The sequence below is a fragment of the Somniosus microcephalus genome, chromosome 21, assembly GCF_052327205.1.
Source record: "Somniosus microcephalus isolate GS21.2 chromosome 21, FLI_Smic_1.0, whole genome shotgun sequence".
In the NCBI taxonomy this organism is placed as follows: domain Eukaryota; kingdom Metazoa; phylum Chordata; class Chondrichthyes; order Squaliformes; family Somniosidae; genus Somniosus; species Somniosus microcephalus.
The window spans coordinates 67,278,121-67,422,299 of NC_141007.1; the positions used below are offsets into that span (position 1 = coordinate 67,278,121).

Below are 144,179 nucleotides of genomic sequence, written 5' to 3' on the forward strand. Positions count from 1 at the left end.
TGAACCCCATGAAGTCTCATGGCTTCAGGTCAAGCATGGGCAAGGAAACCTCCTGCTGATTACCACCTACTGCCCTCCCTCAGCTGATGAATCAGTACTCCTCCATGTTGAACACCACTTGGAAGAAGCTCTGAGAGTAGCAAGGGTACAGAATGTACTCTGGGTGGGGGGCTTCAATGTCCATCACCAAGAGTGGCTCACTAGCACCACTACTGACCGAGCTGGCCGAGTCCTGAAGGATATAGCTGCCAGTCTGGGCCTGTGACAGGTGGTGAGTGAACCAACAAGAGGGAAAAACCTGCTTGACCTCATCCTCACCAATCTACCTGTCGCAGATGCATCTGTCCATTGGCAGCAGTGACCACTCCCGTCTTCACACTGAGAACACCCTGCATCGTGTTGTGTGGCACTATCACCGTGCTAAATGGGATAGACTCAGAACAGATCTAGTAGCTCAAAACTGGGCATCCATTAGATGCTGTGGGCCATCAGCAGCAGCAGAATTGTATTCCACCACAATCTGTAACCTCATGGCCCGACATGTCCCTCACTCTACCATTACCACCAAGCCAGGGGACCAACCATGGTTCAACAACGAGTGTAGCAGAGCATGCCAGGAGCAGCACCAGGTGTACCTAAAAATGAGGTGCCAACCTGGGGAAGCTGCAACACAGGACTACATGCATGCTAAAAAGCGGAAGCAGCATGCTATAGACAGAGCTAAGTGATCCCACAATCAATGGATCAGATCAAAGCTCTGCAGCCCTACCACATCCAGTCGTGAATGGTGGTGGACCAGTAAACAACTAACGGGTGGAGGAGGCTCCAAGAATATCCCCATCCTCAATGATTGTGGAGCCCAGCACATGAGTGCAAAAGACAAGGCTGAAGCGTTTGCAACCAACTTCAGCCAGAAGTGCCGAGTGGATGATCCATATCGGCCTACTCCCGAGGTCCCCACCATCACAGAAGCCATTCTTCAGCCAATTAGATTCACTCCACGTGATATCAAGAAACGGCTGAGCGCACTGGATACAGCAAAGGTTATGGGCCCCGACAACATCCCGGCTATCGTGCTGAAGACTTGTGCACCAGAACTAGCCGCGTCTCTAGCCAAGCTGTTCCAGTACAGCTACAACACTGGCATCTATCCGACAATGTGGAAAACTGCCCAGGTATGCCCTGTCCACAAAAAACAGGACAAATCCAACCTGGCCAATTACCGCCCCATCAGTTTACTCTCAATCATCAGCAAAGTGATGGAAGGTGTCATCAACAGTGCTATCAAGCGGCACTTACTCACCAATAACCTGCTCACTGATGCTCAGTTTGGGTTCCACCAAGACCACTCGGCTCCCGACCTCATTACAGCCTTTGTCCAAACATGGACGAAGGAGCTGGATTCCAGAGGTGAGGTGAGAGTGACTGCCCTTGACATCAAGGCAGCATTTGACCGAGTCTGGCATCAAGGAGCCCTAGTAAAACTGAAGTCAATGGGAATCAGGGGGAAAATGTTCCACTGGCTGGAGTCATACCTAGCACAAAGGAAGATGGTTGTGGTGGTTGAAGGTCAATCATCTCAGCCCCAGGACATCGCTGCAGGAGTTCCTCAGGGCAGTGTCCTAGGCCCAACCATCTTCAGCTGCTTCATCAATGACATTCCCTCCAACATAAAGTCAGAAATGGGGATGTTCACTGATGACTGCACAGTGTTCAGTGCCATTTGCAACTCCACAGATAATGACGACGTTCAAGCTTGGGCTGATAAGTGGCAGGTAACATTCGCGCCACAGAAGTGCCAGGCAATGACTATCTCCAGGTCAAAATCCTGGAACTCCCTACCTAACAGCACTGTGGGAGTACCTTCACCACACGGACTGCAGCAGTTCAAGACGATGGCTCACCACCACCTTCTCAAGGGTAGCTAGGGATGGGCAATAAATGCTGGCACTGCCAGCGACGCCCTGATCCAATAAACGAATAAAACATTTATTGCCCATCCCAGGACTTTGATCCAGCGACGATGAAGGAACGGCAATATATTTCAAAGTCAGGATGGCATGTGACTTGGAGGGGAACTTGGAGGTGGTGGTGTTCCCATGTGTCTGCTGCCCTTGTCCTTCTAGGTGGTAGAGGTCGCGGGTTTGGGAGGTGCTGCCGAAGAAGCCTTGATGAGTTGCTGCAGTGCATCTTGTAGCTGGTACACACTGCAGCCACGGTGTGCTGGTGATGGAGGGAGTGAATGTTTAAGGTGGTGGATGGGGTGCCGAACAAGTGGGCTGCTTTGCCCTGGATGGTGTCGAGATTCTTGAGTGTTGGAGCTGCACTCATCCAGGCAAGTGAAGAGTATTCCATCACACTCCTGACATCTGCCACTTGGAGGTGGTGGAAAGGCTTTGGGGAGTCAGGAGACAAGTCATTCACCGCAGAGTACCCAGCCTCTGACCTGCTCTTGTAGCCACAGTATTGTGTGTTTCTGGTCAATGGTGACCCGCCGGATGATGATGGTGGGGGATTCGGCAACGGTAATGTCATTGAATGTCAAGGGAAGGTGGTTAGACTCACTCTTGTTAGAGACGGTTATTGCCTGGCATTTGTGTAGCGCAAATGGTACTTTCCGCTTATTAGCCTAAGGTTGTTGTCCAGGTCTTGCTGCATGCGAGTACGGATTGCTTCATTATCTGAGGCCATTGTGAGGAGAGTCACGTGGCGGTTGAAATATGTGACCTTTCTTTACTAATACTCCCACCGCGGAAGGGCCAGTTGTAACATGACATTTTAAATCAGCCAAGTCACAGGATCATATGTTTCGGTGCCCAATAAAAATCTAAAATAGCCTTGGTACCTCACCATGTCATTTTGAGCTGCTTTACATGCACCTTTACCAAACATAGAGCAAGGAAGAGGCGGGACTCAGGGCCCATATTTAGTCAATTTTGGAAAGGAGAACGGTTGCCAGTGCAATACAATTAGTTCTTCCAAAACCTCTTCCACTCCACTTCCAGTCTCTGTAATCAAAGCACAATGAACTTCACTGTTTCCCCCCCCAAACTGCCACCAGTTGTGTGCATCAAACTGCTGTTAGAATTCAGCTGGATTCAATTATTTCAGTCGTTGCTAATAAACTGGGATTCCCTGGTAGATATTGATCTACCGTGTCAATATTGACTTCAGTTTCACTAGGTAACAGCTGGTTCCCTAGAAATACTTACAAAGGAATTTCCCTACAAACTGGGCCTTTAACTCACATCAACTCTCTCTCTCTCTATATATATATCTATATGAATAGCCAGGAGACTATGAGTACCTTTGTGAAGTCCAGTCAAGGGAATAGGGTCCTACAGTGTGCTTTGTCCCTTTCCAAAGTTTCAGATGTACTTATCAACATGCCTTGTTACTTATGGTCCAGACGTATATTTTCGTTATGCACCACTGCAGCTGCTACAAGACCCAGAGCTGCCATGATCTGCATTACATAGAATGTACAGCACAGAAACAGGCTATCTGGCCCAGTAGGTCCATGCTCCACACAAGCCTCCTCTCACCCCTCTTCATCTAATCCTATCAGCATAACTTTCTATTCCTTTTTCCCTCATATTTAACAAGCTTTGCCTTAAATGCACCAAAACACTGTACTGGAATTTATGTGGGATTGGCCTACATCCTCAGTTGCATTATTCATAGAATAATATAGCGCAGGAGACCATTCAGCCCATCATGCATGTGCTGGCTCTCTGAAAGAGCTATCTGATTTAGTCCCACTCCCCTGCTCTTTCCCCATAGCTCTAATATTTTCCCCTTCAAGTATTTATCCAATTCCCTTTTGAAAGTTACTATTGAACCTGCTTCCACCGCCCTTTCAGGCAGCGCATTCCAAATCACAACAACTCGCTGCGTAAAAAAAAAATTCTCATCTCCCCTTTGGCTCTTTTGCCAATTACATTAAATCTGTGTCCTCTGGTTACCGACCCTCCTGCCAGTGGAAACAGTTTCTCCCTATTTACTCCCATCAAAACCATTAATAAATTTGAGCGCCTCTATGAAGTTTCCCCGTAACCGTCTCTGCTCCAAGAACAAGCCCAGCTTCTCTCGTCTCTCCAGTAGAAGAGGGCAATGGAACAGACCAGGAAATGAAGTGCAAAAAAAGGTGAGATACAGGGGCCAGGCAATTTTTACGGACAAGATTTGAATTTCTGTACATGAAGGTTTTACAATTTTTTGGTATATGGGGGATTCCATTTGTGGAGTCATATGCAGGCCACTCATCGATTGCAAGGTCTTCATTCAGTCTCTGCTCTAATGGGTTGGACACCCCTATAATAGCTCATTGTACACGTATATAGGAAGCACTCTGCAATGTCACATTTTTGAAGCTGAAGATAATTTATTAAGCTGTTCCTTAGACTTTGCGTCTCTTAACACTGGGGCATCTGGTTCATTGCAAAGCTCTGTGCCATCTCTAGGACTTGGATTGCCCTCTTTTAGTGTATTTTATTTTATTGGCCTCAGGCCTCCCAGATTTCCATCGCTCCACCATTGGTGGTCGTGCCTTCAGCTGCCTAGGCCCCAAGCTCTGGAATTGCCCCCCATAACCTCTCACCCTCTCCCTCCTCCTTTAAGACACTCCTTAAAAGCTGCCTCTTTGACCAAGCATTTGGTCATCTGTCCTAATATCTCTTTATGTGGCTCGGTGTCAAATACTGCCTGATAACACTGCTGTAAAGTGCCTTGGGATGTTTTACTACATTATAGGCACTATATAAATGCAAGTTGTTGTTGTTTATTGTTTGCAACTAGAAATGTACGAAGTACTCTGGATTTGGCCTCAACAGAAAACTGTAGAACCTCAGGCCTAACCCTGAGAGTTGAATTCAACAGATTTGGCAAAATGTCAGCCATCTGTTTGCTTTGGTCATTGCTGTCTCATGGTGAATACTGAGTTAACCAACACCCTCAAAGGAAACTCTCGTTTAAAAGGCACCTAAATATCCGGAATTCTCTATTAACCGGCAAAATTCATACTCCGAAAACACCTCAATAACCGGAAATGTTGCCGAGTCTGAGTCTGAGTCCGAGTCCAAGTCTCCCGTGGTGGCTGAGTTAGTCAATGTGGGTAGTTCTCCAAACTGCCACTACTCGGCTTCTTGGCACTGTCAGAAGTCCGAACACCTCAATAACAGGAGTCTGACTCTTTGTTTGTTAAAAATAGCCTTGGTAGATAACCCTCTCCGTCATCCGGAATTTTTAATCAACCGGCACCATCCTGGTCCCGTGGGTGCCGGATACCAGAGAGTTTCCTGTAATTTCCTTGCACTTTATTGTACTGCATCTGTATCTCAAAGCAAGTTACTAAACAAATGCAAACAGGGAATGTTTTTGGGTGGGGACCAACAGCAAATCTAATGACACTCAACCATGGTGGAACTTCTCTTTTGAGGAACTGGCAAGGACAGAACAGAAAACAGTACTGGACACAATCCCGTGTGTAACCGAGAGAGGTCGTCTCACGTAAAGCACATTCTAGGACCTCACACACATTGGCAAGTCTTCCACTTGTCAGGTGAATGGCAAGTCTTCCAGTTGTCAGGTGAAAAGCGAAGAATAAAAGAATAACTTCAAAGTCTGAGAATTTATTGATCAGAAATTAGATATGAAGCAACAGACAAAATAAACCTCTATATCTTCAATACATTTCTGCACTATGGTTGTGAGTGGGATGCTGCCTGGTGTGCACATAAACAGGGATTCCTCCAGTTTTGTTTTACTATTAACAACTGGTTACTGTTACACATCATTGAAAATATATCCAAGACATTTTTCTGTGGATTAATTTTAAAGGCTATGGATAACCTCTCCACTTGCAGTCACTGCTAAACAAATTCTTGTACTTTGTAACTTCAGGAGAAAAGTTGAGAATTGAATAATAAGGGCTTCACATTTTAGTGAATTTCCAGTGCGTGTGTTTTAACTGGAGGTTTACAGAACCATTTTGGTCCATATGTGCATTATATAGGGTAGCGAGATCTCATGCTGTCAAATGGTCTTTGCAGCTCTAAGGTTGACTAATCAAAATATATGACAATCGTCTCTTGCAAATATAATTGCATAGTAATGTTAAAAAAAAACCAAATAACCAGTATGAGACAGGGGCCACTTATTCAGTTTTCTACCTCTGGTTAAAAGGATACTCGTACTGTGCAACCCATAGCAGACGACGGGGAAATGTAAAGGTAATGGAGGGTTTTGCTTCAGTCTTTTGCTAAGACACACAAATGTGTCAATTCAAATAAAGCTTGATGCCAACATTATTCTCAAATTGTGAAGCCCAAAGTCATTTTACTCCTAATTCAATTTACCCATGTCGAGTACAAGGGAGTGTGCAAACAGATGTCCACGACATGCAATACCTTTCCCATTTCCTATTAAGAGGCAATTCCCAAGTCTTGGGAATATGCGGCAATCCCAACTGGAAGATCTAGTCTTAGGGCAGACACTGAATTTTCATCTAATTTTGTGAATTTTGGGGAGACCAAACGCAGATTGGGTGACTGCTTTGCGGAACACCTCCGTTCAATCCGTAAGGATGACCCCGAGCTTCCGGTCACCTGTCATTTTAATTCACCGCCCCATTCCCACTCAGACCTCACTGTACTCTGGCTCTTACATTGTTCCAGGGAAGCTCAGCGTAAGCTCAAGGAACAGCACCTCATCTTCCGCTTAGGCACTTTACAGCCTTCCGGACTCAATATCGAGTTCAACAATTTCAGATCATAATCTTGGCCCCCATTACATTTTGACTTATTTTTATCCACTCCTTTGTTTTGGCCCTTTCTCCCCCCCCCCCCCCCCCCTTCCCTTAATTTCTCTCCCACATGGCAGCTGTCTCCCATTCTGCCAGCGCATTTCACACCTAATCTAGAGCCGCCTTTTGTCGCCACTAGTCCTATCACCATCACGTCTCGATTTGAATACCTCTTACTGTCTCTTCACTTCTCTTTTGTTCTCTCCCAGCCTGGCCTTTTAATTGATTTCATTTCCTTTTTCAGTCTTGACAAAGGGTTTGACCCAAAATGTTGACTCTATTTTCTCTCCACGGATGTTGCCTGGCCTGCTGAGTTTTTCCAGCATTTTCTGTTGTTATTTCTGAATTTTGTCTATTTGTGGGAAACTTATTCCTCCAACTCACATTAAATTTGAGATGTTTCATCCCTCAAGCGAGAACGAAATGTTTGAGGCCCCAACATTTCAGGTATTAAGAGTCTAACCACAGCCATGAAATCAGCAGCGGAAAATGAGACCACAATGGAAGCCAATCCGTCAGTTTCTATTGTACAATTTGGCAAACTAATCACGGACAAAATTACCAGCCACACTCAGCGAGGACAGAGAGGACAGCTTTAGCATGAGCAAGACGTTCAAATCAGTGTGCAATAATAGTGCTCTTCTGAAATTAGAGTTAAGGCACATCTTTAAGGCAGAGCAGTGGGAGCTTTACCCTAATTTTTACGCGTACAGTACTTGAGCTGAAGTGCCTAGTGTGGGCACTGTGCAAAAATTGGAAAAATATTGAATTCCAATTTCGACATCTAATCTGAATGCCGCAAAATTTACCCCCTTCCAAAAAAAAGTGCATAAACGACATAAAAACACATTTTCAAATGGCAACCCAGAAATAGACCCCAAAAATACAGATTTACAAAAACATTTACACACCTGAGTGAGAAGTTGAAAAGTTGTGCAATTTTCACTCATTGAAAACTCTTACAGAAGTCAGGGGAGCTCGCAGATGGAAATTAAGTAACTCGCCAAAGATCGGGTGAGGGCCAATTGTGACTCCACTCGGCCGGTGGAAACGAGACAGTAGCGGATTTACTGTCGCTTTGCCCCACTTAGTGCCCCGTGAAAGCTCCAGCACCATATTTACTGAGACCTTCTGCTGGGTGTCCCAGGCACCTGCCTGAATCAGGTGGGCGCCTCAATGCTGTAGGCAAAAGAAAGGTCCCATGATGTACATAGTGCACCGATACAATTCAGAAGTGACCACTAGGCGGAGATGTGCGACCTGCACCCGCTACCCAGTTGCACCAGGCCGTGTAGTGAAGAGCAAGAGGCCCCCCCCAAGAATGCAAGTAAATAATTAACGTTGTGGGGCCAGGATGATCAGGAGTGCTTCTCCGGGCCCCACAAGAATGGCACGGGCCATCGCCGCCCTGGGCTGCGGCCCACAAGCCTCCAAACCACCTAATATTGCTGCGAGCCAGAGCTGGCACGTTGCCCGTTCAGGGCGTGCAACACCACGGCAATGAGGCCCAGCCCTCAATATGCACCAGGCCTCCCACCGGCAGCAATGGGCTGGCCTTCCACTCACTGACCGTCCATGCCATGCCTGGAGTTTAAAATCTGCCCCCTGGGGTGAAGTGGAGTCAATGATAGAATGAGCTTGGTGAGCTAAATGGCCTTTTTTTTGGCTCTTGATTTTCGTTAGGTCATCAACCCATTAACCAATGCATCAGTTATCATTACAACATTAGTGCTCTTAGCCACAACGCCACAGTATAAATATTCCAAACACGTTATAAAATCAATCCTCCAGTGATAAAAGTACATACACAATGTATCTTTTAAATACAGTATTAGCACATTCTTATTTGGCACATTCAAGAAAATGTTTGGAGCCAGTTTACACTATCAGTTCCCAGGCACTTGAGTCTGCCATTGCAGCTGAGGAGGGCACTGTTGTGATGCCTCAACCCTCCATCATGGACTGCTAGGTTCTCCACCGCCATTCCCCAAATGCCCACCTGCCAATCATCACTAGGCTAGGCTTGCTTTAGGAGATAGCAAGTAACAGCAAGGTCCTTCCCAAAAGGACATGGGCAACTCAATCTCAGCTATTGTCAATGACCACCTAACTTTCAACTCCAGTGCATTGAAAGAGACCAAGCAAGAGATTGCTTACTAACTCATCCTGACCAGTCAGTGCATGTTGGGAGGGGGGACGGGAGCTTCCATTTTGAAAATGTTGTCATTGAAATAAAAATGACAAGAACATACATAATAACAGAAAACATCAGATTGGCAAATATGCAAAATGGTGTAACTGCCAAGATGTAAACCTAATTGTCAGTTCTTCATTAACAAATTGGAGACTTGATTCACAGAAATGGTTTAATTCCCTGGAATTGAGGACTTGCCTCAATGTACAACTCCACCCCCATCGCTTTCCACCCCCCTCTATCACTTTCCACCCTCCACCCCCTAGTAGCAAAGAAGAAAGTTAGCACAAGAGATTTCAATCTCAGTTCATAGAAAAATACCTCAACCTTTCACCCCATCAATTTCAGATCAATTTGAAATTCCAGGTGGCAGAACAGAGAATAACCCATCACAGTCCCCAAAAGGTATTCATTATTCTTCAAAATCAGATATCCGCATTTCAGTTAGAGTCAATCTCATCTCTGTGTCATGCTCTTTGCTCTGGTGTAGAGTTTAATTATCCCATAATCGTGCAGCTTCTTCCATAGCCTCATTTCCAGTCTCATGTCATGATTTGAATAAAAGACCAGTTTATGGTAGTACCGGTCAAAATAATGATCCGAGTATTTTGCGTAGTCTTCGGTGATAAATCCATAAGCACTAACCTGGAAGTGAATAGAACAGGAAACATTTTAAAACCATTGAGCCGTACCAAATGGAAATGCGACATAACCTAAAACTTCAAGGAGTTCCATGCATGAAGATGAAAGTATGAAGCAAAACATAGGCCCCAATTTACTAGCTGTGCCTTGGGATACTTAACCACTGCATGAGCACTTTGGCCAGTCACTGGTAGTATCGTCTACCGTCATTACGGTAGCAGCTTTTAACCCTGGCCTGATTTGGTTCAATGATGATGGTACGACATAAATGCAAGTTGTGGTTATTGCTGACGACTTGATCGAAATGTCTGCTATTTTTTCTGCTCGAGATAGAGGAAGAACAAAAAGAAACTGTATTTATATAGCGCCTTTCATGACCTCAGGACGTCCCAAAGCGCTTTACATCCAATGAAGTATTTTTTGTAGTGTAGTCACTGTCATAATGTAGGAAACGCAGCAACCAATTTGCGCACAGCAAGCTCCCAGAAACAGCAATGTGATAATGACCAAATAATCTGTTTTAATGATGTTGGTTGAGGGATAAATATTGGCCCAGGACACCCGGGAGAAATCCCTTGCTCTTCTTCTAAATAGTGCCGTGGGATCTTTTACGTCCACCGGAGAGGGCAGACAAGGCCTCGCTTTAACATCTCATCTGAAAGGCGGCACCTCAGACAGTGCAGCACTCCCTCAGTACTGCACTGGAGTGTCAGCCTGGGTTATGTGCTCAAGCCTCTGCTGTGGGACTTGAACCCACAACCTTCTGACTGAGAGGCGAGAGTGCTACCCACTGAGCCACAGCCGAGACAGTAATAATTCTACAAAAGCATTGTGTATATGGGGGAGGGACAGAGGTGCTTGGCATCTCCAGATCATCAATCACTTCAGGGAAAATTGTTGCAAAATGGTTACATGCAGCACGGAGTCGGAACCTGCTCACGGGATGGAAAAAGATGGATTTTGTGTTTAGAAGAATTTATTTCACATCGAGGACCTAGATGATTGCAGTTAAGTTGGAGTGATGTTGTAGTTAGCTTTTAATAATACACCATTAGACAAACACAGATGCAGAGTCATCTTGGAAAAATGTTTAGGAATCAAAGTTTACTACAAACTATATACATGGAGGATCTTAATTTTAAATGGTTAATAATAGATGTGACATTAAATTACTGCTGAAACTTAGTTGTAAGTTTACATAAAAAACACCCCCTGTTGTCGCTCCAACTAATCTTAGTCTGTGTGTAGTCTGGACTTGTGTAAGTGATGGAGAGTTATTTAATCAGGTGTTGGTACTGCCTGGGTACATGAAGCAGAAAATTCAAGTCTGGCTGAAATAGATGTTTGTTGAATCTCACAGATACAAACTCAGCAGGCATCTAGAAAGTAATTTAACACATCCTAGAGTGTGAACTAACTCAAGCAATCCTCATTATAAAGCTCGTGGTAATCTCATTCAGTACGGGTCACGGTTACCTCAATGGAATGCGATTCTCCTGAGTAAGACCAGTTCAATGGGGCTGCAACTCCGCTGGGATTCCCAGCCTGGAAATGTGCTCGTCCTTATACTAGTATCTAACCCAAAATCTCACTACCGTTACTATAGGAAAATGGACAAGCTTTATAATGCACATTAGAATATGAAGTCCTGTATATCTTGGTTATAATGCAGGCTTTGGGAGTCAGCTTTACAGCATGATAGTGACACAGCAGAGACCAACATTGAGTAGGCCTCCCAAAGCCTGTGTATACTTCTGTAATGGAACTTTGACAAGATAGTGAATGTAAATCAGAGAAAGAATGGAGAAAGTTGGCTGAGTGACAAATAAAAACCAGGCCAGAGTGTCTGATCAAGTGGGAGCAGACGATATTGAGAAGAAAAAAGGCAAGATTTTGGGGATGGACGGACAGACAGAGCGCACTAGAGAGAGTGCGTCAGCCTAGATGTTGTGCTCAAGTCCCTGGAGTGAGACTTGACCCCACGACCTTCTGGCTCAGAGTTAATATCAATTGTCCTGTGTCATTCTTCGAGGAAGCTATTTGTATTTTGAAAGATTTAGGAATGTTAGCAGTCCTGCTGTCTGAAACAGAAAAATTAAAGTTATCCTCTTACCTGGTCACAGGAATGGATGGCAGCAATGAGCATCGTTGCCCCAGTGGATGGGCGATAAATGTTACGGTGCTTGGACTTCAGAATGACCGCCCGAAGAAACCTGTAGAGAGAGTATTACATTAAAAAATGGCCCAACACTTCAGCGGAGGATTTGCAAACTGAAGCTATTTATATCGGAAAATGATCAGGTTTGAAATGTGGCCCAGAATTTCTCTGGACAACAGCAAAAAATAAAAAACGAATTTTAATATACTAAAGCTTATTTCAATTATAATTCAAATACAGAATATCAAGGTTGCACAAACAGGGATTAAGAATCACACACCGTTACTAATTTGCAGGTAATTCTTGTTGATTCAATAGTCCCCGTTACGTATAGGCCCAGTGTGGAGGTGGGCAGTCAAGCAAAGATTACAGTTCCGCCAATCAGTTTAATGGAGTTTACTGTGAACAGTTCTGGACTCCATATTACAGTAAGGATATAGGAGGCACTGGAGAAGGTGCACAACAGATTTACAAGGATGATACCAGAACTGAGAGGTTTTACCTATCAGGAAAGACTGAACAGGTTGGGACGCTTTCCTCTTAAAAAAAAAAGAGAAGGCTCAGGGGCAACTTAAGAAATAGGAGCAGGAGTGGGCCATTTGTCACCTCGAGCCTGCTCTGCCATTCAATACATTCATGACTGATCTTCTACCTCAACTCCACTTTCCTGCCCTATCCCCATTTCCCTGGAATCTTTTGGTGCCCAAAAAATCTATCGATCTCTGTCTTGAATATGCTCAACAACTGAGCCTCCACAGCCCTCTGGGGTAGAGAATTCCAAAGATTCACCACCCTCTAAGTGAAGAAATTTCTCCTCATCGCAGTCCTAAATGGCCGACCCCTTATCCTGAGACTATGACCCCTAGTTCTAGACTCACTAGCCAGGGGATTCATCCTCTCAGCATCTACCCGGTCAAGCCCTGTAAGAATTTTATACGTTTCAATGAGGTCATCTCTCATTCTAAACCCCAAAGAAAAAAGGCCCATTCTACACAATAGAGGTCTTTAAAATTATGAATGGGGTTTGATAGTGTAGACGTAGAGAAGATGTTTCCACTTGTGGGGGGAGTCCAAAACTAGGGGCCATAAATAAAAGACTAATCAATCCAATAATGAATTCAGGAGAAACTTCTTTACCCAGAGAGTGGTTAGAATGTGGAACTTGCTACCACAGGGAGTAGTTGAAGCATTTAAGGGGAAGCTAGCTAAGTACATGAGGGAGAAAGGAATAGAAGGTTATGTTGATAGTTAGATGAAGTAGGGTGGGAGGAGGCTCGTGTGGAGCATAAACACCGGCAAAGACTAGTTGGACCGAATGGCCGGTTTGCGTGCTATAAATCCTATGGAATTCTATGTAACTCCTCGATGTTTTGACTGCAGATTTGACTTCAAGAGTCAGATTCTGAAAACCTGACCTTGTTCAAAGTGTTCAGCCACCATAAGAATGGCACGTTTTCAAATTAAACTCTTAATGGGTGCCGTATGGATTGTTGTATATTCCAGTCCATGTGCTGGGGCAGTGATGTGACACATATGCACCTGCTAGTTCACCATGGCCGACTTAGTGTAAAAGGTCATACTTGAATTTTGGATTCTACCAATTATGAAAACTCCATCATGACAAAATATCTTCATATATGGTATGAAGGTTAAGTTGGAAAGATAGCCCCCTAGAATAGACCAGTATTTGAACATACTGGTGTTACTACAAATTGAAATCTAACATTTGGTTATGGATTAAGATTAAGATTGAGAAATAGTAAGGGAAACCATTTTACACAAAAATTATTCCTTGTATTCCAATACATTAGAATATTTCTGCAGTTTATAAACTTTAAAATGGAAAGACTGACAGTTGTTCTTTACCGGCACTTTACCAAAGGTCAGGTGCAGCCTTTTTCTGGGCCAGGCTTTCACATGTTTACCTTTAGATTTGCTTTGTCCCTCATAACTTAAAACTCAATATCGCTGTTTTGGTGGCATGGCTCCTTTGTGGTCATGCTAACCCTAAACCACTGATGTTTTGCTGTACAACTCGAGACCATAAGAAGTCGGATTGGAGATCGAGAGTGGGTGAGAGGTCATGGAGGAGGAGGTGGTGATGTAATGGTCTTTTAGTTAAGTGTAAGAAGCGAGAAATTGTATTGCGAGTTGGAAGCTGAAGGAGGGAGCCACCTGGAAGGTTTAACTCAATCGACTGTAATCTGTGCATCATCTGCAGCAAAGTATCCTTTGTAATCTCGGTGTTTGTCGTAAGTGGATATGCAACAGTTAATCAGCAATATATTTTTAAGTGTCTGACTTGTGTATCTGAAATCATTCTCACTCCTTACAGTGCAAAAATTAAAAACTCCTTTTACCTATTTCGAACGTATCGGATAAAATCTGGGTGATACATCTTGAATTTTTCAGGTCCAACATTTTCTCCGAAAAACGCAGGTGGACTAAAAACACAAGAAACAGAAAACCTCAAATATTAGTCATCACCTTTAGACCTCCATCCGCGACTACGAATAAATTCAGTTTCAATTTCCCCTCTGCCCCCAATACACGCACATTTCTTTTCCCCACTCCTGAAGGTACTGAATCATGGCTCCACAGGAATGGACATGCCTCCAGTACCTTACCAAGTGGCCATTCTTCATGTGTGGCCAGAGACAATGAATGTAGCAGGTTACTCAACTGAGCGGGAGGGAAACACTCATATCTACACTTGCACGCGCGTGCACCACACGCAAAGTCAGGAGCAAGGTCCCAGGCTGACATTTCCACCCCCCTTCCAAGCACAGCCAACTGGACTTCTCTTACTGGAATCTCAGTCTTGGTGTCATACTACAATGATATGCCACACACTTACGCAGGGAGCCACAGCACCTCTCAATGACCATTCAATAGCGTTCCTGGAATTAATGTGCTCGAGACAGATTTATATATTCACTCGTTGATCTCCTGTGACATTGTACAATGGAAACGAAGAGCAAGCTCGAGCCTCAGGTGAAGCAGGGTTACTGGACGGGGGGGATAATTGGACCAGGGCATGCAGAAGTCAGTCAGTCAGTCCGTCCACATTTTAAAGTCATGCTTGTTTATATATTTGTCGGCTTAGGAGTGATTTAATTGCAGTTTATAAAATAATAAAGGGATTAGATTGTGTTTAAATAGGCACACCTAGATAGGTTAGGGAGTGCCTGGGGTTATGCTTACAAGTTATGTTCTGGTAGAACTTGATTGAATGGTGTGCATGTGTTTCTGTGCATCCTTGTGCCTGTGTGCACGTTTGCACTGCAGTGACCATGACTAGGTTTAGAAGCACGGATTTCACCCACATTATTGAGGATAATCCAGTCACCTTACAAAGTTTTCCGGGTTAGCCAGTTAAGCAAATTTAAAACTTCTCCGAACATTATCTTTGAGCACACTCAGCTAAGAAAGCAAAGTTCCTTCCTCTAATCAGACTATGATGACTTATCTGACACTTGTGCTTCACAGTCACCAGTTCTCCGAGTGAGTGATGCAAGAGAAAGAACAAGAGCACGCAAAAAAACTTACCTTTGGGATTTGTCATGCCCCTTCTCTATGGGTGTGTTTGTTATTGCAGCTTTTACCAGATAGTAATCTCGGTTGTGGTCTGGGAGAAAGACGTACCTCGTCTCCTACAAAAAAAAAGTTACGTGGCGAATGAACCTGAGGTGGTTGAGTTACAAATGGATATTAAACTATAGTGACTAACCACAGAGAATACATGACAGGCACTTCTAGTTTATAGGAAACAAGCACTGCTGCAGAGTGCACACATCACAAGCGAGTTCTCATGGCTGTGACAGGAGTGGTTTATTTTCAGTAAAATATTGGTTCTTTGGCCTGTATTCTATTTATACAACAGAACAATGTCTTTATTTAAATATTTATTTTTCCAGAACTGGCCAACTCCAGCCGATTCTCATTTCCCCCAATATTATCATCGCAGCGTATTGTGGAAATGATTGATGTTTGATAATGTCACCCTTGTGAGCATGATGGTAATATTGGTGTCAGTGAGTCTTCGCCGGGAGCAAGCGGAAGCCAAGCGCAAGGAGCGCACGTCAACCCAAGCACCCCACCCACCCGCCCCTTTAACCACCGTCTGCCCCACCTGTGACAGAGACTGTAGGTCTCGCACTGGACTCATCAGTCACCTGAGAACACATTTTTAATGTGGAAGCAAGTCATCCTTGGTTCCGAGGGACTGCCTAAGAAGAATATTGGTGTCATCCATTCTAACGTAATGATTACGCTTTTTTTTCTCTCAGATCATAGTCCAATTGGGTTTCCCAACTTTCTTAGTCTATCTTTGCATTTCTTCCTCAGTTCCGGTCACTAATGGCATATCATCCCCGGAATCTAGATCTCCAGGTGGTTACTGTCCACGGTTCTCATCTTGTTTGCTTCACTCAACAACACCATCAGAGTTACTAATAATCCACACAACAGGGAGGATGAAAGGTTCCCGCTAGACACCACAGTGTTATTTCACCCCAATCTACAGCTCAGTCCTCAACTTCAACACAGCATTCCGTTCCTTAATGACGTTTCTGTGCTCTATGTACTACGGTGTCAGCCGTGCCTCAGGGGTAGCACGCTCGCCTCTGTAGAGATGGTTGGGGGTTCAAGGTGCAATCCAGAGACTTGAGCCTATAATCCAGTGCTGAGGGAGTGCAGCACTGTCAGCGGTGCCGTCTTCCGGATGAGGCGTTAAACCGAGGCCCTGTCTGCCCTTTCAGATGACATAAAAATATCCCGTGGCACGATTTTGAATTAGAGGAGGGGAAAGTTCTACCGGTGTCCTGGCCAACATTTATCCCTCAACCAACGTCATTAAAACAGATGATCTGGTCTTTTTTTTTTTTTAATTCATTGGTGGGATGTGGGCGTCGCTGGCTAGGCCTGCATTTAGTGCCCATCCCTAATTGCCCTTGAGAAGATGGTGGTGAGCCGCCTTCTTGAACCGCTGCAGTCCATATGGTGTAGGTACACCCACAATGCTGTTAGGAAGGGAGTTCCAGGATTTTGGCCCAGCGACAGTGAAGGAACGGCGATACAGGTCCAAGTCAGGATGGTGTGTGGCTTGGAGGGGAACTTGTAGATGGTGATGTTTCCATGCGTCTGCTGCCCTTGTCCTTCTAAGTGGTAGAGGTCGCGGAGCTTTGGCGAGTTGCTGCAGTGCATCTTGTGGATGGTACACACTGCAGCCACAGTGCGCCGGTGGTGGAGGGAGTGAATGTTGAAGGTGGTGGATGGAGTGCCAATCAAGCGGGCTGCTTTATCCTGAATGGTGTTGAGCTTCTTGAGTGTTGTTGGAGCTGCACTCATCCAGGCAAGTGGAGAGTATTCCATCACACTCCTGACTTGTAGATGGTGGAAAGGCTTTGGGAAGTCAGGAGGTGAGACACTCGCCGCAGAATTCCCAGCCTCTGGCCTGCTTTTGTAGCCACCTTGCTGTTTGTGGGAGCTTGCTGTGCAGAAATTGGCTGCTGTGTTTCCTACATTACAACAGTGACCACACTTCAGAAAGTATTTAATTCGCTGAGAAACACTTTGGGACATCCGAAGGTCATGAAATGCATTCTATAAATGCAAGTTCTTTCTTTCTACCTTACTTCCTGAACTCCATAATGGCGTAAAATTTGCCAGAGTGCAAGGCTGGGTGTGTCAAGGCCATGAAAGGTCTTTTTAAAATAAACAAAGATGAATGATAAAGTCAACACCTTCATGATTCACAGTGCAATATTGCAAAATACAAAGATTGCTCCTTGTATGTTCGAACAGTTCTAAACCCACTTTCTGCATCTATCCAGCATCATATTATATACCATTCTTGAAGCAGGCTGTAATGACACCCCAATATTAGTTGTTATAATCTGATTGGCCTCCTTTTGGGATAGCTTTATGGAGGATTTTCCTCCAGTCTGTAGAATTATTTTCTTGCAACCAAACCAGATGGATTGTGTCTCTTGCTATTGTACAAGATGTCAGCCGTGGCTCAGCGGTAGCGTCCTTGCCTCGGAGTCGGAAGGCTATGGTCCCACTCCAGAGCTTCGAGCACCTAATTGAGGCGGACTCTTCAGTGCCGTATCGAGGGAGTGCTGCACTGTCAGAGGTACGCCCTTTGGATGGGACGTTAAACTGAGGCCCCGTCTGCGCTCTCAAATGCTGTGACACTATTGGAAGAGCAGGGAGTTCCTCCCCGGTGTCCTGTCTAATATTTATCAGCCAACTAACGTCACTGAAAGAAAATTATTGGGTCATTATCTCATTAATGTTTGTGGGACATTGTTGTGTGCAAACTAGCTCCCCACCATGATGACAGTTCGTGAATTGGCTGTAAAGCGCTTTGGGATGTCCTGTGGTTGTGAAAGGCACTATATAAATGCAAGTTCTTTCTTTATCTTTTCTTTACCACCATTGATTGCTCGATCCTGCTGTTGTTCGGTCAGCTCCCAGTGCCTGTCCCGTTTCCAGCTATTAGGTAGTTTTCTTGATTTCACGTTCAAATGTCCTCCTTGTTAATCAAGTTCTGTCATTATTCTTTCTGCAATCTTCAACTTTTCTTGCAACTCTGACCTCAGAATTTCTTGCAAGAATCTGACTACAGAAGAAAGCCAGATCAAATGGGCCAAAGTCAATCTATTGTCTATCACAAGGTCTAGTGACCTCTGTTTGTCTCTCCAACAGATGCTTTTCTCAGATAGAAGCTTTGTCATCTTGTTTTGGCGTCTCCCTTGCCTTCTACTTACTCCACTTTTATTATCCATCCAGGTTCCCTGCCATTTCTTAGGACTTCCTAATCCCTTTACTTCCATTTCACCCATCGAAAATACTGCATACATATCCCTCTATTCTCAGCCAATAAATTGTGCAGGCTTTGAGAATAATTCATCCATATTCACTATTCAGCCCTGACTGGCTGCTGCAACCTCCCATTGTATGTCAAGTGGAATCTTTGATCAACTCAAGTCTATACTTATCCCTAGAACACCAATTTTATTCCAACCAAATACTGATCCAGCTCCAGTGTGGAGGGTTGAATTGACACAATTAACTAGCAGTCCACTCCTTTCTGGAATGGAAATAATTGTTGCTTTTAATCTCTAATCTCATTTGAGGCCTTGGTTTCATATTTGACCCCGAAATGAGCTTCCAACCGGATATCCGCGGCATAACTAAGACCGCCTATTTCCACCTCCGTAACATCGCCCGTCTCCACCCTTGCCTCAGCTCATCCGCTGCTGAAACCCTCATCCATGCTTTTGTTACCTCTGGACTTGACTATTCCAACGCACTCCCAGCTGGCCTCCCACATTCCACCCTACGTAAACTTGAGGTGATCCAAAATTCGGTGCGAGTTAGGACACGGGCAGCCAAGTCCGGTTCACTCATCACCCCTGTGCTTGCTGACCTACACTGGCTCCCGGTTAAGCAACACCTCGATTTCAAAATTCTCATCCTCATTTTCAAATCCCTCCATGGCCTCGCCCCTCCCTATCTCTGCGTTCCTCTAATTCTGCCCTCGAGCATCCCTGATTATAATCGCCCCACCATTGGTGGCCGTGCTTCTGTTGCCTAGGCCCTAAGCTCTGGAATTCCCTGCCTAAACCTCTCCGTGTCGCTACCTCTCTTTCTTTCTTTAAGACTCTCCTTAAAACCTACTTCTTTGACCAAGCTTTTGGTCATCTGCCCTAATATCTCCTTATGGGGCTCGGTGTCAAATGTTTTGTCTTATAATACTCCTGTGAAGCTCCTTGGGACGTTTTACTACGTTAAAGGCGCTATTTAAATACAAGTTGTTGTTGCTGCTCAATTTAAAACCCGTGTCCCTTTCAGTACTGTGCCCATAGTGAAAATCAAATAGCACATTTACATCCACGTCTCTTAGTATTTTAAAGACCAGTGGCTCATTTTGGAGACTATCGAAAGTGCACAATTTGATTTGGGAGAATACTTTACCGCAGATTGTGGTAAACCAGTATATCCCATGTTACGATATGCTGATAGAGAATTCTTCATTGTATTTGTGGAAAATGTATAAAATGATGTCCTAGTTCCTATATCTTTCTCAAATCCTTTAATAATGGCTCCATTCGCTCTATATAAAAAAACAGCAGAAATAAACAAAGAATTAGACAAACAGAAAACACACCATTTTAACCTCCCTAGATTTTCTCCTGGCCTCCCGAACCCTTTTGTTTATTTTACAATCTACAGGCTTCTACAAGTTTGCCATCATTGAATCGCTACTTCAGCATTTATCTGACCTTCCCTTTCACGCTTTAAACCTGGTAGTGTCCCAGCTCATAGGCCATGGTCCTTCACAAAATGAACACATAAATACACACACTTTATACACACTTGACTTGGAGTGTTATTTATTCTATTTCCCAGCACCACCTCCTAGGCTTGGGATAGTGTTATAAATTCCATGTTGTGGAAAATAGTAGTCCCCATTTACAGAGCTGCACATTCGTATGAATCACTGTAGTCAGACATTAAAAGATCTTAAACAAGGTTGCCTAAATAGAAACTGTATATTAGTCACCAGAATTATTAATTTCAAAAACATTCAAAACTGGATTTGTTGGCAGAATGCAAGAAAGCACAACTAAATCTGGAAGATATTCCAACTGCACCACAAGAACAATTCCATTCCCCACACCAACCAGCCTTGGCAACTGACAATTTAGCCTACATTTCCTCCAATTTTGGACAGTTTTGCAAGTAGGAACTGGACTCCCATGTCCAGATTCATTTCATTCAAAACCCTTAAATTCAGCAAAGAGAAGACGACTTCCATTTTGTTGGTCTGGCTTGGATTTACAACCTAGAGCCAAGAGATAAATGGACAGTGTTTTGACCTATTTCACTAACTTGGCACACAGGCATTCAATCCTCATTTGACAATAGTCCCATTGAGATGCAAATCGAAGCATACCTGAATACATAGTCATGCTTATCGATTTCCTCTCCCTTTCGGGAATCATTCAGTATGCCACCATTTCCAATCACAGCACAGCGAATGCAGGCTGAAGTCTTATTTGGTCTTTTCTCCCAGTCATCAAACATGAAAGTGTTTGCAGAGGTGTTAAGATAGCTCAGGGCATCCTTCAGGTCTGTAACATATGATTGAGGTTAACCTACGACTACAATTTGCTGCATAATATCGCAAAAAATAAATACAATTGTCTCTTAACAAAACAGTAGCTTTGGTTTACAAAGATTGGATGCAAATACTAAACTAAAATGTACATCCTGCGGAGAGGATGTCCTTTCTCCAATTATTTTGTAACTTCAGTGAACACTTTAAGGTGTAGTGACAATATAAATATACACTGGTGGGTTGACTCCTGTATGGCCGACTCCTGCTCCTAATTCTTATGTTATCAGACTATAAGCTCTACCATTTGCCCTGAAGTGACTAAGATTCATAATGTCCAAGCCAAAAGCTGGTCATTAAGCAATTGCCCTAAAATAATTCATCCCTGACAACATAATTTTAGGATTTAACTGCACATAGTAATCTCAGATTAGAACTACCCTTTCTAATCACGTCACTCTGTGTCTGCCTGTTTAAATGCATGAGCAATATTGGTCAACTTTTATGCACAGATTCAGCATCAGGCTCTTTGAAAGCAAGTAAGGAGCCATTTTACAGTGTGCATTGTTGAGAATAGAAAGTAGATTACAACACGAATGCTCATCATATCTGAGGTTGTGCTAAATCAATGAGTGCTAGTGAGAGAATACAGCCTGTATCATTTTATAAAGGATATTTTCTCTGCATCGAGAGTGAATGTGAGAACTGAAAAATGCAGGTCCCATCAATCAAGCAGTGGGTTGGTGAGCGGTTGCTATATGTCCATTAATTTATTTGCAATATGTTCTAGTGCTGACATTTGTAGTTTTACTGTTTATATTATATAATTATTCAATACGAAAAGATAACATTTACCTTCATAATTGATCACATTCCATCCATGAGCTCCATTATATCTTCTCAGTCTCTTATACTCCTGTTCTGTAGCATGTTTACTCCATTGCAGAATGGGTACGGTTTCCAAGAAGACACCTTCATACTCAGATATCTTTGCCATTCGCTCTCTTATGTTTTCAGGACATTTCTAACAAGCAAAAAACAATTTGGTATTAAGGTCAAGCAGACAATTGATGCTTCAATTCAAAACCTCATGTCAATTAAAAGGCCTATGGGTTGATGCGACAAGGAGGGAGTCTTGCCAGTAATAGCCTTTGTAAATTTCATCATCTGAAGAGAGATGCACAGTCCTGTGCTCAGAAACTCAATGACTGCATCGTCACTGCTTGTATCTCATATATTCAATGACTCCGCCTCCACAGCTCCCTGGGGTAGAGAATTCCAAAGATTCACGACCCTCAGAGAAGAAATTCCTCCTCATCTCCGTTTTAAATGGGCACCCCTTATTCTGAAACTATGCCCCCTCGTTCTAGATTCCCCTTCATCAGACCTGGAAAATATTAAGAGATGTAACAAGTTTTAAGCAAGTACAGAGGCAGGGAAAGAGGCGGGGGCAAGAACAAAAGGGAAGGTCTGTGATAGGGTGGAAGGCAGAAGTGACTTAAATGACAAATGGGATGATGGGGATGGTAATGGGACAAGTAAAGAAACAAAAGATGGTCTAGAGGAACTGAAAATGGCAACAGCAGAATCATTACCAACACTTGCTGTCCGAAAAAAAATGGGAGCAATGGTTCTGATCTGAAATTGTTGAACTCAATGTCGAGTCCGGAAGGCTGTAAAGTGCCTCATCAAAAGAGGAGGTGCTGTTCCTCGAGCTTCTTTGGAAGTGTAGGAGGCCAAGGACAGAGGGCAGAGTGGGATGGGGCGGAGAATTAAAATGGTAAGCGACCGGAAGGTCAGGGTCACACTTGCAGACTGAACGGAGGTCTTCAGCAAAGCGATCACCCAACCTCTGCTTGGTCTCCCCAATGTAGAGGAGACCACATCGCGAGCAGCGAATACAGCATACTAAATTGAAAGGAGTTCAAGTAAATCGCTGTTTCACCTGGAAGGGGCGTTTGGGGCCCTGGCTGGTGAGAAGGGAGGAGGTGAAAGGGCAGGTGTTGCATCTTCTGTGCTTGCATGGGAAGTTGATGTGGGAAGGGGAGGGGGTGATAGAAGACTCGATCAGGAAATCGTGGAGGGAACAGTCCCTTTGGAATGCTGAAACGGGGGGGGGGGGTGGGGGGAGATGCGTTTGGTGGTGATAATCCATTGAATGTGGAGACTGGTGGGGTGGTAGGAGAGGACAAGGGAAACCCTACTGTAATTCTGGAAGGGAAGGGGTGAGAGCAGAAGTGCGGGAAATAGGGCGGACAGACACAGTCGAGTGTACTGTCAACAACAGAGGGGAATCCTCAGTTGCATAAAAAAGACATATCGGAAGCACTTGTGTGGAAGTTGACATCGTCAGAACAGATGCAATGGAGACTTGGAGAACGGAATAGATTCCTTACAGAAAGTGGGGTGGGAGGCAGTGTAATGTGTTGGACATCCTGGAGAGATGCATGTTGGACATATTGGGGAGTTAAAGGTTAACAGTCGAACTTCTTTGTATCTTAAAGCAACAGGCTTTCCTAGATATAAACAGGATGACTTTGAAGTGTCGTGAGGAGAAAGCATAACTTTCGTTTTATGGGTAATAAATCAGGGGTAGCAAGTCCATTTGCTAAAGATAACAGTAGGTAACGGAAGTTTAAGCGAAGTGGTTCCGAGGTAAACAATTGCAAACTGTTTGCATCGATAGTCTGTTTTCAGAGGATTTGGGAAATAGTTACGCCATTTTGACATTTTCCTTTGATGTAGTCAGAATATGGTGTATAAAGGAGCACGGTTTTCAACAGTATCTCAGTGTGCTCAAAAGATACAGAAACCGAATATCCACTCTCGATATAGAGTTAAAGACTGATCACCTTTCTGTGTATCAATAAAGTCTGTTCCGTATACTCCATTATGAAGTCTCGTGCTTACTCGAAACGTGTTGTTTTGAACCAGAGGAGAAAGGAGATTGCTTAACATAATCAAGGTAGCTGTGGGACTCAATGGGCTTGTAGTAGATATTTGTTGGCAACCTCTCCCCAGAAATGGAGATCGAGAGAGAGATCGTGGAAGAGAAGGGAAGAGTTGGAGATGGATCATCAGACGGCGAGCGAAGGGTGGAAATTTGAAGCAAAGGTGATGAAATTTTCCAGTTTGGGGTGAGACTTGGAAGCGCACCGATGTACAGTCAATGTACCAGAAAAAGAGGCGAGGGAGGGGACCCGAGTAGGACTAGAACAAAGAATGTTCCAAGTTTCCACCGAAAAGGCAGACGTAGCTAGGACCCGTATGGGTTCCCATAGCGACACCTTTTACTTGGAGAAAGCGAGAGGAGTCAAATGAGAAGTTGTTCAACACAAGATCAAGTTCAGCCAGGCGGAGGAGTGTTGGTGGATGGGGACTGGTTGGGCCTCCTTTCAAGGAAGCAGCAGAGGGCCCACAGGCTGTCCTGGTGGGGATGGAGGGGTAGAGGGACTGGATGTCCATGGTGAAAAGGAGACGGTTAGGGTCAGGAAACTGGAAAATGTTAAAGCGGCAGAGGGCGTCGGAAGAGTCAGAAGAGACTGGACAAGGGGAGGGAAAAAAAGAGTTGAGATAAAGTTCCATGGGGCAAGAACAGGCTGAATCCAAGGGTCTACCAGGGCAGTCCTGTTTGTGGATCTTGGGAAGGAGATGGAAGCAGGCTGTGCAGGGTTGGGGGGACGATGTGGTTGGAGGCCATGGAAGGGGGGGTGGGGGAGTGGAAGATCTCCAGAGGAGTTGAGGTCAATGACGGTCTGGGAAACAATGGCTTGATGTTCAGTAGTGGGGTCATGGTCCAGGGGAAGGTAGGGTGAGGGGTCGTAGAGTTGGCATTTAGATTCCTCAAAGTAGAGGTCTGTTTGACAAACAACAACAGCACCGCCCTCGTCAGCAGGTTTAACGACAAGGTCAGGGTTGGACCTGAGAGAACGGAGTGCTGCAAGTTCAGAGGGAGGAAGGTTAGAGTGAGTGAGGAGAGAAAAGAAATTGAGACAGCCGATGTCATACCGGCAGTTAGCAATGAAAAGATCTAGAGAGAGTAAGAGGCCAGAGAGAGGGGTCCAGATGAAACAAGAATCCTGAAGACGGGAGAAAGGGTCCACTGTGCGGGCGGGGACGACTCCTGGCCAAAGAAGTGGGCACGGAGGTGAAGGAAGAAGAGCTCAGCATCGTGCGGAGATCAAAATTCACTGAGGTGGAGGTGCAAGGAGATGAATGGAGGCCTTTGCTTAAGACTGATCGTTCGGGGTCAGAGGTGGGGGGGCGGAAGGTCAGAGGGGATCGTGAAAACAAGGCAAATGGCGAGATTGGCAGCAGGTATGGGATCAGAGGAAAGTGGTGGGGAAGAAGGAACTGGAGGGGCATTAGTTGCCAAGAGTTGTTGACGCTAGTGGCCCTTGACACCTGAAAAAAGGAGGGAAAAAAGTATTTTGTTAAGGTGCCGGATGAGTTGTAGGATGAAATGGAACTGCGGACCAGGGCAACTCAGAAAGAGAGCGAGTCAGTCAATGTTTCCCGCTATTGGGTGCACAGTTAGGTGCGTGCGTGAAACTTAACATTGAAAAAGCCGGTCCCAGGCTGCGCGGGACCAGCAGAGAGCTGCATGGCCGCACAGCTTAGAGAAAAGGTTGGAGTCGGTGTTGTTGAAGAGAGAGGTCGAGCTCGTGCATGTGGCGGCGCGTGGCATTGAGCGCGGATCTTCGGAAGCGGCGAGAGCAGTGGTTCGCGAAATGCTGAATATCATGCAGATATCTGTAACCATGGGTGAATCCGAATCACGGAGGGCGGAATCGTAGTTGGCATCCATGTGGAACAAGTAGGAGTCAGAGATACTACCCTCCTCCGCCTGACTGAACTATGATTCTGTTGAACAACTTCTCCTTTGAGTCCTCCAAACAAAAAGGCATCACAATAGGAAACCTTAGGTGTCCTCGGGTGCAAGGTGCGAGGCCGGCCAGGGGAGGATTGGAATAGTGGAGTCTAGAAAGTCAGTGGGGACAGGTCCCGAGAGTGGGAGCACGGTGGCTGAGGGAGCTGCCACGGATTTCGGCAGAGGGAGGGAAGGAGCGAGCGAGCACGCACACACGCAAAATGTGTCAAGCTTTTTAACCACTCCAAAAAAAGGTTCTGCACTGAAAAAGGTGTTGCGTGCTCATTAAAGCCTATTGAAATGCAATATCACAAATAGATGTATCTAATAGCTTTCCATTTCACTGATGGACGAGGAACTTAGACTTGGAGATAAAAGATCCAAATATGACAAGTGCCCAACAACAAGCTCTTACTGTTCCATTGTTCGATGGCTTCTAATTAGGAAAACAGAAAATTCAAGTCCACTGTCTTCCAAAGATGAACCACGCGATGTAAGCTTTGGGTATCAGCCTGGGCACAGTGGTGGCACTCTCACCTCGGAGTCAGAAGGTCATGGGTTCAAGTCCCACTCCAGTGACTCGAGCATGTAATTTAGGCCCGCACTCCAGTGCTGTACTGAATGATCCTGCACTCTCGAGGGCACCGTATTTCAGATGAGACGTTAAACCGAGGCCCCATCTGCCCCCCTCAGGTGGGCATAAAACTCTCTTGGCGCTATTCGAAAAAGAGTAGGGGAGTTATCCCCGGTGTCAGCCAGTGGCTCAGTTGGTAGCACCCTCACCTCCGAGTCAGAATGTTGTGGGTTCATAGTCCCACTCCAGAGACTTGAGCACAAAAATCTAGGCTGACACTCCAGTGCAGTGCTGAGGGAGTGCTGCACTGTCGCAGGTGCCGTCTTTTGGATGAGACGTTAAACCGAGGCCCCGTCTGCTCTCTCAGGTGGACGTAAAAGATCCCACGGCACTATTCCAAAGAAGAGCAGGGGAGTTATCCCGGTGCCCTGGCTAATATTTATCCCTCAAATCAACATTAAAATCAGATTATCTGGTCATTTCCACATTGCTGTTTGTGGGAGCTTGCTGTGCACAAAATGGCTGCCATGTTTCCTACTTTACAACAGTGACCACACTTCAAAAAGTACTTCATTGGCTGTAAAGTGCTCTGGGACTTCCTGAGGTTGTGAAAGGCGCTATATAAATGCAAGTCTTTCTTTTTTTCACGAACCAATTGCAGCAAATACATGAGATTTCGGAGCAGATTCTTAGAATTACAAGCCTAAGCAAGAAAAATTCCTGTGGTGTTGTATGTTAAAGGGAACGGGCTGAGCAAGAAAATGGGATCAAAGTAGACTAATGCAGTGCAGCTATGGTGCTTGAAACGGCCCTTTGTACTAGAATTTCTGATTCTGTAAAGCGATTCTAGCTAGTGCCTGAAGCACCAATGAATTGGGTAAATACAGAACCAGTCTTACCCGAATGTCAGGAAGCACTTCTTCGCACAAAGGGTAGTGGAATCTGGAACTCACTTCTCCATAAAGGCTGTTGAGGCCGGGGTGGCAAATGGAAAATTTCTAAATTGAGATCGACAGATCTTTGTTAGGCCTGGGTATTAAAGGGTTATGGAACCAAGGCGGGTAGGCGGAGTTAAGACACAGATCGGCCGTGATCTAACTGAATGGCGGAACAGGTTCGAGGGACTGGATGTCCTGCTGCTACCTTCCTAGAATCATGGGAATCAGGAGAGAGGGCGCAGGCGTGAGAAAGGAGCGCGAGAGAGAGAGAGAAACAAAGAATTCCCTCTTCCCGAGCACAAATTGTTAAGCCGTGTTATTACCACAAGTTAACATTTCAGTGCAAAGACTAGTTATAAGAGAGAGAGAATTTCAAAGATTCCTCAGTCCTTATGGGAAAACATGCTGCTTCTATTTCACACCAGAAGGGAATTAAAATACAACGAGCATTGTGAGCAGTCACTCATCCAAAATCAGCACCAACTTTACAGAAGACTATCCAGAGGCCACCAACAGTGCCAGTACCAAACACCATCCCCAACCCCAAACAACATGCCCTATTGTCCCCACAAGCACTCAAGTGCATGCCAAGTAATCCAAGTGCCAAAACAAATCTCAAGGGGAGAGAGATGCACGTGGAGTGGAGATCGAATTGACCTTGTTTGGACATGTTTCACATAGCAAAGAGCAACTGAAAACAGTCTCCCTCTGACAGACTAAGCCAAGTCGAATTGACTGTCCCATCACCCAAAGGACCAGATATGCCTCCATCAGAGAACCTGTAGTCGTGAACAGGAGTCGTACAGGATTCCCTCAAAAAAGTGAAGCTTACATAATGCATAGCTACCTAAAGTCACGGGCAAGCAAATTGGCAACCAGCTCACATTCGCAATTAGGAAATTAAACTACAAGCAACAAGGAGCCACTGGCAGCACAGTGAGCCGGGTGTGTTCTTTCCACTGCCCCACCCCACCCAGGCTTCACCGTCAAAGAACTCGCCTCGGAGCAGACAAGCAGCACCGTAACCAATTGTGCTCAAAGTTTGGCCAGTGCCGGTCTCACTCGGTCAATCTCGCCTGCTGCTCGTGAGCATCATCGGCAGCCATTCTAAAGTCACAGAACCCAAGCAACACTTTAAAAAAACATAGGAAGGATTACATATAGATTTTACATGAAAATACCCACCATTTCTGCATTTAATACAAAATGGTGATTAACAAGATTTCCAGAGATAATGCATGTCTTCTGTGCCTTTAATAGTTTGCAGTTTGGAGATTTAAACTATTTTTAGCATTTTAATAATTTGCATTTATTTTTAATCCCAATTTCCTTTTAATATTCCCAAATCCAGCTCAAGATAGATGTCACACTTCACTGTTCTCCATTAAAATTAGACTCCAAGGATCCTATAAATTATAGTGTTGGCATCAATAAAGTCACGTTGCAAGTCTACTGTGCCAGCATTAAACCCAATACTGTAGTGACTGCTTGCTTGTAGCTGGAAACCAATGCTGTAGAGTAACAGGAACAGATTACCGCTTTCAGTTCAATTCAGTTCAGATATTCCATCACTGAAAGTCAAGTATCAGTAATAGATATTGGAGAGCTACAGAATGAGTCACCACAACTATATTACACACCCAGACCTCAAGGCAGCCCAATAAAAGCTACTGAAAGTATCGTGGGGCTTTACGTAGTGTTTATGGTTTAAAATAGAAACAAAAGTTTTATATGGCATGTTAATAACAAATTGCGTAAATTACAGTTAAACAAAACTTACATAGAAACATAGAAGATAGGAGCAGGAGTAGGCCATTCGGCCCCTCGAGCCTGCTCCGCCATTCAATGTGATCATGGCTGATCATCCAAATTCAGTACCCTGTCCCTGCTTTCTCCCCATACCCCATGATCCCTTTAGCCTTAAGAAATATATCCAACTCCTTCTTGAATATATTTAATGAATTGGCCTCTACTGCCTTCTGTGGTAGAGAATTCCACAGGTTCACCACTCTCTGGATGAAGAAATTCCTCATCTCTGTCCTAAATGGCATACCCTTTATCCTTAGACTGTGACCCCTGGTTCTGGACTCCCCGACCATCGGGAACATCCTTCCTGCATCTAGTCTGTCCAGTCCTGTCAGAGTTTTATAAGTTTCAATGAGATCCCCTCTCATTCTTCAAAACTCCAGCGAGTACAAACCCAATCTCTCCTCATACGTCATTCCTGCCATCCCAGGTATCAGCCTGGTGAATCTTCGCTGAACTCCTTCCATGGCAAGAACATCCTTCCTCAGATAAGGCGACCAAAACTGCACACAATACTCAAGGTGTGCTCTCACCAAGGCCCTGTACAACTGCAGCAAGACATCCTTGTTCCTGTACTCAAAGCCTCTCGCTACGAAGGCCAACATACCATTGGCCTTCTTAACCGCCTGCTGCACCTGCATGCTTACCTTCAGTGACTGGTGCACAAGGACACCCAGGTCTCGTTGCAATGCCCCTTCGCCCAATCTATTGCCATTCAAATAATAGTCTGCCTTCCTGTTTTTGCCACCAAAGTGGATAACCTCACATTTATCCACATTATAGTGCATCTGCCATGCTTCTGCCCAATCACCCAACCTGTCCAAATCATCCTGGAGTTTCTCAGCATCCTCCTCACAGCACACACGCCCACCTAGCTTTGTGTCATCTACAAATTTGGAGATATTACATCTAGTTCCCTCGTCTAGATCATTAATATATATTGTGAATAGCTGGGGTCCAAGGACCGATCCCTGTGGTACCCCACTAGTCACTGCCTGCCACTCGGAAAAGACCCGTTTATTCCAACTCTTTGCTTTCTGTCTGCCAACCAGTTTTCTATCCAAGTCAATACCTTGCCCCCAATCCCATGTGCCTTAACTTTACACGCTAACCTCTTATGCGGGACCTTATCAAAAGCTTTCTGAAAGTCCAAATATACCACATCCACTGGTTCTCCCTTATCTATTTTACCAGTTACATCCTCAAATAATTCCAGCAGATTAGTCAAGCATGATTTACCTTTTGTAAATCCATGTTGACTTTGTCCGATCCTGTCACTGTTTTCCAAGTGCTCAGCTATTACATCCTTTATAATGGACTCTAGCATTTTCCCCACTACCGATGTCAGGCTTACCGGTCTGTAATTCCCCGTTTTCTCCCTACCACCTTTTTTGAATAGTGGGGTAACATTAGCTACCCTCCAATCCATGGGTACTGTTCCAGATTCCATCGAATGTTGGAAGATGATCAGCAATGCATCTACTATTTTTAGGGCCACTTCCTTAAGTACCCTAGGATGTAGATTATCAGGCCCTGGGGATTTATCAGCCTTCAGTCCCATCAATTTCCTTACCACCATTTCCTTACAAATACTGATTTCTTTCAGTTCCTCCCCTTCATCAGACCCTATGTTCCCAGCCATCTCTGGGAGGTTATTTGTGTCCTCCTTTGTGAAGACAGAACCAAAATATGTATTTAATTGGTCTGCCATTTCTTTGTTACCCATTATAAATTCCCCCGATTCTGACTGCAAGGGACCTACGTTTGACTTCACCAATCGTTTTCTCTTCACATATCTATAAAAGCTTTTACAGTCAGTTTTTATGTTCCCTGCAAGCTTACTCTCATTCTATTTTCCCCTTCTTAATTAATCCCTTTGTCCTCCTTTGTTGAATCCTAAACTGCTCCCAATCCTCAGGTTTACTGATTTTTCTGGCCAATTTATATGTCCTCTCCTTGGATCTTATGCTATCCCTAATTTCCCTTGTTAGCCACGGTTGAGTCACCTTTTTTGTTTTATTTTTATGCCATACTGGGATGAACAATTTCTGTAGTTCATCCATGCAGTCTTTGAGTGCTTGCCATTGCCTATCCACTGTCAACCCGTTGAATGACATTCCCCAATCAATCCTACCCAACTCGCGCCTCAGACCATTATAGTTTCCTTTATTTAAATTGAGGACCCTAGTCTCTGAGTCAACTACTTCATTCTCCATCTTAATGAAGAATTCGATCATATTATGATCGCTCCGACCCAAGGGGCCTCGTACAACAAGATTGCTAATTAATTCTTTCTCATTACATAATACCCAGTCTAAGATGGCCTGATCTCTGGTTGGTTCCTCGACATATTGGTCCAGGAAACCATCCCGTAAACACTCCAGGAATTCCTCCTCCACAGTATTGTTATTAATTTGGTTAGCCCAGTATATATGCAGATTAAAGTCACCCATGATGACTGCTGTGCCCTTATTGCACGCTTCTGATTTCCCTTTTAATGCCATCCCCAACCTCCGCATTACTGTTTGGAGGTCTATATACCACTCCCACTAACGTTTTCTGCCCCTTGGTATTGCTCAGTTCTACCCATACAGATTCCACATCATCAGAGCGAATATCCTTCCTTACAATTGTGTTAATCCCTTCTTTAACCAGCAATGCTACCCCACCTCCCTTTCCTTTTTGCTTATCTTTCCTGAATATTGAATACCCCTGGATGTTGAGTTCCCAGCCTTGGCCACCCTGGAGCCATGTTTCCGTAATCCCAATCAAATCATATTCGTTTACCTCTATTTGTGCAGCTAATTCATCCACCTTATTCCGAATGCTCCTTGCATTAAGACACAAAGTCTTCAGGCTTGTTTTTTTAACGCTCTTAGACCTATTAGAATTATTATTTACTGTGGCCATGTTTGATTTAAACCGCTGATTTCTCTGACTGCCACTTTTGTTTTTCTCCTTCCTATCTTTTGCTTTTATCCTTGTTTCCCTTTCCTCTGTCCCCCTGTTCAGGTCCCCAACCCCCTGCCATTTTAGTTTAAACCCTCCCCCAGAGAGACAAGTCTGGTCCTGGTTCAATCAAAAACTTTCAAGCAATCTTTTCTGTGACATTTGTAGGCAAAGTTTCCAAATTTCTAAAATCGCTTTGCACGCAATATGGGAGTTTTGTTTTATTTGTTCTCAGCATATGGCCAAAGCTGACAAGGTCACATGTATTGCTTATCCCTAATTGCCTCAAGGTCGTGGGGAGCTTGCTCCTTGAACAGCTGTAGTCCCTGTGGTAGTGATGCTCCCACAATTATGCTTTCTTCTTGCATAGCGACCGTTTGTAAATGGCTTGCATGTAGTGTGGGCTAGAAGGACATTAGTGCCTCCCCAAAGCTGTTCCACCATCTACAAGGCACAAGTCAGGAGTGTGATGGAATACTCTCCACTTGCCTGGATGAGTGCAGCTCCAACAACACTCAAGAAGCTCGACACCATCCAGCCCGCTTGACTGGCACCCCATCCACCACCTTAAAACATTCACTCCTTCCACCACCGGCGTACCGTGGCTGCAATGTGTACCATCTACAAGACGCGCTGCAGCAACTCGCCAAGGCTTCTTCGGCAACACCTCCCAAACCCGCGACCTCTACCACTGAAAAGGACAAGGGCAGTAGGTGCATGGGAACACCACCACCTCCAAGGTCCCCTCCAAGTCACACACCATCCTGACTTGGAAATATATCGCCGATCCTTCATCGTCGCTGGGTCAAAATCCAGGAACTCCCTCCCTAACAGCACCGTGGAAGTACCTTCATCACACGGACTGCAGTGGTTCAAGGCGGCGGCTCACCACCACATTCTCGAGGGCAATTAGGGATGGGCAATAAATGGTGGCCTTGCTAGCAATGCCCACATCCTGTGAATAAATGAAAATAAAACTGGCTGGGTTTTTACAACAATCTATTTTTTCCCCGGTGCTAGCTCAAAAATTACCAGATTTATTTAATATAGTTTCACAACTTGCCCTGGTGGGATGAGAACTCTCAACCTCTGGGTTGCGAATTTATTTGGCAGATTAGAAATACTGTGCATCAGCATGCAAAGAGCCACCAAGCTCATGAAATCAGCAAAGACAATTCCGCACCAACATGGGGGAGACAGGAGGTGGCAATGATGCCAGAGTCAGTGAGCACATGCAGAGCCTCGGATAAGAGGTTTCTACAGCTTGCGGATCTCACATTATGCAGATAGACTATATATTCAGCAGTTGTTTTTTTGGACTCTGACCCAGAAGTTACTGTTGTCAATACCCTCAAATGATCTTACAGTCTTTTCTTTTTCTTTTTCGTGGATCCATTAAACAAGTTTAAAATGCCTGGGGCTGCACTTCACTAAAGTTCTCCCAAAAGACTAGGAATTACTGCTGGGGAAAGATTATAAGATTATTAAAAGTGTGCCGCAATTAATTTTTTTTTGTCACATTGCATAAAGTAATCCACTTAAAAACCATGAGAACCTTCATTTTGTTAGCAGGTGGTTCAAGAAAAAAATCAAGGAGGAAAGAGAATTTATATAGCACCTTTCATGACCACCGGGCATCCCAAAGCACTTCACAGCCAGGGGAGTACTTTTGAAGTGTGGTCACTGTTGTAATGTAGGAAACGCAGCAGCCAATTTGCACACAGCAAGCTCCCACAAACAGCAATGTGATATTGACCAGATAATCTGTTTTACTGATGTTGATTGATGGATAAGCATTGGCCAGGACACCGGGGATAACTCCTCTACTCTTCTTCGAAATAGCGCCGTGGGATCTTTTACGTCCACCTGAGAGCGCAGACTGGGCCTCGGTTTAACGTCTCATCCAAAAGACGGCACCTCCGACAGTGCAGCACTCCCTCAGCACTGCACTGGAGCACACAAATCCAGGCGGCCACTCAAGTCTCTGGGGGGGGGGGGGGGGGGGGGGTGGGGGGGGACTATGAACCCACAATCTTCTGACTCAGAGGCAAGAAAGATAAAACAAGTAACAAAAGGTTAAAATAATTGCTAAAGATTAAAACAACTGATAACGGCTAAAACCATGAATAGAGGGTTGAGCATGTACAAGGTTGCAGCACAGTGTTGGGATTTCAGTCGATGATGCTACCTGAACACAAAGTATGTTAAATGTTTTTGACATGCTCCCAGACCGTGCTTTATTCCACATTAATGATTGGAACTCCTAAAGCCCAAAGAGAAAACAAAAATTATAATCGAACATTTGTTGAGGGCGTCGAAAAGCTTGCAGTGATACTAAATTACCCACAAGCAGACTTGTGTGCAACACTTAACACAGGTTACACTTTGACACAGGTAGTGCCTGTAACTTTAGCACACAGTTACACCACCAGTGCCAGGTTGAAGCCAATACCCGTTTAGGGCGATGGATCCCTTATACTGCTAGCTCCACATTGCTCTTCAGCCAGGAGTTCTATGCCCCGGCTGCCCTCTCGTGGATGCAAAAGATCCCATGGCACTTGATGTAAGAAAACTACTAAGCACTTGATTTGAGTATAAAACAAGGCTTTAACCAACTATTTCACAACCATGAGATTCTAGTTACATCACTAGTTCCTGTTTACAAAAATACCCTGGGCAAGCTGGGCCCACGCCCGAGTATTTATACTCCTTGGACGGCGCCATCAGCTGGCCGTCCAGTGTTATTTCATGAGTCATTTCTTCATGAATGATAAGATTCATGACAGCACCATTTCGAAGAGGAGCAGGGGAGCGCCCCCCACTCCTCCAGTGTCCTAGCCAGTATTTATCCCTTAACCAAACACCACTAAAAAGAACAGATCATATGGCCATTATCACATTGCTGTTTGTGGGAACAATTTGGCTGACGTGTTTCCTACGTTACAACAGTGACTACACTTTAAAAGTACTTCGTTGGCAGTAAAGCGCTTTGGGACGTCCGGAGGCGGTGAAAGGCGCTATAGAAATGCAAGTTTTTTCCTTACTTTAATGCACAGCTGAAACGACTAAATTTCAATGAAACTTTGTGTAACTGCACGCAAGAGCAAATGTTCCTGTTAGTGAGTGTGGGAAAACACCACTGTTATTTTGAGCAGCCTCACTCTGTCTTTTGCTCTGAATCTTCTTTCGCCCGAAAGTCTGCCTCAGATAGTTTCGGTCTCAGCTTCCGCTGCCTTGCCACCCCAAAATTACCCATTTATGCGCTACCCAGTTTCTCCACCCACCCCCCACTGCTTATGGTTCTCTCTTGTCCGAGGGAATCCTGCTCTTAAGGGCACATGGATAGGCACAGTCGCTGCACTGACTAGTGTAACAGATTTGAAAACACAACAGTGAGTGGTGAGAGCAGGAAAAAACTAAATTTAGAAAGAAAATACTGGCAAGAGGAGCAAATAAAACCCTTTCAAATAGCAAAATTTCAAGTGTATTGTTTTTTCTTTCTTTGTACTTTACATCAGAGGTACTAACTGCTGGATAATTCCTTCCTTACCCTTTAAACAGATTTGTACAACTAGAAGCAGTAATATGTTTGATAATTCACTTAATTTAATCTTAAACACCCTAACCAGCTATACAGAATAGTGCCCGTTAGTCCTGCGTCCAAAATTTACCGCGTGTAGATTTAATTAGAAAATGGCTTCTCCAAGTTTGTTCACGTCCCAGGGTTTCTTTCCTTTCTTCACCTCCTTCTCCAGCGAAGTAAAACATTGCATCCGCCTTGTACCATTTTGGTTCATGGTTCTCTTTCCGCTAAATGCAACCCTTACATGATTTTTTTTTTTTTTTAATTCATTCCGGGATGTGGGCACTGCCGGCAACGCCAGGATTTATTGCCCATCCCTAAATCCATGTCATTGGCTTTAAAGCGCTTTGGGATGTCCTGAGGTCGTGCAAGGTGCTTTAGAAATGCAAGTCTTTCTTTCGTAAGAAATAGGTTTCACAACTATCCATTTGTTTCATATAGTTTACCAAACAGAAATGGAAGGCTTCATTCCCACCCTTTTCACAAGAGCGGTGCTTCTTATTTATTGCCCCCCCCCCCCCCCGCACTAAACCATTCTCTGATGGAAACAATCCTCTGATTTAAGCACTTGGGGCAGAATAGCCTGTGTTTCAAAAGCATTCCTTGTCAGCAGTTTTGAGAAGGGCTTCTGAGAACATGACAGGAAAAAAATAGGCTTTTCAAGAACATGATTTAAACAAATCTTTTCCATATTATAATGTTGACTCCATTAAAACTAAAACAATGTAAAAACATATTGATATCCTTACAATAACCTCATGTGGTGCTCATTACACACAAAAAAATCTCTTACATAGGTTGATTGGAGTTTGTGTTCCTCTTTCCTACATGTATCAAAAGTTAATATTTTCATTCCAATGGCAAAAGCAAACCCCATTTCCTTTGTTTTCCAAGAATCTGTTCAAGACAACAGCATCCTTTAAAAACAGTTGAAAAGCCAACAAAATAAAATCACATCTCTGGATGGATGAGATGCCAGACAATATTACCACTCAGTCTTCAGCATCAGTTCAAAGCCTCGGAGAGGGGGGGGTGGGGAGCCCATTCTCTCAGAGTTTGCATCAGCACAAACATGAGAGAACTTGGGCCTCCTAAGGAAAATGAAGTCTCCTCAGTAAATCATCTCTTGACATTACTCACACATAGCGAGAAGCCAGAACTGGAGATCTCGAGGTTACCTTCTTTCTTAACAGCAAATTTCCCAGGCAGGGCTCTGCAGCAAGTCGGAGGATACGGCATTGGAGAAACACATTCAATTCAATTTCAATTTCAATTTTATTTGTCACATAACCAAATACAACAAGTGAAATCCAGTCAGTGAAATGCTTTTTTCTTAACGAGCCGTGCACACCAAGCAGCAAAGGACACTTAGCTGCCTGGTACGCACGGAGCCCGCAAGGACGGTCGTGAAAGGCGACAGGTCTAATTGCCATAATGGGTGCATAAGATCAGTAACAGGTTAATTCCTCAGGCTACGTTCGGGCGCCAGCTGATTCGCCGAGGATGGGCAGCTGGTTGTAACGGCCCGACCTGCCTCAAGATTCAGAGGAGGACATCAGGAAAGGATAGGCTTTCTTTTTTAAATATTGGTTTGTAACAAAACATGAAGGATGGCGATCTCCTGCGGTGTTACTCAGTCAGTTCAAGGATGTACCATTTTATAACAATCGGGAGGCTGTGCCATGCAAGGCATTTCAGGGGCAATGACGGACTCAGTCAAATTCCATTTTCGTTACATGGTAGTCTGGAACTTTGACGGGTGCTTTGGAGGATGGAATTACACAACTCTGCCCATTATTCAGTGTAAACCACTTATTTTATATAATATTCCTTTTTCCTATATATTCAATTTTTATCTCTTACCGTTTTTAAAAAGATGAGGGTACACAGCAAGATGTAGCAACTGGAGAATGGTACCTGTGCACTGTGAGGGAGGCGGAGTTAAGAGCAGTGGATGGTGCTTCTTGACTGTGGTAGCAATGGTTCTTCTTTTCCTTCTTTCTATCTCTCGCACACAAAGTATCTGTTGAAAGGAGGAGGAGGAGGAGGACGGAGCGGCTGAGGGACATCGTGCTCCCACTGCCACTGGATGCCAAAGAATTGACTTTCTGAACACGGCGCTGTAAGAATAGCTGACGTGTCCCGACGGGGAGTAAGCATTCCATTGTACTAGTTACATATGGCAAATAAAATTGAACTGAATTGAATTGAATTGAAAGCACTCAATGTGAACTTTACCTCAACAAAACTTCTGAAATTTGCCTTCGAGCTTTCCTTCAAATGTTTCAAACAGCCAAGGATAGGAACAAGCGTAGGCCATTCTGCCACTCGAGCCTGTTCCGCCATTTGTTCAATTAGATCACGGCTGATCTGTACCTCAACTCCTGATCTGTATCGCAACTCCATTTACCCGCCTTGGTTCCATATCCCTCATTATCCTTGTGTAACAACAATCTATTCATCTCAGTTTGACCCAGACTCAACAGATTTTTGGGGGAAAGAAAGAGTGAGTTCCAGACTACCACTATAACAACAGAAAATGCTGGAAAAACTCAGCAGGCCAGGCAACATCCGTGGAGAGAGAAAGAGAGTCAACGTTTCGGGTCGAAACCCTTCTACAGGACCCTTCTGTAGAAAGGTCTTCGACCTGAAACGTTGACTCGGTTTCTCTCTCCACGGATGTTGCCTGGCCTGCTGAGTTTTTCCAGCATTTTCTGTTGTTATTTTGGATTTCCAGCATCCGCAGTATTTTGCTATCGTCCAGACTACCACTACCCTTTGTGAGAAAATGTGCTTCCTGACATCACCCCTGAGTGGCCTAGCTCTAATGTTAAGGTTATGCCCCCTTGTTCTGGACTCCCCCACCAGCAGAAATAGTTTCTATCTATCCTACAGAATTCTTTACATCATCTTAAACACCTTGATTAGATCACCCCTTAATCGTCTATACTCGAGGGAATACAAGCCTAATCGATGCAACCTGCCCTCATAATTTAACCCGGGTATCATTCTGGTGAATCTGCGCTGCACCGCCCAACATATCCTTCCTGAGTGCGGTGCCCAGAACTGAATGCAGTTCTCCATTGTGGTCTGACCAGAGCTTTATACAACTGTAGCATTACTTCCAACAATTTGTATTCCAGCTGCCACGAGATAAAAGCCAACATTCCATTAGCTTTTTTTGATTTTTCTTCTATCTACCCACGAGCTTTGTGATTTCTGCACATGGATTACTAAATCACTATTCCTCCACAGTTCCTAGCCTCTCACCGTTTAGAAAATACTCTGATTTTTCCTTCTTAGTTCCAATGTGGATGACCACACACTGAACTCCTATCTGCCAGAGTTTTGCCAGCTCGCTTAATCTATCAATGTCCCTTTGCAGCCTTCAGCTCCCATCTACGCTACTTACTGTGTCACCTAACTTAGGGGGAAAAATTGGGTTGCTGCGCGCCTCCAGTTAGTGCCCTAAGAGGGCGCTAGAGGGGCGCAAAGCAACTAGTGCAAAATTCAGCGGGAGGTTAGCGGCGGCGGTAACCGTTAGTGCCCCGCGGTGCTGCGCCGCCAGCGATGAAATCATCGGCGTGCATATCGCCCCAGCCATGATCTTCGGTAGCGCCCCGACTTACCGCCGGACGCTATGTCCGATGGAGTCAAGGGGGCCTACCTACGGCTGGGGCGGCGTTATTTAAAAGCGAGGGGCCGGGCGGCCATTTTTGTTGCTGGCCGCCTGCCAGCACCTGCCTCCGCTGCCGTCCCAGGCCTCCTGAGCACCCCCCCCCCCAAAACGGAGTGCCGGCTGCGCTCCATGAGCCCGGCACTTCCCTTGAGTGCCGGGCTCTTCTGCCGGCACTCCGATCCCGGGGGCCTAGCTGGGCCCCGGGACGTGCTGCGCAAGGCCCCTCCCCTTTAAGAAGCGGAGGAAGGCCTACAATACTACGGCGCGATGTGGCGCTGCAGCACGTAGCGCCGCGATATTCCCTCGCAGCGCCCCAAGAGGGAGGCGGGACGCTTCCAGTAGCGCCCCTCTTCCCTCTTGGGGCGCTACCCCTCAATTTCAGCCGCGGGGACGCTAATTTTTCCGGGGCGTTAAAAGTAGTGCCTCGGCGAAGTTAGCGCCCCAAAGGGGGCGCGACTCAATTTTTCCCCCTTAGTGTCTTAATAGTCGAGGCTGTTCAAAATATTTGAAGCTTTGTCAGCCTTGGCTCCGCTGGTAGCATTCTCGTCTCCGAGTCAGAACACTGGAATAAAACCTCACTCCATTGGCTTGAGCATATAATCTCAGCTGATATTTCCAGGCAGTACTGAGGGAGCGTTGTACTGTCAGATGTGCCGTCCTTCAGACAAGATGTTAAACCGAGGCCATTGACACTATTTGAAGAAGCGCGAGGGAGTGCTCCCGATCTCCTGGCCAACATTTATCCCTCAACCAACATCACAAACAGATTAGCTGGTCATTTATCTTCTCGCAATGTGTGGGACCTTGCTGTTTGTAAAATGTCTGCCACATTACAATTACAGCTGCACTTCAAAGGGCACTTTATTGGCTGTAAAGCATTTTGGGAGGTCCCGAGAATGTGAAAAACGCCAAATAAATTCAAGTTCTATCTTTAGAAGCTGAAGCGAGACATTCAAGCAGTTGAGTTAACTAAAGGTTAGTGATGAATCCTGAGAAACTGTACAAATTGCAGGTGCTCAGTCTGCAGGATCGGCCTCCGGCGAACGCAGCGAAGGCTCTGGGCTGAAAAGTTGAAGCCAAGGCTTTGAAAGGAGACGCAGATGGAGCAACCCTCTGGTCCTCTGCCACTACTCCTGCATCCAATGAGCTTTGAAAGATTGGGACCAATGCCTCTGCTATTTCTACCTTTGCTTCCATCAGCAATTTAGGATGCATTCCATCCAGACCAGGTGACTTATCAACTTTCAGTTTTGCTAATCTTTTCAGTACGTCTTCTCCATCTATTACTATCCTGTCCATAACTTCCCTCTCCTCTTTTAGTGTAACCTTCACCTCAGTCGCTTCCTTTGTGAAGACAGATGCAAAGAACTCATTTAATACTTTAGCCATGTCCTCTGCCTCTACATGAAGATTTCCCTTTGGGTCCTTAATAGGCCCAACTTTTTCCACGAGCTAACCTCTTACTCTTTATATGTTTATTAAATGTTTTAGGGTTCGATTTAATGTTGCCTGCTAATTTTTTCTCGTAACCTCTCTGCCTCCTGTATTAACCTTTTCAATTCCCTCTTATACTTTCCATAATCTTCCTGGTTATTAACTGAAACTTGCTCCTGATGTGTCATAAGCTTCCTTTTATTGTTTTATTTTAACTTTTATTTCCCTCGTCATCCGGCGCACATTAGTTTTGGACGCTCTACCTTTTCCCTTCAAAAGGAATATGTCTAGTTTGTACCTGAACTAGCTCTTCCTTGAATGCCTTCCACTGGACATTTAGGGAAGAGAATTCTAGACAGATTCTAGATATATGTAGAGTGCACATTTCTGTCCGTCATTGTTCTCCTTTCCTATCCATTACACTTCAAAGACAAAGGGCGCGATTTTCCCCATTGGGGGCGGATTTCGGTTTGGGTGGGTTCCAAACCCGCCTCCACTGTGAGGTGGGAAAAATTTGCGATTTTCCCCTAATTGGTCAGTTAATTTCAGAGGTGTGGGTTCCCCCTGGCCCAATTAGTCTTTTGGGACTGAAACTCGTCTCTGCTGATGTCACTTATCCAGCTTCATTTAAGGGCTGCTTACTGCCTTGGCTCTTCCACTAGTTTTTGGTCAATGCTGCACCACCTCCAAACTTTTATCTCTTTGAAGAATGGCCAGCTCCAAGGCAAGGGCCTCCCCAAGGTTCTCGGATAAGGGGGTTTGTACCTGAACGATCTCTTCCTTGAATGCCTTCCATTGGGCATTCGGGGTTAAGGGAGCGAGAGCTAGCAGGGAGGTGCTCTTCCCCTCATCTGGGAGGAAGAGGCCTCCCAAAGAAACCAAGGCTGTGTGGGTCCAGCTGGCAAGGGATATAACCTCCAGATCTGTGTGGAGATTGGGTGATTGTTTCTGTTTATTGATGAAATGCCATTCCTGTGTGAATGTATTAAAATTAGGTGGTGATGGCAAACTGTTGGCGCGATTGCATCTGTTATTTTGGCTCAGGCAGCTCCACATTGCGGGCTCCGCGACACTTGCATGGTCAGGTTGGTGGTCAGAGTGAAAGGAGGCCAGAGTCATGTCCATTGTCTATCATGTGTTAAGAAGGTGCCAAGTACATGTGCCACAATGGGCAACCTATGCAAATCTGGCCAGGATGAGTGCATCCCTTGCATCACGGGTAGCCATGTGCTCGCGTGCTGCCGCTGGTCGATATGCTGCCACTCGGTCCTCCTCCTCCTCATCTGAGGAGGCTATGAACTGAGCCACTTGCTCATCAGGAAGCTGCAAGCCACGACGCTGTGCCAGGTTGTGCAGTACACAGCAAACCACGACCATTCTAGAGACCCTGGCTGCTGAATACTGCAGGGCTCCACCTGATCGGTCAAGGCATCGGAATCGCATCTTCAGCAAGCCAATGGTTCGCTCGATGATGGACCTGGTCGAAATGTGGCTGGCGTTGTAGTGCTCCTCAGCCTTGGTAGCTGGCCTCCTGATCGGCGTCATTAGCCACTTCTTCGGGGGGGTAGCCCTCGTCACCAAGGAGCCATCCGTTAAGTTGGTTTGGTGGATTGAAGAGCAGAGGAACACTAGAGTTCCGCAGGATGAAAGAGTCAGGGCAACTACCACAGAACTTGGCGCAAACATGCAAAATCTCCTTCTTGTGGTTACACCACCAGCTGTACGTTGAGGGAGTGGAAGCCCTTTCGATTGACAAAGATAGCTGGGTTCTGATGGGGTGCCCTAAGGGCCACGTGTGTGCAGTCTATGACGCCCTGCACCATTGGCAAGCTTGCCATATTTGCAAAGCCAACTGAACGCACGGTTACACTTGCTTGATCCCTTGAGAAGTGGATGTAATTGTGCGCCTTTGCGAAAAGGGCATCGGTAACCTGCGAAATGCAACTGTGGGCGGCCGACTGGGAGATGCCGCTGATGATCCCTGGAAGGAGCCTGAGGCAAAAAAGTTGGGTGCGGTGGTGACTTTGACAGCCACTGGCAAGGGGTGTCCACCTGCTCCTCTGGGCTCCAGGTGTTGGTGCAGCATTGCGCAGATGTCACTGGCTACCTCTTGCGAAAGTCTCAGCCTCCTTTGGCACTGCTGCTCAGTCATGTTGAGGTAGCTCATCCTCTGTCTGTAAACCCTGAGAGGTGGGTATCTCCTGCGGCGACGTGCTTCCATGCGCTGGCTCCTTCTGCCCTGTGCAGCATCAGGCAGGTGAGCAGGAGGTTGGCGCTCCTGTTGCTGAGCTGCCTGGTTCTGCTGCTGTCGTGGCTGCTCCTCATCCGAATCGGAGCTCCATGGTGAAAGGAAATAAATGGTTCCTATGCTGCTGGCAGATACCTCCGTTGGGGAAGCGCTCAGTCCAAGCGAGGAGAGGGTCCTCCAAGGAGGTCCCACAGTTGAGAGATAGAAGCTGCAGCACCTCAGACTTCGGTAAGCCTGCTAAAAGTGCTGAAAGACCTTTGGAACAAAAGTTCTGCCACCGGCAACTGATCTCTGATGAAAACTCAGTTTTAATGGTGGAGCTGCAGCTGTGAGGAGGCCACCCACTTGTCAACCTGCCAGGATTAGCCGACGTGGTTTAGGAGGGCTGTGCAACATGCAGAAAATGTGGCAAAATAACAAAGACCTGTCAAAATAGGATTATTAGAGGCCTTTAACTATTATTTAAGGGTCTTAACGACCTCTCCCGATTGATGGAGGCGGGACCAAATCGCACCCATCAAACCCGCCTCTGGCAAAAATTGGAGGCGGGTTCTGAACCCGCCCTCACATTTTGCGATTTTGCCAACTGTCCCGTCTCTAAACCCACCTCCTCGGGGCTGCGAAAATTGCCCCCAAAATGTCTCCAACTGGTGTGTGATCTTTCTGAACATATTTTTCTTTAAAAAACTGGAAAAAAAAACCAGTGTGGCAATCTGGTGCCTGAAAAGCAATTAAACTGAAAAGCAATTAAAGTCCCACTCCAGAGACTTTGGAAGTCCAGGTCACCATATGAATGAAACCTCAAGAGTGCAACTGCTGTCTGTAGACTAGTACCGAAGAACCAGCAAGGAATCAACACCCTTGAAGGCAGGAGAAAATTTACGAGATAAACAAAATGACAGAAGTAAACTATATTAAATGTTTTAGCTCTATGTTTGGAACTATGTCATAATTAATCAGACTAATCGAGTCCCACGTCAGCACTTTCATCTCAAAGCAATAGCTTTCTTTTAACTGATCTGATATGTATACATCAATCAACTCAATTCATCCAGAAGGAACAGTTATCACATTTCAGGCAGTAAAGAGAGGCTATTATTGCAGGCAATAATATTTCATAAGGCTAGCTAAAACTTCAAGGAAATGAAATAAAACATAACCAGCAACTGTTCTTGCATCATTTCAAAGTCAAAATGTAAATCTAGCTGTACTTTTACATTTCAAAAGTCCAGTACATAAATCTCAATTATGAGATGTTAAAAATTAATTTTGTGCTTTAAAGAGAGTGACACCTCCCACTTCAAAAGCAATTCACTGCCTGAAGGGTTTTGAGATATTTTGATGCGATTAGGCAATACAATACTTAAATGCAAGTATTATAATCTGGCTTAAGGCAACAAGACTTCCAGTAACTTCAAGATGTCTTTACAAGATAGAGTTGCATCCTAACAGGTGACTCTTTGTTAATGTCCTCAATACCCAAACCCAGGTGTCACTTTTCATTTACAAAACTGAATTAAATGAGCAGCTTATTTAATTTTTCACCTTCTGTCTGGAGAGCAAGGGGTTTTTGCTGAGATACAGTTCCATGTGTGCCCTGCAGCACTTCCTCTAAACGCACTCTAAATTCTTCACGCTTGTCAGCTGTCGCCAGGCTATCTGGCCATGGGGGCATCACGGTCCTGTCTGATCCGGTGATCACGTGACCTCCGTATAGGCGGACTTTTCAGTAGCAGTGCTGCGCATTGTTCCCTGAGCCGCCACCAAATCAAAATGGAACCAATTGGATTCCACAAATTTTAAGCAGATTTTACATGACTTTATCGGGTTCTTCCGACTTGTGGGAAAAAAATTAGATCGAGGAGCATGCAGCCTTCGCAAAGCAGGAATCCTGCTCAACTTCTCCTCTACCTATCCCAGGGCACTGAGGTTAACTGCAGCAATCTACTGTGCCCCAAATTTTTAGCATCGATAGCTGATTTACCCCCAAAAAGTCATCTGTTTCAGGTATGGATCCACCAAGCCTGAAGCTGTCCTCCCCCACCCTCCGATTGTCGATGAAGGGACGCTGGTAGACATGGCATATAGTTGGACACTGCAGGGGCTAGACTCATGGGCCCAGAAATTCCGTTCGCAGGCCTCCCGCGGGTGGAGGGCTGCGATCTGGAAAAATCAGCGCCTGGACCGGAGGGCTCCCGGGAGACGCAGAGTTCCGTTGCTGGGCCTCTCCAAACTACCGGTGTGCAGGGCCCATGTATCCCAGAGACGCAGGCAGTTTGCAGCATTCCTGGGATCACGTGGGCCATGGGGAGCCAATCAGAGAAGGGAATCTCCATTCATAGATTTGATAGGAAGACCTGTCAAATATATGGAGATCAACCCCAAAACATAGTAAAACTTCAAATAAATTTTTTTTAAACTTCACATTTTTTAAATGACTATAAATTACATTTTTTTTAAATTTTGTTTAAAATAGTTAATTTAAGAAAATTAAAGTTTTTAACGGGGCTAAAAATAAACTTACCTTTCTTAAGATAAAAGTATTTTTAAATGATAAATCAGTGGAAATTTTTTTTTTTTTCCCCCCCTCAACTCTTATCCTGGTAAAAGTAGGCCTTACGCCTGCTTTTACCAGGCGCAAGAATTGTCAGTGTTTTCTGCGGGTGGAGGGTCTCCAAAAAACGGAACTCTCCACCTGCAGAGGCCCTTCTCCAGCGCAGCCAGAGGATCTGTCGAGAGCTTTCTTGACAGATCAGAAATGGCGGTTTCCAGCGCATGCGCAGTGCATGCCTAAAACCGGCATTTCCATTGGCCCTACGGGTGAGTACACAGCGCGTACACACCCGTTCGGATCGGAATTTCTGCCTCCATATGATAGTTTCTAACTACAGGCTTCTAGTTGCACACAAATGGATGGGGGTGGGGGCTGGGGAGAAGAGAAGAGAGAGCAAAATGACTGTAGGGAATTTAGATCAGGAATCTAAATACAGTCAGCGAATGGAGGTCATTAATAGCCCATTGAAGAGGGAAGGAATCTTTCAACTAAACAATTCAGCCTGTTCAGCAGCAACAACTTGCATTTATATAGCACCTTTAAGCTGCTTCACAGAAGCATTATCAAACAAAATTGAACACCGAGCCACATAAGGAGCTATTAGGGCAGGTGACCAAAAGTTTGAGGTACATTTGAAGGAGCATCTTAAAAGGAGGAGAGAGCAGTAGAGAGGCCAGTTCAGAGCTTGAGGCCCAGGCAGCTGAAGGTACAGTCACCAAGAGTGGAGTGATTAAAATCGAGGATGCGCAAGAGGCCAGAATTGGAGGAACGCAGAGATCATGAAGGGTTGTGAGGCTGGAGGAGGCTACAGAGATAGGGAGGGGTGAGGCCACGGAGGGATTTGAAAACAAGAATTTTATTTTTTATTTTTTTTTAAATAAAGAGGCATTGCCAGACCAGGAGCCAATGTAGGTCAACGAGCACGGGGGTGATGGGTGAACGGAACTTGATGCGGGTTAGAATATGGATGAGCACATCCAGTTTATGTAGGATGGAAGATGGGAAGCTGGCCAGAAGAGCATTGGAATATCAAACAGGGAAGGCCAAATTTACCACACTGGTCCAACAGTACAAATTAAATCCTGTGTCTGATCATGCAATCGCATACTGCAGACATTAGCTGCGAGGCACACCAAAAATAAACCCACCAATAGAACTCGTGGATTTATACAAAATATACAACCTCAGACTTGCTGCAAGTCTCCCCACATCCACCAGCCTAGGATAGTCCACTATTCAACGGAAGGATCTCACCATTCCTGCTGGGTGAGCTGGCGATTTAATAATTCAATGTTAGGTGGCCTGAAACCGGCAGTGGAGCCTCAGAGGAGGCGTTTCATCAAGAATGGGTAAACCGCTGCATTTAAGTGGGCAAGGAAAAGCTCACGGACACAGAGTGAAACCCACTCACTCCCACGGAGTGCTGTCCCGCTCTGCCAGACCATGTCCACTCTCTGGAAACACAATGTCAATTCTCTGCCCATGAAGAAAAACCAATCACCTGCTTCCAAATAATAGGCAAATTGAGCAACATGAGATTCATGACAGCCACAACAAATGGCTACTCGTGAAGCTGTACTATGTACAAGACTCTCAGGGGCACCATAAAGATCCATTCTCAGGCTCCCACAAACTCATATCCCAAAATACAATTAGGTATCATAGCAAACGAAGCACAGGCCTGTAATACGCTGCTACTGTAACAGAACAGCCAGTGAACGGATCACGATCACAACATGAGCAACTAATTTGAACCTTTAATGCAACAAATCAGCACACAGGACAACCCAGAGCTACTTCACCATCCTGCAGACTAGAAATTACACACACAACAGGCTCGAGGGGCTGTTGGCCGTCTCCTGTTCCTATGCAAGTTTTTTGGTTTTTTTTATTCGTTCCTGGGATGTGGGCGTCGCTGGCAAGGCCAGCATTTATTGCCCATCCCTAGTTGCCTTCAAGAAGGTGGTGGTGAGCTGTCATCTTGAACCGCTGCAGTCCGTGTGGTGAAGGTACTCCCACAGTGCTGTTAGGTAGGGAGTTCCAGGATTTTGACCCAGTGACAATGAAGGAATGGCGACACACTTCCAAGTCAGGATGGTGTGTGACTTGGAAGTGATGGTGTTCCCATGCGCCTGCTGCCCTTGTCCTTCTAGGTGGAAGAGGTCGCAGGTTTGGGAGGTGCTGCCGAAGAAGCCTCGGCGAGTTGCTGATGGTACACCAATGAAACGAATAACTGGCCCAGGCTTTCCATTCCACTTCCTGTCGACATGCCGATACTATAATTGCACCTCAGGGTTAGAAGTGTGGTTAATTCTCTGAAATAACGACCACAAGGCTCATCAGACCAGAGCTGAGCTGCCAAGAAATTATTTTATTATTAACTGCTGCACCTTTTGTCTGTTCTCCAACTCTCGCCGCCCGTGAGTTGATCAGAATGAGCCTGTGGGAGGAGAGGGACCAAGGGGCAGAGCTTCTGATTTGAGCGCAATCAGGAAATCGGGCGCCAATTGCGCTGGTCAGGTCACAGTTCAAGATTCCGCTAAAATGTATTTGCATAATCACAAACGTAAAATCTTCCACGAACCACCGCAATCGGGCAGCGTAACAGAACATAATCGTTTAGTTTGCAAAAAGAATTCCTTGCTGTATTTAGGAACGGTAGCCTGGTGCAGTTTTTTTTTTTTTTTTTTATAAAACAGCTGAAAATAGGTTTATCACAAAAAATAAGCATTTTTAATAAGAGTGTCTCGTCCACCAGTTGTGAGTAACCCCATTTTAAAATCACTGAAAATGACTATTTAAAAAAACTATACTGGGCCAATTATTAGTTTCATTGGTGTACACTAGTCGGTTTCTTAGTAAATGAAATATCTTTAAAAACGTGCCTACTGGTGCCTGTGCGCCGAAGGAAACGAGCTCAAGTTGAAGAGCCTCCTCGAAAGGCTGCAGTCAGCCGAAACTCGCCATCCTCATTATTCCGATCGGGGAGCCTTGGCCGGCTTCGGGAAAAATGATTTTTAAACCAGCGTTAAAGGTCGCAGAAACTCGATTTACGCTCGACGTAACTTACACTTGAGTTTCCGCCATCTTTGGCGCTGGTTTGGCCGTTTTCACTCGGACTGCGCTGATCAAACGAGCGCAAACTAACGGAATCTCTATCCCCTCAATTACCAAGCATCTCAACAATAGCACAGCATATAATTAAGAGACACTACACAAAAGCCCAGTTCAGTTTTGCTTATCCACCTTCAATGTCCTTTCTGGGACATGCTGGAACATGTATTATCACAGAAACCCCACAGTGCAGATAGAGGCCATTTCGGCCCATCGAGCCTGCACCGACACATATCCCACCTGATCCCCGTAACCCCTACACCAACACATATCCCACCCTATCCCCATAACCCCACGTATTTAATCCCCCTAACACTAAGGGTCAATTTATCATAGCCAATCAACCTAACCCGCACATCTTTGGACTGTGGGAGGAAACCGGAGCACCCGGAGGAAACCCACGCAAACACGGGGAGAATGTGCAAACTCCACACAGACAGTCACCCGAGGCTGGATTCGAACCCGGGTCCCTGGCGCTGTGAGGCAACAGTGCTAACCCCTATGCCACCGTGCTTTAACAAAGATATCTGTACGTCAATGCTGCGTACATGCCGTTTTCACAGAATGATTTAGGTCCCTTTTTGCATTTTACACTAACGGAGTACAATACAATAGTAGATGTGGCAGGAATATATCTACAAAAAACAAAAGGTCAGGCAGGTGGTAGGAAGTGGCAGCAAACAGATGAATACTTGTGGTGGCTCCGGTTTTAAGAGTGCGCACCCCTCCCAAAATATAAGCTGGGCCACTCCACTGGACAGCTTCACACGATGAGCTGGGATCAAATCCCTGGGACCTGCATAAACATTGCTGCAAACTTGTGTTCCAAAAATTCGAGGAGGAGTTTTTTTTTGGTTTGATTGCAACCAACTTCTGTTATCTTGAAGGGGAGTAGTGAGGCAACTCTCAGCAGTAAACTTTTACCCTCTTTCCATTTACCTTGCTGTACTTTCACGAAGAACTTATAACCCTGTCCCCGACAACTTTCCTGATGTTTGCTATAACCCGCAGAGAAGCCCCGAAACTTTTAGGCTCCACGTGTAAAATAAGAACATAAGAAACAGGAGCAGGAGCAGGCCGTACGGCCCCTCGAGCCTGCTGAATCACAAGTGCCACCACTAAAAGTAGACATCGTGGATACTCCATGACATCTTGCCTGTGGCAACATAGATTGTGAGGTGGGAAGAGGAGGAAGAAAGATAGGCGGCATTGCCAAGAAATTATAGCACAATAGGAATTGCTGTAAGAGTTAAAACCTGGCTTTTCATTGCCTACTGAACCCTCTGAAGATCATTTTTTAAGCACGACACTATTGTATAAAAGCATCATCAGAACCTAAAAGGAGACCCATGAATGGGCTCTGCATGTGATTATATTTCAGCAGTGGATAAGAGCACACGGGACAGTCTTTTGCTCCAATACACCATCTTCTTAAATTACCTTGCATCCTTTCTCAATCACCAGACTGGGCCCATGATGAAAACAAACCTACATAACTAACTATAAGCAGTAAATCAAAAATTACAAACTTACTGAATGAAGGTAGGTATCATCTGTGGCATACCGGTCTCCTGGGAATGGTGGTTCGGTTGTGGTCAGCTGCTCTCGGGTTGGTGCACTTGTCCCATCTCCAGCTTTAGCAGCATTTTTAAGCAAACTCCCTGAAGCACTTTTTTCACCGCTTGCAAAGGCACCCCAAAAGTTCACTTTGCTTTGAATGGACACTTCAAAAGTATCATTACTTGTCACGCTGTTAGTTTCGGAAAATATCTCCCTCAATTTACTAAAAAAAAGAACATTTGATAAAATAGGTTATGGAACAAGCAAGTCATTCAACACACCATTTAAGCAGCGGCAGTGGTGAAATAATAGAGCGGCCCGAGAGCGGAGCTGAATTAAAGCAGTGGCAACAGCGAGAGGATAAAGAGCGGCCCGAGAGCAGAGCTGTATTAAAGCAACGGCAGCAGCGAGAGGATAAAGAGCAGCCCGAGAGCGGAGTTGAATTAAAGCAGCGGCAGCAGCGAGAGGATAAAGAGCGGCCCGAGAGCGGAGTTGAATTAAAGCAGCAATAACGGTGAAAGGATAAAGAGCGGCCCGAGAGCGGAGCTGAATTAAAGCAGCGGCGAGTGGATAAAGAGCGGTACGAGAGCGGAGTTGAATTAAAGCAGCGGCGAGTGGATAAAGAGCGGTACGAGAGCAGAGTTGAATTAAAGCAGCGGCAGTGGCGAGAGGATAAAGAGCGGCCCGAGAATGGAGTTGAATTAAAGCAGCGGTAGTGGTGAGAGGATAAAGAGCGGCCCGAGAGCGGGGTTGAATTAAAGCAGCTGCAGCGGCGAGAGGATCAAGAGCGGAGCTGAATTAAAGCAGCGGCAGCAGCGAGAGGATAAAGAGCGGCCCAAGAGCGGAGCTGAATTAAAGCAGCGGCAGCAGCGAGAGGATAAAGAGTAGCCCGAGAGCGGAGCTGAATTAAAGCAGCGGCAGCACGAGGCTCCAATTCAAAAACAACATCAAAGAGTGACCTCACAGGAGAGCAGGGAGGTGATTGGTTGGTGAGTATTAGAGCTCTTTTTTGCTCTCTAAGTTAGGGAAGGGGGATAAATTAAGAGCTGAGAAACTGTAACTTTCTAGTACTTATTAAATTAATAACTTAAACTAAATTAAATAATCAATCGATAAACCTAAAATATCAATTGAATAAAATCTTTAACTAACTAATTAATAAATAAAACAAGTTTAGAGATGGCAGGGCAGGTGGTGTGTCATAACTGCAGCATGTGGGAGTCTGTGGAGAGCAGCGCGATCCCGAGCAACCACATCTGCAGTAAGTGTCTGCAACTCGAGGAACTTCGGCTCAGAGTTGTTGAGCTGGAGGACGAGCTGCAGACATTGCAATGAATCAGGGAGGGGGAGTGTTACCTGGACACTTTGTTCCAGGAGGCAGTCAAACCCTTTAGGTTAAGTAGTACTTTAGAGTTAGTCAGTGGTCAGGGACTGGAGGGTGTGACTGTGAGTCAGGAAGGTATGGGGACCCAGGATGTAGTGATGGAGGAGCCTCAGCCCTGGACCTTGTCCAACAGGTATGAGGCACTTTCTACCTGTATGGATGAGGAAAAGGACTGCAGGGAGGATGGGCAAACTGACCACAGCACTGTGGTACAGGCGACATCCAAGTTTTGGATGAGCTGGAATTTCCGCCAGCTAAAAATTGGGAAGACCAAAGCCTTTGTCTTCAGCCCCCGCCACAAACTCCGTACCATTGTCACTGATTCCATCCCCCCTCCCCAGTCACTGTCTCAAGGTGAACCAGACGGTTCACAGCCTCGCCATCTTACTTGACCCGGAGCCGAGCTTCCGACCCCATATCAGCTCTGTCACAAAGAATGCCTACTTCCACCTCCGTAGCATCACGAGGCTCACTCCAGCCTCAATCCCGCTACTGCTGAAACCCTCATCCAGACCTCGGTCATTGCCAGACTCGACGATTCCAATGCTCTCCTGGCCGATCTCCCATCCTCCTGGCGGCCTCCCATCCTCCATGAACTTCAACTCATACAAAAACTTTGCTGCCCGCATCAAATCCCACTCACCCATCGTGCTGTCCTCGCTACCCTACAGAGACTCACAATCACCCAATGCCTCCAATTTAAAATTCTTATCCCTTCATAGCCTCCAGTCCTAAAACTCTTCCCCAGAACGCTCCGCTCTGTCATTTTGCACTTCCCCCCTGCACTCCATCTTCATTCCATCCGTATCTTCAGCTGCTTAAGCCCCAGACTCTGGGGTTACCTCCCTAAACCCTTCTGCCTCAGCTCCTTTAAGACCCTCTTTAAAACCCAATTCTTCAACCAAGCTTTCCTTCGCCTCGAATAGCTCCTTCTTTGACTCAGCATCCATTTTTCTCCTTGTGCCTCTTGTAAAGTGCCTTGGAATTTATTTTTTCTACAATAAAAATGTTACATAAATGCGAGTTGATGTTAAATCACAGAAACCCCACAGTGCAGATAGAGGCCATTTCGGCCCATCGAGCCTGCACCGACACATATCCCACCCGATCCCCGTAACCCCTACACCAACACATATCCCACCCTATCCCCCTAACACTAAGGGTCAATTTATCATAGCCAATCAACCTAACCCGCACATCTTTAAAGTAGTAAAGTAGTGGAACCCAACACTACAATCAGCATTAATCAACCCTGCCTAGTTTAATTCGGTAGTTGATACTTTGATTAACTAAGCAGAGCAGGAGCCATTGTGCTCCACACAATGGTTAATGCTCCTTTAGGTCCAGTGTTGAAGTATCATTTCCTGCCCAAGATGGCAAGCATGCTAGTTGGCTTCTGTATCTTGGGCACACCGGGGCCATATGCTAGAGTGACCTGTGGTGATTCACCTATTGATTGTTTTCCCCCTCCATGCCCGAGGAGCAACACTCTTCTCCCATTTGATGCCTTCCTCATCCAATCTTCGCCTAGATCAGGAACGTACCATCTAAATGTTCTCCAACTTGCTCTGCCACACTGGTGCAGTAAGGGGGCTTTTATGGTTAGGACTGTTGACACAAGGGTAGATTTTTAACTTGCCACCTGAGTGTAACACTGGCATGCCAGATCGGCTGTCGCTATAGAAACCGCTGGATTTTCATTTCCACTGAACTCAATGGAATGAAAGTTGGGCGGTTTCTAGAACGGGTGGGCAATCCTTGGAGAGGGTGCAGAGGAGATTTACTAGAACGAAACCAGGGATGAGGGACTTCAGTTACGTGGAGAGACCGGCGAAGCTGGGGTTGTTCTCCTTAGAGCAGAGAAAGTTAAGGGGAGATTTAATGTATGTTTTCAAAATCATGAAGGGTTTTGATAAGAGTAAATAAGGAGAAAGTGTTCCCAGTGGCAGAAGAGTTGGTAACCAGAGGACACAGATTTAAGGTATTTGGCAAAAGAACCAGAGGACGAGGAGGAGGAGCGAGTTGTTGTGATCTGGAATGCGCTGCCTGAAAGGGCGGTGGAAGCAGATTCAATAGTAACTTTCAAAAGGGAATTGGAGAAATACTTGAAGGTAAAAAATTTGCAGGGAAACATTTGCAGGGCTATGGGGAAAGGGCAGGGGAGTGGGACTAATTACACAGCTCTTTCAAAGAGCCGGCAGAGGCATGATGGGCCGAATGGCCTCCTTCTGCGCTGTAGGATTCTGTGATTCCACGATTCTAATCTGCAACCCCAGTTCTACGCTGGGATGGCAAATTAAAAATCTTCCCCATATCACTGGAGCAGGATGCAGTTGCTTTAATCTGCACTGAACCTTGCCATACTTGACCCAGGAATGCTTGATCCTGACCCTAGATGCCAAAAATGGAAAGGCTTCCATTTCACAGTGGTCATGGGTATAGGTTTTTTGACCATTTTTCCATGGAAAGAATCAGAAGCTCTGTTCGTGTCTACACTTATTTAACCCCATCTTTCTCTTCCAGATAATGATTCAATTACACAGGAGGTCACATCATTTTTTCATTTCACTTCGGTTTTCCCTCCTACCCCTGGAAGGTGGAAGCGAGGGCACCCAGATTCTCTGATGCCACGTTGGAGGCCCTGGTCCAGGCAGGGGACAGGAGGAGGGAGATCCTGATCCTCCACCCATTGAGCAGAAAGCCGACCAGGCAACACCTCTACCACCAGTAGGAAGAGATGGCAGAGAAGATAGTTGACAGAAGCTTAGCTCCCAGGACATGGCTGTAATGCTGAACATATGCCATTCAGCCCCTCAAGCCTGTTCCGCCATTCAAGGAGAGCATGGCTGATCTGCGATCTAACTCCGTATGCCCGCCTTTGGCCCATATCACTTAATACCTTTGGTTAACAGAAAGCTATCAATCTCTGATTTAAAATTAACAATTGATCGAACATCAATTGCCATTTGCGGAAGAGAGTTCCAAACTTCTATCAACCTGTGTGTGTAGAAGTGTTTCCTAATTTCACTCCCGAAAGGTCTGGCTCTAATTTTTAGACTGTGTCCCCAGTCCAAGAATCCCCAACCAGCGGAAATAGGTTCTCTCTATCTACCCTCTGTTCCCTTTAATATCCTGAAAACTTCGATCAGATCACCCCTTAACTTTCTAAATTCTAGGGAATACAACCCTACTTTGTGTAATCTCTCCTCCTAACTTAACCCTTGAAGTCCGGGTATCATTCTGGTAAACCTACGCCGAACTCCTTCCAAGGCCAATATATCCTTCCTAAGGTGTGGTGCCCAGAACTGCTCACAGTGCTCCAGGTGTGGTCTAGCCAGGGCTTTGGACAGCTGCAGCAGAACTTCTACCCCCTTGTATTCTAGTCCTCTAGATATAAAGGCCAGCATTCCATTCGCCTTTTTGATTATTTTCTGTACCTGTTCATGACATTTTAATGATCTATGTACCTGGGCCCCCCAGTCTCTTTGGACCTCCACTGCTTTTAGCTTTTCACCATTTAGAAAGTACCCTGTTCTATCCTTTTTAGGTCCAAAGTGGATGACCTCACATTTGCTTACATTGAAATCCATTTGCCACAGTTTTGCCCATTCACTTAATCTATCAATATCCCCTTGTAATTTTATGCTTTTGTCTACACTGCCTACAATGCCGCCTATCTTTGTGTCATTGACAAATTTGGATATATGACTTTCTATGCCATCATCTAAGTTGTTAATAAATATTGTGAATAGTTGAGGCCCCAACACAGATCGCTGCAGGACACCACTAGTCACATCCTATCAATTAGAGTACCTGCCCATTATCCCTACTCTGTCTCCTGCCACTCAGCCAATTTCCTAACCAGACCAATAATTTGGCCTCAATTCCATGGGCTTCTACCTGGAGTACTTCAATGGCCTCACCAAAGTTGACAAGAATACTGCTCTCTTACTCTGCTGACGCCTCCAGCCTCACTACTCCCAGTATTCGCCCCCATGCTTCCCTTCACCCTCCCATCATCACGGCACCACACCTTACACACTACATTCGAACTATTCCACAATGACAGACACATTCCCAAAATACCTCACAGATGTCACAAATACACTCCCTTCTTTCTTGCAGGAGAAGGTCACGCACAACTTGGGATAGGAGGTTGCCATCAGAGGGGGCCGAGCTCGCCTGCACACCCTCACCCCTGTGGAAGAACCCATGGGATGGGCATGCCTGTTGGAGGCTTAGGCGTCGGTTTTAGGCCTGATAGCTTGTTGAATCATGCATAATAGAATACAAATACTAAACTGGTACATGGTAACCTTAAGTGTACAATAACAAAGCACTCTACCTGCATATAAATTTCACTGGTTCTGACAATTACAGAATTGCTGCCTTGGATACAAAAACTAAACAAGACATATCTGCTTTGCATATGAAAGGATTTTCTCAATAGCCTACTCCAGTGCGCATTTAGTAATAGAATTATAGATTGAAGAAAGCGACTTAAGCTTGAAACATGAACAAGTTATTGGTTTCCAAACCTCGTATTTTCTCCCCCTTAACCTATTACTCCAAAATCCTACATATATATGTGTATATATATATATCAGATATTGAATGACACAATGTAAAGTGAACTTGTCAATTTAAAATGCTAAATGTTGGTGGAGTCTTAGCCCATGAACTGTCAATATTAGTTTCAGGTTCTAAAACAAAAGTTCAAACATGCTACAGCAGAATATCCGTCTGAATTATAGCACGTCGCAGCACAGAAACAGGCTATTGAGACAATCAAATCAATCCTGCTGATTTTCTCCACAAGCCATCTAGTTTAATCCCATTCTCCTTGCTTGCTCATCATGCCTTTTTTCAAATAATGATCTAATTTCCCTTTTAAGTGCTTTATGGACCCTGTTGCAACAGCAGTTTATGCAGACAATTCTACATTCTAAACCACCTGTACAAATATTTTCCTAACTTCCCTTTAATGCATTATCTTCAATGTGTGCTCTCGTTGCCATCTCACCAACACATAGCAATAGTCTGTCACGATTTATACAATCAGAAACCTTTATGAAATTGTATGTTCCCTGCTCTTGTGAAAAGGCCCCCAACTTGGCACTTTCAAACTCTCACCTGTCTAGCCTTTGGCCCTCCATTCGCCACAATACTTCTGCAGCTATCGATGCCCTGGTCCCCACTAAAACCCTTACTCTCTCCTGCCGGCACGGTTCCCATCTTTGCTCCCTTAACTCCAAGGGGCGCAGATTTGAATGTTCATGGCGCACAACTGACTTAGCTATTCAATGTTAGATCTGGCTGGACCACATCCAGCACTATCGGGCCCTGCTCTCCTCTGCCAAAACAGTTCATAGAAACATAGAAGATAGGAGCAGGAGTAGGTCATTCGGCCCCTCGAGCCTGCTCCGCCATTCAATGCGATCATGGCTGATCATCCGAATTCAGTACCCGGTCCCTGCTTTCTCCCCATACCCCTTGATTCCTTTAGCCTTAAGAAATATATCCAACTCCTTCTTGAATATATTTAATGAATTGGCCTCCACTGCCTTCTGTGGTAGAGAATTCCACAGGTTCACCACTCTCTGGGTGAAGAAATTCCTCCTCATTTCTGTCCTAAAAGGCCTACCCCTTATTCTTAGACTGTGACCCCCGATTCTGGACTCCCCGCCATCGGGAACATCCTCCCTGCATCTAGTCTGTCCCGTCCTGCCAGAATTTTATAAGTTTCAATGAGAGAATTTTATAAGTTTCAATGAGTTCACTACTCAAGGATCATCCTGACATGGAAAGATAACCCCCAACTTCTTTCTCCCCCATCAACTGTCTCGTTAATCCTCTCTCCTCTGCCCCTCCACCCTCACCTTCAACAAGCATAAGGAGCTCATGGACTTCTTTGTCGCCAAGATTGAGGAAAATCCGTTCAGCTGCCTCTTCCGCATCCCTTTGTGCACCAAGCCCAGGTCCCCCCAAGGTTCCCTCCTGCCCGAGCCCTGAACGTGCATCTTTCTCTAGTTTCTCTATCTCCTACCATGCCCTGTCCAAGCTTATCGTCTACCATGAGAGCCACTTCCTGCTCTTTCGACCCTATTCCCACTAAACAGCTGACCACCCAACTTATATTGTAAACCTTTCTTCAGGTACTGGTCCCCTCCCTTTCAAATCTTCCATCATCACTCCCCTCCTCAAAAAAAACACCCATGACCCCTCTGTCCTTGCAAACTATCGCCATCTTCAACAACCCTTTCCTCTCCAAAGTCCTTGAACGTGATGTTGCCTCCTAAATCCGTACCCACCTTTCCCACAACTCCATGTTTGAACCTCGCCAATCAGGATTAAGCCCCTGCCACAGCACTGAAACGGCCCTAATCAAAGTCACAAATGACATCCTCAGGAACTGGGGTGCATTATCTGTCCTAATCCTTCTCGACCTGTCTGCAACCTTTGACATGGCTGACCACACTATCCTCCTCCATTGTCCAACTGGGCTGGACTGCCCTCGCTGGTTCCACTCTTACCTATCCATCATAGCCAGAGAATCTCCTGCAATGGTTCTCTTCCCACCCTGGAGTCACCCAAAGATCTATCCTTGCCCCTACCCCTCATTTTCTCATTTACAGCTGCCACACGGTGACATCATCTGAAGACACACACCCCTCCGGTCACTGTCTCAGGTTGAACCAGAGTATTCGCAACCTCGGCATACTATTCGACTCCAAGCTGAGCTTCTGACCCCATATCTACTCTTATCAGAACTTCCACCTTGGAATAGCGTCTGTCTTCACCCAGTCTCAGCCCATCTGCTGATGAAACCGTCATCCATGCTTCTGTTACTGAGAATATAGAATGCAAAAATAAGGTAACAACTCGCTCCGCATGGCCAAGGACCCTGCCAACCTAAAATGGAGGACCCTGTTAGCCTAAAATGGTGGTGCAATGTCGACATCGCTGAGTCACTTGCATATTGTGAGAGATGATCATGTTAATTCAAGAAACTGAAGGCAGCAGGAAGTAAAATGCTAATATGGCTGGCACCCACGATGTCACACCTTGCTGGTGGAACAATGTAGGGTGGAGTGCAAAGGGTATACTGACAATAGGCGATCCGAAAACACATTACCATGCATTACCATAATGATTAGGTGATCATGAAACCATTACCTGCATATTTTCTATATTATAAACCATTCAGTGAACTGTGACTTCTTTATTTCAAACTGCCAGGCCAGGACATCACTTTAAACTGTGTACGTGCCTCGCTCGGGATTGGTGTAGAATGTACGATGTGTTAATGTCTTTTCAAAAGTAAAGTATAATAATGTGACCCACTGTATGAAAGATTGCTTGCTCTGGTGGAACCTGTCGAGACTCTGCTGGAGTCAGAACGGTGCTGTATCAGAGTAAGTCTCCCGGGACAACAGAATAAAACAACTGTTGAACTAAACCAGTATTCCGACTCAGTGTTTGTACTGAACCAGATTGAGGACCAAAAAAATCCGTTTCAACATTTGGTGTCAGAAGTGGGATCTCAACGGACGATCACCGAGAATTCGCGAAATTAAGAGCCGAACTAGTTTTGGACGTGAGAGGAGGAAATGGGCCCCCGGAGTGAGTATGTTTAAATTTACCACTTCGGTTTTCCTCTGATCCGTAAGTCCGATAAAAGTTTTGCCACTCGCTAATTCTTGTGTGGTGTCCCGACGAGATCTGGGTCAATCTGGCGAATACTGTGTAAATTTAGGAAATAAGTATCCAAGTCGGGTAAAGCGCCGGCCTTGTATTTCACTTGGCCCGCTCAGGCTCCGATTGGACTAAAAAGTAGATAAGTGATTTTAAAGAAAGAGAAAAGGAATACTTGAAAGAAAGTAAAAAGAGAGAGTCGGGGACTCTAGAGCTATAGCAACTTGTACTCGGGGAGTGCAAGATAAGGGTCGTATAAGTAGAATAATTAGGCTAAGAATACCTGTACCAGGTGGTGACAGAGGCTAAGAATACCTGTACCAGGTGGTGACAGAGGCTAAGAATACCTGTACCAGGCGGTGACAGAGGCTAAATTTACGATTTGAATAATTAGGCTAAGAATACCTGTACCAGGCGGTGACAGAGGCTAAAATTACTATTTGACTATAGACGACTCACTGTGTTTTTGTTAAGTCTAAGTGTTGTACTGTGTTTTTGTTAAGTCTAAGTATTGTAAGTATTGTAGTGTTGCGTTTCATTTTGTGTGCCGGTATCCGTGAAATATATAAGACACGTGCAAAAAGTAACTCGAATCCTGAAAAAGAACCCTTAGTGTAAGAGAACCATGGGTAATTACCTAGATACCACAAGTGACGAGGGCAGTGCCCTACAAACCTTATGTGACCAATACCCGGACAAAGCCCAACAATTGAGACAACTCTCAGGGGGTTTAAATAAAAAGTTAGGCAGCGAACAATGGCCACTAGGGGGTCCCAAAAGTTTAGAAACGGTTAAACAAGCTCAAGAAGTGATTTGGAAAAAGAATATGGGAAGTAAGACTAAGAAACTAATTGGACTCTGGCGACAGTACTGCCAAGAAATTAAAGACAGTTCCCTATTAGTCAGCTGGCAAGAGAATGCTGTTAAGTTAGGAATAAAGTTAACCGAAGGAGGAAATCCTAAACCCATTGAAATACTTAAGAAAGAATGTGCACATGAGAAAAGGTCAAAATCTGAAATGGCGCCAGATAAAAAGGATAAAAATGAACTACGTAGTTCAATGGTTGGCCTTAGGTTGAAAGAGGGAGACGGAACGGATGAGGACTTAAACAATTGGACAATTAGAACTCCTACCGCGCCACCTCCTCAGCCACCCCAATATAATAACATTTATCCCGACCAACCTATTGCAAATCAGACTGGCTTGATCCCTATTACGTCCGTTACCAGTCCACCGACACCCTCCCTTACTGTCCCAAGTCACTCCCCAATCACGCCGATTTCTGATGTTTATATAGACCCTGTTGCTTGTCGAACCCGATCGAAAGATCCAACAAATCCCAAGAAAGACGTGAAACCGGGGAATACCCCTAGTCTGAATTGGCAGAAGAAGAAACGTAGACCCAGACAATTAGTACAACATAAACCAGCAAAAGCAGATGACACTGACTCATGTAGTGACCTTACTGATTCTGAAGACAACCTTTCACCCTTAAACAGTTCCGACTCAGAACCCGAAATTAGCCTTACTAAACCAAAACGAACGCCCAGAAATCTGCCGGTAAGATCAATGCCAAACCCGAATGCAGCGGCTGCCGCAGCCAACCCCACCATAGATGTATTTTTCCCTTGGAAACCTAATGAGATAATGGCTATCCTAACCGGTATGCCAGACAGGAAAAAGGCGCCGGCTAGGTTTGTGGACTTTCTTCGAACCACGATACAGGTGTACAATGCAGACTCCCGAGATCTATGGGCTTTGATTCAACAAGTTTTAACTCCTTCCGAACACACTAGATTTTTGGAACATCTGACTCACCCCAATCATGCCGCTTTAGAGACCGCCCACGTCCTCACAGCTGATAGGGAGCGATACATGTTTGCAGCACTCAATGCTACACTCCAAAAACCTATCAATATATCTAATGTCCTAGATACTAAGCCAAAGAAAGATGAGGGACCTGAGGAATTTTTGGAAAGATTCTGTGAGGTTTATCAGGGACAGTCAGGGGACACCAATTACCAAGCAGGAGCCAATTCACCCCAATTCTGCGCCATTCTGATGAACTGTCTCCCGGCTGCTGTGGCGACAGCCGTTAAAACCAATAATATGAACTGGGCAGAAAATACTCCAACTCAAATGGCTAGAGCCGTAAAGTATCATTGGAAAGAGAGTAAAGGTTCGGAGAACCAACCCCAGAAGACAGTAAAAACAGAATATGTCGTGAAGGAAGTCCCAATTCAACCACACACGATAGACAAGACAGGGTATCAGATGGAACCTCAATACTGTAACCCTGGAGGGGTAGACTCTCAGAATTATGGATATTACCCTCATCCAAACGGCTTCAATGCTACTGCATACGGCCAACCCTACGCCACTCCACAACAGAATTACGGAGGTAGAGGAAGGGGTAGAGGACAAGGACGGGGATACCAAGGTCAAAGACAAGGGCAGTGTTATAACTGTGGAGAGGATGGCCATTGGGTCAGAGACTGCCCATCCTTAGCCTCTGGAGACCCACCTAGGAGAGGCAGGGGAGGATGGAGAAGAAACGGAGGAGGACCTAGAGGCAGGGGAGGATATACCAATTTCTCCCAGAATAATCCATTCCCACAGAATTGACTAGCTAATCTAGTGACCAGCAGTTCACAGTCGGCCCAAGAACCCTTATTAATGTTGCAAATCCAGGATCAATGGTACCCCTTTTTAGTAGACACTGGAGCCGCCATGTCCTCTGTCCAATCGGACCTTAAACTTCCCCGATCCAACAAGACCCAGGAATTATCAGGCTTCCAAGGTCAAAGGACCAAGTATGCTATGTCAGAACCAGTTCAGGTGACCTACAAAAATCAATCTGCAACCCACCAATTTGTAATAACTACCGGCTTGGACTGCAATTTAATGGCCAGAGACTTACTATGTGCATTCCAACTCAAACTTGATTGTGGTGATGAAGGAATAGCAATAGGACATTGGGCAAATAAAAGGCAATGTTATGTTTCGACTACACCTCAATGGTGGTCACTCGACCTCAATGCATCCTCCTATCATGTGACACTGGCATATGATCGAAGTGGAAAGGATAGGACCCTTGAGGAGTATTTTAAAAATCAGGAAGGTACGGAATGGACAATCTACCTCAAGGCTGTAGTAACTGGACCTGAGGGAAAAGCAGAGTTTGTGCAGGTCCCCTTACACTTGTGGAAGCAGCCTTCGACAGTGGCCCCTCATATCACGCGGGAAGTTAACCAGTCTTTCCACGCCAAAGATTTGGGGCCCATGGTAAAACGAGCGATCGATCAGGCAAACCCTGAATGCCACCAGCCGCAACAGTTACCCGGAGGTCTGATGGTCCAATTTTACCAAAACCCTGAGCCTAGCCTGACAGTGGTGCACCGTCATGTAGGGAAAGATATACTGGAGTATGTGAATCCCCAGGTATGGGCCGAAGACCCAACGCATGTAGGTCTAACCGGCATACAACCCATTGAGATCCCGGTGAAGGAAAATGTGACCTTGCCAACGGTACGACAATACCCTTTGAAGCAGCAAGCTATTCCGAGTATAGATAGACTCATTAAGGGATTGTTGGAGCAGGGAATTTTGGTAACATGCCAATCCAGTTGTAATACACCCATCCTAGCTGTTCCGAAAACTGGTAAGCCTGACCAGTATCACCTAGTGCAGGATTTACGAACAATAAATGCAATTGTTCAGCCACTTCATGCACTGGTACCTAATCCAGCACACATCTTGGCCTCGATACCTGCTGATGCTAAAGTTTTTGCGGTAGTCGACCTCCAGCATGCCTTTTTCTCCCTGCCACTGGCCGCTACTAGCCAATACCTTTTTGCCTTCACGTACAATGGCCAGCAGTATACGTGGACTCGATTACCCCAGGGCTTTGTGAATTCACCCACCCTGTTTTCGCGGTGCCTTCAACAGCAATTACAGACACTGACATTAAATCGTGGCTCTAATCTGATCCAGTATGTGGATGACCTTCTCATTGCCAGCCCTGATGAGCTAAGTAACAGAGAGGACACTATTCAGTTGTTGAACTATCTCTCAGAATTGGGATATGTGGTATCTCCAGCTAAAGTACTAGTGGCTAAGAAGACAGTTAAATTTCTTGGAGTTATGTTATCAGCAGAGAACCGCAGTCTGGAAACCAGTAGAATACAGCCAATATGCGAGACACCAGCCCCTAAAACGGCCAAACAAGTCAGACAGTGGCTGGGAATGGTTAATTATTGTCGACAGTGGATACCTAATATTGCAGTATTAACCAAACATCTGACTCCCTACACGGCTAAAGAGGGAGAGTTTGAGCTGGAACTAGAGGCACAGCAGGCATTTGAGGAATTAAAACAGGATCTGGTCCAAGCACCAGCCCTGGGACGACCCCTGTACGATAGACCATTCCAGTTATACTGCACAGTAATAAACGATTGCTCAACAGCAGTCCTGACCCAGGAGCATGGAGATAAGCATCGACCGGTAGCTTATTATTCATCAAAAATGGATCCGGTAGCTTTAGGACATCCCTATTGCACCCAGATCCTTACAGCCGTCTACAACAGTCTACAGTCAGCCGCTAACATGACACTTCAGCAGGATATTACTGTGTATAGCTGTCACTCAGTCACTGCGTTACTGGGGCAATTGCAGACCCAACACCTGACTACCGCCAGGCAAAATAAGTATGAAATATACTTACTGAACAATCCTAGGCTTACATTTAAACACTGTAGCACTATCAACCCTGCCAGTTTCATTGCAAACCCGCCTTCCGAGAGTGATGAACCAAGCCATGATTGCTTACACCTCATTAAGGATGATACCTCAGTCCGACCTGATTTGTTTGACACTCCTATTACGGATCCCGGTATTACCATGTATACGGATGGCAGTTCTTCAATTGATGACATGGGAAAACGAATTTCTGGTTATGCAATTGTAAATCAGGAAGGTGTCACCTTAGAATCAGCAGCCTTTGAATCCCCTTTTTCTGCCCAGCAAGCCGAACTGTTTGCACTCATACGAGCTTGTACTTTGGGAGAAGGATTACGAATCAATGTATATACAGACTCTAGATATGCCTTTGGAGTAGTTCACGACTTTGGACAATTGTGGAAAAATAGAGGATTTCTAACCTCCTCGGGCAGTCCGATCTCACACCGTCAGTTAGTTTCAGACCTCCTGCAAGCCCTTTTACTCCCCAAACAGATAGCTGTGATTAAATGCTCTGCCCATACCACTGGCCAAAACCCGGTAGATATAGGAAACCGCCGCGCTGATGAGGCGGCCAAAATTGCTTCTAGGAGTCACCAAATGATTGTGCCCCGAATTATGAGGCAGACTAAAAATTCCAACAAGAATCAGTCTACCTCGGAAAAACTAATGCCAACCATCCAAGAGGTGATTAAGTTGCAGGAGGACGCTCCTGATAGTGATAAGCATTTGTGGGGAGAATTGGGATGTGTATATAACCCTTTATCAAAACTCTGGACTACTCCCGCGGAACAGGCTTGCATGTCTGATGAGCTAGCTGTTTGGGTTATTGAATGTGTACACTTTGCAACTCATTGTGGTGCCAGGGCAGTGAGTGATGTGCTTCTAAGTACTTGGTGGCATCCAAGGCTTCAAGCAATAGCACAGAACATTAGCGATCGATGCCTGATTTGTCAACAACACAACCCTGGAAAGGGAGTGCCTTGCGAATGGGGAAAAACCCCTTTACCGGAGGGTCCCTTTGAGACCCTGCAAATGGACTACATTGAGTTGGAAAGATGTCAGTGTTACAAATACGTACTTGTCATTGTAGATGTATTTAGTAAATGGATCGAGGCATATCCAACCACAGACAATAAAGCCTCTACTGTTGTTAAGGTATTGCTGAGAGAGATCATACCTCGGTATGGTATTCCAACTCGGTTAAGTTCTGACAACGGTCCTCACTTCACTGCCGAAGTGAACAAGGAACTTTGTAGCCAGTTGAACATTCATCAGCAATTGCATTGTGCTTATCGACCACAGGCTGCAGGACTTGTCGAAAGAACCAATCAGACTCTGAAGAACAAACTTGCTAAACTGGTAGCCGAAACCGGCTTAACCTGGTTGAAATTGCTTCCTGTGGCTCTCTTTCAGATCCGCACCACACCCGCGGGTAAAGCACGACTTACCCCTGCTGAGATTATCTATGGTAAACCACTCAAGACTCCCTGGAACCAAAATGCTGCTACAACGGTGCATTTTCACCATATGACTGAAGAAATGACGACCTATGTCTTGGCTCTTACTAAGGTTTTACGTGGGCTGCATTCACAAGTCCGTGCTGCATATGGTGAACTTCCTGACTTAACTGGTTCTCTAAAAATTGAACCAGGTTCGTATGTGATGGTTAAGAACTGGACTCGTAAAAGTCTAGATCCAAGGTGGGAAGGTCCATATCAGGTCTTACTAACAACCCCGACTGCAGCTAAGGTCGAGGGAAGAAGCGCATGGGTGCACTTCCACCATTGTAAATTGATTGGAGAAACCAATCAAAAGGGGGGGAGATAATCAGTAGATTTCAGTACAGTATAGAGTAGATTTTACGAACAATCATTAGTTTTATTTTAATTGATAAGAGACTACAGAACTCATGCTCGGCCTTGATTAAGGTGACTGCAGTTTTACGAGGCCTGGTGTTGTGTTTGGATTGTTTTGGCCTGCCAAAATCCTACTTTTATTATACTTATTATACGATTTTTAATTTTTAATTTTTAAAATTTTAGCTTTAAGTTTTTAACTTTGGATCTTGTGTAAGCAGTTTGTTTTCCAGATTAATAACTAATAAGTCGCATTGATTGATCACGGAGGATCAAGATGAGGACCTTATTACTGCTTCTGAGCGTTATCCTGCTCGCGGGCGGGGCGTTCAATCGACTGAAGAAATGTGCCGAAGAGATATTCTCCAGTGCAAAGACAAGAATCTTAAAGCTTTCGGATCCTGGAACGTGACTAAATGGGACTTCTGTAATGGACTATTAAAAAAGGAAATCATCAGAAGAAGAAATTGAATTACTAAATATAGAGGGTGAAGCGAGTGAGATGTTAAAGGAGCAAGTCGAGAAGGAATTAATGGAGGAGGAGTATAATAGACTCAATAAAGTAGAGATGAACCAGTAGGATGAAGCCCAGAATCACTGGGTATCTTAGATGGTTATCATGGAATGATAAAAGGGGGGAAATGAGAATATAGAATGCAAAAATAAGGTAACAACTCGCTCCGCATGGCCAAGGACCCTGCCAACCTAAAATGGAGGACCCTGTTAGCCTAAAATGGTGGTGCAATGTCGACATCGCTGAGTCACTTGCATATTGTGAGAGATGATCATGTTAATTCAAGAAACTGAAGGCAGCAGGAAGTAAAATGCTAATATGGCTGGCACCCACGATGTCACACCTTGCTGGTGGAACAATGTAGGGTGGAGTGCAAAGGGTATACTGACAATAGGCGATCCGAAAACACATTACCATGCATTACCATAATGATTAGGTGATCATGAAACCATTACCTGCATATTTTCTATATTATAAACCATTCAGTGAACTGTGACTTCTTTATTTCAAACTGCCAGGCCAGGACATCACTTTAAACTGTGTACGTGCCTCGCTCGGGATTGGTGTAGAATGTACGATGTGTTAATGTCTTTTCAAAAGTAAAGTATAATAATGTGACCCACTGTATGAAAGATTGCTTGCTCTGGTGGAACCTGTCGAGACTCTGCTGGAGTCAGAACGGTGCTGTATCAGAGTAAGTCTCCCGGGACAACAGAATAAAACAACTGTTGAACTAAACCAGTATTCCGACTCAGTGTTTGTACTGAACCAGATTGAGGACCAAAAAAATCCGTTTCAACATTACCTCCAGACTCTACAATTGCAATGCTCTGCTGCCCAGCCTATTATCTCCCATCCTTCATGAACTTGAGCTCATTCAAAACTCTACTGTCTGTATCCTGACTCGCATCAAGTCCCGTTCACCAATCACCCCTGTGCTCACTGACCTACATTGGATCATGGTGAACCTACGCCTAGATTTTAAAATTCTCATCCTGGTTTTCAAATCCGTCCCTGGCCTCGCCCCTGCCTATCTCTGTAACCTCCTCCAGCTCTACAATCCGCCCCGCCCCCACCTTGCCCCCCCGCGCGCCCGCCCGCCCCCGCCCGCTTTTTAATGGCCTTATCTACCAGTGTTGCCGCCTTTAATGACCTTGCATCTGCACACCAAGGTCTGTCTGCTCGTCAACTCGATTTAAAATGTCACCATATAGGGTACAGTTCCTCTCCCTCTTCTTGCTCCCAAAATGTATTATTTTATATCTTTCTATATTGAACAACATCTGCCACCTATCAGCCCAGCTGTGCCCTCCTGCATTTTTTTTTAAAAAACAATCCTCATCACAATTCGCTGTGTCCCTGAATTTGTTGTCAACCACAAATTTCAGTATTGCTCCCTCAACTCTCAAGTCCAGATCAACTGCACATTGTAAACAAGGATGGCCCCTGTGGATAACCATACCATATCGTTTCTGGACCAAGAAAATTCCTTTTACCGCCCCCCCCCCCCCCCCCCTTTTGCTGTCTGTCCTCCAACACAAGTATTTTTCTGTATAAAAATTAGGTATACAATTAAACATGTATATTTATTATTCATTTTGTTTTACTTACTTAATGTGACTAAGTAGGAATAGAAATTCCAGTCATAGTAACCCTGCCCCCTTTAAAATCGATAACTGGAAATTAGATGCAATTTTATTTTTTCCACTGTTGTCAAGTCAGAGGCAAACTAACACAGGATATGACGTGAAGCAGGCCATAAACCCCAGCATTACCGACACACTCCGAAGTGAGTGGGTGTACGCTTCTGGTTTTGGTGATTAAACGAATCGTCTGTAAATTAATAAAACATTAAATAAAACTTAACAAATTAAATTAAAATTTCGTTGGCCGGGGGGGGTGATGATGCACTCCAGTCCCCATGGCGCCCACCGGTCGCGGAAGGCCTCGAGCGCGCCGGCGGACACCGCGTGCTCCATCTCCAGGGCCACCCACGGAAGAGAGGCAGGCAATCGGGCCGAACGACCCCCTCGACTGCCCGCTGCCTGGACCAGTAAATGGCTTTTTTGGGCCAGGCCCAGGAGCAGCCTTACGAGGAGGTCCGCTCCCCTTCCGCACCGGGTGACCAAAGAGCAAGAGCGTGGGACTGAAGTGCAGCCAAAAATCGAGGAGCAGCCCGTTCAAATAATGAAAGAGGGGCAGTGAGTGGGTGTAAAGAGGAAGCTCTCCTTTGGTGACTCTCTTGTTACTGCTGGTTATTTATTATTCACTGGTTGCTGCTCCTTGCCAAACGAGTTGAGGAAAGCCGCTATCTTTTTGATGCTGCTGGTAATAACCTCAATGTAGGCCCAGTCCTGCCGTATTTCTCTCCTTCTCTCTCTCTCTCTGCACCGGATCGCCCTGCCCCGCCATGTCTGAAGCACAATAACGTCTCCCGACCGCACCTGTAATCACTCCGCTGAAAAAGCACCGAATAAACCTAACAACCAGATTGACCACATCTAACCCAGAGCTGCAAGTTAGGCAAAAATTATTGGCCAGGAGGGTGGCGGATTGGGGCCGGCAGATTGAGACAACGGATGAAACGAGAGTTTCTATTGGTTAAACGTGAAGGAGGGCTCAGACTTTGGAGCAAAGGAAGAATCTGATTGGTTAACTGAATGACAAGAGGTTACATCTGGATTTCATTGGTTTCATTGAAGAAGCGATGACAAATATGATTGGTTTAACTTGGGTTAGCGCTATTTTGGCGGATCCCTTGAAACCTTCTCGATCTTCTCGGAGCTTCTGCTATCTCCGCCCTAGCTTCCCTCAGCAACCTAGGATGCACCCCATCTGGACCGGGTGACTTGTTGGCTTCGAGTGATGCCAACCTATTTAGCACCTCCTTTCTATCTGAGCCATTATCTCTGCTCCCCCTCTTCTACACCACATTAACTTCAATCTCTTCTTTTGTGAAGACAGATGCAAAGTACTCATTCAGTACCTCAGTCATGCCCTCAGCCTCCACAAGATTTCCTTTATTGTCTCTAATCAGCCCCACCATTCCTTTAACTATCCTTTTGCAGGTTTATAAAAGATTTTTGGGCTCTCTTTTACGTTACCTGCTAACCCTTTCTCATACTCTCTTTCTTAAATCCTTTAGTCGATTGTCCCCTGCACGCTTTGTATTCTGCCTAGTTTGATTGTATTTTGTATCTGACATTTGTCATAAACCTCCTTTTGCTGATTCATTTTAACCTCTAATGTCCTTTGTCAGCCACTCTATTAGAATTGGACAACTACAGTGAAATAATGATTGCTAAACAATCAGATGCCTTGACATTTTCCATTTCTATGGCAAAATTTAATGAAAGACATGGAGTTGTAAGAGAAAATTGATGACCATTAATATTAATTGATCCTGTTCATTGCCATGGATACAAGATACTTATCAAGTGACCTTCAACTTGTTGAGCTGGTACAGCCGCCAACCCCTTTGTCCCTCCATTTGCCCTTCTCCCCGAGCCTACATTTGAGGCAGCCAATGTGATCTTTCCACTCATCTTTGCCTCAAATTTGTTAGCTTTTATTTTCTGTGGAAGCTGCTTCACAAACACTGCAGGTGATTTCAATAACTTGCTCGAGACTACTTAACCAGGACGTAGGATCCTTTCCTACCAAACTCACTGATTGCCACTAATTGTCTCTGTGCTAACAGCTATTATGTGTAGGTGTCTCAGAGTTCTACAAAGAATACAGGAAACGGTTTCAAAACCTAAATATGTTTATGCTAAACATTTTTTTAAATCTTTCAAACGATACATACAGTACTCTTAAAATGTAGAGAAAAAACTATAGCTTATTTACTTTTTGAAACCCAACTGATAGCACCTGATGATCATTTGGGATGTTCAAACAATTAATAGTAATTGTGCACAAGGGAGATCTTATTTTGAGGTGTTTTGAGTGGGAGCCCAACAAGTCTAACTGAAAACAATTCTACCATTTAAAACAACAACAGAAAATGCTGGAAAAACTCAGCAGGCCAGGCAACATCCGTGGAGAGAAAATAGAGTCGACGTTTCGGGTCGAAACCCTTTTTCAGAACTGGGAAGGAAATGAAATAGATCGAAAGGCAGGGCTGGGAGAGAACAAAAGAAGTGAAGAGACATTAAGAGGTATTCAAAACGAGACGAGATGGTGATAGGACTAGTGGAGACAAAAGACGGTTCTAGATTAGGTGTGAAATGTTCTGGCAGAATGGGAGACAGCTGCCATGTGGGAGAGAAATCTACCATCTAAATACCATTTGAGAAGATGCAGACACCACTTTCATCTCACTGAATTTGCCCATAATCCAAAATCAGCTTTCCTATCAACTTGGAAAACTGCTTTGCGGGTAGCAGGGTTGGTTTTAAGAGCTGAAACTCAGGAGTGAGTTGTGCCTCCACCCAGGTTCCTAGAGCTGTCCCACAACACTGGAGAGATATTAACCACTTAGTCCACACACAACCACGGGCTGCTCACCCCTCAGGGTGATCTGAAGGAGTTTACTGATCCGGGCACTAACAGGTGCAGAGACAGTATTGTCAGTCTAAATTGGTTTTTTAAAATGACCTTGAAGTGAATCAAAGGTTGACAGGGAAATGACGCAAACCTCCAGGCAGTCAATTTCCTGCTCTTTGCCCTCTATGTTTGAACAAAATAAATAAATTTAATGGACCTTTTTGTGGTTCTTTTCTCGCCAAAACTGAGTGAAGTTCCTTCCGCAACAGAGAATGGGAGCAGGAAGGCAGAAAAAGAAAAGACAAGGGAAGATCAAATTTTAAAATAGCCAATACAACAGAATAGGTGGGAGAGACTTTAATAGTTGGAAAGAAAAACAGAATGTAATTTAAAAACACAGAAAAAAGGGGGAAGATTCAAGAATCGGAGGGAAAACAGCCACAAGGTAAACACACAAAGTTACAGCGAATTGGACAGCACAGAGGCAGGGCATTCGGCCCAACAGGTCTATACTGGTGCTTATGCTCCACATGAGCCTCCTCCCACCCTAAAGTGTTGAAATTGCTTTATGTTTGTGTACGTGTGTTTCTATGCAGCTACTTCAGAATCAATACAGAAATTAAACCCTTCCTGTGCTTCCTGCTGTTAGTTTGTCCTTTTAGCGTCACAAATGTACCAGCAAAACATAAATAAAAGCAACATTTGTGGGTTTTGGGGGCACTGCCGGTTCCCTGGAACTGTTTTATGTGACAATGTTCAAGTGGAAACAAAGAGAAGAGAAGTGGGAGGCGTCTGCAGGAGAATGTAGACACCCAAACGCTGCACTTGTAGAAAGGTTTAGATTTCTTTTGTTTTTGTCTCTTCCAATCTAGAGTCCTGGTAGAGTTGGAGAACTTGCAATGTTTAAATCAACCGGTTGTCAGGTTCAGCAACAAACCCCACAGCCCATTTCCCTCACTAGTCCATGGCCATGAAGCGGGTTTATTATTAACGCTACTTGCACTCTTCGAAGTTAACTTGTTGCCAGTTTGTCAAGGTCTCCGGAGAGTAAAACAGGAAGTCGGTGCCAAAAAAAACCCCACATTTTTGGCATATCATTAGAATAAAACGCATGGTATGGGATCCAGCAGAAAATTGTCTGGTATTAAAAATAAATTCACAAGTTTAACATAAGGAAGGAAGCATTTACAAGTTCCTCCCCAATGAGGGAGGAAATAGCACCTCTTTTGGGGGCTGTGGGAGGTAAGAATTCCTGTTTTATACACATTATACTCTCTGTGGACAGTTTTTATAAATTGCAGCACCGAATTCTCTCTACCTGCCTCCTGTATTTTCAACCATGAATTAACCGACTGAAGAGAGAGAGAAAATGAATTCAGAGTAAGAGTGGGGAGTGGCTGATGAGAGAAGGGAACAGTTAATTTCATGTTAGTAACATCAATAAGAGAGAGGGGGGGGTCACAGGAACAGGGTGCTGGAAAGTCGCTTTGCCTTCCGAGTACATTAAGCAGAGGGGCAAGGGCCACACACACAACAACAACAAAAAACCCGTACCTGTTCGGCCACCTGTGGCTGAAGTTGAAATTTAATCCATCGAGAAAGATACTGTAGACAAACATGACCGCCACAGAACCGATACTCAGAGCCAGCAGCTTCTGGACAAACGTCAACCTCTTCATTTCCAACGCATCGATCAGCCGACAACTTCAGGGGTAAAAAAATCCACAATTGGGGTCGTTCAGTTGGAGAAACAAAATTACTTGTTTTTTTTTAAACTACCAAGCTCGTTGTTAAACCCCCCCTCACACATCATTAATTCAACTAATAGGGAAAGCTGACAATACGGTTTAGCAACCCCCTGAAACGCACCCAGATGTTCTGCCACCCCCACGTTAGGAGGAATTGACAGGTGAGTTGTGTTCACTGAACTACTGTAGCTTAAAAAAAAACACGATCCTCGATCACGGTTGTGAAGTGAGCCATTTATGAGCGCTGGCCTTTGAACTGTTTCTATATACCTCGTGAAATGTGAGAACAGGCAATGGCAGCGCCACTTGTATTACAGCTCAGCAGGATGGCTGAGTATATGGGTTGGCACGCCTTTGCATGTGTGTGAATATACTACTTTTTTTTTTAAAGGTTGTAATCAACAAAAAAAGTACCGCGACTTCGAAGGGCTGATCTGTGCTCTGTTAGCTGATCTTCGCCAGGCAATAGCATTAACATCCCCAAGAGTAGGATAAGGAGTTGGGATTTCCAAATCCTCATCATAATTCAGTGACTCCTATTGGAAGGAAGGGTCAGATTCATAGAATGGTTACAACATGGAGGAAGGCCATTCGGCCCGTCGAGCCGGCTCTCAGCTAGTCCCACTCCCCAGCCCTTGCCCCTAGCCCTGCAAAAAAAAAAATTCCCCTTCAGATATTTATCCAACTCCCCTTTTGAAAGCTGTGATTGAATCTGCCTCCACCACCCTTTCAGGCAGTACATTCCAGATCTTAACCACTCGCTGCGTAAAAAAGTTCTCTCTCATGTTGCCTTTTGCTCTTTTGCCAATCACCTTAAATCTGTGTCCTCTGGTTCTCGACCCTTCCACCAATGGGAACAGTTTCTCTCTATCTACTCTGTCCAGACCCCTCATGATTTTGAACACCTCGATCAAATATCCTCTCAACCTTCTCTGCTCCAAGGAGAACAACCCCAGCTTCTCCAGTCTATCCACGTAACTGAAGTCCCTCATCCCTGGAATCATTCTCGTAAATCTTTTCTGCACCCTCTCTAAGGCCTTCACATTCTTCCTAAAGTGTGGTGCCCAGAATTGGAACAGTATTCCAGTTGGGGCCGAACCAGTGTTTTATACAGGTTCATCATAATTTCCACACTTTGTACTCTATACCTCTATTTATGAAGCCCAGGATCCCGTAAGCCTTTATGCACACACATCCCCAGGTCTCTCTGTTCATGTACCCCCTTTAGGATTGAACCATTTAGTTTATATGTCCTCTCCTCATTCTTTCTACCAAAATGCATCACTTCGCCATTTTCTGTGTTAAATTTCATCTGCCACATGTCCACCCATTTCACCAGCCTGTCTATGTCTTCCTGAAGTCTATCACTCTCCTCCTCACTGTTCACTATACTTCCAAGTTTTTCATCTGCCAATTTTGAACTTGTGCCCTGTACACCCATATCCAAGTCATTAATATATATCAAGAAAAGCAGTGGTCCTAGAACCGACCCCTGGGGGACACTTTCCTCCAGTCCGAAAAACAACCGTTCACCACTACTCTCTGTTTCCTGTCACTTAGCCAATTTTGTATCCATGCTGCCACTGTCCCTTTTATTCCATGGGCTTCAACTTTGCTGGCAAGCCTATTATGTGGCACTTTGTCGAACGCCTTGTGGAAATCCATGTACACTACGTCAACCGCATTACCCTCATCAACCCTCTCTGTTACCTCATCAAAAAACTTGATCAAGTTGGTTAAACATGATTTGCCTTTAACAAGTGCTGGCTTTCCTTAATTAATCCACACCTATCCAAGTGAATGTTAATATTGTTCCTGATTACTGTTTCTAAAAGCTTTCCCACTACCAAAATTAAACTGACTGGCCTGTAGTTGCTGGGTTTAACTTTACACCATTTTTTGAACAATGATGTAACATTTGCAATTCTCCAGTCCTCTGGCACCACCCCCGTATCTATGGAGGATTGGAATATTATGGCCAGTACCTCCGCGATTTCCGCCCTCAATTCCCTCAGCATCCTAAGATGCATCCCATCTGCTCCTGGTGATTTATCTACTTTAAGTACAACCAGCCTTTCTAATACCTCTATCAATTTTTATCCTATCAAATGTCTCCATTACCTCCTCCTTCACTATGTCTATGGCAGCATCCACTTCCTTGCTGAAGACAGATGCAAAGTACTCGTTTAGTACCTCAGCTATGCCCTCTACCTCCATACATAGGTCTCCTTTTTGGTCCCTATTCGGCCCCACCCCTCCTCTTACTACCCTTTTACTATTTATATGCCTATAGAAGACTTTTGGATTACCTTTTATGTTGGCTGCCATTCTATTCTCATACCCTCTCTTTGTCCCTCATTTTCTTTTTCACTTCTCCTCTGACTTTTCTATATATAGCCTGAATCTCAGATGTATTTGCAACCTGACATCTGTCATATGCACTCTTTTTCTGCTTCATCATATTCTCTATCTCTTTTGTCATCCAGAGAGCCCGGACTTTAGTTGCCCCGCCTTTCTCCCTAGTGGGAATGTACCTCAACTGTAGCTGAACTATTTCCTCTTTAAAGGCAGCTCATTGTTCCATTACAGTTTTGCCTGCCAATCTTTGATTCCAGTTTACCTGGGCCAGATCCATTTTCATCCCACTGAAATTGGCCTTCCCCCAGTTAATCATTTTTACTCTAGATTGCTCCCTGTCCTTTTCCATAGCTAATCTAAACCTTATGATACTATGATCGCTGTTCCCTAAATGTTCCCCTACTGACACTTGCTCCACGTGACCTACCTCATTCCCCAGAACCAGATCCAGCAATACCTCCTCCCTAGTCGGGCGGGAAACATCCTGATCAAGAAAATTCTCCTGAACACACTTCAGAAATTCTTCCCCTTCTCTGCCCTTTGCACTATTACTATCCCAGTCTATATTAGGATAGTTGGAAGTCCCCTATTATTACTCTATAGTTCTTGCTCCTCTCTGTAATTTCTCTGCAAATTTGCTCCTCCATATCTTTCCCACTATTTGGTGGCCTATAGAATACACCTAGTGGTGTAATGGTACCTCTATTATTTCTTAACTCTAGCCATATAGATTCTGTCCTTGACCCCTCCAGGACATCCTCCCTCTCCAGCACTGTAACATTCTCCTTAACCAATACTGCCACACCACCTCCTATCTTTCCTTCCCTATCTTTCCTGAACACTTTGTAACCAGGAATATTTAATACCCAATCCTGCCCTTTTTTGAGCCACGTCTCAGTTATTACCACAACATCATATTCCCATGTGGCTATTTGTGCCTGCAGCTCATTTACCTTGTTTTATCTTGTTTACTACACTTCACGCGTTCACATATACACTGTAAACCCATCTTAGACCATCCTGAATGTTCTCTTAGTTTGACCCCACCTAATAACGCACTATTTCTTACTTTAGTGCTCTCTGCTTCTCCCAATCTTTTGAGCACTTTATTTCCCCTTTCTAATGTTACATCCTGGTGCCCATCCCCCTGCCAAATTAGTTTAAACACTCCCCAACAGCACTAGCAAACCCCCCCGCGAGGATAATGGTTCCGGCCCTGTTGAGGTGCGACTCATCCGGCCTGCACAGGTCCCACTTCCCCCAGAACCAGTCCGAATGCCCCAGGAATCTGAAGACCTCCCTCCTGCACCATCTCTCCAGCCATGCATTCATCTGCGATATCCTCTTATTTCTATACTCACTAGCATGTGGCACTGGTAGTAATCTGGAGATTACTACTTTTGAGGTCCTGCTTTTTAACCTCTTTCCTAGCTCCCTAAAATCTGCCTGCAGGACCTCATCCCTCTTCCTACCTATGTCGTTGGTACCGATATGGACCACGACCTCTGGCTGTTCACCCTCCCCACTCAATGTTCTGCAGCCGCTCGGAGACATCCTTAACTCTGGCACCAGGGGGGCAACATACCATCCTGGCGTCACGTCTGCGGCCGCAGAAACGCCTGTCTGCTCCCCTAACTATCGAATCCCTCTAGCCTGCTGACACTTGGGGTCATGTAGTTAAACTCTAGTTCATGAATCAGCAGGTTGTGGGTTGCCCCACCCCAAGATTTCTAAGTTGACCTCATCCAAAACTCTGCTGCCCATATTCTAATTTGCACCAAGTCCTGTTCGCCAGTCACCCTCTGTGCTCACTGGCCTACATTGGCTCCCGGTCCGGCAACTCCTCAATTTCAAATTCTCATCCTTGTTTTCAAATCCCTTCACCCCTCCCTATCTCTGTAGCCTCCTCCAGCCCTACAACCCTCCGAGATATCTGCGCTCCTCTAATTCTGGTCTCATGCGTGTCCCCGATTTTCATCACTTCACCATTGGTGGCCGTGCCTTCAGCTGCCTAGGTCCTAAGCTCTGGAATTCCCTCCCTAAATCTTTCTGTCTCTCAACCTCTCCTCCTTTAAGACGCTCCTTAAAACCTACCTCCTTGACCCAGCTTTTGGTCACCTATCCTAATATCTCATGTGGCACAGTGTCAATTTTTGTCTGATTATGGTCCTGGGATCTTTTACTACGTTAAAAGCGCAATATAAATGCAAGTAATTTCTGCTGAAGAGACACAAACACAAGTATCCCTACATTCATAAATGTAGCTGTGAAGTGTGCAGCTGCAGGCTGCAATATGCACCATGGTGCTAAAGCCAACAGCTTAGTCAAAACTTGTCCGCTATGCAAATAAGGGGAGGAGATAAGCAATTAACCCAGTTTATTTGGAACTCAGGAGAAGTTAACAGAATGAATTTGCATTTATATAGCACCTTTCATGACCTCTGGATTCCCCGAAGCGCTTTAGTGCCAACAAAGTACTTTTTTGAAGTGTAGTCACTGGTGTAATGTAGGAAACGCAGCAGCCATTTTGCGCACAGCAGTGACACACAAACAGCAATGTGATAATGACCAGTTAATTTGTTTCTTTTTTTTTTAAAGTGATGTTGGTTTATTAAAGTTGGATCAGCTGTTCTGTGTGGCGTTTGGGTTTTGTTGCATTGAAATCCTACACCAAGATCCAAATCGGGGATTCACGAATCTGATGCTGCCTCTGCAATACTTTAGGATATGCAGTCACATTGTGACTGGGCAAGCCCTTTAAATGGTAACGGCTCAAGCAGGCCCTAGCCAGCTGTTGGTTTGTAAAGTGGGACAATCCGGTCCTGGATACTTGATTTCTTAAAAAAAAACTCACTTCAAAAGACCCTGTAAAATTTAGATTTGTAAAGAAAAATTGTTTAAAAAGTAAAATTCAGGCCTCCCCTATTTTATTATGTCCAGTTTAAAGAGCCAGCCAATCAGAACAAATATGAAAAAATTCTCGTCGTTTAGTTGAATTGGCATCAAAAGTGGGGCTTGAAGAAACGGGGAATTGATGACGCATTTAAGAAGCACGAACAGCCATTCAAGCTAGAATGAACATTCCCTTTGCCGCTTGGACCCGAGTTTGAAAGTACGGAAAATGCAGTCAAAGCTAAATGACGGGGGCAACCTTTAAAAAGGTTCTGAAGTAATTTCCAGAAACCTAATCCTAAAAATAAAGTGGCCAACTGAAGCTTGAATGAGGCAATGCACGGAGTAAATACAGCGGATTTGCAGTAAATCAAGAGCACACGTATCAGAGGAAACAAAGATAAAATCGCACAACAGTTCAGAGAATTTGTTGGGCTACAAACTAGTCAGAAAAAAATTGTCAAAAATCTGTGGTCACATGTTCATGGTGTTTTGTACAAGTTAAAATCAATCAGTTACTTGTGAAAAGAAAAAAGACTTGCATTTCTATAGCGCCTTTCATGACCACTGGACATCCCAAAGCGCTTTACAGCCGATGAAGTACTTTTTGAAGTGTAGTCACTGTTGTAATGGAAACACGGCAGCCAATTTGTGCACAGCAAGCTCCCACAAACAGCAATGTGATATTGACCAGATAATCTGCTTTTTTAGTGATGTTGGTTGAGGGATAAATATTGGCCAGGACACTAGGGAGAACTCCCCTGCTCTTCTTCAAAATAGTGCTATGGGGTCTTTTACATCCACCCAAGAGAGCAGACAGGGCCTCGGTTTAATGTCTTATCTGAAAGACGGCACCTCAGACAGTGCAGCACTCCCTCAGCACAGCACTGGGAGTGTCAGCCTAGATTTTTGTGCTCAAGTCTCTGGAGTGGGGCTTGAACCCACAGCCTTCTGAGTCAGAGGTGAGTGCAAGGGCCATGACAGAAATTCTGCAATGGATCAAGCCCCAAGTATCAAAATGTGCCTTTTTTAAATGCTCCACAGAGCAGAAATATTTTCTCCCACTTTGAAGAGTGCTTCCCAACTGAGCCAGCATAGATAGCCAGAATTCAATTTCTCTTTGATGGTGTGATGATTAAAGTGTTACTTCACTCCTCATGTTCTATCCTCTGAAGGAATGAGATCTTGCATGCTTCATACTCAAAGCAGAAAATTGATGGCTTCTTTCAGAACCAAATGAGATTAACTTTTAGGGAGACTGCCAAGAATTAGACGACCAGCAAAGCAGCGAGATGGACACAATTTAAAGTTCTGTTTATGGACATTTATGAACAACAAAGGAAGGACAACGTGCCACCAATTGTTTACTTGTGGGACAGGCACAGCTTGCTGTAATGCGCAAAGCCTTTAATTATACTACAGAAAGGCAGAATGAATTTGCATTGATATAGTGTCAGCTGTGGCTCAGTGGGTAGCACTCTTGCCGCTGGGTCAGACGGTTATGGGTTCAAGTCCTACGTGAGCACAAAAATCTAGGCTGATTCAGTGCAGTACTGAGGGAATGCTGTACTGTCGGAGGTGCCGTCTTTCAGATGAGACGTTAAAACTGAGGCCCCATCTGCCCTCTCAGGTGGACGTAAAACATCCCACAGCACCATTTTGAAGAACTGTGGGGGAGTTATCCCCCCCGGTGTCCTGGACAATATTTATCCCTCAGTCACTACAGACGATCTGGTTATCACATTGCTGTTTGTGGGAGCTTGCTGTGCGCAGATTGGCTGCTGCGTTTCCGACATTACAACAGTGACTACACTTCAAAAAGCACTGGAAAGCGTTTTGGGACATCCTGAGGTTGTGAAAGGCGCTGTAGAAATGCAAGTCTTGTTTTCATTTTTTTACTGCCCTTCATGACTTCAGCATATTCCAGAGCACCACAGTCAATGAGTATTTAGAAATTCTGTGGCCACTGTTGCAACGTAGGAAAACGTAGCAGTCAACTGATGCACGTGAATGAAATTAATGACCAAATAATCTGATTTTGGTGGTGTTGTTTTGAGAGATAAATGTTGGCCAGGAGAACTCCCCTGCTCTTCTTTGAATCATGCCATGGGAACTTTTATATCCACCCGAGAGTGTTGATGGGACCTTCGTTTTAACATCGCATCTGAAAGACGGCACCTCCGACAGCGCAGCACTCCCATACATTAGAATTATATAACAGCTATCCAATAGTGAGTTGATTTACAATGGGACATCTTCCCTCTTTCAAATCATAATATTCCGCCTCAAGCACAAACATGCTGTGGCTGGTTTTGACTGAAGTAGTCATGGAAGTATGGATAGAAAAAAATAGCATTACGGACAAATTATTTTGAATCCTGGACACAACCAATAAAAAAATGTTGATAAATTTTCCTATAGGTTGCACATATTAATACCGAATCTTAGGCCCCGATACTTACGGGGAGGTGGGCATAATTTACCGGTCGGGTTTCCCTCAGGTCCTGCCGGATTTAACGGCATTGGGGTTGGGGGGACATGGAGGAGATCGCAGGCAAGGGAGGACATCGGGGGGAGGGGAGGGGGTTGCCGGGGAGGACAACAGGAGGGCATCCGATCACGGTGAGGGCACGGGGCGGTTCGATTGCTGGGGAGGTTAACAAGGGAGCTTGGTGGGCCGAGGGGTAGCAGTTTTGGTCTCCTTACCTAAGGAAGGATATACCTGCCTTAGAGGGAGTGCAATGAAGGTTCACCAGACTGATTCCTGGGATGGGGGGATTGTCCTATGAGGAGAGATTGAGTAGACTAGGCCTATATTCTCTAGAGTTTAGAAGAATGAGAGGTGATCTCATTGAAACATACAAAATTCTTACAGGGCTTGACAGGGTAGATGCAGGGAACGTTTCCCCTGGCTGGGGAGTCTAGAACCAGGGGTCACAGTCTCAGAATAAGGGGCCATTTAAGACTGAGATGAGGAGAAATTTATCCACTCAAAGGGTTGTGAATCTTTGGAATTCTCTACCCCAGAGGGCTGTGGAGGCTCAGTCATTGAATATATTAAAGACAGTGATCGATAGATTTTTGAACACTAAGGGAATCAACGGATATGGGGATAGTGCGGGTAAGTGGAGATGAGGTAGAAGATCAGCCATGATCTTACTGAATGGCGGAGCAGACTCGAAATGGTCTACTCCTGCCCCTATTTTTTATGTTCTTAGTAATATTCATTCTGAATCTGAATTCTTAAATGCAAACAGATACAAAGCAAGAAAAAGAAGCAGCCGACAGCCTGCTGACACACTATCTTATACATGAACACTCATTTGTATGAGGTATTGGAGGACTGTTAGTACCCATAGAATGGGGCTAAAGAACGGGGAAATGCACAAGAGGCCAGAATTGAAGGAAAGCAGAGTTCTCAGAGAGTTGATGGGCTGGCGGAGGTTAAAGAGATAGGATGTGGCAAGGCCATGGAGGGATTTGAACACGAGGACGAGTATTTAAAATCGAGTATTAGATGGATGGCCGGCCGAGATCGGTCAGTGAGCTCAGTATTAGATGGATGGCCGGCCGAGATCGGTCAGCGAGCTCAGTATTAGATGGATGGCCGGCCGAGATCGGTCAGCGAGCTCAGTATTAGATGGATGGGCGGCCGAGATCGGTCAGCGAGCTCAGTATTAGATGGATGGGCGGCCGAGATCGGTCAGCGAGCTCAGTATTAGATGGATGGGCGGCCGAGATCGGTCAGCGAGCTCAGTATTAGATGGATGGGCGGCCGAGATCGGTCAGCGAGCTCAGTATTAGATGGATGGGCGGCCGAGATCGGTCAGCGAGCTCAGTATTAGATGGATGGGCGGCCGAGATCGGTCAGCGAGCTCAGTATTAGATGGATGGGCGGCCGAGATCGGTCAGCGAGCTCAGTATCAGATGGATGGGCGGCAGAGATTGGTCAGCGAGCTCAGTATTAGATGGATGGATGGCCGGCCGAGATCGGTCAGCGAGCTCAGTATTAGATGGATGGGCGGCCGAGATCGGTCAGTGAGCTCAGTATTAGATGGATGGACGGCCGAGATCGGTCAGCGAGCTCAGTATTAGATGGATGGGCGGCCGAGATTGGTCAGCGAGCTCAGTATTAGATGGATGGATGGCCGGCCGAGATCGGTCAGCGAGCTCAGTATTAGATGGATGGGCGGCCGAGATCGGTCAGTGAGCTCAGTATTAGATGGATGGGCGGCCGAGATCGGTCAGTGAGCTCAGTATTAGATGGAAGGCCGGCCGAGATTGGTCAGCGAGCTCAGTATTAGATGGATGGCCGGCCGAGATCAGTCAGTCAGCGAGCTCAGTATTAGATGGATGGGCGGCCGAGATCGGTCAGCGAGCTCGGTATTAGATGGATGGCCGGCCGAGATCGGTCAGCGAGCTCAGTATTAGATGGATGGGCGGCCGAGATCGGTCAGCGAGCTCGGTATTAGATGGATGGCCGGCCGAGATCGGTCAGCGAGCTCAGTATTAGATGGATGGCCGGCCGAGATCAGTCAGTCAGCGAGCTCAGTATTAGACGGATGGGCGGCCGAGATCGGTCAGCGAGCTCGGTATTAGATGGATGGCCGGCCGAGATCGGTCAGCGAGCTCAGTATTAGATGGATAGGCGGCCGAGATCGGTCAGTGAGCTCAGTATTAGGTGGATGGGCGGCAGAGATCGGTCAGTGAGCTCAGGGGTGATGCGCAAACAGGATTTGGTGCGAGAGGTCAGTTTATTCAACAATCAACGGCCTCACAGGCATGCTCGAGCCTGCCCTCGCCCAACATTCACAAAAAAGCACACTTGGCTACAGGAGTCACTCGGTCGCATTCAGGGGCAGGAATCCTGGCTGACACTTTCCTTCTGGCCAGGAGGGCCGAGGCCAAGGCAGTACCCTAACTCACCACAGACCAGAAATCAAGCCTGGAGCCGCCTTAACTCTAAACAGCTCAGCAGGAAGCCAAGTAGTGCATTTACACATGGCTGCAGTTATTTATTTATAACAATGTATGACTGACTTCCTGTTGTCGAGTATTCCTGTCTGTTGAAATAGTGTTATTTCTGCAGCAAAAAGGCATCATAACCACTTCCAAAACAGAAAATGTACAAGAACCACCCTGATACCTCTGGAAAAACAACAGAAAATGCTGGAAAAACTCAGCAGGCCAGGGCAACATCCGTGGAGAGAGAAACAGAGTCAACGTTTCAGGTCGAAACCCTTCGTCAAGACTGAAAAAACACAGGAAATGAAACAGATTAAAAGGCCAGTTTGGGGGCTGGGAAATGGGGATGAAAGAAGAGAGAAGTGAAGAGACATTAAGAGGTATTCAAAACCAGACGAGAGGGCGACAGGACTAGTGGAGAGACAAAAGACAGCTCTAGATTAGGTGTGAAATGCGCTGGCAGAATGGGAGACAGCTGCCATGTGGGAGAGAGAAAAAAGGGGGGGGGGGAGGGCACAAAACAAAGGTGTGGATAAAAAATCTCTCTAAAATGTAATAGGATACCTCTGGAAACTGGTTTGAATTTGTTCCTGGCATTTTCCCAGTAGAAAATCCTCTTATCTGATTAAGATAAATTAAGACATGGAAACAGTATTTTCTTTTTACAAATGTAGAAAAAATACCCGATACATTATATACTTAGTCAGTTAATTCCACTCCCTCCATCATCCCCCCCCCCAAAAAAAAATCTTGCTTCCCACAACTGTGTTTGCATCTAGAGTTTTCCCCGAGTCCAGTTTTTATTGTTCGATTGTTCTATACTCGCCGTCAGTAATTGGAGTAGACACACACAGCTGATCCAACAAAATAATTTTTTTGTAAGATGAATACCCTGCACGTTGAGTTTCGTGCACTCTTAATACTTATCTCCAACACAGCACACACCCGCATTTCTTAGCCATAGGGAACTGGCCATCATCAAAAACACCCTGATCCTGAAGTGTGCGTCAAGATATAGACATAGCCGAAGAGGACTAGTTAGCTCATCCTAGCTAATCTATCAAGAAACAACAACAACTTGTATCTATATAGCGCCTTTAATGTAGTAAAACGTCCCAAGGCGCTGCACAGGAGCATTTTAAGACAAAAAAATTGACACCGATCCACAGAAGGATAAATTAGGGCAGGTGACCAAAAGCTTGATCAAAGAGGTAGGTTTTAAGGAGCGGTTTTAAAAGGAGGAAAAAAAGAGAGGCGGAGAGGTTTAGGGAGGGAATTCCAGAGCTTAGGTGCCAAGGCAACAGGAGGCACGGCCACCAAAGGTTGAGCGATTATAATCAGGGATGCTCAAAAGGGCAGAATTAGAGGAACGCAGATATACGGGGGGGGGGGGGGGGGGGCTGGAAGAGATTACAGAGATAGGAAGGGGCGAGGCCATGGAGGGATTTGTAAACAAGGATGAGAATTTTGAAACCTACAAACACTCCCCCCCCATTACAACATCCAACAGTTAAATTAGTCCAAACTTCTTGCCTAAACTGCTGCATTCCATGGGTTGATCATTCTTCATGTCAAAAAGAACTTTCTAACCTAAATCCTAAATTGGTCTTTTGCCCTTTTGAACCCATTCGCTCACTCTCATTCCCAGCTGCTTCCTTATCTTACTACCATTGTTTGCATTGAAGTATCATGTTGCAGATGATCTTTTCTATAATCTCTACAATCTTATCTCATCTTCTCTCAGTTACCATCTGATCTTTCAGCATTCTGTAGAGACCGCTCCCTCTGAGACACCCTAGTCCACTCCTCTATCACCCCCAGTACCCCTTCCCCCGGCACCTTCCCGTGCAAGCGCAGGAGATGCAACACCTGCCCATATACCTCCCCCATTCCCACTGTCCAGGGCCCCAAACACCCCTTCCAGGTGAAACAGCAATTTACTTGTACTTCTCGCAATTTAGTATACTGTATTCGCTGCTCATGATGTGGTCTCCTCTACATTGGGGAGACCAAACGCAGATTGGGTGACCGCTTTGCGGAACACCTCCATTCAGTCCGTAAGGGTGACCCTGAGCTTCCGGTCGCCTGTCATTTCAATTCACCGCTCCATTCCCACTCGGACCTCACCGTCCTTGGCCTCTTGTATTGTTCCACGGAAGCTCAGCATAAGCTCGAGGAACAGCACCTCATCTTCCGATTAGGCACTTTACAGCCTTCCGGACTCAATATCGAGTTCAACAATTTCAGATCATAACCTCAGCCTCTATTATATTTTTTATCCACACTTTTGGTTTGTGCCTTTTCCCTCTCCCACATGGCAGCGGTCTTTCACTCTGCCAGCGCATTTCACACTTCATCTAGAGCCGTTGTTTGTTTCTTTACCTGTCCTATTACCATCTCGTCTCACCTTGAATATCTCTTAATGTCTCTTCTTTCATCCCCTCCCCCATTTCCCAGCCCCCAAACTGCCTTTTAATCTGTTTCATTTCCTGCCTTTTTTTCTCAGTTCTGAAGAAGGGTTTTGACCTGAAACGTTGACTCTATTTCTCTCTCCACGGATGTTGCCTGGCCTGCTGAGTTTTTCCAGCGTCTTCTGTTGTTATTTCGGATTTCCAGCTTCCGCAGCATTTTGCTATCGTACCATCTGATCTTGTCAGCTGTGGCTCAGTTTGTAGCACTCTCGCCTCGGAGTCAGAAGTTTGTGGGTTTCAAGTCCCACTTAAGCACAGACACTCCAGTGCAGTGCTGAGGGAGCGCTGCAGCGTCGGAGGTGCCGTCTTTTGGATGAGATGTTAAATCAAGGCCCCGTCTGCTCTCTCAGTTGGCCGTGAAAGATTCCATGCCACTATTTCGAAGAGCAGGGGAGTTATTCCCGGTGTCCTGGGCCAATATTTATCCCTCAATCAACATCACTAAAAAAAACTGCTTATCTGGTCATTATCACATTGCTCTTTGTGGGAGCTTGCTGTGCGCAAATTGGCTGCCGCGCTTCCTACATTACAACAGTGACTACACTTCAAAAATACTTCATTGGCTGTAAAGCGTTTTGGGACGTCCGGTGGTCGTGAAAGGCGCTATAGAAATGCAAGTCTTTCTTTTTATTTCATCTCATCTCGCAGTCACCTTCTAGTCGTTCCTCACAAATCAATCTCCTCGCTCTTCTCTCCACTGTCTTGTGGTCTGCTAGCTAAAACTGGACACAGCAGTCACGATGGAATGTGACCACAGCCCTGTACAGTTTGAGCATAGCCTCCTCCCATTGCCAGGCTGTCCACTTATGTTAACGGTCTCAGTGCACTGGGATAAACTCCTTCTGTGAATGCTACGCAAGCAAGACACACACAATTGATGCAACATGTGAACAAGTATGAAAAAGTACCTCGGCACAGAGACAGAGGTGTGTAATGTATAGCCTGCATTTCTGGGGGAAGGAAGGAAGAGTGCTGCTCACACACTGCATCCTCAAACACAGAGTTTCAAATGACTGCAAGTTTCCACGTGTAATTGTTCAAGCACCGTCTGCCCAGAAACTGCAGCAGACACGCAACCCTTCATCACAGGGCTTGATCAAACAAACTTCTTCATCTGAGAAGTACCCTTGCCAGCTGAGTTTCACATGCTCAAAAAAAAACTGATCTCCAATTTGAACCACACATTTCTGAGGAAAAGTGAAAGTGGTCGGTACTCACAGAGTCAGCAGGCAATGCTGGAGTGCTCTTCCCACTCGACTCCCGACAACATGCACATTTCGCAGCCTGTGGCTGGCCTCTCCTTCACTCTCAGTCGTGATTTAATTTGCTCTGCTCGAAACCCCTCCCCTTCAAGACTCGTCAGTCAATATTGCCGAGACCACCCCTCCTCCTACAGGATACGCGAACCACTACACAGAACACAATCCACACCAGCTTTGAGTGCAGTCTGCTTTTTGTTCCCTGCAATAACTGTGAAGGGTCATATTTGGAACTGCGAACACGACCCTGGGCGTGGGCTGCGCCTGGCTTTGTAATCTCGAGAGGAAATAACAGTTCAGCCTACTTAAAGGCACAAGTTGCGCAGGAACAGAATTTAATTTAATTTGTTAAGTTTCATTTAAAGTTTGATTAAGTTACAGTTGATTTGTTTAACCACCCAATCAAAAGAGTAGCACGGTACAGAAGTTAACTTAGTAACAGTAACTATCCCCCGCCAACAGACAGCCACCCTTCTGCTAAAGTGCACGCATTTATTGCAACTTCCCCCCCCCCCCCGTACACTGACCTTAATTTTAACCTAATTCTGTCAAATCGAAATGCTAACGCATCAGCAATTGGTTTAAAAAAAAATACATTTTATGTACTGCCCATTGTTAGTTTTGTTCTTGTCATGCTGCTTGAAGGCAAAAAAAGGGAGTTGGATTTTTAACAGTGCCTTTTTTCATGTCGCTCGGCTGCATTTCAAAGACAGCTAATTACTTTGTAGTGCCCTGTAGTTATATAAGGAGAGACAGCAGCCAGTTCGCACAGTAAGCTTCCACCAAGTGGGATTGAGATGTTTGACCATTTAATCTTTTTTCTTCGCTGGCATTGATTGAAACAGGACACTTTGGCATCACCTCCCAGACCTGCGACCTCCACCACCTAGAAGGACAAGGGCAGCCGTCACCTTCCAGGACAAAGCAGCCCACTTGATTGGCACCCCATCCACCACCTTAAACATTCACTCCCTCCACCACCGGCGCACCGTGGCTGCAGTGTGTACCATCTGCAAGACGCACTGCAGCAACTTGCCAAGGCTTCTTCGGCAGCACCTCCCAAACCCACGACCTCTTCCACCTAGAAGGGCAAGGGCAGCAGGCGCATGGGAACACCATCACCTCCAAGTTCCCCTCCAAGTCACACACCATCCTGACTTGGACGTATTGTGATGAAATATATTCCATTCATCACTGCCTGTTTTCTGTGTCTTCTAACTGCCTGCTTTCTGTGTCTTTTCCCTTCCCCCAGTCCTCATGTATTATGCATTGGAATGTGCTGGAACTGGTTGTGTGCAGGGCTCCGCCCATACCTGGCTCCTTTGTAATCTAACTTCAGTCCGGCATCAGCCTCCTGAAGGTAGACATCTCTCTATTTTACGTGTTATGTTCTGAGTTAATAAAAGCCTTACTTTTGTTCTGCTAACTTCGAGTCTCGGAATAATTGAGGCACATCAATTTTATTAACTCAATTTTCAACACTATGGATCAACTCCTGAAACCCGAACGTTTGGATTTGGATCAACATGCTCCGGACGCATCAGCACGCTTCGGACACTGGTTTGACTGTATGGAATTCTTCCTGGACAATTCCGCAGCCGTCAAAGACGCTACGGACACTGCGAAGATGAGACTCGGAATGCTACGGAATTGGGTAAGCCACCGGGTTTACCCCCTCATCCAAGACGCCGATACGTACCTGGCCACCTGCAACACCTTAAAGGCGCATTACCAGCAGCCTACGAATGAGGTGTATGCTAGGCATCTACTCGCTACTCGCGCACAGCGACCTGGGGAATCGGTGGAGGAGTTCCTAAGCATCCTGAAAAAGCTTGGCAAGGACTGTAAGTGCCGAGATGTAAAAGCCGCAGTGTACACCGACGAGCTTGTTCGCGATGCCTTTATCACAGGCCTCAGCTCCACTCGCATCCGGCAAAGACTGCTGGAAAAAACGGGGTTGGACCTGAAACAGGCTGCGGACACCGCGCGGTCCCTGGAGATGGCCCAGAGAAACTCGGACGCCTACTCTTCAGCCCGCGCCGCCCACGCCGCCACGTGTGCGCCGAGGGCGCCGCCATCTTGGAAGGCATCTTCCCCGCCCGGCAGCCCGACACCGGCGGGGCCCAGCTCTCCCCCCAGAAGCCCTACGACAGCCGCGACGCGTCAAGGACCCAACTGCTACTTCTGCGGGCAGCCAAAGCACACCAGAAACCTGTGCCCGGCGAAAGGCACCACCTGCTTTAAGTGCGGTAAGAAGGGGCACTTCGGGAAGGTGTGCAGAGGGAACCCCGCCGGAAAACCAACCGCCGGAAAACCCGCCACCGCCGCGTGTGCGCCGTGGGAGCGGCCATCTTGGACGCCATCTTGCCCGACCTCGTGGGGTCCGCCATCTTATGAGCAGACAGCGTGGACGCCATCTTGTCTCGATCAGGGCCCTACAGTGGCATCGGTCACAGTGGACCAGACCAGGCCGCATCCGCTATCCAAATCAATGGTGGACATCGAGGTAAACGGGTGCCGGGTTAAATGCTTAATTGACAGTGGAAGCACGGAGAGTTTTATCCACCCTGAACTGGCACAACAACTCTCCCTAAAGGTGGTCCCTGCTCAGGGTACCATCTCTATGGCCGATAAAACCCAGACATCGACCATTCTGGGTTACTGCACGGTACAATTGTGCGTTAACGGAACTGTGTATGATAATTTTAAAGTATTAATCATGAAGAATCTATGTGCGAGCGTGATCTTGGGTTTGGATTTCCAGTGCAACCACCAAAGCATCACGCTCAAGTACGGTGGGTCCCAGCCGCCCCTCACAGTGTGCGGTCTGGCTACCCTGAAGGTAAAGCCGCCTTCGCTATTCGCGAACCTTACCCCTAACTGCCGGCCAATAGCGACCAAAAGCAGGAGGTACAGCTGGGAGGACAGGCGGTTTATCGCGACCGAGGTAGACAGGCTCCTGAAAGAGCGCATTATTGAACACAGCAACAGCCCGTGGCGCGCCCAAGTGGTAGTGGTAAGGGGTAGCGAGAAGAAACGGATGGTGATCGACTATAGTCAAACGATCAACAGGTACACCCTACTAGACGCCTACCCGCTACCCCGCATATCAGAAATGGTGAACCAAATCGCCCAATACCGGGTGTTCTCCACCATCGACCTCAAGTCAGCGTACCACCAGCTCCCTATCAGACCAGAGGACCGCCCGTACACCGCCTTCGAGGCGAACGGACGCCTCTACCAATTCCTCAGAGTCCCCTTTGGGGTGACGAACGGGGTCTCGGTCTTTCAGAGGGAGATGGATCGCATGGTCGATGACCACCACTTGCAGGCAACCTTCCCCTACCTCGACAACGTCACCATCTGCGGTCACAACCAGCAGGATCACGACTCGAACCTCGAGAGGTTCCTGAAAACCGCACAAAAACTCAACCTCACCTATAATGAGGACAAGTGCGTTTTCAACACCACGCGCCTCTGCATACTGGGCAGCGTGGTGGAGAATGGGGAAATCGGACCAGACCCCGACCGATTGCGCCCCCTACGGGAGCTGCCCCTGCCCAACACTCCCAAAGCCCTGAAAAGGTGCCTGGGGTTATTTTCTTACTATTCCCAATGGGTCCCCAACTACTCCGACAAAGCCCGCCCCCTCTTGAAAGCATCCTCTTTTCCGCTCTCTGCTGAGGCCCACGCCGCCTTCAAAAGCATTAAGCAGGATATTGAGCGGGCCACGCTACAGGCAGTGGACGAGAACACTCCATTTCAAGTGGAAAGTGATGCGTCCGACTTCGCCTTGGCGGCCACCCTCAACCAGGCGGGGCGGCCCGTAGCTTTCTTCTCGAGGACCCTCCAAGGCCCCGAGATCAGACACTCCTCCGTGGAAAAGGAGGCCCAAGCCATCGTGGAGGCAGTGCGCCACTGGCGCCACTACCTAGCCGGCAAACGCTTCACCCTACTTACCGACCAGCGATCGGTAGCGTTTATGTTCAACAATAAACAGAGGGGGAAGATTAAAAATGATAAGATTCTTAGGTGGCGGATCGAGCTCTCCACTTTCGAGTACGACATCATTTACCGGCCAGGGGCCCTTAACGAATCCCCTGACGCCCTCTCACGAGGGATGTGTGCCAGCGCCACCGAGGATCGGCTACAGACCCTCCACAACGACCTCTGCCACCCAGGGGTCACGCGGCTGTTCCACTTCATAAAGTCCCGCAACTTACCCTACTCGATTGAGGAAGTTCGGTCTCTGACCAGGAACTGCCGCACTTGCGCTGAGTGCAAGCCTCGGTTCTACCGCCCAGATAGAGCCCACTTAATCAAAGCTACACGGCCCTTCGAGCGGCTCAGCTTAGATTTCAAGGGCCCCCTCCCGTCCAGCGGGCTTAGCAGGCCAACTGAGGGAAAGCCGGTTGCAGAGCACATCAACGTATGACGTTTCATCTGTCAAAAACTTTTGACAGATGAATTATCATCGTTTGACAGCTCTGTGAAGCTGTCAAACACTGACAATCTCTGCAGTTTGATGAGGTCTTGAATACAAGACCCCATCAAACTTCTTTCTTTAACAGAATTGAGGTGGTTGTTGCATCTGAGAATGCAACGGACACCTGTCAATCCCAACGCGGAGGTGCGAGACTCTCCACATACAAACCGACTGAAGCCTGCAGGAAGAAACAACGGTAAGTACACTTTTAAAAACACTTTTCACTTACCTCAGATACTCACCTCTACACTCTTGCACCCATCACTTACCTTCACACTACACTTTTGCACCACCCCGACCCCCGCAGGCCCACTACTCGTCTCGCTGAGCTGGCGGGTTTTGGAGCTTTCGGGAAGCCCGCACTTGAGGGCAAAAAGCAGATAATCCTATTTTTTGCCTGTTAACAGACAGTTAAGTGGCTGTAATCCCCTTCCCGCCTCCAAGGAGATGGAACCCGGCGCGGGACAGCTACCTGCCTCCTGGGAAGATGGCACGGGGGCGGGTTGGGCACCCGCCCCCAAATTCTGCCATTTTCCCGGCAGTCCCGCCTCCATACCTGCCTCCCCAGGGCTGGCAAAATCATCCCCTTAGAATCATAGGATGGTTACAGCACAGAAGGAGGCCATTCGGCCCGTCGAGCCCGTGCTGGCTCTCTGCAAGAGCACTTCAGCTAGTCCCCCACAAAATGAATATGATTAAGCAGAGTTACAATATGGCAGCGTCAACATGGTTTTAGGAAAGGGAAATTATGCTTGCCAAATCTATTAGAGTTTTTTGAGGAATTTAAAAAAATTTGTTCATGGGATGTGGGCGTCACTGGCAAGGCCGGCATTTATTGCCCATGAACTGTAGAGGAAAGTTAAGAATCAACCACATTGCTGTGTGTCTGGAGTCACATATAGGCCAGACCGGGTAAAGATGGAAGATTTCCTTCCCTAAAGGACATTAGTGAACCAGATGGGTTTTTTCTGACAATCCAGTAGTTTCATGGTCATCGTTACTGATACTAGATTTATTTAATTTAATTTACCCAGCTGCCTGTAGGTGGGATTTGAACTCATGTCTCTGAATCATTTGGATTACTAGCACAGTGACACAACCACGATGCTACCATACCCTATCTAACCAGTAGCGTAGATAAGGAGGAACCAGTAAATGTAGTATATTTGGATTTTCAGAAGGCATGCGATAAAGTGCCACACAATAGTTTGTTACATAAGATTACGGCTAATGGGTTTGAGGATTGGTTAAGGGGCAGAAATCAGAGAGGGTGTAACTGGTGGAGTGCCACAAGGATCTCAGCTATTTACAATCTATATCAATGACATAGATGAGTGTAACATATCCAAGTTTGCTAACGATAAAAAGCTAGGTGGGAAAGTAAGCTGTGAGGAGGACGTAAAGCGGCAGCAAAGGTTTATAGACTGGTTAAGTGATTGGACATTACAACAATACAACAGTGACAATACTTCAAAAATACTTCATTGGCTGTAAAGCCATTTGAGATGTCCGGTAATCATGAAAGGTGCTATATAAATGCAAGTCTTTCTTTTCTTTACAAGAAGGTGGCAGGTGGAGTTTAATGTGGGGAAGTGTGAATTATCCACTTTGGGAGGAAGAATGGAAAAGCAGACTATTTTTTGAAAAGTGAGAGACTAGTAAAGGTTGGGATTCAGAGGAATTCAGAGGGATTTGGGTGTCCTTGTGTAAGGGTAAACCGGGAGAGCTTCTTCTCCCCGAGACGGACCCTTTGATATAAAGGGTCGACATCCGCCTTATTCCCAATCAATCACTCGGAGTCCGGAGGTTCGTTCAGTAAAGCAACTTTATTTACAAGTCAACAGGGAAGACACTCATCCTGGGATGAATGCTCCCCGATCGTTGAAAATCTCCTGCCTTATATACAGGTTTTGTTCTGAGTCATGGCTACTGTTTGCAATTAGGTGCATTACACGTATACATTTCTTTCATCGTACAGTTGGCTTCGGGTGCAATTTCTTGTGACCTGTGTGCATTGGTCTTGTGACCCCATACGTTTTCTCTCAATACATTCCTCAGTTAGTGATTCACGGTTTGTGCACTTTGGCCACGACTACACCAGACTTTCCTTCTGGACATGTTCATACTAATTCCTTATATGGTTGGATATATGCTCTGTTCCTTAATCCCCTCATCTTAGCTCTTTTTAACCCTTTCAGTCCCCCCTTTTGGTCCTGATTAATCCCTTTTAATTATTGACCAACCTGATTATTTCTCCTATTGTAGAAACATAGAAACATAGAAGATAGGAGCAGGAGTAGGCCATTCGGCCCCTCGAGCCCGCTCCGCCATTCAATGCGATCATGGCTGATCATCCAAATTCAGTACCCTGTCCCTGCTTTCTCCCCATATCCCTTGATCCCTTTAGCCTTAAGAAATATATCTAACTCTTTCTTGAATATATTTAATGAATTGGCCTCAACTGTCTTCTGTGGTAGAGAATTCCACAGGTTCACCACTCTCTGGGTGAAGAAATTCCTCCTCATCTCAGTCCTAAATGACCTACCCCTTATCCTTAGACTGTGACCCCTGGTTATAGAAACTAACCCTGGTTATGATTATGGTGTCCTGCCGGGGTGGTGATCAAATCCAACCCATTGGGTCACCTAGTTAATATAATCATATTGTCCTGTTTTCTATGCCCCCCACATCCTTTCCATCAACATATTATCCACCCAAATACATAGGTTATAAGTATTAATGTTATTGGTACTATACATCCGTTAAGCAGGTCTTTCTCCCAAGCCTTCCCTCGTTCGTAGTAATAGCCCGTCTGCTCGATGGGAATCAGCCCAGGAGGTTTCTGTAACAATTACCACCGAACAGCACACATCACTACTTTATCAAGGTCATGTACATTTCTTCCATTTCTTTATTTCTTTTTTGTTTTCTACGTTTTCTACAGGCGGCGCATGCTGCTTTTCCTGTTCCTGTTGCCAAAACCAATTGTATTATAACTAGTATGTGAGAAGTAATGCGGATCCAGGGGTGGATGTTGACATTCATCCCCCAATCCCACAGCTTCTCATACCATGGAACCTCCTGTAGTTCTACTTCTATGTCCCTTTCTAGTTCCCCAAGGTTCCTTTGCAACATTACGTATTGTTTTACCATTTTACTTAAGCCCTCTTTTATCTCTTGCAGATCCTCTTGCAGGCGGGGTATCGGAGCCCCCACCGGATCTTCATAATTGACCAATTCGTCCCTTAAACTATCTGGCACATTTCGTTTCATTTCCTCCCTTGAGTGTACATACGCCAACCTGGTGTGTCCAATTGTCACAGGGATCTTTGGTGTGAAGCAGGAGTTAGGCATTGTGATTACACATACAAGGTTACTATATTGGTACTCAGTCTCTGTGGTGGCTATACAATACTCTCCTCTGCCTCGATATCCCGAGCGGGTGTGATGGTGATCGACGTGATAATTCCAACATGCACCCCTCTGTCTTATTATAGCCGCACTCATCCTTAGGGCCTTCTCCTACCAGATGTGAGCATATCGTAAGCGTACCTTTCCCATGGCATCCGTTTAGGGAGACTCCTCTTATAGTACCATTCCTCCTGATGGCATAGGTATCAATTGGATAGTATTGGAGGTATGTCTCACCCCTCACTATGCCTATGTTTGTTACCTGGTACTGTGGGTATAGAGTCGTGTCTCGTCTCACCACTGGTATCATGAGTACCATGCCTATCATTGCTGTCACTTCTGCTTTGCATTTTTGTATCACTGGATATACTCTGGTCATCCCCTTGAGGGTACAAGCACTCAGAGGGTCTGGACTCTGGCTCAGGCCATAGAGCTGTGTGCTGTTAATCCAGTCTGGTACCTCACCTCGTTGTATCTGTGCCAGATTGTGTTTTAACTGTCCGATGGTCCATTGGCCATAGGCATGGCACAAGCCTCTCCCTACCCCATCTTTTGCCTGTTCCTCATCTCTATGGTTTAGTTTGTTGATAGTGCTAGCATGGTCTACTATAACTTTGATTCCCTCGAGTAATTTCCTTATTGTATGTTCTCCTAACTCTGATTCTTGTTGAACCAAACCAGTTTCTTTCTCTAAAATCTGTTGTATTACCCTTTGTAATTGTTCCACACTACTCTGGACTCCTTGTATAGCTAGGGCATTAATGAATGATGTCCCCGTATTTATTCCCGTGAGTACATCATTTCCTAAGCCCCTCTTAATTCTTTGGTGGAATGCAGCATGTCCCCTGAAACTAGTAGCCTCTGTTGCATCAGCAGCTTGGTTAATTACATTCCTTATATATGCATACAACTCTCTAGTTTTAGTAAATCTTTCGCAATATCCTGGCCATTGTAGCATGGTTAAGTTCATTAGTACTGGTACAATTTCGTGTCTCACATTATCATACAATTGTTCTCCCTCGGTAAATAACACCAGTCCATTCATAGGCCCAGGCGTCAATTTCGGACACCTTCGTTCTTCAGGTATCGTTGTGATTGGGGGTGTTGTTGGTTCTAGGGTTACTCCTTGTGGTGTGATCCTTGTTGTTGTTGGTTGTGGTGTTGTAACGCCATGTACAATAGTCCATCTTATGATATCATCCGTGCAGCTCAGGACATATCCTCCTCTTACTTGACCCAACACCTGCCAGTGTCTATTACATCTTACCATATTGCTGGTATCTGTCATTCTACAGGGTCTGCATGGTCGTTGATCCAAGTTCACCCAGGTACCGTCGCACCTGGAACATCCTTTTCCTTGTTTTTCACACTTGTAACTGTGTGATATGATGAAGTTCCTCGTGAAGTCTCCACTAGGGGATCTTAACTTGCAGTCCATTTCTTCCAGCCCGTTATTTGGACTTATAAGCGTTGTCATCAGAGTAGTTATAATAATCCATCTCACTGGATCCATGTTTATCTGTAATTTAAACAGAGGTCTGGTTGTCTTCCGAGCTCTTTCCCCTAGAGGAGAGGGTGGAATGGGGATCTTTAGTGTTAAATGGTTTCACCTGCGTCCAGTGCTTCCATCGCATACCCGTCGGTTCCTGTAGACAAACATACGTATCACTTGTCATTAATACAGTATATGGCCCCACCCAACGGGGTTCCATTCCCTTTCTTCCGATAACTTGCGTCATTACTTGTTGACCTATTTTGGGCAGCTCATTTCGTTTAAGTCCAGCATTTTTACTTTCTAGATCTTTAATCTGTTGCTGGTTCCTCACTATTTAGTGCTTGTACCTCCTGATTTAGTTGTACTAAGTATCGCCTTAATCTATCTTGCACTGGCCCTGGTTCTCCCACCCCTCCAGCCAAATCCTCTGATAGTCTCATAGCTCGTCCTGTCATTAATTCATAGGAGGTCAGTCGGATCGTTCGTCCTGGGGTGGCTCGCAGCCTCATTAGTATGCTGGGTAATAATTCCGACCATCCCTTCAATGTTTCTTGGATGGCTTTTGTCAGCGCGTTTTTCAGTGTCCTATTCATTCTTTCTACCATCCCCGAGCTCTGGGGGTGATATGGTATGTGGTATTTTTGTGTTACGTGTAACAGCTTACAAGTTTCCTTCATTATTTTACAGGTAAAGTGGGTGCCGTTGTGTGAGTCAATTTGCAGAGGCACTCCCCAACAGGGTATAACCTCGGTAGCCAATATTAGTGCAACTGTTTTTGCAGAGCAACCTCGGTGGCAATGGCTTCCACCCACCTGGTAAATTGGTCAATTATTACCAGGCAATATTTCTTCCCCCGGTCCTGCGCTAAGGAGCTGGTAAAGTCAATTTGTAAGTTTTCCCAGGGTCCTTGGGGCCTGGGTTGGTTTGCTACTCTAACTCGACATCTCTGTCCTACATTATTCTTAGCGCATATTATACAGCGGTGGCAATATTTCGCTACTTCCCGACCCACCTTTGGCCACCACCAGTACTGTGTCAGTAGGTGCAACATGTTACTGCTGCCATTATGTGTTACACCATGGTATAGCGCCATCAGTTGTTGTCTGCAACATTCCAGTGCCACCACCTGGTTACGGGGGCCCCATTTCCAAATTCCATCCTGTAGTCGAGTGCACGCTTGTCTCCTCTCTTTTTCCTCTTTACTAGTATTTTCTTGTACCTCCATTATATTCACTTCCTGTATCCCACTGACTGTCATGACCCTATTTATTTCATTTTTGAACGCGTCCTCTGGTTGCATTTCTTCCGCAGCTAGTTTGGCAGCTAGATCTGCATACCTATTCCCTATAGGGGCCTGGTCCTGGGGTTCCTGTGAATCCATATCCTCTATCTTTGTGTGGGCTTTTATTTTAATTACTGCTGCCTCTAAAGGTGCCTGTGCAGCCTTAACTAACCTTTCTATTAGTTTTCCATGTTTTACTATCTCTCCCATAGAGGTCATGTACCCCCCTTCTGGCCCATAGTGTCATATAATCATGCACCACTCTGAAGGCATAACGGCTGTTGTTAAATCTGTGAGTTGTTCAAGTAATTAATACTCAGACTTAATCAGTAACAATAAAACAGGTCTTTACTGGTTGGAGGTAGGGACTATACGTAGGTCTTTACTTCATGCCCACAGGCGGGAACTGAGGGGAGATCAGTACCCACAGTACTATTTATACCCCTATGGCCAGGAGTGGTACTGCGTATCACTACGCCCAACAAGTAGTGCAGTCCTGTCCATAGGTTCAAAGTAGCACACATATTACATACACAACATTCCTCCCTTCCTAGCTTTACAGTCATCTCCCCATTTAACATAACGTAATAACATATATACATATATAACTTCAGGTTTACATAACAGAATAACATAGATACATAGATAACTTCATGTCAAAACAGATCACAGATTCAGTCTCTGCGGAAAACAGTTCACAGATTCAATCTCTGTGGTGGAGTCGGTTCACGTTGCTGGAGTGACTCATTCAATAGTCCTTCCATGGATTTAACAGTTTGAACTTCCGAACTGAATTGGCTCCGTTCGGAGGGACCACGTGTGTGATCTGGTAGAGGTAATAATGGTTCAGATGGGTCATCTTCTGTTTCGACTTTTCCTTTTCTGCTTCTTGGAGACTCTCTGGGCTCCACTGTCAGCTGCCAGCTGCATGCGCAGTTCCTCCTTCTCTCCCTCCTTTTTCCGTAGTAGAGCCACCTTCTCCCGATGTTCCGTAGACTTTCGGTGCTCCTCCATGATTTCTGTATGGTGGGAGTCGAAGTTACAAGTTGGGCAGGACAGGACATAGTAATATTCGGTGTCGTCCTGATCTAGGCCAGCGAGAGGGTCTTCTATTTCCTCCATACCCAGCTGGGCGTTAGCCAGCTTTTGTTCCAAGTCCAGACATCTTTCCTGAAGAGACTTCTTCATGCGTACCTCTTCATCCAGCTTTTTCTGGGCTTTCAGCAAGTCGTTTACTAATGACCTCATTTGAGATTTTACTACTTCAACTTCTTTTGGAGATTGATTGATCGGACTATTCAATCCCTCTACCGGAGCAGCTGTTTCAGCGGTCTGTTGTTCTACGTTGATGTGAGTCAGCGTACTTTTGGCATCCAAGGGCTGCTCTGTTGCAGTCATCTCAGTCTGTGTTGCCACCTCAGCTCTTCCAATAACCTTTGAGAGCTCCGAACCCCTTTCGTTTGAATATTGAAGTTCGTGTTCAAGTTTTTCCCATTTCAGAGTCCTGTCCTTCAGCATATGTAGGAGTTGGCTGACCGTTAACTCCTCTGACATCAGACGTTTTGTGTGCTCCTGCTCCATTTTCTCCATCAGCTGCTTCTGTTGTCTTTCCAGATTCTCCAACTCTATATCAAAGAACTCTTTCGTTGCATTCAACTCTTGCTCACAACGGCGAAGCATTTGTTCTAATTGCTGTTGTAGTTTGAAATGGAGTTGAGTTCGAGCCCGGTGTCCCTCAGAAATGGGCACATCAGTAGACTTGCCAGACTCAGAATCCACAGTTAAACTATGTTGTTGTTGCTCAGTGGAATTCTGTGCTGAAACTTTGTCTTTTGCACCTGAGTTGGGCTTACCATCATCCGTTCCAGAGTCTGGGCCGACTATCTTCACCGAGTTCTCACTCGTTATTGTTTGTAGGAAATGCCAGTCCATATTCATTTTCCTAATCCACTCCCGTCCTAGTAGTGGAGAACCTCCTTCAGATATCACATATAAGTCCATTATTTGACTGTCTTCGCCCTTGTGGACCACTGCAACCTCTATTTTCCCGATGGGGTACACTCTTTGCCCCGTGTATGTTTTCAATATAATCCCCGTATCCTGTAGGGGAATATGTTGGAATAACTTTCCGTAATCTTTCTTATTTATGACCGTCAATGCCGATCCAGTGTCCAATTCCAGTTTTACTTGGACTCCTTCTATCTGAAGAGTGACCCAAATTGTCTGGAGGTCTGCACCCTTACCAGCGTTGAGTACTCTTAAGCTAGCCAGTTCATTACTGCTAGCGTCTGAATCGGACTCCTGTTCGGTCACCTTGTGTACCTTTGCGTATTTTCCTTGCGGTGACTTCTTGTTGCTGGTCTTCTTCCCTGACCTGCATACTCTAGCTATATGTCCAAGCCTACCACAAGTTCTACATTCTTGGTTTTTAAACCAACACTGGTTCTGATCATGCGTTGTCTTTCCACAACGATAACATTTGCCAGAACTCACACCCAATTTGTGTGCACTGAGCTCCGGTGACCGTAGCTGCATTACTGCCGTGCCTCTCGCTGCGGCTTCGTATGCTGCTGCCATAGTGACCGCCTTCTCAAGCGTCAGCTCATTCTCCTCGAGCAGTCGCTTTTGTGTATCCTGTTTAAATAAACCACACACAAATTTGTCTCGAAGTGCCTCTGTCAGTCCCGTTCCAAACTGGCAATATTTCGCTAATTTACGCGATTCCAGCAAATAATCAGCATTGCTTTCATGCTGTAGCTGCCTTCTGTCGTAAAATTTAAATCGTTCCGCTAGCATCAGCGGCGTGGGGTTTAGATGATCTTTCAGGACAGTAACAATCTCATCGAACGTCTTATCCGCCGGTTCATCTGGTGATAACAGGTGTTTCAATTGCCCGTATGTCTTCGCACCCATTAAATTTAATAATGTTAGAGCTTTATCTTGGTCACGAATTTTATTGGCCTTACAATAATTTTTTACTCTTTCAACATATATGGCCCAATCTTCGAGGTCACTATCAAAGGTGCTAATATTCCCGTGTTTAGGCATTGTAGATTTGCAATTTGTCAGATTTTTTTTATTTTTACTGCTATCCAAGATGGCGGCTTCCCGCTCTTGCCGTCGTCCTCCGCCCACAAAATGGCGGTTTTCCCGCGCTTGGCGGTCTTCACCCGTCCCCCAACGCCGTCTCCCTTCAGCCCCCGAGTGCGGCCCTTATCTTCGCCGCGATCACCCGAGTGCGGCCCTTATCAGCGGATGCGATCGCTGGATCGCGAAGCGGCTCTCGGCTCTTATCAGGAGATGCGATCGCTCTGTTGAAACGCCTCCCGCTCGAAGCGGCTCTCGCACCCTATTCCTCCAGCTCCCCCAGCCCCGTTCGTGCGGCCAACGCGGTCGACTGCCTGTCGCGTCGCTGCCCGGCTCAGACAACGGCTTACCCACCACCAAGCTGGAGAAGAAGCTGACGGTCGCCGATGGAGGCTCCGAGGTCAGGATGTCTTCCAGTGGGGTGGAGAGGGTGGAAACCTCTCTGCAACGTCCTGGCTGTGGACGAAGCTGCCGTGGAGTGACTGCCGCAGGGTCCGAATCAGACTCGTCGCCAGTGTTAAATCTGTGAGTTGTTCAAGTAATTAATACTCAGACTTAATCAGTAACAATAAAACAGGTCTTTACTGGTTGGAGGTAGGGACTATACGTAGGTCTTTACTTCATGCCCACAGGCGGGAACTGAGGGGAGATCAGTACCCACAGTACTATTTATACCCCTATGGCCAGGAGTGGTACTGCGTATCACTACGCCCAACAAGTAGTGCAGTCCTGTCCATAGGTTCAAAGTAGCACACATATTACATACACAACAGCTGTCAGTATAAACATTTATCCATTTGTTTTTTGCTATTTCCAACGCTTTTATTAAAGCCACTCGTTCCGCTACCTGTGCTGACTTATCCCCATAAAGGACTCCTTTTGACAGGGTCTTTCCTTCTTGATTTACTACTGCCCACCCTGTTCTGGGTTCTCCGTTGATATACTTTCGGGATCCATCTACATAGATTATCATTTCGGGATTTTCTAGTGGGTCTTCCTTTATTCCACTACCTGTTTCTTCCTCCATTTTCATCTGCCAACTGTGCCCTTCTCCTTCCGTTACTATGCCCGTGGCTGGATTAACCCCGGTATGTTTTTGTATTATCACAGTTCCAGCCCTGGGGAGTAATATAGCTTCCCATTTAGCTTTCCTGCTATCCGATATAGTCCGCAATTTTCCTCTGTTGAGTAGTTCCACTAATGTATGTTGAGTATGCAAAATTACCTTTCCCATCATCACTATTGGTTTGCTTACTCGCACCGCCCAGGTGGCGCAATCTATTGCAGCCACACATCGTGGCATCGCCTTCGCTACTGGGTCTTTTTTTTTGCAGAGTAATATGCAACGGGTCTCTGTTTCCCTCCGTGATCTTGCATTACCACAGCTGAATCACTCTCATGATCTAAATCACAATATAGGTGGAAGGGTCGAGTGGGATCTGATAATCCTAGGGCAGGGGCTGTTATTAATTCCTGTTTCAGGGCCCTATATGCTTCCTCCTGCTCCGTCTCCCATTCTATCTTATCAGTGGCGGGTCTCCCCCCTTTAACTAACCATTGAATCGGCTCTGCTTTCCCTGCAAAGTCTGATATAAAATTCCTGATTAAATAGTCCCAACACTTTCCTCACTCCCCGGACAGTCACTGGCCTTGGCAGGTCTTTTATGGCTGCCTTTTGCTCCTGCGGGAGTGCCTTATACCCCTGGCTAATTTTGTGTCCTAGATACTTTACTTTGGACAGTCCAACCTGTGCCTTTTTGGATTCAATTTAAAGCCAGCTTTCTTAAGTGTCTGGAGGGTGGCTAGTAATGCTCCCATGTGTCCTTTGGCATCCTCTGATGCAATCATTATGTCATCGTAGGGCGTTCTGGTACTTTGATAGATCTAACTCGTCTAAGGCTTGACTCAGTACACGGTGGAATATATTTGGACTATTGTGGAACCCCTGCGGGACCCTGGTCCATGTATACTGTCTATCCCCAACAGTAAAGGGGAATTTCCCTTGTGATTCCTCTGCCAATGGTATGGACCAGAACCCGTTGTGTATCCAAGACTGTAAATATTTTAAAGTCTGGTTTCAGACCATTAAATATCTTATTCAATGCGGTCTACACAAATTTACACCAACCAGAATTTCACCGTGGCCACAATGAAAGTCTGGTTTTAATAGGTTAATTAACCTCCTAACTCCAGTCCAATCCAGATCAATTTTTTTTAAACTAACCAGTATCACTTGGAAAAGAAAGAAGCCGTAGTCACATTAACAAAGAAACAATCACCCATGCCCTGTAAACATTCAAATTCATTTTCTTCCAGGCACATTGGCAACTGTGACTTCAAGGCTGAAGCTTATCTTTTGTAAAACAATTAACAAACTTAAAACAACACATGCTTGTCCATCCTTCAAGACAAGTCTTCAAAGGGTTAAACAGCTTTTAGCTCTCTGTACAAAAGAGTGGGTGGAGCTAAAACACACAACAGACATTTTTTTTAAGGACAGGCTTTCAGACAAACGGAATACTGTAACTTCTTAAACATCCATAATCAGGAAAACTTTCACACTTTAATCACACTCTTTCACACAAACTGAGATCCCAGCATTTTTAAGGTTCCTTTCACTCCGCAATCTTGTGTTTTATTTGTTTCAGCACAGACGTTAATAACTTCTGTGTCGGTAAAACTTTAGATTTCTCTTTCTAAATCCTCCCAATCAATCTCCTCACTAACATTCCTTCCACTATGTACTGATCTTGTCTTCATTACAGCAGCACACTTGGCGCCTACCTTTTTTAACTGTTCCACTAACTCCTCTTATTCTCTCTCCCGTGTGGCCCCAATCTTACACATTTTTCAGGTGGCCCTGACAAAGAACCACTACAGTTTTCTCCTCCTTATTCTTGCTCTCCTTACTCCACCATTCTTTCTGTCGGTCGGGAACCCATTCAGGAACCCACCTTCCTTTCCCATTCTTTTTATTACCTTGTCATCATATCCCTTTTTTTTTTTACCATCTTTTCCTTAACTTTCTCATACTTATCGCACACAAATTCATACGGCAATTTACGTTACGCCATCCTGTTTGTCCATCACTTTCTTTCCCGGCCACTTTCTAGCCGCTCGGGAATTTCCGTGAGGTTTTCTCAGTTCCCTGGGATCTTTTTACCCTGCCCCTATCGGAATTTCCATTATCCGATACTATTGCGTACAAATTCATACAGCAAGTTATCTTATGCCCTACTGTTGTCCGTCGATACCTATCGCGTATACGGAAGTTTAGATCTTTTGGCGTCCTTTTTGTTTGCCATCCTTTTAGGGTGGATTTGCTAGTTCCCCCCTCATTTTCTACCTCCGGGACTCCCCCGGACCTTCAGGGACCTTTCCCTGCTTATGCGGTTTTAACTCCGCCTAGATTGGATTTTCCCTATATCCAATCCTATATAACCCGAGCTCCTCAACTGATTCAGACATTTTCATTTCTACAATGTCCTAACATGCACCCAAGTTGCTTTGCTCACGTATCCGGACTCCACCTCAGATTCGTTGGATCTCCAGCCCTGGGCTTCGATGCGAGGAGACAAAGACTCTACTCAGCCCATCCGGTAGATCCTGCCAACTACGCCAAGTCGTAAGGGTAAACCGGGAGAGCTTCTTCTCCCCGAGATGGACCCTCTGATATAAAGGGTCGACGTCCGCCTTATTCCCAATCAATCACTCGGAGTCCGGAGGTTCGTTCAGTAAAGCAACTTTATTTACAAGTCAACAGGGAAGACACTCATCCTGGGATGAATGCTCCCCGATCGTTGAAAATCTCCTGCCTTATATACAGGTTTTATTCTGAATCATGGCTACTGTTTGCAATTAGATGCATTACACGTATACATTTCTTTCATCATACAGTTGGCTTCGGGTGCAAAATCTTGTGACCTGTGTGCATTTGTCTTGTGACCCCATACGTTATCTCTCAGTTAGTGATTCACTGTTTGTGCACTTTGGCCACGACTACACCAGACTTTCCTTCTGGACATTGTTCATACCAATTCCTTATATGGTTGGATATATGCTCTGTTCCTTAATCCCCTCATCTTATCTCTTTTTAACCCTTTCACCTTGTACACGAATCACGGAAAGTTAACATGCAGATACAGCAAACAATTAGGAAGGCAAATGGTACGTTAGCCTTTATTGCAAGGGGGTTGCAGTATAAGGGTAAGAAAGTCTTGCTGCAATTATATAGGGCTTTGGTGAGACCACACCTGGAGTATTGTGTACAGTTTTGGTCTCCTTACCTAAGGAAGGATATACTTGCCTTTAGAGGGAGTGCAACGAAAGTTCATTAGACTGATTCCTGGGATGAGAGGGCTGTCCTATATGGAGAGATTGAGTATGCCTATATTCTCTGGAGTTTAGAAGAATGAGAGATGACCTCATTGAAGCATATAAAATTCTTACAGGGCTTGACCGGGTAGATGCTGAGAGGCTGTTTCCCCTGGCTAGACAGTCTAGAACTAGGGGTCATAGACTCAGGATAAGGGGTCAGCCATTTAAGACTGAGATGAGGAGATATTTCTTCGCTCAGAGGGTTGTGAATCTTTGGAAGAATATTCAAGACTGAGACCGATAGGTTTTTGGGCACTAAGGGAATCAAGGGATATGGAGATAGGGTAAGAAAGTGGAGTTGAGGTCAAAGATCAGCCATGATCTTATTGAATGGTGGAGCAGGCTTGAGGGGCCGTATGGCCTACTCCTGCTCCTATTCCTTATGTTCCAGTGCATCTATATCCCTTTTATAATATGGAGACCAGAGCTGTGCACAGTACTCCATATGTAAGTCAGACCCTAGTGAACCAGCTGGGTATTTATGACAATCTGACAGCTTTCATGGTCATTTATTTTCTTGTACCGGCCCAAAAATAAGCAAAATTATTAAATTCAATTTCACAACTTGCCATGGTGGGATTTGAACTCGCAGCCTCTGTTAGTCCATTACCATAACCACTACAAGCCCGTAACCTCTATCAACTTGTAACACTAAGTTAGCACCCTGCTTTATTATTGCCCATTTAAACAAGAACAATCCAAATAAAAGGACGGATTTTAACGGTACATTTGTATTAGTTACAATGCTAGAACTATTGGGGCTGGAACAATGTGATCCTGTTCAGTTTGGTTGGTTTTGAAACAATGTCGTGTGTATTCCTGAGTTGGATGTGCACCAGTTTAGCTCTGTTCTCCTCGCTCGTGATGGGAGGTGATGCTTCCAACAGGTGCCAGCCGATGGGACCTGATTCTGGGGCACTGCAGCTATTTCCTGACATCAGACCATTAGCAGTTGAGAGATATACTGATCTCTGGCAATCGGAGGGACCCCCGGTGGGAGTGGGCTAAAATTCCTCGGTCTGAAATTTGTTTTTCTTTGTCTGCCTCACAGGAGAAAGTTTGTCAGACAGGTAAGAACTGGTCCTGGTGATGTTGAAGCCTCAACCAACAATTCTAAAGCAGATTATTTGGTCATGTTTGTGGGACCTGGCTGTGCGTAACATTGGCGGCATCCAAATCCTGGAACTGCCTCCCTAACAGCACTGTGTGGAAATACCTTCACCACACAGACCGCAACAGCTCAAGAAGGCGGCTCACCACCACCTTCTCAAGGGCAATTAGGGATGGGCAGTAAATGCTGGCCTTGCCAGCGACGCCCACATCTCATGATTGAATAATAAAGAAAAAGACTGCACTTCAAAAGTATTTAATTGGCTGTAAAAATGCTTTGGGACATCCTGAGCTCGTGAAGGTTGCTATGTAAATGAAAGTCTTTCTTTCTTACAAAACCATAACTTCAAAATAATTAATTGTTTGTAAAAACACTCAGAGATATGATAAAGTGCTATACAAAAAACAAGTTCCTCCTTGGACAGTATTCATTGAACAAAATTAAAGTCTAGCTTGCCACATATGTCCCAGTTACTAATGTCTGCAGATTGTCTGATCTCTCTTGCTTGTGAACACTATTCAGTACAATTTAGGAAGTAACATTTTATCTACAGTTCCCACATGAGTAGCACCATAATGTTCTGTTCCAGTGACAACAGTAACAGGAAGTGCCTTTCCTATCTCAATGTAGCAGTCAGCCAGCAAAACAAAAGGGACTTTTGAGCAGAAACAGTTGTAATACTCACTGGAAATGTTATGTACGCTAAGTATGGTTATCAATCTTTAACTTAGACACTGTATTATCATTGTTATAAATCCCTGGGTTAAAGTTGCCCATGTGAAGGTACGGCAAGAACTTTTAAGGACACAATGTGACTAAGAGCAGACTTTCCATAATTCTGCACCAGTATCAACTGTTGCAGACAGTGAGGCTGCGCGGTCTCCAGGCAGAAACCCCAGGAGGAAGGGGTGGAGTTGGGTTTTTCGAGCGGCAAACGGGAGCGACTGGAAGAGAAGAGGGCAGGAGCTCTGAAAAGAGGGCTCAGGAGGCAAATGGCTGCCGCATCCCGTCCCGGGCTTCCAAACTCGGCCGCCGCCCTTCGTATTAGTAGCTCTGCATCCAGAACTCAAAGTGGGATTCAGTGATCGTGAAGAGAATTCAACGAAGGGGTTCGGAGTCGTAAGTCTTGCAGACATTATATATACCATGAGCTCCAACTTAAGCGCGCCAACGAAAGAGTGCACTCGAATTTGGACACAGGGACAGATTCTCCTTTGAATCCATATAAATGGAGAATGTATGTTTATTATGTCTAGATTCATTCTAATGTATGCAAATGTCTAATTTAGGTCATTGACCCGTAATCTTCTTATACTGTCTGACGTTAAAACTATAAAGTAAGATAATTAGAATTAAGCCATTGTAGTAGTGATCTCCTTACTGGACTATAGAATACTGTCTACAACAGAGACCACATCTCACATATATCTAGAGAACCGTGAAGGGGTTACACAGTTCTTTCTGTTTGTGATGTTTACAGGAAATTTTCATTACGTACTTTATAGCCGCATAGAGTAGCTTCTGTACCGCAGTCTTCAGCGTAAAGGCAAAACCAAAAGAACAAATACATATTCAACAGAATACATAGCAGGCAACAAAGAATATTTATACAGGGCAACTTATTGTCTTGGCAATAACATCTCTAGTACATTTTTATTACACAACCACCGCAACTTGCATTTACATAGTGACTTCAATGTTGCAAAATGTCCCAACGCACTTCAGTTGGTGGGGTGGGGGAAACCATGTAGTAGGCAAGAATCAGAAGAACAGATCTGGGATGTTGCAGAAGTAATTTAGAGCATGGTAACTGAGCAATTTATAAATGAGGAGAAGGATTTCAAAATCAATGCATCGTATGGGGAGCTAGAGGTGGTTAATAAGGACAGGGGTTCTAGTCGAGGTGGCCTTAGCATGGGATAGGATGCAGGCAGTGGAGCTTTGGGCCAGAGTTTGTTTAGGATAGAGCTGAGAAGACCGGCAAGCCCAGTACTGGAGATGATCAAGACATGAATGAGAGTTTCAGCACTGGTGAAGGCATGGCAAGAATGGAGGCAGGTGATGTTACAAAGGTGGATACGGGTGCTCTTGGTTATGGATACGATGTCCACCTGTCTGCAGCCTTTGACATGGCTGACCATACCATCCCCTTCCAACACCTCTCCTCCGTTATCCAGCTGAGTGATACTTCCCTCGCCTGGTTCCATTCTTATCTATCTAGTCATAGCCAGTGAATCTACTGCAATGGCTTCTCTTCCCGCTCTCACACCATTACCTCTCGAGTTCCCCAAGGATCTATCCTCGAACCCACTCCTATTTCTCATTAACATGCTGTCCCTCGACGACATCATCCGAAAATGTCAGATTCCACATATACGCTGACGACGCCCAGCTCTACCTCACCACTGCCTCTGTCTTATCAGGCTGCTTTGCCCAACCTCCAGTACTGGATGAGCAGAAATTTCCTCCAATTGAATATTTGGAAAACCAAAGCCATTGTCTTTGGTTCCCACCACAAACTCAGTTCCCTGACCACTGTCTGAGATTGAAGCAGACTGCTCGCAATCTTGGAGTCCAATCTGATCCTGAGCTGAGCTTCCAACTCCATGGTCTCTCCATCACCAAGGCCGCTTACTTCCAACTCCGTAATATCGCCAATCTCCGCCCCTGCCTCAGCCTGTCATGCTGAAACCCTCATTCCTGTTCTTGTTACCGCCAGAACGCTCTCCTGGCCATCTTCTACCCTCCATAAACTTGAGCTCATCCCAAAACCCTACTGCCTGGAAACTAACTCGCGCCAAATCCCGTTCACCCATCACCCCTGTGCTCACTGACCTACATTGAATTTAAAATGCTCATCCTTCTGTTGAAATCCCTCCATGGCCTCGCCCCCTCCCTATCTCTGTAACCTTGTCCAGCCCTATAACCCTCCAAAAACTCTCCATTCCTCCAATTCTAGCCTCTTGTGCATCCCCAACTTCCTTCGCCCCACCGTTGGCGGCCGTGCTGTCAGCTGTCTAGACCCTAAGCTCTGCAATTCCCTCCCTAAACCTCTCCGCCTCTCTCTCCTTTAAGACATTCCTTAAAACCTACATATTTGACCAAGCTTTTACATAAGAAATAGGAGCAAGAGTGGGCCATTTGGCCCCTTGAGCCTGCTCTGCGACCTTTTGGTCACCTGTCCTAATGTCTCCTCCTTTACTCAGTGTAAATTTTTTCTCATTATGCTCCTGTGAAGCACCTTGGGACATCTTACTGCGTTAAAGGTGCTCTATAAATGCAAGTTGTTGTTGTATTTCTGATTACCACAAACAAATATTCACAGTACACAAACTATAGATTGCACATCATCCACCATCTCTAAACAACTACATTTAAAGTAGACAATTAGAGAAAGAAGAGCTATTATGACTAACCAGAAAGTTGTTGCAGGTTCTTAAACCCTGTAATTGTTCCCTATGTATCTATTTATTTAGAATGGATGGAGATGAAAAATTCAACAAGCGATTGTGGCTTTTAGCACAACAAAAGGTCAGGTCCCTGACTGGACGGATTTACCTCACAGTGAACTCATTCAGCAGTGAAGGACAGGAAAGGGAAGGTTGTCTCCCAGCAGCACTTTTTGAGGTCCAGGGAGGCATCAGGTTTTACGAATTGAAGTGCTACAACTGGTTCAATTGCTTTTGACTCCATTGTGCTCGAGCTGTGTGAACTTACTCTCTTCACAACTGTAGTTGCTGGAGTATATTTATGAATGGTTAGCTGGCCCAGAAGCCTTGGTTGCTTTTTTCCCCTTCTCCTGATCAGTTTGATGGTGTTGTTGGTCTGCAGTCTACACACTCTTTAGGTAGGCTTATCCCAGATTTACTCCATGCAACCTGTAGTTTATTAGAATTATCAGAAAGAACTCTACTAATGAATAAAAGAGCCAAACTACTTAAACTCTTTTCCTTAGCCCCAGCAAGGCAATTTGTGTCCATGGCAATGTAATAGAAGGTTATGCAATCTAGCAGAGAAAGTAGTAAAAAAAAATCCATTTAAGGTAATTAATTAACAAAAGAACCAGAGGCGAGATGAGGAGAATTTTTTTTTACGCTTTGAGCTGTTGTGATCTGGAATGCACTGCCTGAAATGGTGGTGGAAGCAGATTCAATAATAACTTTCAAAATGGAATTGGATGAATACTTGAAGGTGAAAATGTTGCAGGGCTACAAGGAAAGAGCAGGGGAAGTGGGACTAATTTGATAGCTCATTCAAAGAGCCGGCACAGGCACGGTGGGCAGAATGGCCTCCTTCTGTGCTGTATCATTGTATCATTCTATGATGTAACACCTTTCGTGTGCCCAGGTTGTCCCAAAGCGCTTCACAGCCAATTAAGTCCTTTTGAAGTGTAGTCACTGCTGTAACACAGGCAAACTTAATGTAGTGTCAGCCTTGGCTCAGTGGTAGAACTCTGGGTCAGTAGGTCAAGGGTTCAAGTTCCTACTCCTGAGGAGACTTCAGCACATAACCTAGGCTGGCTCTACAGTGCAGTACTGAGATGCTGCCTTTCAGATGAGATGTTAAAAAGAGGCCCTGTGGCACTATTTGGTGACGAGCAGGGGAGTTCTCCAAGTGCCCGCGCCAATATTTACCCTTAAACAAGTGCCACTAAACTGGCTTAACAAGGTCATTTCATCTCCACAGAAATAAACTGATACATGGCAAATCCTGTTGGTGACAAAAACAATTAAAAATCCGCAGCAATTGATTCACCTATGCTACTTTCAGTGCTATAGCAAAATACTGCGGATGACAAAGGGTTTTGACCTGAAACGTTGACTCTATTTCTCTCTCCTCGGATGTTGCCTGGCCTGCTGAGTTTTTCCAGCATTTTCTGTTGTTATTTCTATTTTCAGTGTTCCTCAATATTAAAATGTGATTTGAACATACTCGTGGAGTACATTCATTCTGCAAAATTTAGTTACAAGATACAGACCTTGAGTTATTTTTAAATGTGTAACAGGACAGCAGTCACACGACTATGCCTGACCTTTTGGTGTATGCTTACAAACTAGTGATGTCTCGGGAGCATGTAACAGCCAGTTAAGAAGTTGCTTCACAAGTCATATGCACCCAACTGTTACTATTGCACAACACCCATACTCAATCTGTTTTCAAATACATTCAGATGACACTCTAGTATTGTGGAACTATTTACCATTACATCTGTCTCTAGTAAGACAAAATTCTGAGTATTTATATTTGTGAAAATAGAAGAGGGTTAGCACTCCTTTCCTCAATTTACTCTTATCTTTTGGAGTTGGGCTCATACATTTTTGTATTTCTTTCTATTTAAAGTAATAATTTTCAAAGTACTGTAGTTCTTGATCTGAGCTGCAGCACACTGGGTGCACCGAGCTGAGGTTACAGCACCACTCAGTGGGATGGGATGGGGCAGGAATGGAAAAATCAAAGTACAATCCCTGGCAATCACTAAAAAAAACCAGATGATCTGGTCATTATTACATTGCTGTTTGTGAGACCTCACTGAGCGCAAATTGGCTGCCGCGTTTTCATACATTACAACAGCGACGACACTTCAAAAAAATCCTTCATTGGCTGTAAGGCATTTTGGAATGTCCTGAGGTTGTGAAAGGCGCTATAGAAATGCAAGTCTTTCCTGGTAACCTCATCTGGCGGCAACAGGCCAGGCAGTTTTAAAGAGTAATAATTCTATCAATCAATTAGTGAAATCCATAAGCTACATTGTGCTAGTTACAGTTACGGTCACAACCTTTGATAAGAAACATGCTTTTATGGGTTAAAGCAAAGTTTGTGGATATCCCCCAATGTAAATAAAATTAAATGATTTCATGCAAAAGTCGTACAACTGCAGCAATTCTAATGGCCCTGATTTACCACCAGAATTTCTTAGAATCTAGTGGTGATTGTAAACATTTTTGGAACTCTCTCAAAGAGCTTGCATTTATACAATGCCTTTCACGCCCTCAGCACATTCCAAAGCACTTTACGGCCAATTAAATACTTTTGAAGTGTAGTCACTGTTGGAATGTAGGCAAACGTAACAGTCAACTTGCACACAATGAGATAAACGATTAGATGAGTTTTTTTTAGTGATCTTAGTTCAGGGATAAATGCTGGCCAGGACACGAGGAGCGCTCCCTCATTCTTCAAATAGTCCAATGTGATCTTTAGTGGGTCAGCTGTGGCTCAGTGGGTAGCACACTTGCCTCTGAGTCAGAAGATTGTGGGTTCACGTCCCCCTCCAGGCTGACACTCCAGTGCAGTGCTGAGGAAATTACTGCACTGTCAGAGGTGCCGTCTTTCAGATGAGATGTTACGCCGAGGCCCCGTCTGCTCTCTCAGGTGGACGTAAAAGATCCCTTGGCACTGTTTTGAAGAAGAGCAGTGGAGTTATCCCCGGTGTCCTGGCTAATATTTATCCCTCAATCAAAATAACAAAAAAAAACCGAATTATCTGGTCATTATCACGTTGCTGTTTATGGGAGCTTGCTGTGCGCAAATTGGCTGCCGCGTTTCCCACATTAAAACAGTGACTACAATTCTAAATGTACTTAATTGGCTGTAAAGCGCTTTGAGATGACTGGTGGTCGTGCAAGGCACTATGTAAATGCAAGTCTTTCTTTACCTGGACAAGCATTTGCCTCAGTTTAACTTCTCATCCAAAAGACGACACTTCCCTCAGTACTAGCACAGGAGCGTTAGGTTACGTGCTTAACTCTTGGAGTGGGGCCTGAATCCATGACTGTAAGGGTAAACCGACACAAACACCAGATCTCTCTCTCTCTCTCTCTCTCACACACACACACCAGATCTCTCTCTCTCTCTCTCTCTCACACACACACCAGATCTCTCTCTCTCTCTCTCTGACACACAAACTCCAGCGTCCTCCCTCCCTCTCTCTCTCACACACAAACACCAGCTTTCTCTCTCTCTCTGACACACAAACACCAGCTTTCTCCCTCTCCCTCCCTTTCTCTCTCTCACACACAAACTCCAGCGTCCTCCCTCTCTCTCTCTCTGACACACAAACACCAGCTTTCTCTCACTCTCTGACACACAAACACCAGCCTTCTCTCTCTCTGACACACAAACACCAGCCTTCTCTCTCTCTCTCTGACACACAAACACCAGCTTTCTCTCTCTCTCTCTGACACACAAACACTAGCTTTCTCTCTCTCTCTGACACACAAACACCAGCCTTCTCTCTCTCTCTCTCTGACACACAAACACTAGCTTTCTCTCTCTCTCTGACACACAAACACCAGCCTTCTCTCTCTCTCTCTCTGACACACAAACACCAGCTTTCTCTCTCACTCTCTGACACACAAACACCAGCTTTCTCTCTCTCTCTGACACACAAACACCAGCCTTCTCTCTCTCTCTCTCTGACACACAAACACCAGCTTTCTCTCTCTCTCTCTGACACACAAACACCAGCTTTCTCTCTCTCTCTCCACACAAACCCCAGCTTTCTCTCTCACTCTCTGACACACAAACACCAGCTTTCTCTCTCTCTCTGACACACAAACACCAGCTCTCTCTCTCTCTGACACACAAACACCAGCCTTCTCTCTCTCTCTCTGACACACAGACACCAGCTTTCTCTCTCTCTCTCTGACACACAAACACCAGCTTTCTCTCTCTCTCTCTGACACACAAACACCAGCTTTCTCTCTCTCTCTCTGACACACAAACACCAGCTTTCTCTCTCTCTCTGACACACAAACCCCAGCTTTCTCTCTCACTCTCTGACACACAAACACCAGCTTTCTCTCTCTCTCTCTGACACACAAACACCAGCTTTCTCTCTCTCTCTGACACACAAACCCCAGCTTTCTCTCTCTCTCTGACACACAAACACCAGCTTTCTCTCTCTCTCTGACACACAAACACCAGCTTTCTCTCTCTCTCTGACACACAAACACCAGCTTTCTCTCTCTCTCTGACACACAAACCCCAGCTTTCTCTCTCACTCTCTGACACACAAACCCCAGCTTTCTCTCTCTCTCTGACACACAAACACCAGCTTTCTCTCTCTCTCTGACACACAAACACCAGCTTTCTCTCTCTCTCTCTGACACACAAACACCAGCTTTCTCTCTCTCTCTCTGACACACAAACACCAGCTTTCTCTCTCTCTGACACACAAACCCCAGCTTTCTCTCTCACTCTCTGACACACAAACACCAGCTTTCTCTCTCTCTCTGACACACAAACACCAGCTTTCTCTCTCTCTCTGACACACAAACACCAGCTTTCTCTCTCTCTCTCTGACACACAAACACCAGCTTTCTCTCTCTCTCTCTCTGACACACAAACACCAGCTTTCTCTCTCTCTCTCTGACACACAAACACCAGCTTTCTCTCTCTCTCTCTCTGACACACAAACACCAGCTCTCTCTCTCTCTCTCTCTGACACACAAACACCAGCTTTCTCTCTCTCTCTGACACACAAACACCAGCTTTCTCTCTCTCTCTGACACAAACACCAGCTTTCTCTCTCTCTCTCTCTGACACACAAACACCAGCTTTCTCTCTCTCTCTGACACAAACCCCAGCTTTCTCTCTCTCTCTGACACACAAACACCAGCTTTCTCTCTCTCTCTCTGACACAAACACCAGCTTTCTCTCTCTCTCTGACACACAAACCCCAGCTTTCTCTCTCTCTCTCTCACACACAAACACCAGCTTTCTCTCTCTCTCTCTGACACACAAACACCAGCTTTCTCTCTCTCTCTCTGACACACAAACACCAGCTTTCTCTCTCTCTCTCTGACACACAAACACCAGCTTTCTCTCTCTCTCTCTCTGACACACAAACACCAGCTTTCTCTCTCTCTCTCTGACACACAAACACCAGCTTTCTCTCTCTCTCTCTCACACACAAACACCAGCTTTCTCTCTCTCTCTCTCACACACAAACACCAGCTTTCTCTCTCTCTCTCTGACACACAAACACCAGCCTTCTCTCTCTCTGACACACAAACACCAGCTTTCTCTCTCTCTCTCTGACACACAAACACCAGCTTTCTCTCTCTCTCTCTGACACACAAACACCAGCTTTCTCTCTCTCTCTCTCTGACACACAAACACCAGCTTTCTCTCTCTCTCTCTCACACACAAACACCAGCTTTCTCTCTCTCTCTCTCTCTGACACACAAACCCCAGCTTTCTCTCTCTCTCTCTCTGACACACAAACACCAGCTTTCTCTCTCTCTCTCTCTGACACACAAACCCCAGCTTTCTCTCTCTCTCTGACACACAAACACCAGCTTTCTCCCTCTCTCTCTGACACACAAACACTAGCTTTCTCTCTCTCTCTCTGACACACAAACACCAGCTTTCTCTCTCTCTCTCACACACAAACACCAGCTTTCTCTCTCTCTGTCTCTGACACACAAACACCAGCTTTCTCTCTCACTCTCTCTCACACACAAACACCAGCTTTCTCTCTCTCTCTCTGACACACAAACACTACCTTTCTCTCTCTCTCTCTGACACACAAACACCAGCTTTCTCTCTCTCTCTGACACACAAACCCCAGCTTTCTCTCTCTCTCTGACACACAAACACCAGCCTTCTCTCTCTCTCTCTGACACACAAACACCAGCTTTCTCTCTCTCTCTGACACACAAACACCAGCTTTCTCTCTCTCTCTGACACACAAACACCAGCTTTCTCTCTCTCTCTGACACACAAACACCAGCCTTCTCTCTCTCTCTCTGACACACAAACACCAGCTTTCTCTCTCTCTCTGACACACAAACACCAGCTTTCTCTCTCTCTGACACACAAACACCAGCTTTCTCTCTGACACACAAACACCAGCTTTCTCTCTCTCTGACACACAAACACCAGCTTTCTCTCTCTCTCTCTGACACACAAACACCAGCTTTCTCTCTCTCTGACACACAAACACCAGCTTTCTCTCTCTCTGACACACAAACACCAGCTTTCTCTCTCTCTCTGACACACAAACACCAGCTTTCTCCCTCTCTCTCTGACACACAAACACTAGCTTTCTCTCTCTCTCTCACACACAAACACCAGCTTTCTCTCTCTCTCTGACACACAAACCCCAGCTTTCTCTCTCTCTCTGACACACAAACACCAGTTGTAAGGGTAAACCGGGAGAGCATCTTTTCCCTGAGACGGGCCGTCTGATATAAAGGGTCGACGTTCGCTTTATTCCCAATCAATCGCTCGGAGTCCGGAGGTTCGTTCAGTAAAACAACTTTATTACAAGTCGACAGCGGAGACACTCATCCAGGGACAAATGCTCCCCGATCGCTGAAAATCTCCTACCTTATATACAGGTTTTGTTCTGAGTCGTGGCTACTGTTTCGCAATTAGGTGCATTACACGTATACATTTCTTTCATCATACAGTTGGCTTCGGGTGCAAATTCTTGTGACCTGTGTGCATTGGTCTTGTGACCCCATACGTTATCTCTCAATACATTCCTCAGTTAGTGATTCACGGTTTGTGCATTTCGGCCACGTTACACCAGACTTCCCTTCTGGACATATTCATAACTCCTTATATGATTGGAGATATGCTCTGTTCCTTAATCCCTTAATTTTAGCTCTTTTTAACCCTTTCAGTCCCCCCTTTTTCTCCTGATTAATCCCTTTTAATCATTGACCAACCTGATTATTTTTTCCTATTATGGTGTCCTGCCAGGGTGGTGATCAAATCCAACCCATTGGGTCGCCTAGTTTATATAATCACTAGCTGGGGAGCCCCGCGTTGCGAGGGCAATTTTGGGGCGCGAGGGCAATTTTGGGGCGTTTGATCTCCCTGCCCCTGTGTGTCCCCCCTCTCCCCGTCATGTCCTCTCCCTGTCCTATCCCTCTCTCCCTCCCCTCCCCTCTCCTCTCTCTCTCCCTCCCTCCCCTCTCTCCCTCCCTCCCCTCTCTCCCTCCCTCCCCTCTCTCCTTCCCCTCCCCTCCCTCCCCTCCCCTGTCTCCCTCTCCCCCCCCCACTCCCCCGCTCCCCCACTCCCCTCTGTCCCTCTCTCCGGCCCCTCCCCCTGCCTAGCGCCTGAGGTCCGGTGCTGTTGCTGAGGTCCCCCGCGTATCGCGCGGCTGATGGACGGCCGCTGCGGGCGGGCGGGCGGCGCATGCGCGGTGAGTGTGGACGGCGCATGCGCGGTGAGTGCGGACGGCGCATGCGCGGTCAGTGCGAGCGGCCCACGGGAGCCGGCAAGGCCGTTAGCGAGCGGGAAACTTCGGGCGGCGCGCCCGCGCTCCGTCCGCGACACCTGAGAGGGGGAAGTAGAGAGAGACAGAGAGGGAAGAGGAGAGAGGGAAGAGGAGAAGGAGAGAGAGGGAAGAGGAGAAGGAGAGAGAGAGAGGGAAGAAAGAGAGAGAGAGAGAGAAATTTTTTCAGCTTCAGGCCCCGAGTCCCCCCTGCGCGAGGGTGAGGAGGAGGGGGGGGGGTTGCTAAACACAATATAAAACTCAAATAAATTGTTAATTAATTGCCTAACACATAATTGAAATATTTACCTTAGTTCCCTAACACACAGAAAGTGTGGGGGGAAAAAATCGTGGAAAATCAAGATGGCGGCCACTCACCTCGGTTCAGAAGGATAAGGCCCGCCCACACATGCACCGATTGGTCGACCGGTCAGGTCACCGAAGCGTAGGATTGGTCAATCGTCGAGTCACTCGACACTCAACTGTCGCTAATGAGATGCTAATGAGCGGAACGCTGAACGTTTTTGGGATACCGCGGGCGGTATTTTTGTCCGGCCGAAACGTAAATACGCCTATGACCGGTCCGGAATCGCAAGCTTTCTTTTGAGGTGACGCGCGCGTCGGTACGCTCTGTAACTTCCAAACGTATAGAGACCAGGCAGACAGACAGACAGACAGACAGACAGACAGAAGAGCCGCTTTATATATATAGATAATAATATTGTCCTGATTTCTATGCCCCCTATATCCTTTCCATCGACATATTATCCACCCAGTTACATAGGATATAATCATTAATACTGTTAGTACTATACATCCGTTAAGCAAGTCTTTCTCCCAAGCCTTCCCTTGTTCGTAGTAATATCCCGTCTGCTTGATGGGAATCTGCCCAGGAGGTTTCTGCAACAATTACCACCGAACAGCATACATCACTACTTTATCAAGGTCATGTACATTTCCATTTTCTTCTTTCTTTCTTGTTTTCTACGTTTTCTACAGGCGGCGCATGCTGCTATTCCCATACCTATTGCCAAAACCAATTGTACTATTGTGGTAAACCACGTTCACTATCGTATCACTGTTAGTAGTTAGCACTGTTCACCACTGTTCGTTATAACTGTATCACTGACCACTATTGTATCACGGTACGAGGTCGCCTCTTGCCACACTGCTATACCTGGGATGACCACCGCCGACTCCGCCTTGGCTCCACCCACCAGGCCAGGTATAAAGGTGAGCGACTGACTGGTATTCCTCCTGCTTGGATCGGATCACCCACGAGAGTGGGCTCTGTTATTTAGTCAATAAAAACCTTTAGTCACCTTCGTAACTCTTCGCCTTTTATTGGAGGAATTGATAGGTATATCAATTTTATTGACTAAATTTAATGATGTCCGACAACGAGTCACAACCGGCGGAGGAGCCACCAGCGCAGCTCCCAGGAGCACAGCCACACCAGCCAGCTTGGCTGCGAGCCCTCAGACCGCCGTACCTGGACCTGAACCCACGAGCAGCAAACTCAGCCGCAGACTTTAAACACTGGCTGGTCTGCTTCGAATCATACCTGAGAGAATCCAGCGTCCCTCAGGCATCCAAACTAAGTGTCCTGCAGGCGCAACTGAGCCCGAGAGTATACACTCTCATCGAGGACATGACTACCTACGAGACCGCCATCAACCTGCTGAAACAGAAGTACCGGACCCCGGTAAACTACATGTACGCTAGGCACCTCCTAAGATCACGGCCGCAACAGCCAGGAGAATCAGTAGCCGAATTCTCACAGGCGCTATATGCACTCGCCAGGAACTGTGACTTTAAATCGGTGTCGGCAGCCGAAAATACTGAAGATAATATCCGCGACGCATTCCTGAAAGGCCTACGGTCCGAGTACTCACGGCAAAGACTGCTGGAAGCTAAAGACCTCAGCATGGAAAAAGCTGAAGCCCTCGCTATCTCCCTGGAAGTGGCCCACCAAGATCAGGAAGCATTCACCAGGTACTGCTCGCGACCCTGGGACTCGGGCCCGACCCCTACCACAGCACCCTTCCCAGCGCCGCCCCCGGGACCTACCTCTGCGTCGGCGTCCCGGACCCGACCGGCCCCGCCACCCCCGGCACCGGCCCCGACATCGGGCATCCGCGATCGGGCCGCCGGCTGTTTTTTTTGTGGCCAGGAGAAGCACCCGAGGTCGCGCTGCCCAGCCAAGAACTCCACATGCAGAACCTGCCTGAAGAAAGGCCACTTCTCCAAGGCCTGCAGGAGCGGATCCTCAGAGGCCAGCAGTGCCGCATGCGAACTATGGGGGCGGCCATCTTCGTTTAGGGCAACTGAGGCCAGCATCCCCACACATGAGTCATGGGGGTGGCCATCTTTGTTTAGGGCAACTGAGGCCAGCATCCCCACACATGAGTCATGGGGGCGGCCATCTTTGATTAAGGCAACCGACCCCAATAGTGCCTCATGTGAGCTACGGGGGCAGCCATCTTCTCCGTCATTTTGCCCTACCTCGTGGGAGACGCCATTTTACTCACCACGCCCGACCGCCTCGCCCGCAGATGACAACGACTCGCTCAGCTACACACTAGCTTCCGTCACCCTGGACCAAGCCCGCCCGCACCATCTGTCCAAGTCAATGATGGACATCAAAGTGAACGGCCACGCCACGACCTGCCTGTTCGACAGCGGAAGCACGGAGAGCTTCATCCACCCAGACACGGTGAGCCACTACTCCCTCTCTGTCCTACCAACGCGCAGCCGAATCTCGATGGCATCGAGGTCCCACGCCACGGACATCAGCGGCTACTGTGTCGTGACCCTGTCGGTTAAGGGCACGGAGTATAAAAACTTTAAACTCCTCGTCCTCCCCCATCTCTGCGCTGCCGTCCTACTAGGGCTGGACTTCCAATCCCACCTCCAAAGCGTAACCCTAGCATACGGTGGACCCCTCCCCCCACTCACAGTCAACAACCAGCAAACGTTAAACCGCCCACCGCGTAACACCTGCAGCCTCTCCACCCTCAAGGTCCCGCCACCCTCTCTGTTTGCTAACCTTACCCCTGACTGCAAACCCGTCGCTACCAAGAGCAGGCGGTATAGCGCCGGGGACAGAGCCTTCATTAGCTCTGAGGTGCGGCGCCTCCTGAAAGAGGGCATTATCGAGGGGAGCAGCAGCCCCTGGCGTGCCCAGGTCGTAGTCGTAAAGACCGGCGATAAAAACCGCCTGGTCATCGACTACAGCCAGACCATAAACAGATATACCCAGCTGGACGCATACCCCCTCCCCCGCATATCTGACATGGTCAATCAGATTGCACAGTATAAAGTATTCTCGACCATCGACCTGAAGTCGGCCTACCACCAACTCCCTATCCACCCTGAGGACCGCCAGTATACCGCCTTCGAGGCGAATGGGCGCCTATACCACTTCCTTAGGGTCCCCTTCGGTGTCACTAATGGGGTCTCGGTCTTCCAAAGGGAGATGGACCAGATGGTTGACCAGAACGAACTGCAGGCTACATTCCCCTACCTAGATAACGTCACTATCTGCGGCCGCGACCGGCAGGAACATGACGCGAATCTGGAGAAATTCCTCCGTACGGCCCAACGGCTGAACCTCACCTACAATAAGGAGAAATGCGTGTTTAACACCACACGCCTTGCCATCCTCGGCTGCGTAGTGGAGAACGGAATCATCGGCCCCGACCCAGAAAGAATGCGCCCCCTCATGGAGCTACCCCTCCCCCACTGCCCTAAAGCACTTAGGAGAACCCTGGGGCTTTTCGCCTACTATGCCCAATGGGTACCCAATTACGCGGACAAAGCCAGACCCCTCCTGAAAGCCACTTCCTTCCCCCTCACGGAGGAGGCGTGCGCGGCCTTCTCCCTCATTAAGGGAGACATAGCCAAGGCCACGATGCACGCAGTGGACGAGTCCATCCCCTTCCAGGTGGAGAGCGACGCATCCGACTTCGCCTTAGCCGCCACCCTAAACCAGGAGGGGAGGCCAGTGGCCTTCTTCTCAAGGACCCTACAGGGCCCCGAGATCCGACATTCGTCGGTCGAGAAAGAGGCCCAGGCGATCGTGGAGGCAGTACGGCGCTGGAGGCACTACCTGGCAGGCAAACGATTTACCCTCCTCACCGACCAGCGTTCGGTGGCTTTCATGTTTAATAACAAGCTGAAGGGCAAAATCAAGAATGACAAGATTTTGAGATGGAGAATCGAGCTCTCCACCTACGATTATGAGATCTTGTACCGGCCAGGCAAGCTGAACGAATCCCCTGATGCCCTTTCACGAATGACATGCGCCAGCGCGCATATCGATAGGCTTCAGACCCTCCACGACCAGCTCTGCCACCCCGGAGTCACCAGACTCTACCATTTCATTAAGGCCCGCAACCTGACCTACTCCATCGAGGAGGTCAGGACCATGACCAGGAACTGCCAGACCTGTGCGGAGTGCAAACCGCACTTCTATAGGCCGGACCGAGCAAGCCTGATCAAGGCCACCCGCCCCTTCGAGCGCCTGAGCATCGACTTTAAGGGGCCCCTCCCGTCCTCTGACCGTAATGTGTACTTCCTCAACATCGTTGATGAGTACTCCCGTTTCCCCTTTGCCTTCCCCTGCCCCGACATGACCAGTAGCACGGTCATTAAGTGCCTGAATGCCCTCTTCGCCTTGTTCGGGTTCCCGAACTATATACACAGCGACCGGGGCTCCTCCTTCATGAGCGAGGAACTCCGGCAATTCCTCCTAGAGAGAGGTATTGCAGCAAGCAGGACCACCAGCTACAACCCCAGAGGTAACGGTCAGGTGGAAAGAGAGAACGCGACGGTATGGAAGGCCGTCCTCTTAGCCTTAAAGTCTAAGGGCCTCCCAACCTCCCGCTGGCAAGAAGTCCTCCCGACAGCGCTGCACTCCACCCGGTCATTACTTTGCACGGCCACTAACACCACCCCCCATGAACGAATGTTCGTTTTCCCCAGGAAGTCGACTACGGGAACCACTCTACCAACCTGGCTGACCGCCCCGGGGCCGGTCTGGCTGCGGAAACACGTGAGGGCCCATAAAACGGACCCCCTGGTCGAGAGGGTGAACCTCCTGCACGCCAACCCCCAGTACGCCTACGTGGCGTACCCAGACGGGCGGGAGGACACTGTCTCCCTACGAGACCTCGCACCCTCAGCCGATCCGGAAACACCGCCACCACCCCCCCCAACCCCAGCCCAGGTAGACGGCATGCCGGAACCCCACGAGCCCTCGCCGACCACGCAAACACCAGCATCAACACCGGATAAGGCACCAGCACCGGATAAGGCAACACCACCGCTGCGGCGATCGGAGAGGCTTACGAAGCCTCCGGACAGACTGACCTACCAGAATTGGTAGTACACTTCACCCCGCCGGACTTAATTCTAAACAAGGGGTGAATGTGGTAAACCACGTTCACTATCGTATCACTGTTAGTAGTTAGCACTGTTCACCACTGTTCGTTATAACTGTATCACTGACCACTATTGTATCACGGTACGAGGTCGCCTCTTGCCACACTGCTATACCTGGGATGACCACCGCCGACTCCGCCTTGGCTCCACCCACCAGGCCAGGTATAAAGGTGAGCGACTGACTGGTATTCCTCCTGCTTGGATCGGATCACCCACGAGAGTGGGCTCTGTTATTTAGTCAATAAAAACCTTTAGTCACCTTCGTAACTCTTCGCCTTTTATTGGAGGAATTGATAGGTATATCAACTATAACTAGTATGTGAGAAGTAATGCGGATCCATGGGTGGATGTTGACATTTATCCCCCAATCCCACAGCTTCTCATACCATGGGACTTCCTGTAGTTCTACTTCTATGTCCCCTTCTAGTTCCCCAAGGTTCCTTTGCAACATTACGTATTGTTTCACCATTTTACTTAAGCCCTCTTTTATCTCTTACAGATCCTCTTGCAGGCTGGGTATCGGAGCCCCCACCGGATCTTCATAATTGACCAATTCATCCCTTAAACTATCTGGCACATTTAGTTTCATTTCCTCCCTTAAGTGTACATACACCAATCTGGTGTGTCCAATTGTCACAGGGATCTTTGGTGTGAAGCAGAAGTTAGGCATTGTGATTACACATACAAGGTTACTATATTGGTACTCAGTCTCTGTGGTGGCTATACAATATTCTCCTCTGCCTCTATATCCCGAGCGGGTGTGATGGTGATCGACATATGATAATTCCAACATGTACCCCTCTGTCTTATTATAGCTGCACTCATCCTTAAGGCCTTCTCCTACCAGATGTGGGCATATTGTAAGCGTACCTTTCCATGGCATCCATTTAGGGAGACTCCTCTTATACTACCATTCTTCCTGATGGCATAGGTATCAATTGGATAGTATCGGAGATATGTCTCACCCCTCACTATGCCTATGTTTGTTACCTGGTACTGTGGGTGTGGAGTCATGTCTCGTCTCACCACTGGTATCATGAGTACCATGCCTATCATTGCTGTCACTTCTGCTTTGCATTTTTGTATCACTGGATATACTCTGGTCATCCCCTTGAGGGTACAAGCACTCAGAAGGCTTGGATTCTGGCTCAGGCCATAGAGCTGTGTGCTGTTAATCCAGTCTGGTACCTCACCTCATTGTATCTGTGCCAGATTGTGTTTTAACTGTCCGGTGGTCCATTGGCCATAGGCATGGCACAAGCCTCTCCCTACCCCATCTTTTGCCTGTTCCTCATCTCTAAGGTTTAGTTTGTTGATAATGCTAGCATGGTCTTCTATAACTTTGATTCCCTCAAGTAATTTCCTTATCGTATGTTCTCCCAACTCTGATTCTTGTTGAACCAAACCAGTTTCTTTCTCTAAAATCTGTTGTATTACCCTTCGTAATTGCTCCACACTACTCTGGACTCCTTGTATATCTAGGGCATTAATGAGCGACGTCCCTGTATTTACCCCTGTGAGTATATCAGTACCTAAGCTCCTCTTAATCCTTTGGCGGAATGCAGCATGTCCCCTGAAACTAGTAGCCCCTGTTGCATCAGCAGCTTGGTTAATTACATTCCTTATCAGATATGCATACAATTCTCTAGTTTTAGTAAACCTTTCGCAATATCCTGGCCATTGTAACGTGGTTAAGTTCATTAGTACCGGTACAATTTCGTGTCTCACGTTATCATACAATTGTTCTCCCTCGGTAAATAATACTAGTCCATTCATAGGCCCAGGTGTCATAACTGGACATTGTAACATCGCTGGTTTGCTCGTCTCTTCTTTCTGTGTATTGGGAGTCGTGGTAGCGGGTTGAGCCGATGGGGACATCGGTGGTCCGCCCCCATGGACCTTTAATAAGGTTTCTATGCATTCGACCGTTGGTATGTTATAGTTGGTGTAGTCCGCGGTTATTGGCTTGGCACATCCATATTTAGTCATTACTTCTCCTTTCAGGATCACACATCGTTTCCTGACCTTTGTGCCTTCACTCAATACCTAAGCTCCAGGCTCTGTCATCCAGACTCTGCCATTTCTTGATGTCTCCACACTTAGAGGGTTGGGTATGAGGTTGGACACGTGATGCATACCTGCTCATCTGAAAATGCCTTGATCGTATTCACTGTTACAACCTCACCACATTTAACCCATTTCATATGTGGGGCCTCTTGATTGGGCGCCAGGAATTGGCCATAGTAGGGGTTTCCCTCTATAAGCTGGGTGCTAGTAGTTATGTAATTCCCTTCTACAATCATACCGGGTTTGGATTCAGTGCGCTCTCTGTTTATCGTGCCCCTTCTAAGCCTGGCCTGTGGTCCGTTCCCCATCTGCCCCAAGTTATAACACCTCGTTTCTCCCTCTTTTCCCTGTATTGTTACGCACTCCTCTCCTTCTGGCCGTCCACAACATCGCATGCTATCTACACCCCCAACTGGTCCCCAGCTCATGGTCGTTTGATTTAATACCATTGTGGGGATGCAGCAGGGTCCCTCCACGTCATCTGTGCCCCCTGGTGTACTGACCGCCCTGGTCATCTGCCATATGGCCATGGTTAGTATTATCCACAGCAACTTCATGGTACGGTTATCTTAGTCCGTCGTTTTCCGAGCTCTTTTCCCTAGAGGAGAGGGTAGAATGGGGATCTTTAGTGTTAAATGGTTTCACCTGGGTCCAGTGCTTCCATCGCATGCCTGTTGGTTCCTGTAGACAGACACATGTATCACTTGTCATTAATACAGTACATGGCCCCATCCAACGGGGTTCCATTCCCTTTCTTGCAATAACTTGCGTCATTACCTGCTGGCCTATTTTGGGCAACTCATCTGGTTTAAGTCCAGCATTTTGTCTTTCTAGATATTTAATCTGTTGCTGGTTCCTTACTTCTTTGTTTAGTGCTTGTACCTCTCGGTTTAGTTGTACTAAGTATCATCTTAATCTATCTTGTACTAGTCCTGGTCCTCCCACCCCTCCAGCCAGATCCTCTGGCAGTCTCATAGCTCGTCCTGTCATTAATTCATAAGGGGTCAGTCCGGTCGTTCGTCCTGGGGTGGCTCGCAGCCTCATTAATATGCTGAGTAGTAATTCCGACCATCCCTTCCCTGTTTCTTGGATGGCTTTTGTCAGCGCGTTTTTCAGTGTCCTATTCATTCTTTCTACCATCCCCGAGCTCTGGGGGTGATATGGTATGTGGTATTTTTGTGTTACGTGTAACAGCTTACAAGTTTCCTTCATTATTTTACCAGTAAAGTGGGTGCCGTTGTCTGAGTCAATTTGCAGAGGCACTCCCCAATGGGGTATAACCTCGGAAGCCAATATTAGTGCAACTGTTTTTGCAGAGCAATCTCGGGTGGAAAAGGCTTCCACCCACCTGGTAAATTGGTCAATTATTACCAGGCAATATTTCTTCCCCCGGTCCTGCGCTAAGGGGCCGGTAAAGTCAATTTGTAAATTTTCCCAGGGTCCTTGGGGCCTGGGTTGGTTTGCTACTCTAACTCTACATCTCTGTCCTACATTATTCTTAGCGCATATTATACAGCGGTAGCAATACCTTGCCACTTCTCGACCCATCTTCAGCCACCACCAGTACTGTGTCAGTAGGTGTAACATGTTACTTCTGCCTGTATGTGTTACACCATGGTATAGCGCCATCAGTTGTTGCCTACAACATTCCGGCGCCACCACCTGGTTACGTGGGCCCCATTTCCAAATTCCATCTTGTAATTGCGCGCCAGCTTGTCTCCATTTCTCCTTTTCCTCTTTACTAGTATTTTCTTCTACTTCCATTATATTCACTTCCTGTACCCCACTGACCGTCATGACCATATTTATTTTGTTTTTAAACGCGGTCTCTGGTTGCATTTCTTCCGCAGCTAATTTTGCAGCTAAGTCCGCATACCTATTCCCTATGGGGGCCTGGTCCTGGGGTTCTTGTGAGTCCATGTCTATCTTTGTGTGGGTCTTTATTTTAATTACCGCTGCCTCTAAGGGTGCCCGTGCAGCCTTAACTAACCTTTCTATTAGTTTTCCATGTTTTACTACCTCTCCAGTGGAGGTCATATAACCCCTCCGGGCTCATAGTGTCATATAATCAAGCACCACTCCAAAGGCATATCGGCTATCCGTGTAGACATTTACCCGTTTGTTCTTTGCCATTTCCAATGCTTTTATTAGGGCCACTAGTTCCGCTACCTGTGCTGACTTATCTCCATATAGGGCTCCTTTCAATAGGATCTTTCCCTCCTGATTTACTACTGCCCACCCTGTTCTGGGTTCTCCGTTGATATACTTTTGGGATCCATCTACGTATAAAACTTCATCCGGGTTCTCGAGGGGGTTCTCTTTTACCCCACTACTTACTTACTTCCTCTATTTTTACTTGGCAACTATGCTCATCCCCTTCTGTTAATATTCCGGATGCTGGGTTTATTCCTGGATGTCTTTGTATTAATACTGATCCATCTCTTGAGAGGAGGATTGCTTCCCACTTTGCTTTCCGTCTATCTGATATAGTTCTCAGTTTTCCAGTGTTGAGCAATTCTACCAATCGGGGCATAGCTCTTGCCACTGGATCCTTCTCAGTGGAGTAGTATGCTGTGGGTCATTGTTTCCCCCCATGGTCTTGCATTACTACCGCTGAGTAACTCTCATGATCGAAGTCACAATATAGGTGGAAGGGTCGAGTGGGATCTGATAATCCTAGGGCAGGGGCTGTTATTAATTCCTGTTTAAGGGCCCTATATGCTTCCTCCTGCTCCGTCTCCCATTCTATCTTATCGGTGGCGGGTCTCCCCCCTTTAACTAACCATTGAATCGGCTCTGCTTTCCCTGCAAAGTCTGATATAAAATTCCTGCAGTAATTAAATAGTCCCAACACTTTCCTCACTCCCCGGACAGTCACTGGCCTTGGCAGGTCTTTTATGGCTGCCTTTTGCTCCTGCGGGAGTGCCTTATACCCCTGGCTAATTTCGTGTCCTAGATACTTTACTTTGGACAGTCCAACCTGTGCCTTTTTGGGTTCAATTTAAAGTCAGCTTTCTTAAGTGTCTGGAGGGTGGCTAGTAATGCTCCCATGTGTCCTTTGGCATCCTCTGCTGCAATCATTATGTCATCGACATATTGAAGTAGGGCACTCTGGTACTTTGATAGGTCTAACTCGTCTAAGGCTTGACTCAGTACACGGTGGAATATATTTGGACTATTGTGGAACCCCTGCGGGACCCTGGTCCATGTATACTGTCTATCCCCGACAGTAAAGGCGAATTTCCCTTGTTATTCCTCTGCCAATGGTATGGACCAGAACCCGTTGTGTATCCAAGACTGTAAATATTTTAAAATCTGGTTTCAGACCATTAAATATCTTATTCAATACAGTCTACACAAATTTACACCAACCAGAATTTCAACGTGGCCACAATGAAAGCCTGGTTTTAATAGGTTAATTAACCTCAATAACTCCAATCCAATCCAGATCAATTTTCTTTTTAACTAACCAGTATCACTTGGAAAAGAAAGAAACCGTAGTCACATTAACAAAGAAACAATCACCCATGCCCTGTAAACATTCAAATTCATTTTCTTCCAGGCACATTGGCAACTGTGACTTCAAGGCTGAAGCTTATCTTTTGTAAAACAATTAACAAACTTAAAACAACACATGCTTGTCCATCCTTCAAGACAAGTCTTCAAAGGGTTAAACAGCTTTTAGCTCTCTGTACAAAAGAGTGGGTGGAGCTAAAACACACAACAGACATTTTTTTTTAAGGACAGACTTTCAGACAAAAGGAATACTGTAACTTCTTAAACATCCATATCAGGAAAACTTTCACACTTTAATCACACTCTTTCACACAAACTGAGATCCCAGCATTCCTTTTAAGATTCCTTTCACTCAGCAAATCCTGGATTTTACTTGTTTTGGACAAAAACTGATAGCATTTGTGTCGATAAATCTTTAATTTAATTTTTTTTTCTTATTCCCTTTCTTAAATTACTGGTACTCGGGTACAATTTTGGCACCCGTTTTTGGTCCAAATTCAAGAACGTCTACTCAACTCATAATATTGTAGAGGGACCTGCCACTATTGCCTCATCCTCCTTACTCCCTTTCTGTTGCATCCACCAATTGTTTTTCCACGCAACTTTCTGTTTCTCATCATATCCCTTTTTTACCATCTTTTTCTTAACTTTCAAGTTCATACGGCAAGTTACGTTATGCCGTCCTGTTTGTCCATCGCTTTCTTTCCCGGCCATTCTCTCGCCGCTTGGGAATTTCCGTGAGGTTTTCTCACTTCCCCGGGGTCTTTTTACCCCGTCTCTATCGGAATTTCCGTTATCTGATACTCTCGCGTACAAACTTGTACGGGAGTTTAGATCTTTTGGCGTCCTCTTTGTTCACCATTCTTTTAGGGTGGATTTGCTAGTTCCCCCTGTTTGTTACCTCCGGGACTTCCCTGGACCTTCAGGGACCTTCCCTGCTTATGCGGTTTTAACTCCGCCTAGATTGGATTTTCCCTATATCCAATCCTATATAACCCGAGCTCCTCAACTTATTCAGACATTTTCATTTTTACAATGTCCTAACGCGCACCTAAGTTGTTTCACTCACGTATCCGGATTCCGCCTCAGATTCGTTGGATCTCCAGCCTTGGGCTTCAATGCGAGGAGACAATGCCTCTATTCAGCCCGTCCGGTAGATCCTGCTGACTACACCAAGTTGTAAGGGTAAACCGACACACACACCAGATCTCTCCCTCTCTCTCTCTCTCTCACACACTCAAACATCAGCTTTCTCCCTCTCTCTCTCTCTCTGACACACAAACACCAGCTGTAAGGGTAAACTGGGAGAGCATCTTCTCCCCGAGACGGACCCTCTGATATAAAGGGCTGACGTCCGCCTTATTCCCGATCAATCGCTCGGAGTCCAGAGGTTCGTTCAGTCAATCAACTTTATTACAAGTTGACAGGGGAGACACTCATCTGGGGACGAATGCTCTCCAATCACTGAAAATCTCCTGCCTTATATATAGGTTTTGTTCTGAGTCGTGGCTACTGTTTCACAATTAGGTGCATTACACGTATACATTTCTTTCATCATACAGTTGGCTTCAGTGCAAATTCTTGTGACCTGTGTGCATTGGTCTTGTGACCCCATATGTTATCTCTCAATACATTCCTCGGTTAGTGATTCACGGTTTGTGCATTTTGGCCACGTTACGCCAGGCTTCCCTTCTGGACATATCCATAACAACTCCTTATATGGTTGGATATATGCTCTGTTCCTTAATCCCTTCATTTTAGCCCTTTTTAACCCTTTCAATTACCTTCTGACTCAGAAGCAAGTGCTACCACGGAGTCAAACTGAGAAGATTCTCAGCCCATTTTTAGAAAATTCATTCATGGGCTTCTCAGGTAAGGTCAGCATTTATTGCCCATCCCTATTTGCCCTTGAGGAGGTGGTGGTGAGCCACATTCTTGAACTGCTGCAGTCCGTGTGGTGATACTTCTTTGCAGCGGTTTGGTACAACTCAGAGGGCAGTTAAGAGTCAAGCACATTGCTGTGGGTCTGGAGTCACACAGAGGCCAGCAGATTTCCTGCCCTAAAGGACACTAGTGAACCAGATAGGTTTTTGAAATAATCCAATATTTTAATGGTCACCATCACTGAAACTAGCTTTTTATTCCAGGTTTATTTAATTAACTGAATTTAAATTCCCCAGTTGCCGTGGTGGGATTTGAACTCACGTCTCTGGATCATTCTGGATTACTAGTCTAGTAAAATAACCATTATGCTACCATACAGGTAAAGTGACCAGTTGTGAAACAGCATTGTTTATTATTCTGTAGAGCAATCAGCAGGCTGGCAGAACAGGCTCAATGGGCTGAATGGTCTACCCCTGTTCCTATGTTCCTAGAAGGAAGGATCTAAAGGAGGAAGCGAGATACAGTGGGAATATACTTTAGTTAGGGAACTATGAGGTTGGCGGCCGTGGAGGGAAGATCTCCAGAGGAAATGAGGTCAGTGACAGTCTTGGAAACGATGGCTTGATGTTCAGTAATGGGGTCATGGTCCAGGGGGAGGTAGGAGGAGGTGTTGGAGAGTTGGCGTTCAGCTTCCGCTAGGTAGAGGTCGGTTCGCCAAACAACAACAGCACCACCCTTGTCAGCGGATTTAATGACAATGTTGGGGTTGGATTGGAGAGAACGGAGTGCTGCAAGTTCAGAGGGAGGTAGGTTGGAGTGGGTAAGGAGAACAAAGAAATTGAGACGGCCGATGTCACACCGGCAGTTTGCAATGAAAAGATCTAGAGAGGTTAAGAGGCCAGAGGGAGGGGTCCAGATAGAACGAGAATTCTGAAAACGGGAGAAAGGGTCAGCTGTGAGGGGGGAAGACTTCTGGCCAAAGAAGTGGTCACGGAGACAAAGGCGATGGAAAAAGAGCTCAGCGTCGTGCCGAGCTCGAAATTGAATGAGGCGGGGGCGTAAGGGAATGAAGCTCAGGCCTTTGCTGAGGACTGATCGTTCGGGGTCAGAGACAGGAAGGTCAGAGGGGATAATGAAAACACGGTAGGGGTGAGATTGGAAGAAGGTATGGGGTCAGAGGAAAGTGAAGGGGAAGAAGGTTCTGAGGGGCGTTGGTGTCCGAGAGTTGTTGAAGCTTGCGATCCTTGACACCTGAAAGAAAGAAAAAAAGTTTTTTGGGAAAGCGCCAGATGAGGCAAAGGATGAAATGGAACTGCGGACCAGGACAGCACTTCTGCTCTCACCCCTTCCCCTCCATCCCAGAACCACGATAGGGTTCCCCTTGTCCTCACCTTTCACCCCACCAGCCTCCACATTCAACAGATCATCCTCCACCATTTCCGCCACCTCCAGCATGATCCTACCACCAAACACATCTTCCCCTCACCTCCCCTTTCAGCATTCCGCAGGGACCGCTCCCTCTGTGAAACCCTGGTCCACTCCTCTATCACCCACAGTACCACTTCCCCTTCGCCCGGCACCTTCACGTGCAAGTGCAGGAGATACAACACCTGCCCTTTTACCTCCTTCCTTCCCACTGTCCAGGGCCCCAAACACTCCTTCCAGGTGAAACAGCGATTTACTTGTACTTCTTGCAATTTAGTATACTGTATTCGCTGCTCACGATGCAGTCTCCTCTAGATTGGGGAGACCAAACGCAGATTGGGTGACCGCTTTGCTGAACACCTCCATTTAGTCCGTAAGGGTGACCCTGAGCTTCCGGTCGCCTGTCACTTTAATTCTCCGCTCCACTCCCACTCTGACCTCTCTGTCTTTGACCTCTTACACTGTTCCAATGAAACTCAACGTAAGCTCAAGGAACAACACCTCATCTTTCGATTAGGCACATTGCAGCCTTCTGGCCTCAACATCGAGTTCAACAATTTCAGACCATAACCTCGGCCCCTATCTTTTCTCTCTCTCTCTCACATGGCTTCTGTCGATCATTCTGCCATTGCCATTTACACTTCATCTAGAGCCATCTTTTGTTTCTTTACTTGTCCCATTACCATCTCCTTTTGCCTCGCACCATCATCCCCTTTGTCACTTAATCTCTCCTGCCTTCCACCCTATCACAGACCTTCCATTTTGTTCTTTCCTCCCCTCCCCCCTTTCCCTGCCTCTGCACTTGCTTAAAAACCTGTTCCATCGCCAACTTTTTCCAGTTCTGACAAAGGGTCATCGACCTGAAACGTTAACTCTGTTTCTCTCTCTACAGATGCTGCCTGACCTGCTGAGTATTTCCAGCGTTTTCTGTTTATATTTCAATGTCTACTCATTTTCTTTGTAGGGAATGAATCAGCCTTTCTAGTGAATTGATTTTCTTTTTAATATTGCAACTTACTCCTCAAGATTTCAGCTCCCTGATCTCTGCACAAATGTATTAGTTTACCTGCTGTCGAATATTTCTATCATTTTATGCAGATCCGTGGTCTTTAATTTGTTAAAACTTGTTAAAATTCCAGCACATTGGTGAAAATTCCTTCCTTTCCCGATCTCCTGTTATTTTTCTGGGAGGTCTCATCAGAGTTTGTCTCTTAGAAGTTAAGAGGTATCAAATATTTCAACAGGTTAAAAAGGGTTTCTTTACAGGTGACCCTCAAGCTCACATCTTCTGCGACCACATCTTCTGATGCTTCACAGATTGTATTTTGGTGTAAATAGATCTGATGTATGTAGCGGTAGAGACAAGTTTAACAAGAGCCCAAGCTAATGCACCTTGATGTAAGAAAACTACTAGGCACTAGGCCTAAGTGTTAAACAAAGTTTTAATCAACTGTTTTACAACATGGAGGTCTAGTTGTGTCCTTCACTAGTTCCTGTTAAGAATGTCCTGCGCAAGCTGGGTCCGTGCCCGAGTATTTATACTTTTCCTGGACAGCGCCACCCGTAGGCCACTCAGTATTATTTCATAAGTCTTTCTTTCATGAATGACTGATTCATGTCACATCTTATTTGGTGACTTAAATGGTACTCACCGATGCCTTGGGGCCTGCAGAAGATTGCAGTGAGTATTTATCACAACTCTTTCTGACATATAAATACAGATTACTGTTCATGTGAATTGTTACCAAAGTTCTTTCATTCATGGCTCTGCTTTCGCTTGTGAAAAAAACCCTTCATAATGAAACTGGTGCAAACATCCAACATACGTGATACTCAACTAAAGGTAAAAGGCTCAAATGGGACCCAGTGGATAATTTGATCTAACCCTGGATCCCCATAGCTATTCTACGCAAGCAGTGGATTCCACGCCAGTTCACATTGCACTCTTACTCATAGAGCAAGCTTGCCAGTGGGAAAGAGGTGACAGGTGCAAAAGAATGCAATGCCCTCTGTTCTCATCTATGTAGGGTGAGGGCTCACTAACAAAGTACTGTTTAGGCCCATACAGTGGCCTGTGTAATTTTCTGCCATGGAATGTGTTACACACTCAATCCTCGATGTATCAAGTCAGCTGCTGCCCTAGAAGTTGTGGTGTGCCGCCTTCCTCGGTACTGGTGCTGGTGAGCCTGCAGCTACTGCCTTCAGGAGTTATACAAGACATGGCATGGCTATCTGTTGAGGGAGGAAGGATTGTACCAGCTGCAGCAGATCTCATTTGTTTAGTAACACTTACACTGTGGGGAAAAACAATGTTGGCAGTTATTTGTCAGACCTTCAGTCCAGCTTGGTACTGAATTTCTTTGATTCACGCTGGGTGGAAACATTTGTTTGAATCAGTGAATTGAAGAAATGAGTCATTTAATTAGAAGAGATGCTGTACAATACTGAAACTAGTTGACATTTTAAAAAATAAATTCCATCATGCTACACATTACAGCTAACATACAAAACAAGGACTGCAATTTGGGAAAATATTACAGTACTTAATGTAGAAAAATAAAAACCGTTTTTCTTTAAAAGACTGTTTAGGCAAACATACAATGTTCGATTTGGACAACTGAACCACAGCGAGATTATTGATCAAAAACAAACATTAAATTAGTGTTATTCTCTTGGCATTTTCACAAACGGCTCGCACTTGTGCACATCACGTGTGCAACTCAATGGAGCAAATACTTCCAGTGCGATGCTTATGGTCTCTGGGAACGCAATGGTCTCTGGGAATGCAATGGCCTCTGGGAACGCAATGGCCTCTGGGAACGCAATGGTCTCTGGGAACGCAATGGCCTCTGGGAACGCAATGGTCTCTGGGAACGCAATGGCCTCTAGGAACGCAATGGCCTCTGGGAACGCAATGGCCTCTGGGAACGCAATGGCCTCTGGGAACGCAATGCCTCTGGGAATGCAATGGCTTCTGCTAAACTGGTCTCCACGTTCATTTCCCAAGGAGCTGCTTTCTCTGTTGCTCAAGCAGGGCTTCGAGATGGTCTGCTCTTTTAAGTGCGGCTTAGACACAGAAAAATGATGAGGCACAAGAATTAAAAATAGCTTTTTGTCAAAATGGTGACAGCTAATGAACCTTTGAAAATTGGCAGGAAAGCAATAAACAGCAACATTCAGTAACTGCAGTTTTCATTTCTGCAGCTTTAGATAATATGAGTGATATTTCTGAATTAACATTTAATATATGTTGAATGTGTGAAATCATTATAGGCGAAACTTTGCTCAAAAACTCCCAAGTCAAATATACAGGAAACTCTTTTTTATCTGGCACCGACAGGACCGGCGTGGTGTCGGTTGATCAAAAAGTCCGGATTACAGAGAGGTATACTTACCAAGGTACGAGAGCCCCGTACACAGCCACAGATCCAGGCGTCCCTGTTGCATAGCAACAGGTGCAGGAACCCCGGTTACACGGCCACAGATCCAGGAACCCCGGTTACACGGCCACTAATATGAAGTAAAACTTACCTGAACCTACTCCTGAATTTTGCCGGTTAAGAGAGATTTCCGGTTATTTAGGTGCCGGTAAAAAGAGTTTCCTGTACAACGGCCCAGAAATTGGTCTCGGGCGGTGTCTGATTGGCCGCCCGTTATACGCAGCACCTGATCTTCAGTCCCATTGCAGTCAAACGCACACACATTATGCAAATATACACATTTGCAAACTAACTGCCAGCTTAACTGGAACTACTCACAGCTACACGGTGCATCCTTCCAAGTTGGGGGAGCTATTCAAATGAGACTTTAAAGATCCATATTGGCACAAATTCCTGCAAAGGTGCTAGGCCAGTTATATTAGTGAAATCTGGAAATAGTTTTTCCACAGAAAGGGTAGTGCAAATCTAGAATTCTCCCCCCACCCCCACCCCACCAAAGGCTGTGGATGCCTTGTAAAGGAAAAAGCCATATTCCAAGAAATATACCATCGTATGAACAGAATTTTGACTTTATTAATACATGACAAACTGGGTTTAAAAGTCTGGAAAGCCTCGGCCACACAGGCTGCAAACAGAACACAGGCTTTTGAGATAAGATCAGTTGTTAACACAAGTTGTAAACACCACACAAGCTTTTGAAATGGGAATTGATTGTTAATACTGAGACAAAGACCCTATTGAAGAAGCAAAGGCTTGCTTCCGAGATGTCTGTAGTTTGGGAGAAACACAATAGCAATGCCCGAGTAAAGTGTTAAAAACTAACACTTCGAACAGGAACACAGAATATTAAAAAACCATGTGCCTTTGATAAAAGTAACATCAAATGAAAGACAGGAAACATAAGTCGGTAATATAACCAACTAAGATGGCTAGGAAAACAAACACCCTAGTTGAAGTGTTTTTGATTTACATGTTGTAAAAGATACCTACAGAACACTTTGAAAATATGACTTCAATAGATACACCAAGCAACTTGGAACACATAGGAGTCATGACATCTGATAACCAATTAGGCCAATATTAAGAATTGAATGGAAGACCTTCGATAAAAATGACATCAAAGAGATAAATCTGTTATAACCATTTTATGATAAGTTTTTGAAACACCTATACAGTAGACAGGATTCTGAGAGTTGGCAGCTGAAATGACAGTAAGAATAGAAAAGAATTCTACAAAGAATGACTAGAGATAATTAGCTTACATCAGCAGAAAACTTCAAAGGATAAACCACTAAAAAAAGGTATAGAAATAGAGCTTTTCAGATGGAAAGTAAGAAGTCGCTGGAAAGGGCAAGCGTTTCTCAACTTCAGAGGCAGTCTCTGTAAGTTTTTAATTCTTTGAGTCTCAGGGATCGAAAAGGTACTCTTATTTGATTTTGGTAGATATTCTGGATTAAGAAATAATAAGAAATGTAAAAATGTATGAAGTTAAGATTTGAGAATAAGGATCTCTGAGAATAAGAAATGTAAGCTATTTGTATTTTGAACTGTTAAAGTCATGATTGACTCACAAGCTGTTAACTGAATGTTGGTTCTTTAATAAATTTATATATTTTTAGAATTGTCTCAATTAGTATTTCTGTATCAAACTCGTGAACTCAATCTCTATATACTCTTTTGTGAGGAGTTGCAGAATTCTGGGGGGGTTTTCCGGACCCTCATAATATCCGGAAGGTTACAGTCTAGTTAAACTTATTAAAAGTGCTATCTGGAGGACGGTAACATCCTCAGTCGTTCCTTTCCTTTAGAGAGAGATAGCCTGGACCTTTAGACCCAATTAAGCATCTTATAAGATTCGGCTATCTCTAACTTTAGTTGAAGGTGAACGTCTGGGGAATACACCTGATCTGGGGTAGCCCGAAAAGGGCTAGGACTAGTAATTATCTCTTCAGCCTTTCAGTACAATTTATAGCGCAGAATCAGGTCATTCGGTGTTCTATTCCACATGAGCCTCTGTAAAGGAATGAGCCATACCTATTCAGAAAAATACACCATCCTATGAACAGAATTCTGACTTTATTAAAACATGACAAACTGGGTTTAAAAATCTAAAAAGCCTCAACGACACAAAGCTGTAAACACCATACAGACTTTTGAGATAAGAATCAGTTGTTGACACTGAAACAATAGCCCTATTGAAGCAAAGGATTGGAGCTTCCAGAAAGTCTGAGCTTTGAGAAGAACACAATACCATAACCCAGTTAAATTGTTTTAAACCAACACTTTGTAAAGAGGCACATGAAAGAGCACAATGGTATAACGTTAAGGTGTCATAAACCAACACTTCGGGAAACAGAAACACAGAGCATGCCTTCATAAATATGACATCAAACGAAAGACAGGAGACATAATTTGTAATACAACCAACTGAGGTAGCTAGGAAGACAATCATGTACTCGGTTGAAGTGTTTTTAATTTATATGTTGTAAAAGATACAAACAGAAGACTTTGTAAATATGACATCAATAGATGCCCCAAGCAATCACATTGTTTTTGTGTTGAACTTGGAACACATAGGAGACACAAAGTCTGCTTACAACCAGCTAAGGTGACTTAAGAATTGAATAGAAGCCCTTCGTAAAAATGGCATCAAATAAAAAACTACTGTCACATTGTTTTTATGATAAGTTTTGAACACCTACACAGCAGACAGAATTCTGCAAACTACCAGCTGCACTGACTGTAAGAATAGCAGGGGTCAACAGAAAGATGACTAGAGATAATAAGCTTACATCAGCAGAAAACTTCAAAAGATATACCACTGAAAAAAGGGTATAAAATATAGAACTTTCAAATAGGAAGACAGAATTTGCTGGAAGGGGCAAAGCAATTCTCGGCTTCAGAGGCTCTGTAAGCCTACAACTCTTTGAGTCTCGGGTAATCAAAGGTATTTCATTTTGGTGGATATCCTGGATTAAGAATAAGACTTAGAAATGTAAAAATGTAATGAAGTTAAGATTTGAGAATAAGGATCTCTGAGAATAAGAATTGTAAGCTATTTGTATTTTGAACTGTTAAAGTTGCGATTGAATCACCAGTTGTAATTACATGTCGGTTCTTTAATAAATCTATATAATTTTAGAATTGTCTCACATAGTACTTCTGTATCAAACACGTGAACTCAATCTCTGTACACTCTTTGGTGAGGAGTTGTAGAATTCTGGGGGCATTTTCCAGACCCTCATAATATCCGGAAGGTTACAGTCTAGTTAAACTTATTAAAAGTGCTATCTGGAGGATGGTAACATCTTCAGGTCGTTCCTTTCCTTTAGGGAGAGATAGTCTGGATCTTTAGACCCAATTAAGCATCTTATAGGATTTGGCTATCTCTAACTTTAGTTGAAGGTGAATGTCTGGGCAATACACCTGATCCGGGGTAACCCGAAAAGGGCTATAACTAGTAATTATCCCTTCACCTCCTCCCACCCTACTTCATCTAACCTTATCAGCAGATCCTTCTATTCCCTTCTCCCTCATGTACTTATCTAGCTTCCCCTGAAATGCGTCTCTGCTATTCACCTCAACCACTGCATGCGGTAGCGAGTTCCACAGAAAGTTGGCTAGAGTTCCCACTCATGATTGCTGTGTGGTGGCCCCTGCTGGACATTTGTGGATGTTGGGGATGAACAAAATTGATGCTAAGGTTAGACTTGATGATAAGGTTAGATTTGTATGTAGCCTCCCCACTCTTGCAATTTAGACTCACATTTTAGAATGACCACATACAGCTTGTGTCTATGAAATCACATATTAACACGAGCTGGAGAGGAAGAGATAAAACTGTGTGTTGTGAGGAGGGGGTAGGGGAAGTTGAAGAAATAAGTTTAAAAAGTAGCTAAATATTACTTTGAAGACTATGCAACCAGCACCTCATCTCCACTCTTACACACAGATAAAGACACTAGAAACAAAAATGGGCTGCTCCGATTTGAGGAATGTCTCCCATAAAATCTGTATGCACTTCACAATCACTGTCAGGAGAATAACATTAAATAGCAATGGAAGATTAACAGGGGGGATGGGCATGGGGTGAGTTGGTTGTCAGAAGAACTGGATGAAAAATCCACTTGCAAGATAGAAGAACAAAAAGGAATGGTGTGGGACCGAATCGAGCAATGAACTGGCAATCACATGGGAAAAGCACAAGACTATGAAGACTGAAATCATCTGACAAAAATCACAGAACTTGTGCAGAGACAGAGGAGCAGATTAATAGTCCAAAGTCAATATTGCCCTAAGGTCTCCATTTAACAAGGCGGCCCCAGAAGAAACAATTGGAGGTTTCTGGTAAATTTACCATGAACATGAGTCAATGCTCCAATTGATCTGCTTTCAGAGCGAAAGTTGGTTTGATAAATCAGATAACCTGATCACATAATTAAAATCAAATTCAGCTGCCTTATCTGGGGTTATTTTCTTTAGACACAACTGGTAATAGTGGATCAAGATGTCCATTTTGTACTTTATGCTCAGTTCACAATTTTTCTCCACATTTCTCAAAGCAGCAACACATAGTGGTGTTGAGTCCTGCAGACGCTATCAGCCCGTTAGTATTGTACCCAAGTGGCCATTCTTAAATAGTGAGCACAGACAGGCTACTTGACAGTTACAAAGCATCAATTTTGTTCATCCTCAACATCCACAAATGGCCAGCAGGGACCACCGCACAGCAATCACGAGTGGGAACTCTAGCCAACTTTCTGCTCCCCTTAGCCGAGAGCACGGAGGCTAATTATAGTTGCTGCACTGGCACCAAAGCTGAGATAAGCTAACTCTCCACAAATGAGGGACTGAATTGACCAGATTTACTAGCACCATGATACTGAATACCATTTATGGAGATGGGGCATGATAGAATGGTCTTGTGATGTAAAGTCTGAAAGAAATGGCAAACATCAAAAACCACATCAGTGTTACCTTTTTTATATCTTCTATTTCTTGTTCTTTATATCTGAATAATCCCTTGAACCGGATAGTCTCTCCCTCCGCTTCCATCAGCTGTACCTTAAGCTCATTGCATCTTTCCTGCAGATTGCGTTCTGAACGTTCCAGCTCCCTCAGCTCCGATTCATATTTGTGACGAACATGCTTAATCCTACAAGAAGTTAGTTTTACGTATTGGCTTGTAGCTGTGTTTCACTTGGTTTAATATAACAGTATTAGCACCCCACTGTCCCCATCTTGTGCTACAGTGAACTATCCCCATGAGGCAGACAATTCTGTTGCATGTTTCCTGGAGTATGCTCTGGTTTGACTGTAGTTTCACTTCTGCTTCTGTTTAAGACATCGGCAAAATATTTACATGGGATGTGGTTTACCACATTTTCAAAATCATCAACTTCCTCCAACGAGTTATAAGTAAGTTGACATTTTAAAAAGTACACACAGTCTCCTGTCATTGGGATCATAGAAACGTACAGCAGAGAAGGAGGCCATTTGGCCTGTCGTGTCTGTGCTGGCTCTTGGAAAGAAAATTTTAGAATCATAGAATAGTACAGCACAGATGGAGGCCATTCGGCCCGTCAAGTCTGCGCTGCAGTTGTGCTCAGTCCCACATCCCCGCTTTTTGTCCTTGACCCTGTGAGTTCCTCATCCTCCAATACCTGCCTGACTCCTTTTTACAATCATTGATGGGATCAGCATCCACCACCATATTCCAGATCCTGACAACTCTCTGAGTGAAAAAAATTTCTCCCCATCGCCCCTCGAGATCGTTGGCCAATGATTTTAAATCTATGCCCTCTGGTTATTGACCCAGTCACCAGAGGGAATCGTTTTTCTCGATCAAAACCTCTCATCATCTTGAAAATCTCTATTGGGTCACCTCTTAACCTTCCCTGTTCCAAGGAGAACAGTCCGAACTTTTCCAACCTCTCCTCATAACAGAAGTCCCTCATCCCTGGTAACAACCTGGTAAACCTCCTCTGGACCCTTTCTAAGGCCTTTACATCTTTCCTGAAGTGTGGGGCCCAGAATTGTCCACAATACTCCAGCTGAGGCCTAACCTGTGATTTAGAAAGTTCCAGCGTGATCTCCGTGCTTTTATATTCTATTCCTCTACTTAGCTTTTTTCAACCACCTTATCAACTTGCCCTGCCACCTTTAAGGATTTGTGTATATGGACACCAAAGTCCCTCTACTCTTTTCAAAATCATGCCACTTATAGTATACTGTCTTTCTATATTAGTCCACCCAAAGAGCGCTACTTTGCACTTCTCTCCATTGAGCTTCATCGGGAATTATTAAATGGGTTTCAGAAACCAAGGGAATAATTGGGTTAGGGCTAGGGTTAGAGTTAGGCATCAGGCACGTTGTCTGTCCTGAGCAATTGTTAATAGGTGTTGCATTTTGTACAATATTTAAAGCCTGCGGCAGAGGTTGGTGCATCTAACTATGGAAGTTCCTGGGACGTGGACATTGCTGGCAAGGCCAGCATTTATTGCCCATCCCTAATTGCCCTTGAGAATGTGGTGGTGAGCTGCCTTCTTGAACTGCTGCAGTCCGTGTGGTGAAGGTACTCCCACAGTGCTGTTAGGGAGTTCCAGGATTTTGACCCAGTGACAATGAAGAAACGGCGATATACTTCCAAGTCAGGATGGTGTGTAACTTGGAGGGGAACTTGGAGGTGGTGGTGTTCCCATGCCCTGCTGCTCTTGTCCTTCTAGGTAGTAGAGGTCGCGGGTTTGGGAGGTGCTGCCGAAGAAGCCTTGGCGAGTTGCTGCAGTGCATCTTGTAGATGGTACACACTGCAGCCACGGTGCGCCGGTGGTGGAGGGAGTGAATGTTGAAGGTGGTGGATGGGGTGCCAATCAAACGGGTTGCTTTGTCCTGGATGGTGTCGAGCTTCTTGAGTGTTGTTGGAGCTGCACTCATCCAGGCAAGTGGAGAGTATTCCATCACACTCCTTACTTGTGCCTTGTAGATGGTGGAAGGGCTTTGAGGAGTCAGGTGAGACACTCGCTGCAGAATACGCAGCCTGACCTGCTCTTGTTGCCTCAATATCTGGGTGGGCGTGTGTGCTGTGAGGAGGATGCAGTGAAATTCCAGTATGATTTGGACAGGTTGGGTGTTTGGGCAGATGCATTGCAAATTCAGTATAATGTGGATAAATGTGAGGTTATCCACTTCGGTGGCAAAAACAGGAAGACAGATTATTATCTGAATGGCAATAGATTGGGAAAAGGGGAAGTGCAACGAGACCTGGGTGTCCTTGTGCACCAGTCACTGAAGGTAAGCATACAGGTGCAGCAGGCGGTTAAGAAGGCAAATGGTTTGTTGGCCTTCATAGCGAGAGGATTCGAGTACAGGAGCAAGGATGTCTTGCTGCAGTTATACAGGGCCTTGGTGGGACCCCACCTTGAGTATTGTGTGCAGTTTTGGTCGCCTTATCTGAGGAAGGATGTTCTTGCCATGGAGAGAGTGCAGCGAAGATTCACCAGACTGATACCTGGGATGGCAGGAATGACGTATGAGGGGAGATTGGGTCAATTAGGCTTATATTCACTAGAGTTTAGAAGAATGAGAGGGGATCTCATTGAAACTTATAAAATTCTAACAGGACTAGACAGACTAGATGCAGGAAGGATGTTCCCGATGGCAGGGGAGTCCAGAACCAGGGGTCACAGTCTAAGGATAAGGGGTAAGCCATTTAGGACTGAGATGAGGAGGAATTTCTTCACCCAGAGAGTGGTGAACCTGTGGAATTCTCTACCATACAAGGCAGTGGAGGCCAATTCATTAAATATATTCAAGAAGGAGTTAGATATATTTCTTAAGGCTAAAGGGATCAAGGGATATGGGGAGAAAGCAGGGACAGGGTACTAAATTTGGATGATCAACCATGATCTCATTAAATGGTGGAACAGGCTCGAGGGGCCAAATGGCCTACTCCTGCTCCTATCTTCTATGTTTCTATGTATTTATGTGGCTGGTCCAGTTAAGTTTCTGGTCAATGGTGACGCCCAGGATTTTGATGGTGGGGGATTCAGCGATGTTAATGTCAAGGGGCGGTGGTTAGACTCTCGTTTGTTGGAGATAGTCATTGCCTGGCACTTGTGTGGCGCAAATGTTACCTGCCACTTATCAGCCCAAGCCTGAATGTCGCAGTGGGCCAGCATTCTGTGCTGCAACAGATTGTTAGGGATGCTGAGGTGCTGCCCTGGGCGAGTGGCAATGTGTCAGTGGAGCAGGAACCTGGATTCCTGCTCACACCACTGCCACTCCGCCATTTCCCTTGTCGCTGCCTGTCATTCAGCCAGCCCAGACTGCTGCCGCCCATGCTGAGGTGGTGCAGTCTACAGCCAGGCCTTCCAAGCCCAGAGCTGGTCGAGGGCATCCTGTAAGGCCATTTGAAGTCTCCCGCATGAACACTCAGCAGCCTTCCACCAGCCCTGCTGCAGCCACTGTGGGCCAACACTTCGTAGGAGCACTGGAGTAGGCAAAGGCACAGTAACAAGAGGCACTAAGGGATTGCACAAGGGTGAATGGTAAATATTGTTGTTGTAAAGATGTGTTCACTGATTATTGATAAATTTATATTAATTCACTTTGGATAATTTTGTACTGTCTCCCATTTCAGCTGTGCGCTGTGACATGGCCTGCGACAGTGATGGAATGGAGGGGATGTGGTGAGCAACAGGGATCTGGGGTTGAATTTACTGGAACCGCAGTCTGATGAGGTGGTCACGGACCGCCCTTCCAGAAGACCGATTGAGCAGCTGCCTCCTCCCTCGCTCCTGTTCCTCCTCCTCCTCCTCATCTTCCTCTTCCTCCTCCTCCTCCTCTCCCTCTTCCTCCTCCTGAGGTGGTCCCACAATCCCTGCTGGCAAGGGCCAGGCCCTCATGATGGCCAAGTTGTGGAACAGGCAGCAAACCATGATGAAATGGGACGCCCGCCCCGGCGAGTACTGGAGGACACCTCCTGAGCGCTCAAGGCAGCGGAACCGTTGCTTGAGCACCCTGATGTTCTGCTCAATGATGTTCTTGGTGGCAGCATGGCTCTCATTATATGAGTGCTGAGCAGGAGTGTTGGGGTTGCAGAGGGGAGTCATGAGCCAGGTGGAGAGCAGATATCCCTTGTCTCCGACCAGCCAGCCGTGAGCTTGATGTGGTGGCTGCAAGAGTGCTGGAACACCGGTCTGGCGCAGGATGAAGGCATCGTGGCTGCTGCCAGGAGAGCGGGCATTCACATTCAGGATTCCCTCGCTGTGGTCGCACACCAACTGGACATTAAGTGAGTGGAAGCCTTTGCGGTTACGGAAGA

The 144,179-nt window shown here is 45.8% G+C and overlaps 1 protein-coding gene and 1 long non-coding RNA gene across 2 annotated transcripts; one reads left to right on the top strand and one right to left on the bottom strand.

Annotated features, from left to right (window-relative positions):
* Nucleotides 1-5,614: 5,614 nt before the first annotated feature.
* st6galnac (ST6 (alpha-N-acetyl-neuraminyl-2,3-beta-galactosyl-1,3)-N-acetylgalactosaminide alpha-2,6-sialyltransferase) lies at nucleotides 5,615-87,052 on the bottom strand. Its single transcript, XM_085963832.1, has 10 exons — nucleotides 86,563-87,052; nucleotides 72,465-72,614; nucleotides 50,206-50,455; nucleotides 21,779-21,947; nucleotides 20,762-20,939; nucleotides 19,780-19,918; nucleotides 15,346-15,449; nucleotides 14,157-14,240; nucleotides 11,752-11,851; nucleotides 5,615-9,641 (listed from the first exon to the last, which is right to left on the bottom strand). Exons 2-10 carry the CDS (start codon nucleotides 72,587-72,589, stop codon nucleotides 9,453-9,455), a joined length of 1,338 nt encoding a protein of 445 aa, XP_085819958.1. The 5' UTR covers nucleotides 72,590-72,614; nucleotides 86,563-87,052; the 3' UTR covers nucleotides 5,615-9,452.
* A 16,985-nt stretch (nucleotides 87,053-104,037) lies between these two features.
* On the top strand, nucleotides 104,038-110,779 carry LOC147102904 (uncharacterized). Its single transcript, XR_015073153.1, has 2 exons — nucleotides 104,038-106,971; nucleotides 109,329-110,779. It is a non-coding gene; the product is annotated as an uncharacterized LOC147102904 (long non-coding RNA).
* Nucleotides 110,780-144,179: the final 33,400 nt, after the last annotated feature.

Excerpts from the sequence above, each read along its gene's own strand:
- st6galnac (XM_085963832.1), bottom strand. The coding sequence starts at position 72,589 with ATGAAGAGGTTGACGTTTGTCCAGAAGCTGCTGGCTCTGAGTATCGGT. Across the intron at positions 50,456-72,464 it reads AGCCACAGGTGGCCGAACAG|TAAATTGAGGGAGATATTTT; the intron begins GTACGGGTTTTT and ends TCTTTTTTTTAG. Across the intron at positions 11,852-14,156 it reads ATCCGATACGTTCGAAATAG|GTTTCTTCGGGCGGTCATTC; the intron begins GTAAAAGGAGTT and ends CTCTCTCTACAG.